We start from the raw sequence: 144,179 nt of genomic DNA on the forward strand, positions 1-144,179 counted from the left end.
GCAGTATTGTAAAAACATTGGATCTGCCACTTAAAGAAGAACAGCAGCTGTGTGACTTTTGCTGAATCAAGTGAAATAATGTTCTTTCTCTGTTTAGCACTGGCTGCTGTGTTTTCTGGAAGAAAAAATCTAATTCTTTTCCTGTCATATTACCAAAGCTATCACTCAAATGTACTATCTACATTTTCTTTTTAATTACTTAAACAAAAATATCTTCTCTTTTTCCAGAGAGACGCCAGACCGGAGAAGCATTCAGCTTTTCAACGTAAAAGTAGGTGAAGTAATCATTTCACATCATCACCCCGATCATGTCATAACATCAAACTCAGAGCGAAAGTGAACGTCATTTATTTACCCAACCGTGCGGGAAGAAACAAACTGAAGAGGAAATATTCACGTGGTCATGTGGAGGGGGCGCGCCGGGTCACTTCCTGCAGTGGTTGAGCTGGCTGTGACCGGTGTTTGTGGAGATTATTGCCTCTGCATGGAGTCTGCTCTGCAGGCAGCCAGCAGCAGGAAGCCCATAAAGACCCTGCAGTGTTGATGCAGACTGTGCTTCTGTTTTGCAATAAGCGTCTCAACTATGGGATACTTATACTTTGCTGTCCAACCAAGAGAGGTTTGAGGGACATAATACATACTCCTTTATACACGAAGATGTTGTAGAATATCTTCTGTACCTTCAATCACGATGTCATTTGTAGAGCCTGACCCCTTCATTGGCTAGCCGATACTATCGGCTAATATTAGCAAATCAAGTGACGGTATTGGCTAATTTTATCTATCAGATATACGCCAATATTACTCGAGTGTCATTGAGTTACACCAGCAGTTGTATTTCATTAGTAGTGTGCGATATGGATTACAACGAACATTATCACTCTCTAGAGTGTCACATGGTGATGCACATACATGCACAGTTAATTTACAGTTCATTGACCAGCTTGGTTTCATTATATATCTTTTCCAGTGTTGGATAACTGCATCTGAGGGATCAACACAATTAATGTGTTTTTATCTGTTATCCATCTTTCCCGACAGAGCAAACATAGATTTCCCTGTATTGATATCGGTGTTGCGCCCCCACACATCCCATATTGGTCGGGTCAGAGTCATTTGTTTTTTTATTGTTTTTATTTTAATATAATGTGTGATTTTGATTTAAAAAACGGATGCAGTAAAGTTTGGTTGAAACTCTGAGCTTCTTTTGTATTTTCCTCTCAAGTTGGCAGAACATATTTACAAAGCAGCTGAACTCAGTGATCCCGTCACTGCGTCTCATTTCCAGCTTCCCCTACTTCTCTTTCTATTTCTCGGTTTGGTCAATTTTCAATTTTAACAGTTTATGGGGGCGAAGAATGAAATCTATTTCCCGAGGTAATTCTCCTACATTTAGATCTTTAATGAAATTTGAAACTATCTTGAACTGTTTGAGTGTGTTTGCTATATGAGTTGATCTGTAAATGTATGTTTTATATTTTTTAATCTACATTACACTGCTTCTGTCTAAATGTTGATCTAGGTGAATGTTTCATACTCTCACACTTCATAAAAAACTCAAATAAATCACTTGCTTGTGTGGATGACAAATGCACAAAGACAGTATTCATCTTCTTTAAAAACAACTGTCGCTCTACTTTTTATTTTCTGTGCAGCAGTCATGATTTGTGTACTTAGTGTTGACACAGTTATAAAACTCCAGATGATTTCTGACACTACACAGTTTCTGTCTTTGTTTTATCGACAGTCATGGTAGTGCAAGCCTCTTCTCCTTTTTCACAAGAAAGCAATCTGTATTGGTTTCCTGTGTACCTCAGGCTGAATAATTCATGACTGGGCCTGCTGTCAGCTCCTATTTCAGAGTGCAAAAATTGTACCTTCTCTGTGAAGAATGCCAGACTGTGTTATATCAAAATTCCTTTGTGTCTTTTTTATAGAAGTGTCGTGCTTAACCAGGTGGAGGATCCCCACAGCAGAATATCTGTTCAGACTTTAACATTTCTCTGTCACCACTGACCACACAGAAGAGCAGACCTAACTTTGACTGAAACACATAAAACCCTCTGCTGGCATTTTTTATACCTCTGAGGACTCAATTTTATTCTTCAGAATTACCCTTTAAGATGTTAAGAAGTTCAAATGACTTAGATGTAACCTTTGTCCTCATAAAGTTTGCAAGAAGCCAACATGTGGCCTCCAAAAAATATACAAAAAAATCACATCATTATATTTACCCTAATAGTAAAGCCATATTTTAGAACATCCACAATATCATAAATAAAATAAAAAAATGAAATCCTGCACTGGACAGAGGAGCAGGGTGAACATCGCAGACTGTATAAAACATGGACGTTGTCTCTGTGACATCAACCATTGGTGACTGACGGGGACTTTCATAGAGCTTGTCGGCCGCCATATTGGAAATGCTGTCTTAAACTAACTTTAGGTCAACCTTACAGGCAAAGGGCTTTAAGCCTCCTGACACTCAGTTATAACACACCTGCCTATCACTAAGCTCAGCAATTTCAGCTAACAGTCTGCAGCATTGGATGGGGTTGGTGGCACATCCCTGAATTTTCTCTGTAATTTAAGGCAAGTTCCCGAACAATAATGAGCAGATATAAAAGCACCTTCGCTGGTTCTAGAAGAATCTTTGCTGTGGAAAATGTGGCCAAACATATATGTCTGGATTTATCGCCTAGTCATTTGACCTTTGACTAATTTAAACATCAATAAAGCAGAAAAAGCAGCTCTTTTATTCTCAGCTGTGTCCCCATGAGAGCTCCTGTGGGCAAGGTTATGACTGTTTTTATGTTTTTTTTTGCTGACCGTTCTCTGTGTCCCCCCTCCTCCCCCCCCTTCTCCTCCCTTGTGTCTACTGATGACAGGAGTTTGTTGTCTTTGACCTGAGTTTTGAAAAATATTTTTGAACCTTTGCTCAGGGTGATGCAGTAAGCAGTGGTGAAGCTTCCACCTTGAATGACAGATGAGGCTGTCGAGGAGAGCGCCATGCAGTTTCTGGACAATATTTCTCTATGCAGGGTCACCTTTTTCAGATATCTCTAAAACTCAGGTACAACATGAAACATACAGAGACCAGTGAAGTGCACTTCTCACTTCCAACTTGTCAAATGTTAAAGCTTGGTGTGTGGCCCTGCAGTGCTTCAATAGAAACCATTGAGGTACTAATCTAGTGTCATATCTTATCTTTTGTTTGTGCAGGGCTCCACTGAGGAGAAACATAATAAAGAGTGAACAATTAACATATTCATATACTTTTTAGGAGTTTAGAATATAAATATGATCTGCACAGTGGTTAGCAGTGTTGCCTCACAGCAGGGAGGTTCCTGGCTCGGATCCTCATCCAACAGGGCCTCTCTGCGTGGAGTGCATGCGTAGGTTCTCTCTGGGTACTCTGGATTGGATGGACATTGGCGACTCCAAATTGCTTGTAGGGTGAATGTGGGAGTGGCTGGTTGTCTGTCTCTATATGTCAGCCCTTTGATTGACTGGCAAACAGTCCAGGGTGTACTACACCTACTGCCCAATGACAGCTGGGATTGGCTCCAGACCCCCTGCCACCCCGAGCAGGAAAAGGGTTAAAGATAATGGATGGATAGAGAAAAGGAACGTGCAATCTTTTTGATGATTAAACCTCATCATGACATCGTCAGTGAAGGGGTAGTGAGGCTGACAGCAGGGTTAGGATACCTGCCTGATGGAGTGGAGACACTTGTGGTGGTGATGGAAGGATGAGGGGTGGATATCTGAGGAGCTGAACCCAGACACTAATGAGATGGATTGGGGATGACTGGGTGGAGGAGGGTCACAGCGATTCACGCTGAAATGACAAACTGACAGCAGCAGAAAGGAGAGCACATTTCAAGTTTGACTGCAGCAGGATGGTTGGCTGATTAAGGTCACCACAATTCTGGTCCTTCAGAAACTTAGACAAAATGTCCATAATCAGCTGATGAGAGAAGCAGGAAGACACAAAGAGAGAGAGGGGGCAAGAGATGAATGATGGACCAGTCTTTGCGTGAGCGTAGTTGGCAGTACACCAAACATTTTTTTTTAACATTTATTTTACCAGGATGGTCCCATTAAGATTAATAACCTCTTTGTCAAGGTAGGCCTGGCCAAGACAGACAGCAGCAAAAAACACTGTTGCAGAAAAATCTCCACGATAGGGAATAACTTAAACAATATTTTTTTTACATTATTGGATACAGATGGAAGTGCAGTTTTTGACAGTTTTTGAGTGAGAAGGGCCAAAGATGGCTTCAACATGTAGAAGTGAATGTTTTTTTTTTTTTTGGTTTGACAAAACCGTGTCTGCCGTCCATTTCTTCCCTGTGAGTCTCATTGTAGAAGACAATGTTTTGCACAGTGGCTGAATCCAGTTCAACCTTTTTCCCTGTTGAGACAGCTGTTGCCAAATCTTTTTTCTGTAAATGTCTCTCAAAAGTTCTTGTCCCCGACTTTGGAGGTCACTTGCAAACCTTCAAACTGCTCTCAAAGTGTTCGCCTTTGTTCAAAGGAAACTCACCTCCCTGACACTTTTTGGCAGCACTCTTTGAAACAGATCCCACTTTGATTTATTTCTTCTTGGAGACATTACGCTTTGTCGTCTTCTCCCAGGTACACTGTTGCCACTTGATTGATTTAGTTCTTAAACATGTTTCTCTGCATGCTTTACTACTTGTGTGCTGTGGAGCAATAACTAGAAAGAAGAGATTGCAGCGTGTGGGCTGGAAACATTGCATGTATGTAGCAAATCACCTCCTAGCTGAGCTTACCTTTCTGGTAGACAGTTAAGTATTTCTGTATTGCATTGATTTGAGATTGAAATTTGGATTCTGTGCTCTTGGAAAGGCAGCCTGCCAAGGCTTCTTACCTTATTATAGCCACAAAGAGCCTCAACGTCACATGTGACAATCACTGTCAACAGTCTGAGTCAGGTACAGGGAAAAATGTGTTTGACATGCTGAGTTTTGACTTCCAACACTTTTCCTACACTTCTAACTTTCAGACATCTTTTGATTTAGGGTTGAATGTAGAGATTTTAAGGTTTAATCTCTGTCCCCTGTTAACTAGCCGATAAAAAAAAACAACAACAACAACAACCAACTGTTGGATCACCAACAGAACACAAAGCTGGACTTTTCAGTCTGTCAGTAAAAAGCTGCCAAGGCAAATCCTCATAAGCCATAAGCTTACTACAAAAATGTGTCCATTGTACTTACAACAATAAAACTATGGTCTTCTAATTTTTTTTAACAAAGCTCTGTGGCTATAAATGGGATCACTAATATTTTTTTATCATTGTGTGGCAGCCCACAGGGACCCCCTGTAACTCTGAGTTAAACTCATTAAAGGCTCTACTATGCAATCTTAGGGCTTCTTTGAGGAGTGTTGCTCCCTCTAAAATCATGCTCTCAATTTTGTATTTCTGGATTATCTTTCAGCGCTTTCCTGACGGGCAAATTGCAGAAGCTTGCATCACCTCAAGCTAGGCTAAAAAGCAAATAAAAAGAAATGAAAAATCAAAAGAGAAATAGAAGTTATTTCTAATACTGGAGAAGTAATAGTTATTTTTTTTTTTTGCACAAAGCAGGTCTCCTGCCAATAAGAGGGAACGGAATTGGAAGATTTAATATGAGTTTTGAGGCAAGTTGGCTGGGAGCAGCCCCTCCACTGGACACTGAAGGAGTACTTCTTCCCACTGACATGTTCCTGAATTATACAGCTGTTTTAATTAGACACCTACAGGCTGTTCTAGACTCTCCCTTGTGATATGAAGCTCCTTATGCATTTTTCAAATGGCCAATTAGACTGTGCCCAGGCTTAAGACTGAATTGAAAGTGGTTGTCGCTGTCATAGGTGCAAAAATGATAATATGTTTACTCAATGGGAGCCTGTATGAAAGTGCTGAATAAAAAAGCAGTGTACCAAGGACAGAGCCTTGGGGTACCCCACAGGAAACAAGATAATGAATGATGATCAGTGAAGTAGAGTGAATCACAGCTATCATTTCATTTCAAACATTTCATTATAGCACTTGTAGCATTGAAGTGCTCACTTGCAATGTCTCGACATGAATCTCAGCTCACGTGTCTGTTGAGACTCTCAGGGACTCACCATACATAAAATGAATGATCATATACAGCTGTAACATATTGTATTATCACTGAAATACTTCTGCTCGGGGTATCAACGGTTTCCTACCATTTTAACTGTTAACAGATGCTCCTATATCTCTCATTGAATACATTGAATAACACTGAGTTAAACATCCTGCAATATGCTCTCCACTTGTCTTTGCTGTGACCTTGTGCCGCCCATCATCCATCATTCAGTAACACAGACATCCTCAATGAGCATTGGTTCCAGTCTGAAAGGTCGGATAGAGAGGGGGATGTAACCCCTGACGTGAAAACTGTTCATAGGAAATGAAAAATGATCCACACCTCTCACACTCATCACTATCATGCGATTTCCATACACTCACAACATTTGTGCATTGACAGACTGCTAGAATGAGGGTGTCAAAATGTGAATAATATTTTTGAACAGTGAATGATTTAGTAGCATCATGGTTTGAAAGAATTAGGCTTTGGATGGAGGGACATCTTTATCTCTAGTTATTTATGTGGCATGATGTTATAAATGTCTGAGCACTGAACCCTGCGCTTGGACTTTTCCGTGCCTTCAAAGGGTCAGAGTCACAGCAGGACATGGACGGTGTCGGATTTGGTGAAATGCCACAATGGGAGCCAAAGCAAATGAAAGAGCTGTCCCGCCCTTTGATGTTACAGCTAAAGCCGAGGCATTTTGCCAAGAGACGTAGAGCTGTGTGAACCACAAAGATCACAAAGATCACACAGTCTACCTAGACAGTTCAACCAATCACATTCTCTCACCTTTTGCAACACTTTCAATCAGGTATGTCTCAGGGTACCAATATGGGGACGCACTGGTGGTGTGGAAACAACTTGTGTGTGTCCTTTCAAAAGCACATCAGCATTTGTTAAGAGCAAGGTCATATTCAAGATGTCAATTTAAAGTGTATTTGAATGAAAGGTATTTTTATTGCAACTTACACGTTTTAATAGCTTGTGTAAACATATAAATCCTCGCCGTCTTTTTCAGCCTAAAATCCAAGAAATTTAATGAAAAATGTTTTGCGAAATGAATGCATGCTTCTGAAGGCCTTGATTCTTCAGTTCCTTTACTTCAACAGCAAGCTAGCCTGTGTTTCATGGTCATAAATTATGCCAACTCAAGTTAGCTATGAGGGTGTAGCTTTTGTTTATTTATATAGTCGGTGGTTTTTCATGGTGCATCATAAAGTCCATCATTTGGTGAGAGGGGTTACTCCAGTTGAAAATCATCAACAGTCTTCTCTCAGCTACATGCATGGATTCATGTTAGCTTAATTTGTGCTCAATGCTCAATTTGTGTCTTGAGATAGGATTTGTTAGTATGTGGCGGCACTATACTAATAAAGATTGATGTATTTTCTTCATAAGAAGGTGGAGCTCAAGCATTTATAATATGGACATTACCCTGACTGTGAATGGATCCTAAAGTTTTTCTCTTCAAGACTTTTCATCGTCAACTGTTTAATACCACACAAGCCAAGCAAACTGAAGGATTTTATACATCAGTGTTTGATATTTCTTATATCTCAACTTGAAAGTTAAAGTTATATTGCCATTCACTTTCCATTTTACTTTAGAGAGTTTATAGACATATATCACAAAAGTCAGCGCTGACTGGCTCGAGGACACATCATTTGCACTAAAATGGGCCAGAATGCCTCCTTAGCTCAAGGATTTCTAATGTGAATATAATGAGCTGATAGTGCCAGTACTGTGGGAAATATCCAACAAGATCATTGGATAAATTTTTGCCAGTCACTGAATGTTAAACTAAAGTCAAATCATGTGTTCCCTGAAGTTCATCACAAACAACTAAATCATCACTTTAACCAATCTTCATCCATTTCAAGACGTGCTTAATGGTTTTCAAACAATGCCCGATGCAATGATACATGCATACTGTTATCTTTATATGGAGCAGGAGAAGGGATTCTGTGAACTCTCTGCTGCTGCTGAAAGCTTTCAGCACCATGGACAGACTCTAAATGCACGGTGCAGTTCATTGTCTGCGTTGCTTGGAGACGGCAGCGTCCATGCTCTTAGCAGCTCTCAATGAGATGTCGCTCTGTCACGAAGACAAGTCACGTCTCGACCTGTCGCATTTGCTTGTAATTAGTTGATTTTTTTTCATGGTGTGTTTCTTATCTCTTTAGGACATCAAAGAAGAGCGAAACAATCCAAACAAATGATATCCAATCGGTCACTGTATATGAACATTTTCGAAATATATATTCAGCACAATCGAGCATACATAGCCTTGCAAAACTCTTCTGATGTGAGGTTTAAAATGTTTCTTTTTAATGTGTAGTATTTGAAAAGTAAAAAAGAAGTAAGGATAGGCTTTATTTATCCAGTCTGCTACGCCGAACATTACTCACATTGCAATTCGCTACACCAGTGCGGGTTTGCTATTATTGTGTTATTCCTCTTCTCCACGCTGGCCCCAAAGTGACTCCAATCGAGAGAATGACGGGAAACTTCAAGGCCCCGAATTCTGTGCAAAAATGCAATCTCACCTGGAGCTCATATCAGTCTGCTGCAGTGTGCGGTCACTCATATTGAGTAGTTCTCTTCCAGAGCCACAGTGATTTAAGTGTCATAGTTGCCCATTTCTTATATTGCATTACTGTCATGGTTTGGTTTGGTTTAGGTTGTATTTCAGAGTTTTGAGTTCAGTTTTATTTATTCCCTCGTGTTTTTCTGTGTTTCCCTGCCTCTCTGGTTTCCCTCCTGTGTTGATTGTTTCATAGTCTTGTGTTTATTCTAGTCTTTAGTGTTTCCTGTTTTATTTTGTATATCTGTTTTTAGGTGGTGTCAGTGTTGGGTTTTACTTTGTACTTGTCCTCAGTTGTTCTGGTCTTGTGTTCTTTGTTCCTTGTGTTTCCCGCCTTTGTGATGACCCTGATGTTCCTCACCTGTCTCGTTAGTCTCACCTGCGTCTGATTACCCCCATGTCTATTTAGTCTCCGTGTTTTTCCTCAGTCCTCTGTCGGTTCATTGTCTTTTGTGTGTCGTCGTGTCTTTGGTTGCTGCTTCTCCCTGCTCCCTGTGTTTTCTCCTCATGGTTTTTGTTTTTTTGCTCGAGTTGCCTTTCAGAACGTTTTGGATTTATTAATTCAGTAAGTTTTTGTTTTGTCTTTTGTTAATACAGTTTTATTCTGCACTTGGGTCCTCCTCCCTGTGTCTTACCAGCACAACGTGACAATTACTTTGGTTCCAGGATGGAGAAGACGGTGATAAAGTCCATTCAAAAGTTCCTGAAGGATTTAAAAACTACCCGTTCCAAAATATCATAAAAACAGAGGGAAAACAGCCCATTCAAAATAAAAAATAAAAAATGTTTGCATATAAAGCTTCTTTTTGTCTCACCAACAATTCAAGTACAGTAAACCCAAAATACATTCAGTGTCATAAGACAAGTTAAAGCACTCCAGTTACTTTGTTTTCAGAGTTTTTTTTTATGCTAAGAGATAATGTTACAGTACATGCTCCTGCACTGTCTTGGATAATAAAATGCGACTATATTGCAGTGGACCAATTGCCAATTATGTGTGATATACAGAGTAGTTTTACAGACTTCTGTACAGGTCACAGTTCTTTAAGTGGCTGTAGGTCAATGTGTAGGGTCTTGGCATGGATTCCCAAGGAGGAACACAGGATCAAGTCCACCTGTAGACTAAGTCTAGCGTTTGGTCTGGGGGCTTACAGTACTTCCTGAGCAGTGCAGAGGTGGTCTTGAGTAAGGCCCCAACCCCCTACTGCTCAGGCGCTCTTTAATGTACAGCCCCCTCACCTCTCTCTGTGAGTGTGTCTGTAGCATCCTATTCATGCATCTGTGTGTATATCGGCGTATGTGTGTGTCGTTGGAGCTCCTCTTTGCAGGGTCATATTTTGCAACAAGATCAGACCGTTTCCATTCTACGCTAAAAATGCCATATGCGGCTGTATTTATAAACCTCTGAGCCCAGTAATGGACAGCATTTATTTTATTATTCTAAATCTCAATGAACAGCCACATGGTTTTCTTCATGTGTGTAAAAACTTCTGATGGCAGTTGTCGAGCAGGCGACTCCAAACGTAGAGAGCAGGTCAGAAGGTTGTTTGAATGTGGACGGGTCCTGAAGCCTGAATGAGTGATCATTCCGATGAGCCTGCTTGATTAGAAATCTCTCCCTGCCTCCTCTCCATCCATGTTCCTGCCTCTCATGTGGATAAATCAAAGTCAGCCTCTAACTGAGTCTCTGTTGCTTCACTGTCTGTAAAGTCATTAATCCGAGGATGTGGCCCTCGGGGGGGTTCTCTCCTCCTCCTTGACTCACTTGTTGTTACATGAAAAATAAGCTTGGCTTCTCTCTCCCTCGCTTCTCTTTCTACCCTCTGCATCTCTCTTTTATTTGTTCTAATGGGCTTCTGCTCCAAGATTCGCCCCAAAGGATGAGTTATGCGTCCTGCTGGGGCTTTTCAGTGGGGTTGTGTTTGTGCGTAGCGGTGTTGTAAATTGCTACTCTGTGTCCTTACTCTTCATTTCTCTCGAGGCACGTTCACAGAATCTCCCTCTCTTTTGGTGGGATTTGTATTTTCACGTTTCTTCTTCTTTGTCTCCTCTCCAACAAGCTACACATGACTGTACATGGGGTGCATAAAGGCAGATAAAGCAGAAACAAAGGCAACTGTGTCCCGTCATGCCTAATCATCTTATCTATATCCACACCCCCGTCGCCTGTCGCAGACGCACACCCTCTTTCTTTTCTTCTGTCTCCCTCATTTTTTTTCTTCTTCCATGCAACGCCCCCGCCTTCCTCCTCTTCTCGTTATCATGGCCTGGAGAGGAGTTGTGAAATCCATGACAGTCAGTTCTAGAGGGGCTGGGTGATGGAGGACAGAAAATAATCTCCCAATTTCCTTCTGGAATCTCTTCGTCTTTGATGAACGAGTTATACAATGTCAGCACCCTGGATAATCTCGCTCTTGCAATTTATGGCGGAGAGGAAGAGACTGTCATTGGTTGCATTTGGTTTCAGAACAGTAGCTGCCTCTAAAGTGCCTGTTTCTGCTCCATAAAAGGACCACTCCACTGTCCGGTAACATGTGCACAACCTGAAATTGAATAATTGACTGTGTCATAAAGATAAAAGAAGATAACACTTTAATGCTTCTTGCGCCTTGCTCTCTTTTCTCTCTGCTGTGAAGCCTGTTAAAGAAAGTACGCTCTGGTGCTTTAAAGGCAATGGAGTCTATCTGCTTGAAATTCAAAATTGTCTGTTTCAAACAGAGCTCTCAAGTAACCCCTGAGACACTCAGCAGCTCGGGAGCATAAAAAGTAGTTCCTCTGGCAAACAGAGAGGGGGTGTTGTTGCTCGAAGGCGACTTCATTACTCTTCTGCTTTTGTTTTCCCCATTCGGCTTCCTCTTTTCCTGTCTGTTATTCCAACAGGCAGGCTACTTAACCAGCATATTTATAAGGTGTAATACTTTATTTTTCTTGATGCTTGATGCTTTGAAGATGCTGATTGTGACTGTTTGCTTGCCACATTTTTCACATGTAAGTCTCGAAGAGGTCTGTGCTTTCTGAAATCAAACTAACCGTGTTTTCTTCAAAAGTTGTAAAAAGCAAATGAAGACACGACGTGGACATTTCAGGCGACTGCAGCAGAGCCACTAGTCCTTGTGCTCGAGTCACAAGGACTTAGTGTGTGGTTGTGTACACAGCTGGTAAATAGTTCATGCATCTCTGTCGCTCTTTACTGTTCTCAGAGGACAAGAGACAAGTACTGTGACTGTGTAATCGCTCCTTAGCCCGAAGACCCACATTAGAGGAGCTGCCGCTGCACCGGAGGGTTAACGAAGGAGTCTCACCTGCAGAGAGTGTGGGTCGTCGGAGCGCTGAGTGTGGATGAACTTGCAGTGTATCAGTAAATCTATATATAGATGATGGATCAAGTATGATACTAATAAAGTTATTTATATAGCACTTATCAACACCAACATCACAAGGTGCTTTAACAAAACAAAGAAGTCCAACAAAATGAATAATTCAGGAAGAGATAATGAAACTGGAAAATATAGTGAAGCAAAGAGGATTAGCTTCTAATGAATGAAGGAATCCAGATTACATGAAGTCTCTCTCTTTAATGACGTGTCTTCGAAAGTTGTTTTGAAGACAATACTGATGCAATTATTGGAAGCTCTCTTTTTTTTTACTGTTTTTTTTTCTCGCTTTGAGCCACATTCGCAATTATAAACACTTATACACCATCACATTTTGGTGGGATGCTCATAAGCAATTATAAAGTTGCATCCCAGGTTTGCAAATTGTAAAAACATCCGGATTCTGTCAAATGGTGTAAGGAGCAATATGTAACTCTGACACCTAGCATATAAAATTAGTACTGCAGTTCAAATTCAAAAAAAAATTTGAGGGGAGCGGTCCCTCCCCCGTCCCTCCCCCGTCCCTTCCCCCCCCTAGAGTCAGAGTGTTTCATGGACACTGAAGCCTCAGTGTTAAACCAGCTCTGCATCGCTCTTGAAGCATGAACTCTAAATTCAGTAAATATCTTACATACTGTACCTTTTAATATTTCACTACTTCACAAACAATCAGCAACTACGCAGTAATTTGGACATAGGGTCACACTTTTCATGGTAAACCCACAAAGCCTATTGGATAACTTATTAGCTAAAACAAATCCCAGAAGTAATGTTAGCATACAGTCAGCCTGAGTGTGACACCAGAGAAGGATGGTGGCCATGTGAATTTGATAAATATCTTTGTCAGCAGTCTCTCTTCCTTCCTCCTCACAGCGTATTTGTCATGTTGTGCTACATGCTCCCTCTCCGTGTCAGTCTGCTGCTGTGCTCAGTGTTCTAACTCTGTCTCTTGCTGTGGAAGTGGTTTGTTAGTGAAGTATTTATCCACCGCTGTGACAGCAGTATTTCAGGGTGGACTGAACCCCATCTCACAGAGGGCAGCCTCCCATTACTGTCTCCCTCATCCCGTTGCCAGTCTAGTCCTCAAAGTCAAGGCTGCCCGGCCTCAGAAGAACACTCCAGCCATCCTGCCACGTCTCCTGAATAAAGCCTGCTGACTAATTACACCAAGCTGCCCTTTCCCTTTCACCTGCCTCACACAAATCAGTCTGGGTAAATAGTTTTTTTCCCCCCCTCTTCCCAAGGACATCTTTTGAGATACACAAGAGAAAAGCAACTGTGAAAAGAGCTCTTGAAACCAAATTACTGCAGCGACAGTAACAAGTTTGTCAGAAGATGTCTGGCTCTGGAGAATCATTCTCCTGCAGACACAACATTTCAGTGTCATGATCAAACCAGTAACATGGAATAGGCTGCATGAAAAGACGATGTGCTATTTGTTCACCTTGCTCTAAAATCAAAAAGGTCTCATTTGAGGAGGATGCAAATGTGTGTGGTCTGTGATGTTGAAATACTCTTGAATTCTCCAGTATGAGAAATCTGCATAAAAAAAGCTTCAGTTGAAATGTTGGGAAAGAAGGATGCTTTCCCCTTTTGTTAGCAAAATCACCAAAATGCATCCACCTTGTTAAGCAGCCACTCTCCTCTCAAATCTAAAACAGCAGACAAATTGCAGGAGCAAAGGGGTTCAGTCACAAATAGAACGTGTTAGGCTAGTGCGAAAACAATCAGTGGTCCTTTCTCTGACTGAAGTTTGTCCAAGGTAGAATGAAGTCCCAGACCAATATATAGATGTATATTTATACTTACTCCACAGCTCTGTAGTAGCATTAAACTGCAGTTCCTCCAATGTCCACTTGAGGCCAGGGAACCCCTGTTAGGTCCTTTGTTAAAAGTCAGACTTTTACAGCAGAAATAAACACGTTTGCAGCCTGGTACTAAAAAATTTTTTATGTCCTCTGCTGCTTGTTTCTTTATTGTTTAAAACTGTAATATAAGTGGTACATATGTGGTCAGTGACCGTTGTGTTCAGCTTCACGTATATTTCATGTAAGCCCTGAGGTGATGACCCAAAACATAGTAGCTGCTGATGTCACCTGTCTTTTTTCTGCACTTTATCCTACAATGCAAGATTTGGTCTCCAGCCAAGTATTTAGGTCTGTTCACAGATATAATTTATGGTTGTTATACAGACTTGTAAAATACTAAAGCCTCATTGCAGGACAATGTGTATCAATGTCAGTCGACCAAGGAGCTGAAGGACGTTGAAGGGGACACTGTGGATATGCATGACACAGTCCTGTGTCCTCTCCTCTACCAGCTTGTGATTTGATTTATTGCCAGTGTCTGGCCAGAGTCCAGTCAGACCTAATAGAATCACAAAAGGTCGACAGGGGAGTCGTTGGGGCATCCTGACATAAGCACTGATGAGGAGGGGGACAAGAAGACAATCTATGCACTTGAGCCAGACAGGTCAGGGAAGGATATACAACCTCATGATGGCAGGAAACTTAATAATGTACTCACATATAAAGTATAAAATAAACAGACAGAGGAGGAGAAGAATGACAGATGAGAGGATGGAGACATAGAGAGAGGGATCAAATCTAGACAAAATAATATGAGAAGACACTAAATCTTGAGACATTGATGTAGGATTGTTTGATGGGCCCTTTACAAATAACATTAATACGTAAAAATGTTCCTCTCTTATTTGACCTTAACAAAGAGACTTAAAGATCAATTTTAAAACATTTTTAGGTGTCCATTTATCGATGGAAGTTAAAGAGAAATTCTGTCACTTTCCAGAGGTGAACATGTCTCTCTGCTCTACAGGGAGAAGTGTGAGCGCAGCAAAATCTCTGAATGTCGGTCAAAGAGCCAGAATTACCCGGTTGAAATAGGTCAGGTAACACGAGAGAACTGCAAACATCAGATAATCTTTCTCAAGCTCTTTTCAGGCCACATCTACCTCGGTGGGAATTGTCAACTAATATAGGCCAACAAACCAGGAAATGTGATTCTAGACTGCAATTTATTTTTTTGAACACAAAACTAAACCTCTTTCCAGTTTCAAAAAAAAAAAAAAAAAAAAAAGCCGATGCATCAGATGTTTTTGGTTCCCTCTGATGGTAACACGATGGGCTCTGTTTGGTTTCAAATTACGAGGCTCTGAATGGAAACTCAACAACAGTGACATTGTGAAAGGACAAATGCCAAATGAGTGTCTGACGTCAGCTGGCATGGCTCTTTGGCACTTCATTTTCCAGCATGATATAAACTCTCTGCCAGTTTACTGGAGCCTAAAGGGTAGAGAGAGAAAGAAATCAGTCCTGATTATAGGCTGCTTAACGTGTCCAAGTAATGATAGAAAAAGTTAAACGACATACCTGGATTACTACTTCCCATTCAGCAGTTCAGCTCCACATCAAACTACGATGACGTGCATGTTTGAGCTGAAAGAGCCGTGTCTATAGTCTGCTTTCTTTATGCCCCTTTCTTCAGCGCCTCTTCGAGACAGGGACTGCTGTGCTTCTGTAGTGTGTCTTTGTAAAAAGCTCTCCAATGATGAGGGGAACTCGTTTTGCCATTTACATGGCAGCAACAGAAACTCGAGTTAACAGGGGAGGAGAGAGACGGCACAAAGAAGCTCGTGCATGCTGCGTCTGCATGGTTGGCGCGCTGTGTGAGATCACACAGTGGGACACCAATATGACGGCGCTGTTTGTTTCACTTTAAAAGTGTGAGGACAACATAACGGCTTGACTTTGTTGCGGTGCTGTTGCAGAGCCACTGTGTTGTATAAAGGTGTGTTTCACATCACATCGCCATTCTTGTATCCGGATATATATTCAGTGGATAGGACAGCTGAAGACAGACAGGCTGTGTCGGGAGAGCGCGCTAGCTTAGTACCAGCTTGTCTGTCTGGAATCTCCTGACTCTTGTGATTGTCAGAAGGACACATATCTTTAAACTTTGAGTCCTTTTATTATTTGTAATCACGAGTCAGTTCGAGGCTAACGTGCAAACTAGCGAGTTGCAGCTCTTTTCTATGTTAGACAGTACCAGAGAAACAATGGTTTTCTCTTTTCAACAAACTTCATTTTGCATCACGATCTGCTTTGATAAGAATCTCTTTTCTGAATAGACGGTTATCTTTGGATTATTTAGCTCACAGTAACAATCTTAAGGTTTACTCCAAAGGAGAGATATGCCAAGTGATTTAATTATTTGACTCTGCAACTTTAAAGCAGCAGCCTTGAAGTGTATTGTTACCTCTCCATGCCCTCATACTTGTTTTCCCACTGGACCCGTTCTTATGCGAAGAGCACTTGAGATTCACATCATGAGTTTAGCCTGTTAGACTTAAGCTTCCGGGGGAAGTAGCTTTCAAAGGACACGAGCAGGAAATTTAAGTATTTTGTGCTTTCTTCCTGCTAGAAATGAGAAACACTTTGTCTTAGAAATAGTCCTGTTTGTTTCCAGGACGACGGGGCAGCTGGACGCACCTTTCCTCTTAATCTGCCAGAGATAGGAGCTACTTAGAGAGCGGAGAGGAGACGCGACGAGGAGGGGGCGTCTTGTACACACAAAACACTCAGACAGAACACACACACACACACACTCTTAGGATGAGGGCTGAGACAATGCGGGAGGAGAGGAGTGAAAGAGGTAGAGAAAGAGAGGAGAAACAAAGAGGGAGAAAAGAAGGAGGGTATGACTGTTGTTCTTTAGCCTCGTGTTAGCTAAGTGCACCGATTCCTGCAAAGCCTCATCAGCCGTTCAGCAGGATGCCTCAGAGGAAAAGAGCTTTCACATTCGGAGCTTATGGAGGGTAAGATATTAGAAGATTAATCCTTTTGAGGGTTCTGTGATTTAGGAGCTTGCTTTTTGTGTGTGGCAGCGATAGCGTACCTGTTGCGTCTGTCACAGCGCAGTAAGAAGAAGGTGTGAGACGACTCTGGGAGTTTCAAAGCACCTGCTCGACAAGACCGGACAGGATTACTGTGACAAGGTCACTGACTGTCAGCACGGTGACCTTATTTATAGCTTTGTGTAATGATAGTGAATGTCTGTCAGGATGCTAAAATAATGGGATCAGTGTAATAATGTGTGAGGCAGCAATAGAGAGACTGAGATTGTTGGTCATGGTGAGTTCCTGTGTGTTTTTTGTTGTTTCACTCTGAAGACTTTTTAAAAGTTTCTGGAAAGAAAGTACAGACGACTTCACGATGTAACCACAATATCATGAGAACTATTCAACCAAACAAAACATCTCTCTCTTCCTTTGATTTCTACTTCTTGAATGTTAATAACGGTTTTATACCTTACGTTGTGATTGCATGTAATGTGAAATCTTGATTATTTTTATTCTTGCATAATTGCTTGCAGATTTCTAAGTTTGAAGACAGACAAGCCGAAATAGACTGGACAGTGGCACATGGTGTAGATAATTCCTTTGTTGATCTGTCAGAACACAACAGACGTAAGACGTAAGAAATGTGTCTTGTAACCAATTAACAAGCTTTTTCTAAGCTGATGAACCAATCTCATTGATTACAACCTCATGTCCTGTCCTCTGTCTTGTCATTGGTTCTGTCCTGTTGGAAATGCGTCACAACATGGACGTGAGATACTCTCAAAGTTTTGTTGCATGGTGGCTTTAAAGCAGCGTAGATAAAAGTGAACAAGCAGAAGATTCTGACAAGCAGTATCTTATTTGAAGGTTGAGTATTTAAAGTTTTCGACCAAATCTGGCGTGGGGTTGTTTCACGGGAAAAAGCAGGTTGAACGTCCATCATCTTCTGTCCTCTTTTAACTTTTTACTCTGAGTACTTTTCAGAGCCTGTACTTTTAAACTTTAACTTAAGAACTGGTACTTCTACTTATACTCGAGTCTTTCTCACATTCTGTTTGAGTGGAGAGAGTGAGTGCTTTTGTTATCTCTAAATCTATGTATGTATGTTGGAGAAATGGATCTCTCTTTTACTGAGTTATCTACATTTTTTTATGAAGACATTAGGGAACTTTTTTAATCACCTCTGCAGCACTGCCTTTTCTTCCCTCATATCTTTTGAGGAAAACAAACACATTAAAACCAAAGTACTGGTTGTTCATCATCACCAACGTATTTTGGCAGGAAGGCAATTAAATGTTCGCAATACCAAGTTATTGTGAGATAATGGGTTTGATTAAAGCATTATATAAATGGTCTATTTCCCTGCACAAAGAGTGAAAGGAACGCTTCGTTCTATCTATACTTTTGTGGCAGTGAATAAATGAAATCTTTATCAGCATGATTAAAAGAACGCGTTAAAAAAAGAGGATGCCACTTTTATACAGACACAGTCCAGCATGTGTGAGGGATGTTTTTTTTTTTTGCATTAAGTGAATCTGAGATATGACAATACTTTGATTTACGAGCAGTGAGCCACTCAGCCATGCTGCACATTGAGATTCATGAAGCAATGAAATTACTTTTACTATTGTGTTTTCCTGCTCATGTGCTCAGCCAAGTCGGCCTGGAAAAAATCTCATAAGGCTCAATGAGACATTTCTGTGGTCAGAGTCATATACAAGCCTGAGTATATCAATGGATTTATCCTGTATATATAGTAGAAGAGAAAGTGTGATGTAAGGTGAGAAATAAAGCATGTTTAACACATTTTTGTTACATTTTCAATCGTTTCTAATCTGTATTAGAAGGTCTGTATTTTATTCATTGAAAGTATTCTGCTTTAAAGGCTGACCAATAACGTAGCAGCATGCTTTGGAGCGTTCAGGAAAAACAGTCTGTGATGAAAGCAAAAGCAGGCAGAATGCAATCAGTGCAAACAACATACCAGCTCCCATCGGTGGCATTCTAGCGTTGATTTCTTTCTCTCTATAAACAGATTTCTGCATAAAAGTGCAGCTCACAACTTTGCCTTCAGTGAGTGCGTCTTAAATTTCCTGTCTGGCCTGCGAAGATGTTTGGTGTAGATGGGCTACAATCATCAGAACAACAAATCTATCACAACCTCGCTGCTCAGCAAAGCTTGTCCTGGCTCCTAGTTAAACATATAGTAACACATGATATTTGACGTCACATGATTTAACAGCTGACTTGAACGACTGTCCAGTTTGTCCAATACTGACAAGAAAGAAACCTCAAAACAATAACTGTAGAAATCTTGGTTGTTCAATAAAAAGCCTCATAAGCACTAATTGTACAGTCATCATAAAAAGCGTTTCCCATACAAGAAGAAGTAATTGGCCATGTTGGGTGGAAATTGGTCTCAAAGTGAGGGTTATCACATCCACCAGAGCAAGTACAACCTCATCTTGCAGGTTTGATTTGATTCCTTTTTAACTTGGAAAAACCTTTTTTTAAATTTCAATTCAAATTGTCCCATAATGAGCTGTATTTCAGCAGACTGACAGTAAAGGAGCCTTCCTGTTGAGTGATTGTATTCCATATTCATTTACGATGCCCCAATTCTTCCTCCATCTACAATCTAATCTGAAACTCATCAAGTCACATGCCTCTCCCTCAAATCTCTTAATTTGCGTCGCCCCAGGATTCTTTGAAAGCGTGCAGCTGTTTGAGATGAATTAGCATGTTTGTGTCAGTAAAAGAAATTAGCTTTTCACTTTTGTCCTTTTAATGTGCTCAGCGGATTTCGTTTGGTTTGCCGTTGTCAACGAAATCATCCCTGAAGTTAAAAGACCCGCTGTTGAAAAGGAGTATCCCTGGGGAAATTAATGCTTAATGAATAACTGGAAAAGGATTCTGAAAGCGAAATGGATGGAGTCACAACCTCAACCATCAAATTACTGTTTTACATTTGCTAAATAATCTGTCCTTGAAGAAGCAATTTAGCCGTTGCATAATTTCTGCATACAATGTAATTGCAGTTGCTGTAAGCGGTGGATTACTTCAAACAACTTCAAACAAAAACTAATCTGGAAATCGTTGTTTTAATATGTCCTTTGTGTCATTACTAATGTGACCTTTTTGTTTGTAGCACTTAAATGCTGTGCAAGCAATAATGTGAAGTTGGCCGACGATTAACAAACAAGGAAGAAATTTGGACTTCATCGGTGAACAGCTGCTTTTAACTCTTCATGTGGGCATGTAGTGAACCTGCTCTTTTATTTGGATCCATAAACCTGAAGTAGAGGTCAGCGCCCGTAGAGCAGTTTAAAGGCCTTTATCTAAGAGACTTTGTCATTTTGGATTTTAAACTTTGTTCTTACATTTTGACACTTTATTCTTTTGTTGACACTTCATCTTTGGTTACATTTTAGTATAGCTGCACTGTTGTCCATTTACTGCTCTGTGTGCCGTTGAATTGCCCCTGGGGATAAATAAAGTTTTTTGAATTGAAATGAATTTTGAGCTTTAAGGTTGTGTTTGTTAACTCAACTAGACAATGATGCAGGTGGTTTCACGAGCCAGATAATACAGCTTGACGGTTCCCTGCTGGTGAGTAAAGTCAGAGTCAAGCCTCGAGACAACCGGCAACTGTTGAGCCAAGGGAAGGATTAGAGGATTGTACATAACTTGCTACTCTATTTTAGTTTGCCTCGCAGGTATTGTGCCTACCTGATGGTGTGAGGAGGAGGATGGTGTGATTTTGCACCAAGTACACCCTTAGTCTCAGGCATTTTTAGCTGTCCGACTGCATGTATTTTAAATGATAGCAGTGTATTTTTAATTGAATCTAGCAGGGAATGGTTGCTGATGTAAAACAAATACTGAAGTGCTCTTGACAATCTTGGTCTAAATGCTAACATGTAGTTGTCCTTCCTCCCTTAGAAAGCTAGATGAATACATTTGGCTCCATCTTGCATTGACTTCTCACATTTTATATTAATCATAGAGCTTTTTGATTGTCTGAATTTTTTGAGTTTTTTTTTTTTTTTTTTTTTTAAAGAGAGAAAGGCAGCATGCTTGGGTTTGAGTGCACATCTCCGAGCTGTCAGGGAAGTCCATGTGGTATAGCCGAATAATCAATAGCTGTTTGCACCTCATCAAGTTTATCTCAGCTCTTTTTGAGCCTCATAAGCTGAGGTACTTGGAGACTTGGAGATGTTCGCTCTTGAAGCCACTTCAAACAATCATCTACAATATCCATCTAATTATGGAACTCCGGTTCTCATGACCATAAAAGCAGGCAGGAAATATTCTCTTTCAAGTGAATGTGACTGTCCTGATGTTAGCAGGGGCAGATCCAAGAGATCTGTAGTTTGTGTGTTGGCTAATTATTCTTCTGCAGGAGTTCAGTTCAGGCTGTGTGATTTCTGTTCTTGTGTATTTAGATCAGAAATGTTCTGGAACCAGCTAATAATACAAATTCATAATTTAGCCCCACTTCTTTGTGAAACCAAATCTCAGCTGCTCTCATCTGTCTTCTGAAGTCATGCTTAGCTTCTTTTTTTTTTTAAACTAGCATATTGATGCTGCACATACTGAGCTTAGAAAATTCTAATATTTTGTGGTTTCTGCTGATGTCATTATTGAACAAGACAATCGTAACTTTGGAAAACAGGTTCTTCTCACCTTACATGTAGTTAATTAGAATATATATCATTTATAAGCTAACTGTAGTTTTCATTTCAACAACAAAGAATTTTGAAATTCACAATTATTTGGGATACTGTTGCTACATGAGCAAGGTCGATGTGTGCCTTCATAGTCTTGGGAAATAAACAAAAAATAGAAAGGCTTTAAAGTCCTGTGTATATGATTTTTAAAGACTTTACCTCACTACAAGAGATATATACATCTATATGCTCAGGCTCCTGTTATCATAAAAACCTGGCCTGTTTTGTTACCTTGCCTTACAGTAAGAGTCACGTGTCCCTGCACTACATGAAGGTGCAGTCTGTTTATGTGACGGTCTGTTTCTCACTCCTCCTCATTGTTAACACCAAAACAGTGTGTCCCCTGTGTCAGCAGGAGGAAAATCACTAACCGTATCGCTGACTGGCAAACTTATTTTTCCATTTAACACTCAAAACAAACAGAGCAAAAGAGCAGAGTGCTCACCTGCAACACAAACAATGTCACTGTTTTGCCAGGTGCATTTACCTGTATTCTTCAAAGGTTAGTTTAATCTAATGACAGAAACAAAGTGCTGTGGGTGTTTAAAGCCAAAGCTTCATGTTTGTGAGTAACACAGCAGGGATACTGTTTCAGTTTCTTACATCATCTCATCCTCTCTCATACAACTTCTTCCAATATGTTTTAACAACAGACATAAGCTGAAAGAGGAGACAGAGGAGGAGAGACAAGAGGGGGAGTATGAATCCAGAGCTGCAGATAGTAACAGGCTGGATGGTAATAGAGCTGGCAGGAACAGAACAAGGAAAGCGTAGATAAGGCGACAGCCAGAGGTGGGCACAGTTAATCAAAGATTATAGTCTGTGTTAACCATTAATCCATGAACAAAGACATTAAATTTGATATCAGATAATCAGTTAATTACCGTACTATTTAATGGAAGTTCAAATTAAAGTTAACCTTCGTAATAAACAACATGCTTAATGCTAAGTAAATCGATCATCAGCTCACAGTTGGAGAAAAAGTTTATTTTTTTAACACTGCCGCTGATGCTACTTCACCTTCACTGACTAATCAGACTCAAGAAGGGTGGGACTTCTGATATCAGATTTTTCATCAAACAGTGCCGGAGTAGAAACTCATCTGACTTTTTGAGGATAGGCTATATAGTTTCCAGATCTAGATTTGCTACTAATGCCAAGAAATGATTTTCTGGTTCGATTTTATGTTTTCTTCATGAATTTTCCTTTAATCAACACAAATATTAAGCAAACTAAGCTATCTTAAACAAACTGTCAATACCAAGGGAAATGGGGGTTAGCTTTTGGTAACCTAGCAACAATGAGCTCTGGCTAGAAGCTCTGGTTTTCACAAACTGTGTGAAGATTTGACCTTTATGACATCACAAAGGGCAGAAACCCCTCCCACAGCTAGGCGTTTCTTCTATCCTCTTGGTCTGCATTCTCACCCTAAACAATCTGGCATGGTGAAAAAAAGCACAAGCCACCCAAGCCCTTCCAGAGAGGGGCGTGATCAAACAGATCATTTACATTTAAAGCTCCAGACACAGAAACAGCCTGATCTGAGCAGTAAAGGGGTTTATAGACGCTAAAATACAGAACAGTGGGAATTTATAACAGGACACTTCACAGACATGATTTGGACCTCTGAAACTTATTTAAACTGGTTTAAAAGAAAAATAGTCTGTTACCTTGAATGGCTCTGCTTTTGTTGTTAGCCACCTAAAGCAATACTTTAAACATAACAATACCACATCAAAAATACAGATCTGATAAAAACATTAAACTGCATCTGTTGGTTTGAATGCATGTCGCTCTTTACATCCTTTTAATACAATCAGGAGTCAGGGAAAGCAAATACCTGTGGTGTCTGATCATCCAATCAAGATTTTAAAGTCTTGTTCATTCTTATTCCCTCTCCAACAATTCTTGTTTGTCTGAAGCCATTTTTCTTGCTGTTAGTGACTCCTTTATTTCCCCTAATGTAACTGATAAAATCTTTCATTAAACCACTGTTTGGTCTGGAGAAATGCAGGGGGTTATTAGGACTGAAATGTAATTTGGAGAAACATAAACCCCATTTTTCTTGGCGGTCAAACTGTCAAAAATATGCAATCAAAAGGAAATTTGGAAATTTAAGTCCACCTCAAAGTTGAGCTGCTAAACTGACATCATCAACTCAAAGAGTTTTAAAAACCTGATGCAAATATCTCAGAGGGCTGAGTTCTTCACGTTGAGATTAAACCGTGCTTGCAGTGAAGTGCAAATACAAATGTATTATTTAATTATTTAATTAGATAGATAGATAGATAGATAGATAGATAGATAGATAGCTAGATAGATAGATAGATAGATAGATAGATAGATAGATAGATAGATAGATAGATAGATAGATAGATAGATAGATAGATAGATAGATAGATAGATAGATAGATAGATAGATAGATAGATAGATAGATAGATAGATAGATAGATAGATAGATAGGTACTTTATTGATCCCGAGGGAAATTCAAGTTTAATTCAAATTAAAAAAACTGTAGAGCTGAAATCATTAGTTGATTAATTAATCAGTGTTGGAGTGCTAAAGGGTACATTTTGATTATTTTGTGGTCTCAAGAAATAGAAGGCGGGTATCTTTAAGCACTTTTCCATACAAGCAGTAAATCAAGAAACAAATTAGACTAAGTGATAAAAAAACAATCTTCGAGGCAAGGCAAGAATATTATATTCTTCAGATAATCAGATATTGTGATATATCATAATCATGAATAGAAAGATTTTCTTACAATGTGTCAGTTATTGCAGAGTCACTATGTAAACATGATTGTGTATCAAGTATTGCATCATATTGGAGATCCCTGTGATTCAGCTTCAGGCCTGATAAGTTTACACACTGATTGTGTGCCACACTGATTGTGTGCCACACGTGTGTGTCACACAAGTAGTTTATAGACTTATATTTTTAGCTAGTTTCCCATAGTGCAAAAGATCCAAAGCAAAGGGAAGCCAGTGGCCTAGTGGTTAGAGTGTACGTCGAGTGTACAGAGGCTATTGTCCTCAACGTGGACGGTGTCATGGTTTGGTTTTTGTTCTGTATTTAATCTTGTTTTAGTTTTCATTATTTCCCTCGTGTTCTGTGTATGTATGTTCCTAGTGTGTTTTACTTTAGTCCTGAGTGTGTTTTCCTGTATCCCTGTGTCCTCCTATGTTGCCTGTTAGTTTATTTCCTGTCTTGTGTTTTAAGTCTAGTCTTTAGTGTTTCCTGTTTTATTTTGTATATCTGGTTTTGGTGGTGTCAGTGTTGGGTTTTACTTTGTACTTGTCTTCAGTGTTCTGGTCTTGTGTTCTTTGTTCCTTGTGTTTCCCGCCTTCCTGATTACCCTGATGTTCCTCACCTGTCTCGTTAGTCTCACCTGTGTCTGATTACCCCTTGTCTATTTAGTCTCTGTGTTTGCCTGAGTTTCTTGTCGTGTCATTGTCTTGTTGGATGTCTTTTGCTGTCGGTTGTATCCTGTGCTAGTGCCCTGAACTTTGGATTTAGATGTTCTTCGTTTTGGATTTAGTTTTTTCTCAGTAAGTTTTTGTTGTTACCTTTTTGTTAAAATAAATTATTATTTTTCTGCAATTGGGTCCTCCTCCCTGTTTCCTACCCCGGATCGTGACAGACGGCCTGGGGTTGAATCCAAACTGTCCCCAATTTCCCACTCTATCCACTGTCCTGTCTCTACAATAACGGAAGAAAAATAAATCTTAAAAAAAAAAAAAAACAAAGATCCACAGCAGATACTGAAAAGTATTGACGTCCGAGTCTTGTGGAGCACTTTTAATTATTTTCTTCACAGTCAGGTGAACAGGGTAAGCAAGGTTAACATTGCTTGAGAAGTAAAATCCCTTTCACTCTCATTCTTTGTGCTCTCTTTTCATACTCCCCCGTTCATAGAAAACAATTCAGATAGCTTTATAAGAACCTGTTTTCTAAAAACCCTATAGAGGTCATCGTAAATCACATGCGATGTCAGTGATGCCTTGGATTGCAGCCTCAGCCTGCTTACCTCCTCGGCTTGATTTTAGATATGTTCTGACATTCCTGGGAATCTCATTTATCTTTCTGAAAGGTTTTTCACGAGTCCTAGTAAGTGAGGGGAATAATCAATACACCGCCTTTCTGTCAATGTCAACAGTTATTGGGAACAAACTGGGTGAATTGAAAGCAACTTTATTGGCATTGTAAGTTTAATGTTCAGGACGTACCAAAGTCGCATAGGTCATTACACAATTAGCTCCTTCAGAACGTCCTTGAAAGAAACAGACAGGCGCTGCTTCTGTTTTACTGGAGACGATTAACTCTGATGACCCGTCTGCGACCTCACATGCTGTTGAAATTGTGTCTCTGTGACAAATGTAACACGCCACACTTAAAGGGACTTCAGTGGCTGATTATCTCTCTTTGTCAGAAGAATAGCAACAATTAGTCTTTCCTTTATCTTCATTGAGTTGTTTTATAGACAGGCTTTGCAGGTGTCTGTGAGTGTGTTTGCGTTGAATGACATCAGTGATGATTTGATTGGCTTAGCCCGGGGAAAGCAAAGGGATAAGCGGTGATTATTAGGAGATTGATTGTAGGACAACAAGTGGGGACTTTGGTGCTGCTTCCGAGATTGATCCAGGTAGAAGAAATGGGACTGTATCATTTGTATGCAGGGGGAAGGAAAAGAGAGAACAAGCCGATAAATTTAACACACTGATAGAGGAAAACATCCAGATCACAATGTTCTGTCTGGCTGCCTTTTTTCTCTCACATCATGATTTTCATTCACTGGCTTTCACTTTCTCCCTTTGTCATCATTATATGTTCTTTCACAACAGTATGATCAGACCAAGCAATCTGATTGGACAAGAGTGCTGAAATAGAAAACATCACAGGCCACTTCCCGAACATGTATGCATCTCTCCACTTTAGCCAGCTGTTCTGATTGCAGCACATCAAGATTACAGCAGACAGTGTTTGAGAAATGAAAACATAAAATGCACATAAATTAGCGGTAACCATGGATACAAACAAAGTAACTGAACGTTAAGGGTTGCCTGGCAACGGTTCAGTTTCAATTAACTGGTGGAAATATTCTGCTGAGCAAAAAAAAATCAATCCGGTGTTGATCAAAAGTCATGATCATGTTTTTGCGTCTGTGTCCACGGACAGCTTCATTTGTGCACTTGCACAATGCAGTTCAGGGTTTTCCACGATGTGCGCTAGACCGCCCTCAGTGCCAGCCGTTTTTTGTCGCTACCCTCATAGTGCTCTCAGTTGAAAAAAAGTTCATCTTTTTGAACAGCGCTCGTCAAAGTGATTCCTCCCTCACCGACTATTCACTCGTGTTTTGAGGGTACAATTAGGTTGTTATTCCCTTAAATTCAGGCGAATATTAAGCACACAGAATTTAAATAAAAAACACCCCACGGACATGGGGGAAGCAGAAAAACATTAAAACATTATCTAAGTATTTTGACATAAAAAAAAACATGTATTTTCTTTTCCTGTAACAAATTTTCAACCAATTTAAAAGCTTTGTCCAATAACATTCATCATAACTTCATGTTCTGCCTTAATCTTGCGATTGATTCTATCTCATTTTGTTTGGATATACATCTCAGCACAGCAGTTAGATACTCTTGAAGTTCTTTTTCATTTGGACTTTTTCACACTGTTTGCCTCTTGTGTAACTGTTTGTATAAAAACAATTGCACGCTTGAGGTCCGAATCACAGCAGTGCTACAAAAAGTGGTTACAAAAATCGAATGATGAAAATACCGATTTTAATATTGGTGAGAAATAAAAGATCTAATATCGATATGTTTCTCAGATTGATGTACAGTATGCTGGTGTAATACATTGGCTCTAAAATTAAACATTTGTTTTGCCGCTTATTTGAACCCAACTTTTGTAGCATGCAACTTCCCATGTTTTTAATTCCTCAAATCGTCTATTATGGTGCCCCCTGTGGATAAAGCTGCTCAAACCTATCACTCACTGTGAATCCTTGGTTAAAAATGTCTTTCACCTATCTGGTAGCAGACTTTAAAACTAACTATTATAAATTTCTATTTTGTTCTATTTCATGATCAGGAGCTTTAATTTGATTTTAAAAATCATGTTTTGCTTTTCACTCCTCATAAGGAAGCTGCGCTATTTGGCCACCATGCAATTGAGACATTTCAAGACCCCAACACTCTGGCTGCCTTTTACAGCACATCTGCCAGCTGCCCGTTCTCATCTCTGAGACGCTGTGGAGGTACTAAGTGAGTTGTTGGCAGAGAGGAGTAGAAGGGAGGTGAAAGAAAGCAAAGGGAGCAGTTGATGGAAAACACAAAGATGATATTTTTTTGGCTTCATGGAGGCACATTGCAGCATGCGCTGTTGAAAAATGTGATCTTGTTTTAACAAATGCAATTGAATCACTTCTATAGTCATCTGCAGTGACTCAGAGATGTATTAACTGATTCTGCAGCTCTGTGAAATGTTTCAACGTCTCCTGGATCGTTGTCTGGCTTTTAGAATGCTTGCTGGTGTGATCCTGTCTCACCGCTCTCACCAGGGCTGTTTCCCTGCCTCAGAAGACAGCTTTAGCCCATGAATTATTTGGAGATAAACAAAGTAGGCAACTGGTTGGTGAACAAAGTGGGCCATTTAGCAGCTTAAGAGTCAGATATTTCCCTGAGGAGTTACACAGCAGAATGAATATTGGAGTGAAGTTAGAAAAACTCCATGAGAATGCTTACCTTGCTCTGTTGCTGCTCATTTGAGAAATCTGGTTATTCATGTCCCTGTATACATGATAAATACACATGTCTATGTTTCTGAATACTGCATCTTCTTCATCTACATTACTTTCCAACTTCACATCGCTCCACCGTACATGTTAGGAAACCGTTGTCCTGCAGCCTGTTCACCACAGACTTGAGTACGTCGGCATTCTGATTCTTATCCAATCATAACTTCCAATGATATTTAATTCATTCATGCAAAACACGTTCAAGAAGTAAGACGCTGTCATTGCCATCGTCATGTTGGTTTTGGCTGTCACCTGGCTGAGCAGGTAGCTGGCAGCAGTCGGTTACTGGGTACATGCTGATACATGCCAAGTATCCCATTTTCTTTCTGAGTTCTCAAAGTAGCAAAAATCTGTTTTCTCAACAAAAAAAAACAAAACACAAAAACCGTGTAAAGTCAAAGTAAAGGTATTATGTTTTCTGGTTTTAAAAAAATCCATCTGTACTCTGTAATCAGCACACCTTCTGCAGATTTTTTTCACCTTTGAGAGTGATGCAAAGTAACTTGTGTTCTTTCACTTTGTTTCTTTCAGAGCTGACAAGAGCTTCTCCAGGACCAGAACCTTATGGTGAGTCCTCTGCTTATTGAAAAGCTACGTATGAGAGTTTCTTGGTGCCTGACTGCTCCCCTCATTTAAATATTGCATTTCCATTAGGAAGTTTTTGAGACAAAACATTTTTTTTTCCGTTCCACATTGGGGCAACAGGTGTCTGACCTTAATATGTATGCAAAAGAAAGCTTTTTATATTGCCCATTAAAAAACATATAGTCATCAATACTTAATGGCAACAAAAAAATATAGAAGATAAAATAAATGAATGAAGAAGAATATCACATAATGAAATTCATAGAGAGACTTACCTAATCTGCATTTAATGGTTCTAAAAAGTACACTCAGGTGTTTGTTTGTTTAGACCCCATTAGCTTCAGCAGCACATTCCTCCCTGCATGCTGCCAGACTATCTGCCTGGAGGGAACATTACTGCATCCTCTATCTTTGTTTCCATCACATGCAGATGTCCAAAGGTACAGTGTAAGAGAGGATAGGTCTTTAAGTGGGGACATACTGTATATGTAAGGTGTACATCTATTTTATAACATCATGCATTGAGAGACAAATAAGCCCATCTGACTTTACATGAAGGAATGAGTCCATCAGAATTTGCAACCTCGTCAAATTTTCCAGATAAAGGGCTGGGGCTGAATGTTGCCAGTCAATTTTGGTTTCGTTTGACAAGATGGGGAAGTTGGCTTGCAATGCTATGTGGACCTATGACAACATTTATACCAATCACCTGTTTCTACCATGTTCACATTTAGCAATGCCTTTGTTGTGTTTTGCAGGAATAACCAAGAAATGTTCCTCACAAGCACAGAGACTACTGTGGTTGATTCATTGTTGTAGGAAGTACAGTCGAAGAATTGTGATGGAGAAAAGCTTCCCCTTTTAAATTTTGGGAAAATGTTTCATCGTGAAAATAATTGATGACAAAAGAAACAGTAAAACAAGGTGAAGGCTTGTAATCACTGTGATCTTCCTCCTTCCTGGCTTGTTTGGAATGTGCTTTCATTTGCATACCACTTAAAGACCTATGCTCTCTCATAGCTTCGGACATCTGCATGTGATGGAAACAGAGATAGAGGATTCAGTAATTTTCCCTCTTGGCAGGTAGTCCGACAGCATGTAGGGAGGAATGTGTTGCTGTAAATACAGGAGAAAGGAGCAGATGGAGAGAGACAGGGAGCACACGTCTGTGTGTGTGTGAGAGAGACCAGCTGGACATGTGGGACAAACTCAAGCATCAAAGGCCACAGGAAGAGTCATGGTGCTGCTTTAGCATGGATAAAGATTGGCCATGTTTCATCTCTATCTGGTGCAATACTGGAAGCATACATTTCATAAATTGTGATGCTTTGTTGTCGAAAAAACCCCATCTTTTGTTGTTAGATATTTTACTTTTACAATAGCATGAGCCTGCTGACATGTCAGTGATGATTGGCAGCCGGCTGTTTATTCATTCCTGATAACTGACACCAGCTGAGTGGCAATCGTACCACTTTTCTGTTCAGTGTTTTGTGAAGCGCTGGCCAAACAGGATCAACCTACATCTAAAATAAGTACCTGCAGCAACAGGGGGGGCAGCCAAAGCCTCTGTTTACAACTGAGCAAGCTCAATCCAATAACAGCTATTTGTGACTTTTGAGTGCCTCCTCTTCTGAAAAGAAGAGGAAGAGGACTGTGTGGCAAAACCTGACAGAAGTACTCTGCCTGTCTTAACTTACGAATATTGATCACATGAAGAAGGATATGAAATCAGGCTCACTTCTCACGTCAATGTAGCCTTCGTCTGACACTAAACATGACTTGGCATTTTGTGTTTAAAAAACCTTGATGCTGACAGGGGGGTAATGATGTAACTGGTTAGCGAGCTAACATGCCGCTAATATAAATTCCCTGTTTGTCTACCATATTCAAGATATTTCATTTTTTCAGAGCATATACTGTTCGCTTTTCTGCTAATAGCTCAACCAAAAGATTCTATGAGCTCAGCTGGCTAGCGACCAAGTCGAAGATCTGTTATTTCAGGTATTAGTTAAAACATCAAGGAAAACCACGGAGTAAAGTAATTTAAAAAATTTCAGATTTTGGTTTATTGAAACACCAATCTTTGCTTCAGGATCATGATATATGCATGGTTATACCCTGAAGGTACTCAGAATCAGGAGTTTTATGGACTGGAAGATTCTCTAAAGGTCAGACAGTTCCTTTATTATCCTCTGTGAACCCTTTAATAGTCCCTGGTCATTATTAGATTTTCTTTTACTTAACGCCGACTGGACTCAGGGCACTGAAACAGCAATAAAAGCAGACCAAACAGTGGAGACAAAATACTAATTACACTTTCCTGACTGTTATGTCTGTGTATTGTATGCACTAAAGAAAGACAGAATATTGTTTGGAGAGAGCTTTCCCTTCGGTTTGCTCGTCTCTCAGCTGGCTTTAGAGCATCTGAAAGAATTGTGTTGCTTCATTATTACACATCAAATGGGCTTTAGAGTCGTAAAAAAGCGGAGTCATAATGAGTCTGCAAAGGACAATGATGGGTTATGAGGAAATCATTCGTTATGACAGTGTAGGTTTCTGTGCATGTTAATAGCCTCTCAGCGCTGGGCTGTGTTCTGTGTTACAATCACAGATTCATTAAGCCAATTGTGTTTTCCATCAGTCTCAGCCTACACGCACATTAAAAAGCCAATGTATCGACTGAATGCTTATTTTTAATTCCCTTCATTATTGGCTTGATCACTTAAGAAAAGATAAATGTATAACCGTATATCTCTTGCCTAGCACAGCTGTCTCCAACGTCTCACTCACACACACACACACACACATACACACACACACACACACAAACACTTCTTGCTGTTCCCTGAATATTGACGTTACTCCAGTCACCCTGAATCATTGGGGCAAGCTGCAGTTCCTAATGTAAGGTAGGAACACACCAATTTTACTGTGCTAAATTGCTTGCAGCTCACTGTTCCCAATTAAACCATCATTAGCTTGATTGCTGTCGATAACGGCGGCGCTCATCTAAGTCAGGCTGCAGCTCCTGCTGAGCTGCAATAAGGCAGACAGCATAAATTACTCTGCATTTCGGCTTTGTGTATTTCTTCATGCATACTACTTATCTAAACTAAAGAGAGAAAACATTTTAATTAAAATTATCGGTACAATTACTGTCTTTGATGATTTTGTCTTGTACATATGTAAGTTGAGTTTTTCAAACTAGAAGTCTTCTCCAGCTTGCTTTTAACAGCATAGGGACGGTTCGCTGCAACAAAAAGTTATATGTTGGCATGTCTTGTATCATATTGTCTAATATCCAATCTTATCCACAATCACATGCTCTATAGATACCTCTCATTGTGCTCCAAGTTCAAATATGTGATCAGCATTTCTGTTTCAATCTTTACAACGGTTCAGTTCGACCCCTCATGCCACTTGTCTTCAGGATGAATCGATCTGTTTTCTGTGTGCGCAGCCGGAGGTGTGTGCCTGTTGACTCAGCGCTCCCTTCTTAGCTGCCCTGCGGCCATGACTATATGCAGCCCTTTGACTGACAAGAGGAGCCGGGTGGTAATGAAGTGGTCCTCAGTGCTGAGCGCTGAGATTGAGTGGGGCAAAGAGGCCTCTAATTGGGCATCTGTGCTTCTTCAGATCGCTGTTAATGGCTGCTATACCCTCTTATGTCAGAGTCGTGAGAAGAAAGCAAACCGAAAAGAAGGGAGCCAGCTGTAGCTCAACCGGCAGACCAAGACTCAAGAGTCAGGATGTAGATTAGACTCTCACTGGGACAATCAAACTCTTTACATGTGCCTTATTTAATAGAGCCTTAAATGCAAAATATGAACAATATGCCTTTCTATTATTGCATTGCACCCCCTTCCCTACAGCCTGGAGGACTGGAGGACACTCACAGATGCTCAGTTGGAATGAGATCTAAAGCCTGAGCAGGCAGCATCAACCAGAATTCATTGTAAAGTTATTATAAACATTCCTGTACAGGCTGTGACCCTGCTGACATAATATCCTGAGGCTTCAGTTTCAATAAAACCAGACCCACAACATCCAGCTCCACCCAACTGTGTGGGGATTGGGGGTGTATGTGTATGTATCTCTATTTCTATTGGACATTCGTGAAGTATTTCAATATTTTCAAGTCTCGCCCTGATTGATTGAAAGTTTAAAAAGAAGTTGTTGAACTCTGAGGGAGATTATTGGCTGTCACAGCAGGTTCTTCTTAGGGTTGAACAGGTTAATGTGTTCCCTCTTAGTCAGAGCAGACAGTCACTTGCTGAGACCATCTGTTGCTGTGAACAGTTCATGTCGCTGTTGATGTCTTGGAAGAACCTCAGTCTCTGCTTGAGTAAATGACTGGAAACATTAGTCCCCTCATCTCCACTTTGACTTAAGTTTATTACAACTGACAGTAAATCCTCACATTTTCCATTTTGCACCGATTTGTTTCAATAATCCTGTCAGTGGAAATCATTTTTATTCCTTGTTTTACGTGCATGTTTTAATAAAGACATCTTGAAATACATCCTATGGCCCTGTTGGGATCATCAAACATGTTAAAAATGTCCAGGTTAAATTGGCTAATCAAAGAAAATAATTCAAATACAGTTATAACAAACTTTGCTGGAATAGTCGGATTGCATTGAAATAAGTACATTACAGAGTGATTTCCTGCACCACCATACTTATATTTATCTACAGCATTTGCAGGGTCCCTTATAAGCAAAGTTTTTGGACCCAGCAGCAAGTATCTTTTGACAGGACTTGCAGGCTGTTCACTTCCATTAATAGGGCTCAAAATGTAATATTTGTACTGATTAACTAGAGTTTGAATAATCAGCTGGATGCACAATGATGTTAGAGAGACACTGATGTCATACCTGCAGCTTCTTTCCATTCTTGTTTTGTCGTTTTTGTTGCTAACCTCACCAAATATTGACATCAACGTCTCCAACTGACCTCCCCACTCTCGAATTGACAACATCTTAAATCCAAATAATCCCTGAAGCTTTGGCCTACTGGTTAAGATGTCACCTGTCAGAAAGAGCTCAACATGTTTCATGTAGCAACATGCTCTCTGAGTCCTGTGTTGTTAGGAACGGGGTTCCACAGGGGTCTGTGCTGGGTACATTGTTATAACTTTGCCGACCCAGTGATCTAAAGTTTGTTTGGGATTGCCTTTTAATGTTATGCAGATGTAATAAATAATGTAATTGTACATGATAGATTTGAATATTAATTAATAGTCATGTTTCTATTACAGGAATGTGCAGAGAGCCTTAAAGAGCCTTAAAGCTTGTGTTGTTATTAGAGGTGTGACAGCAGCTCTCTTTAAACCACTGGTTCTAGCGTTATAGATGTATTACAGAGTTACAGTAGCTGAGTTTTATGCCGGTTAAAATCCACTGAGTGTTTGACTTTTTATCCAGCTTGGTGCTACGTTAGCTGCATCAAAGAGCCAGTTGGAACAAGACCCCCACTGAGACCCAGACAGGTGTGTCCAGTGCTCAGTGACCCCACAGATGAAAACATCGTGACCCTGAGCAGCTGCAATGTGGTGCAGGATGTGCACAGATCTTAGAAAGAGAGGAGCCAAATGATAGTGGAGGTTATTTCAGCAGACAGGGTTCACTTGTTACTCAGTGCACCTGCTCAATAAAAAAAAACATGAAAGATAAGGAATAGGATTCTCTTCAGTCGAAATAATGTTACAATTCGAGTAGAGATGGGGATCAAAACCCAGTTCATTTTAAGGACCTGGTTCTTCATTTTTCCTGAAAATCAATTACATTTGAGCTTATCAGTACTGCTACCAAGTCTCTTGGGTACTAAAGTGAGGTTGTATCTCAAGTCACGTCAGGTGATTTAAATCAAATCACAACAAACAAACAGTGATTGTCTTAAAAACTGTTTGAATAAAAAAAGATTTTTAAGAGCGTAAGGGCCCAATGAGCAAGAAAAATTTGAATGAAGTCCGACCATGGAATAAATTCCAAATCTAGGAGACAAATAGTTTCATTACGTTGAAACATTTGTTGAAAATGAGAATATGGTGCCATTCGGTGCAAAAAAAGACGACGATCAGCAACATGTGACCACTCAGAATCCTTCGTAGAGGATACTGGACGGCTCAGGGAAACATATTCAGGAAAGGTAAATAATAACATAATCCAGATATGATCAAATGCAACAAATCATGATATTAGATAGATGTGACAGATGTAACCTGCTTAGCTCCTTCGTCTCTTATTTTCACCAAATAACACACAAGTATCGATAATGGTATCAATACAGACTTAGATACTTACATGGTCTCAATATCGCTAAAATTAACAACCACAATCCTAAATGTAAGGACATTTTCACAAAGAGATTTTGTTGTTTTAAACATTTGTTTTCAACTCTCCTTTTCTGTATAGCTTAATGAAACACTGGTGGTGATATCACAACACACACACACACACACACAGGCTCCTACTTTATATTCCTCCCAGATGTGCTTCATTAGCCTCCTTACTTAGTAAAGACATTCTCAGATAATGAATTGAAAAGCTCGGACTTACTCAGGGGGTAATGTTGCTTGCAGATGTAGCCATTTAACATCATGAGCAGGTCAACTCCATGTAATCAGGCTCCATTACATCTCAGTTCAGGAGACTCTTCAATTAGGAGCCGTGCATAGCTCAGTGAGTAGGATGACAAAGGGAAGAGGAAATTAATGATGGAGGAAATTTGCAGCCTTACTCATACCGAGCGGGGCAGCTGTTTCAATCAGGCGTGTACGGTTTGAAAATGTCGAAAAATGTTCGTCAATACACCATTTGTATCTACTCTTTCCATTTCTATGATAATTAACATGCTATCAGTGTCATCAGCACATAAGTCAGGAATTGGTCATCAATCAAGATGAAATGTGCTCTGTAGTTTGGAAACAGGATTCCTGAGATGCCAAAGTCATTCTCAAGTCAGTCCAATAGTATATGGATCTACCTTCAAATCAAAAGCAGCGCTTAGATCTAACAGCAAAACGCGTTGACTTTTCAGCCAATAGGAAGTCATTCTCCTCCTCTGTCTGTGCAGTGACATTTTAAAGGAGAGGGCGTTCACACACAGAAGTGGGGGTGCTGCTACTCCTGTAATCTATGTTTTTTAGAATTCCTTTGATGGGGCGGCAGTAGCTCAGTCTGGGGCGGCAGTAGCTCAGTCTGTAGGGACTTGGGTTGGGAACCGGAGGGTCGCCGGTTCAAGTCCCGGCACGGACCAAGTCCGGAAACTGGTCTGGTAACTGGAGAGGTGCCAGTCCATTTCCTGAGCACTGCCGAGGTGCCCCTGAGCAAGGCACCGAACCCCAAAACTTCTCTGGAGCGCTCGCTGTGGGCAGCCCCCTCACTCTGAGACCTCTCCATTAATGCATGTCACTAGAACCCTGTTTGTGCATGAGTGTGTATCTCGGCCTATGTGTGTGTTAGACAGAGTGTAAAACCGAATTTCCCCTCGTGGGATTAATAAAGTGTAAATTATTATTATTATGACTTGATGAGTCATAAAAATTATTACTAGAAGCCTTGATTACTGAAATAGTTTGCTGCTGCAGTAGATCAATGTATCAAGTTTGTATACATTTATTTGTATTATTTCAGATGCATTCTTAATTTACATTTGATCAAATGTATCTCATATACCAACATTTATTCTTCGTCCATTATTCAACATGAAGAAATAGTATATTTTCTCCAGCCTCTTCTTCAGGTCACTTTTAGTATTATTGTTTTGTTGTTTTTCCTGTTTCTGTGCTCCTCACTCAGCAGCACAAAATGCCCACATGGAGCATCTGCTGACAGCTCAGCTTGTCCACATAATGACTCTAATCACCCCATTAGTCAGTGAGGCACTCAGTGACACTGCCACGAGTCGACAGGTTTGATCCACCTGCAATTCGAAGGGAGAAAGCACTGCCAGATTTTATTTCTGTTAATTTTTCATTCATTTCCCTCCTGGAAAATAAATGGAACAATGCCTGGGAGCTAGTTCAGGTTGGTTCCTCGAGCTGCAATTTGACATGCACAATTCTCCACAATCACTTGATACAAATTCTAAGAAGCTGGCAGCCTATTTAAAAATTCCTGCTCTATCATCGCCACTGCTGCCCTGCTTCAGTACTGCACTCATATTGTTAACCCCGGCATCCGCCTGCAAGCTCTGGCTAAGCGTGTTTAAGATATCATCTTATGATCGGTCCATCCGTTTACCTCTGTTCCCTCTAAATGCTGTTGAATTTGTTGCATCCGTCCATCACTTCTTCCTCTCTAAATGTTGATGTATTTGTTTTTACATGTAAAGCACTTTGTAAGCAGTTGTTTTTAAAGGTGCTATATAAATAACGTTTTTATTATTATTATTTTATTATGATTATTATAATCCTCAATTTTCTGTATCTGCAACGAGTGATGAAATCAGAGTCTATTTCAGTCTGTATCCCGTGTCACTCTGGACCGTCAGTCAAGAAAAACGTTTTTTTTTTAATTCATCAGCACCCAAGTTTTAATCAACCATAATCTTGCGACACAACCAAACAAGCCCTCTGGTGTTACTACAGTTCAATTCACATGTCACTTAACCGAACCACATGACATCATTGTTTTCCACCTAAGCCCCGCCCCTTCAAACAATTTGAAAAACTAAGAGCAAATATGTGATCATAAGTACATTCTTTGGGTCTTGTAGTAGTCAGGAGCTTACCTGAAGACTAACGCAAACGTTTGCTACTGAAATAAACAATTCGATCATTAGTCGTCTCTCTGAACAGAAAAATCAAATAATGCTGAACAGTTTAGCTTCCTGTCTTTTCTTCAAGACACCTTTTTTTGTGTTTCGACAAGATGTTTGTTAAGTCCAAGGATTTTAATAACCCCCATCTGCACTCAATCCGGAGGTCTCAATTTCCAAGAGTGTTAATGTGATTGTGTGTGCCTGAAACGTGCTGGTGATCTGTTCAGGGAATACGCTGTCCCATGCACGCTGTGATGAAGTGTAACCTTGAACAAGATAAGCAGGACAGAAAGAAGATGGATGGAGAGGGGGATAAGAACAAATCCATCGAAGCTGCCATTGCACTCAAGTCAGCGTTGAGCCAAACAGCGACAGGATTTTACCTGTTCGTCCTTTTTTTTTGCACTTAAATTCAGAGCAAGTAAGAATCTAGAATCCTTGGGCCTGCATGAATGATATCAAAGGTAATTATCAACAGAACACGCCTGAGATCAGTCTGAGACGAAATCATGGGATTTGTTTGTTGCTAAACCTCGGATTCGTCCAATCTTCAATATGCTACCTGTCCTGCTGGTGGTTGAGTGGTTTCACGCTCAGTTTGGGTCCAGATCTATCGCTGCCACGATCAGTCGACAAGGCCACCAAAACACGAGGTAATTATTAGAGCCAGCGGGGTTCTGGGAGTGCTGACAACACAGCTGAAGAACTGCTTCTCTTCCCGCCTACAAGTCTTGAGGGGACTGAAGGCCAGAGCTACCTCCTGTTCACCAAGGTTGTACATGTGATTACATTTCTTGATAGAAATTCATACTTTTTCTCTTATCGTGTCTCGGTTTATAGGCTCCCAGATTTATTGTTGGGAAGCCAGAGTTAGTTTTCCATCTCAAAATTAAACAAAGAGCATTTCATTCCTCTGAAAACAGATGAAAAAATATTTTTTAAAAAGAAAGATAATCCATGTGTTCTTAAAACCCAGGGAAGAGACTCATTTCCTTGTTGATTGAACAGCAATTTAAATCCAGACTAGTCAATGATTTTAGTGGTAAGAAAACACTCAGAAAACGTTCAAATTGTATTTTAGTTGAGGGGAGGCATTTATTGATGTGATGAGCTGTGTAACATTTCAGACCAAGCAGGATCACAGCCTCTGTGGATAAAGGATGTCAGATTGGTTTCCCATGTGTGGCTAATGTTAGCAGTGCTAGCAACATCAGCTTTCAATCTTGTGGATTAATTGAGGGAATGCTACATTCTACATGATACAAGTTTTCGAAAATGATCAAACCTGCCTTTGATGCTATTAACACAATGGAATTATGTCTAATTGTATCTTTATTGCTCAATAACAGGTTAAAAACTTTTCTTTCTGCCGCTCTGTATGTTTTGTTGTCCTGGTTTGACCAAAATAAGTCTCATTGGTCTTGAATGCACAATAAACAAATGATGTGCATGAATTAGGTATTAGACAGCAGTTGATTTAATGATGACAATAATACGTTTTATTTATAGTTGCCTTTCATAAAACCCAAGGACACCTTACAAGCAGAGTTAAAAAGATGACAATATAAAACAGAATTACAAGCAGGGTTGAAAATAAACGATATATATTTAACTTACACTGGTGCTTAAAGGGGTTTTTATGTTACGTTTTAGTGCCCCCTGTGGAGACACTTCATCTCTTTATTGATCTTGTCCTGTACCTGTATACTGCAAGTGTTTTCCAACAAAAAATATCCTAACAATAATCCAACAAAATGATTTTTTGTCATTAACAATGCTCTAAAAGGCGGTTTCTGCTGCATGCAGTTTATTGCCTTTAACACCCACCACCTTGGCAGTGGTTTCAAGCATTCATTATGACAACATATGTAGAGTCAGTCTTCGTTCGGAGGTCACACAGAGGCTTCAAAAATCAATTTCACAAATCTTTTTTAAGTGAAAGTAAGTCATTGTTGTGTTTTTACATCTAAATATCGTTGAAAAGTTATTCAATTGGAAACGGTTTATATAACCGCCTTGTGTTAATCCTCAAAAGGCAAACTAGGTGATGTGAACAGAAGTCCAAAAGACTGCCTTATGGCTTATAATCGAATCTGTTGAGTCACAAGGTCAGAAAATTTGACAGCAGAGGGACTCAAATCGTTTTAAAAGCAATACTTGAAATCTAGCCACACCTATTGTATAGTGTATAGATGAAATCTAACGGGTCCTGATCCTTTAAATGAACTTTTTAGATCAACGGTCATCAGTAGTACTTTAGTACTTTAAAAACTAAGAAAGCTGCTCTGCTGCAGAGAAACCGCTCTGTACATGAATGAGTGAAACTGAGGGGAAAAAAGGGCTCAGGGGTCAATCCCCAGCTCCTGCTCCAATGTGTCCAATTGGTCCCTGGGTAAGACACTTAATCCGAAGTTGCTCCTGCCTTTTCACCAGCACACAGATGGACACTTAACATTGCAGCCTCTGCCCTCTGTGTGAGAATGGGGAGGCGTGATCTGTGGTGTAAAAGTGCTATGAGTAGTCAGAAGAAAGAAACTATACAAGCTCAAGTCCATACAACCCTCAAAGTTGTTTGTAGAATATTTTGAGCAGAAATGAAATCTGATCTGAAATCAGACCAATATTAATTCAGTCATTCCAAAATAAAATATTCTGGGAGATCACGTGAGAATTTAAGTGAAATAGGACAAGAAGGGGGATGGAGCTGGGCGTTCTTAAGTTGTCTAGCTCCCTGCATGGGTTAAAAACTGTTCATCATCATTATAACTTTCCAAGTAATTGTAAACGCCATCGGTACCTTAGCCAATGTTGGAAAGTGTGTTATTGGTCACACAAAACAAATCAATCAAAGACTCAGACTCTCTATCCTCCATCACCTGCTGGTGAAGACCCAAAGAATAAAAAAGCTCTTTTGACTGTTTCTTCTCTAACGTTTTCCGAATACCAGCTCAGCTCGCTGGTCTCCACTGCACAGCCTCCAAATGTGCAATGTGTCAGCGCCTACTGTGGGAGGAGTTTTTGGCTTTACTTTTGTACAAGAGGAGATGGGGACACATTGTTCATATTTATATAAAGAGTCAGTAGATTAGACACAACAGTATCTGGGTTGGATGTGCGTAATGCACTCTTACAGTCGGGGCTCTGCTTTAGGCCGATGAGTTATAAGCTATACTCTATATTTTTAAACAAAGGGGATTACAGCATGTTTGGTTGTGCTCACGCTCTCTACATGACGGTTGTCGGAAGGATTCATGTAAATCTGTCAGTGTTGCTTACTCTTATTCAAGAGTATCCTCTGCAGATTGTTGGTGTGTATAGTTTAAAGATGGTCCGGGTGCCTCGGGAGAGGGAGGCAGACAGTCACAATGAGACACACAGGGAGGGATGAAACTAATGAAATGAGAAGTGGAAAAGAAAGAATCTGAAGAGTCTCAGCCTGACCCACATACAGTTGCTTTCATAGTTGCACGCCGTCTGATTAACTTGACAAATCTGAATTCCCAAGTACTCACTTGGAATAAAATGCTGATAATTTGTTTAGTCAACCTCCACCTGACCTGGTTTGACTTCCATTAGTTTTGCCCCGTGTGAGCCAAGATTCTTTCATGTTCAGCTCCTCCCCGCTGGCAGCTGAGAAGCTCCAAACAGGCAGGAAGGTGTTGGTTCTACTTAACCTGCACGCTTCATGCTCCTTCTCTGCCTGATCAGATGGTTCCTGCGCTCCCTGGGGAAACACGATCCATCTCAGGCGAGTTTTAGAGCTGTATACCTGGGAACTCTGCTGAAAAAAACAAATGTAGGTTGTTCAGTGTAACCCTGGAACTCCTGAGTAATAAATGAGAACAAAACGAGTTTGTGTGGTTTCCCTTTACGACCGTTTTTGTGTTTTTAAGCCAGCTCTGGGCTACCTGTAACATCATACACACAGGAGGGTGTAGACGAGCCAACAAGACGCCTAGAGGCTTGGCTCACATCCCCTCATGGTTTGGTTTCAGGGCATGCAGCCCAGCTTATTGATTGGCACAACTATCATTACATTTCCTGCAGCTCAGTGCTCTTAGCATAACTCCAACTGTAACACCAGCGAGCAGCTAAATCTGTTTCAGAGGTGATGCTTCAGAGCAAAGGTGCAGCCAGAGGAGGAAGTATGCGCTTGAAATTCTGGAAAATGAGCTTCTCTGATACTGTTTTCCAAAAGGTGGAGTCTGTTTGGTAAGCTCTGATTTGTTTTATATTAAGATCTGTAATCGTCTTTTTTTCCACCTGCATGGTCTAATTCATGTGTGGGATAGCCCTGTGTATTAGTGCAAGGAGCGTGACACAGTAGTCACAGCAAAAGCATTCGAACTCTTGTGTTTATCTGACAGCATGCCTCAGGTAGTTAATATTCGTCTGGTCTCGGTCTCTCTGTGAGTTACTGCCATGTTCTCGCTGCATCACAACAAAAACGGGATTTTAACTGTTATTTGTACACTGATTAAACTTTAAGACCACATTTTTTTTTAAATGCTGGCTGAACTCAAAAAAGGGTGTAATCACTCCCACATTTAACATCATATATAAATATTTTACGAGTATGATTTGACTAAATGTAAAAAAAAAGTTCTAAATCTGCAGGAATTACAGTCATCATGTCATTCACATTCACACGGTCATGTGGCGTCACTTGTCAGTTGTATTATGAATAAAATCATCCTGATATTTTTTTTTTACTTTAGAATTATGGATATTTTATTTCAGCTTTTTTTAATAGAAAAATTCTTGTGTATTGTTAAACATTTTAAAATTGATGATTCATATTGATGTTTAACACATTAATATTGAATCAAATGTGATAAACCACTGACGTAGTTTCAGTAACATCAACCATTGGTGTCTGAACAGGTGTTATGAAGCCCCACGGTGGCAGTCGCCATGTTTGAAATGCTATTTTCCACCTAACTTTCAATCAGTCTATAAACAGGTGACATGGTGAGGCAGGCCCTCGGCAAATCGCTGAAAGTTAACTCGACCACACCCATAATTGTGCTAATTAATTCATCATTTTTAGCCCTGATATTGTCAGAACCAATGTGCTCATACCCCGTGAAGTTTTTCCAACTTGAGCTAGAGAGACAAAAGTTTAAAAAAAAGGCTATTTTTAAAAGGGCTATTTCAACATGGGATCTCCTCAGCTTTGGAGCCAGACTCAAGTGGCTTTTCTGAACATTGTCATATTTACACACTAGAGGTTACACCTTAGTGTTAATGGTTTTGAATGAAGCTCATGCTTGAGTTCCACAAAATCTGCATCCTCTCATTTTGCCTACAGCACCCCACGTGTTGCAAAAAGAAGTCCAGTTGCATTAAAAAGAAAGCTCAATTTTTTTCTTTATGACTTTTTACACTATCGCTTCCTGTCTCATCCAATACAGCATTGTGTTTAGAGAGTAAAGTATGGTCCCATTCAGAGTCAAATAAACAATAAATCAGTATTTACTTAGGTTGTGACCCTGTGAATGACTAGTCATTAAAAATGCCATCTGTCAACCAGGATCAAGTCATCCTGTGTATCCTCTCTGTCATCAAAATATGGCCTCTTCTGAATTCAGCGAACCAAGATGGCAACTGCTAAAATACCAAACAGGAGATTTCATGAATGTATGGGTTACCTCACCATAGCTACATAGATGATATTCTACTCTTATCAGTTATTCAGTCTGTATTTAGTGTAACGTCATTACCATATAATCTCAGTTTAGAGTTCTTCTAAAAATGGGTTCAGCTGTCAGCATTCATTCAAAGCCAGCCTTGGACTTTCTTTCAGTATAGACTCAGAGAAGAATATGTGAAAGTGGGAAATGTTGATGCAGGACTTCCTTGTTGTGACTTAGTGTGAAATGTGTTGTGATGTCTTGTTCAGCCTTGTGCATGAGGATTAGCAGGAAGTGATTACTCAGTGATTTATTAGACAACACTGACCTGTGCCTATTCCTCTGTGGGCTGAGCAAGTGATTTTCCCCATTATGTGAGAGCATGTCTACAACATCTGCAGCACTGAGCGCTTTTCAGCTGCCACTAATGTGTCAAATGGACAATGGGATGGCTACTTTAATTTCTGCAGGAGAGGTTTTATGATGTTGAAACAAGCTGTCAGAGCGGGGAGGCAGATAATTAGGATGGGAGAGATTTGATGTCGCCTTTCAAACGAGGTAATGTCCCCTTTTGTTTTGAGAACTTTGCTTTCAAGCCCACATCCGGCCATGGCGTTTTTGTCCGATTGAGCGAGCAGAATCTCTTCTTAACAGGCAGATTCGGTGGAGCAAACGCTGAGCAAAGCAACACCCACAGCTCAGACAGGCAGCTCTCTGTCACAGAGAGCGAACAAAAGGGAGACACATCGGCAGAGAGATCGAGATCAGCGTTTGTACTTTGTCAGTTAACGCATGAACGTGAGAAAAAGAGGAAGAGAGAGAGAGAGGAAAACAGAGGAAAGAGGGAGGGCTGCTCTCAGCATCATCTGACAGGAGAGAGGCAGATCTTCACCAGCAGGTGTTGGAGGATAGAGAGTCTGAGTCAGACACACGGAGGGAGCGTTACAGAGAGCACGAGCAAGTTATTGAAGAGGAGAGACGGAGCTCTACAGCCAGGTAAGATCAGATAGGGATGACGGAGGATCATATAAAAGATACATACATTTAGAAAAAAGCTTCTCAAGTCAGTACAAGACAGACAGATAGAACAGAAGCATGACAAATAGGACGTAACATTTCGCTTTTCCTTTACTTTAAGAAGATTTGTAGACCCTGAACTTTCTCTCTGTACCCCTCTGTGTTTCTCTCAGGAAGTGGTGGATTAGCATCTCCACTAAATGTCTCTGCTTTCATTGTACATTAGCTGCTGTTCTTGATTAGATTTGCTCTTCTCTTGTGGACCTGCAAAGCTCAAGGGTTCATCTGCTCTTGTCTCTTTTCTCCTGTCTAGTACTCTGTGTGTGAGTTGCATGTGTGGTGAAAGATGCAGCCATGGAAGACATGCCTGTTAAGAAAAAAAAAAAGAAGCTATGATTCAGATTTTTTTTTTTTTTTGTTCTTTGGTATTTGGGAGTTTTATCTGAACTCGAGCCCCAAGCACGATTTTAATCTACAATGCTATTGAAAAGCGAAAGCTGGAGCTGCTCCAGTGAAGATGAATTGTGAAATATGATTCAAGTCTCACAGGGTGCTTTGAGCTTTGCATTCAGTCAAGTTTCTTTTGACTGTTGCATGGAGGCGAGTATGGAGGGAAAAAAACAAGTGCCATACAAAATGACTTCAAAGTTTGTGCTTGGCCAAATTCACTCTCTTTTCAATAAACTGTTGAGAATAAGGGGACAAAACCGATTAATTTCAAAAGGTTGATTCTAATACAAAACGGCCTTAAACCTGCATTCTTGTATCAACCAGTAGAGGGCAACTACACTGGGTGTAGAAATATTTTTTTTGGTACGCTTACAAGTTGGAAAATGTAGTTGTAGCTCAGTGTTTTTAACACCAAAATGTGTATATATTTTGCACTGTAATCCAAATGGTGCTCTGGATCTACTGATAGACAATCGAGGTATTGGAGTGGAAATGTATGGAAACCAATGTATGCAATATGAATGATGGTTGAATTCTGTAAAAAAAAAAAAAAAAGGTAGTTAATGGATTAGAGCTTGTACAGTGCTTTACTAGTCTTCAGACTACTCTAAGTGATACACCACAGCGTAGGTTACACCGACCTGTACAAACCACATTCACACTCTGATGAGGCAGAGGGAGCAACTTTGGCTTCAGTTTCTTGCCCAAAGACACTTTGACATTCGACTGCTGGGGTTCAAACCCCTGACAATCTGTTTGAGAGACGACCGACTCGACCACTGATCCTTTACACAAACAACATTTGGAAGGATAACACTGTACACCAAATCCCAAATCACCATCTGTGTAAATGGTTGAGCTTGCAGGACAGGACAGAGCCTTTTGCACACTAACTGAAGTCATACATGGGTCAGCGATGTGATGGCGTTGTTCAACTTAATAAAGCAGTAATGGCAGAGCGTCTTTATGGTGTTGTTGATGCATCTCTGTATGAACACAGCTTCTCTCATTACCTGGGTTATTAGAAATTGGTAGCTGGATCATTATGGTGCACTGTTACCGGATATGTTTCTGGTGCTTTGCATTATTAATTTTCTTCTTGAACATTTTGGTAGTAACAGAACCATGGATAACACTTCTGGTCTCTCTATCAGCGACATACCCCCAGGTCTTCTTGCTAAGCAGCAGTTGTCTAATGCAGCCTGTCCTAAAGCTTTAATAGGCAAAGTTAGTCTTCCATTAATAGACAGACTAATTCTACCATAGCAGCATTCAGACCGCTGATACTCGACTCTTCCTGCTGTGCCTGTGGCTTTCTTTTGTTTGCCAGTGCATCTGTTGAGCTGGCACACAGGCGGCCGTCATGTTCGGCCAGTATTTAGCCCTGGGTCAACAGTATTTACTAGAACAATTGTCGATTTTTGCTGAGCCTCTGAGGCAAGCCTTGGGATTAACCCCATTATACATTGTTTTTTCACTATTTAAATTGTGTGCCTCTAAAATGTATCTTTGTGTAAGTGATGATAAGGTTTTTTTCCAATGGTGGATGACATTGACTCTGACACTCAACTGATCTTTAAACCACCTACAGTATCAAACATAACAATAAATAGTTATGAAGCATTGGATGGTAAACACTAGTTTACCAATGTCTTGTTATAAAAGTCTACATTTTTTTATGTCCAGCAGAAGGATAACGACTAAGCCTTCGTCATGACCATATTTAGTACATACCACACGGCAGAATAATCTGTTGCTGTTTTGTTTTTGACTTGCATGCTGTGCAATATTGTCTTTCACTATTTATATGCCTCTGAGTTATATTTTCTGGCTGTCAGATCGTGTCTCCATCGCAGGCTTGTAAATGTAATTTCTTAGGAATGCCTTAAAGGAAAGTTTGTCAAAAGCATCTATTTAGACTCAGGATGTGAATTTGGTAGTCAAGGGACAAAGGTTAAGATCACTTTGATCTCTCATAATATTTGACCATATGTTAAGATTGGATATGCTAATTAAGATACAATTTTATGATGTACTGTATCTGATTGAATACAATACCTGATGTTTTTTCTCTCTCTCTGTGTGTGTGTGTGTGTGTGTGTGTGTGTGTGTGTGTGACAAAACAACATCTCAAAAACACCTCTCTTAAAATTGAAGCTCATGGGTGCAACAGTGAACTTTTAGAGTGAGTGTGGTCAAACATTCAGTGACTGGCTCACTGTGCCCTCCACTCATCTAAAACATGTAGGAATACTTTTGCATCCTAGAGAACAATAACATAGCCCATCCATAGTTTAACAGTGCATTTTAAGCCATCCTTGCTGTGTTTTTATGTACTCGCTATTTAAAAAAACCTATACCACATCCCAGCAAAAAATTATTGTTCTGTGCATACATGGGCAATATATAAGGATGCTGGGTATAAAGTTCCACCATCTAATTTGCACAAGACAAAGATAACCTTTTGAACATTCCAGGCAGCTGCTGAAATAGTCTTGAGTTGCATGTTCACGTACGCTTCTGAAGAAAGTAGACCCTGTCGGACATGGGAGTGGTGGTGTGGAGGATTGTCTCAGGCTGCAGGACATGATGTAAAAATTGTATAGGCGCGAGGAGCCTGGTCATATGATGAAATGAAGCAGTTTCACTAGGTGTATAAAGATGATGCCAGACGCTAGCACTGATTTTTCCTCAATATTGTCTGGCTTGTTAACACATTTTACCCTGAGACAGGGAGGAGACAAATCTGGCTAAAGTGGCATTAAAAGATGTGTCTGTTGTGTTCACACATTCAACTCAAGCTTGAAAGTTTGGGACATTTTCTAGGACTTTTTTTGCATGTGTGAAATCACCATGAAGCTGTTTTAACCATTGCCAGAAAACAAATGATTGAGTATAACTACCATGAAGGCCATCCCTTCCTGACTGCACCATCCACTGTACAAAACCATCCCACTCAGACTTACATTTTAAATTCAGTTTGCAGAACATTTCAGTATGTGCAGCTCATTTGTATTAAAAGGTTCTCCCCAGTCTGAGCCATGATTGGACTACATAAATCTGGAAACCTTATCAGAGCTCATGACCCAGCATTCAGCGGGGAACGCATGGGATTAATTTGCTGTTTTGTTTTTTTTGCTTTGTGTCCGATTTAGAAACTTTTTTTCAGCCAGAAATAAACACATGAACATCATTTTTTTAAATATAAATAGGAGAAGGCTTAAAGGTGAAGACCGGATATTTTGGAGTTTGGCTCACTGATGCACTGACGTAGTTCACCATTTGTCCTTGGCAGATTGTTTGCTTTGGTGCTTCACGTTAGCATTTTGTAATATGCTATTTTTGGTCTCTACAGGGGATTAGAGGTGGGAGGAGAATCTGAAATATAACAGAAAGTATGTGCAAGTCATTGTACAAGTCAAGTAATGTATCAGTTATACGACGTATGGTGGTCGAGGGCATGTTTGAATAACCCTGGAGATTTATATTCACCTTGACTTGCCTCGGTTGATGATCTGATAATGTATTTCCTCAGTATAATGTGATGTATATGTATTATTCAGCAAAGAGTCAATGATATCCTTGGTCAATTCAGACTCATCTTCAGAAAAAAATGCTCTGTCTCTTAAAAAAAACTGCATGTTACAGTGAGATGACTCATGACTTTGGTAGTATCATTTCATTTAACGCCAACATTCATCATTTCGAGTGGGGTTATGGGTTTCCTTTTAAGGTGTTGCATTTTTCAGCGATTCAGGAGATACAGTATGTGATGTTGCTAGGTGACACACATTTATATGACTGCGGACAAATAATTCCACTTTGAAGCAGAGAGAGAAATAGGATAGCAGTTTGAGCACAGTCTGTCTATCAGAGAGCAAGATAAATTTTAAGTCAGGAAAGAAACAAATGTTTGTGGTGAATGCACGCTCAGCCCATAAGCACTGACACAAGAAATGTGTTCCTCTTGTCGATGTGAAACACAAGGATTCACTACTTCCCTTTTCTTATTGGCTATTTGGCAGTAATTCGACTCATAAAAGTAGATCAGCTGTCAGTGAAGAAAGAACCTTTCACCTGGGGTCATATTAGGGAGCGCTCTGCAGTAAGCCCCCTCTGTCATTGTTAAAGCTGGATGGATAAGTGCTGCTAGTTACAATCCTCCAGTGTGCCAATCATCACGTCCATAAATGACACGATGACCCGGCCACCTGGATGCTGCTCCCAGCTCTGACCTGTGACTGACTGCAGGTCCAAAGCTCATTAGAACATGCTGCAGTTCTTAGAGAGAGTAACTAAAGCCCAGAATGCTTTTTCTCAGCTGAAAATTAAATTAAATTAAATAGTTTTATTGGCTGATCTGTTTGGCAAAATACAGTATGTTTGGCTTCTTTTGTCACCAAACCCTATAAAAACTACAGCAGACTGTTGGGTGACAAGTGGACTGCTTGAGATGATTTAAACTCAAATTTAAGTGGCCTGCTGTGAAATGTGGATGATATGAATTTCCAAATTATCGGCCTCTTTGCATAAGAACGTTGAAGCCGTAACATTCAAATATTCCTGTGGGCAGCACCTACCATCAGACAAGTCCCCCATCCCGTCCAGCCCCTCCCTGCCTTCTGCCTCTTCAGCACTCGCTGCCTGGACTTACGGTTCAAACTTGACATGCCTCGAGACCTCGACTTAAAAAAAAAAACATGTTTTATTCCCCAAAAATGACATTTCTGCTTCTCGAGTCAGCCGTCAAAAAACCTAGTTTATCTTGCAAACCTGAGTGTGTGTGTGTGTCTCCAGAGACTGTACAATATTGTGGCTGATGGTGACGGCATGTGGATGTGAAAGTGGGCATGTCCCCGCCCACAGCCCTGTCCATGTTGATATATACTAAAGCATCAGCTGTAAATATTCTTGGACGAGGACTGAGTGATGTCAGCCATCTGTTACTGCACGGGGCTCCGGGGGTTCATCAGCATTCGCCACCGTGCTGGATATGCTGTCTCACCTTCACTTTCAGTCAACCTAACGACAGGCTGAGAGCTGAGCCGGGTTTTAAGCTTTATGATGAACCGTCACATCGCTCCTACCTGCCAATCACTAACCTATGGATAACACATATCGTTTACAAAAACAAAACAGAGCTGATTATATAGAAATCACCTCCCATACAGTGAGTGCTCCTGATGACAATGACAAATCAGACCTATTTCATTTTTTTTAACTAGGCTGTGAACATGTTAATTTATGCGGTAAAAACTGATTTTTTGAAACAGAACTTGAATTAGGAATCGGTCAGAAAATATTCATAAACTAAAAGTTTGACGGCTTTTATCCACACTTTTAACTTGAGTAAAGCCATGTGTTTAGACTGTAATTTGCCACTCCACTTTTGTGCATGTTTGTAATATATTCATCTTCTTAGAATCACTGATTATTCCTCCTTTATATCAGCCTTAATAAATCCATCACACAGTATCATCGTGTCATATGTCAGGATGCTGGTATTTGATAATGTGTATCTCACAATATGCTAGTCTGAAATCTCTCTCTGAGTCAAACTTAGCATTTACCCTGCACCAGATATATTTCTGTTATCAGTCTTGTAAATTAATTCAGAGACGGTATGAACAGACACACACACCCGCACACACACGCACACACACAGAGCACAGAAAATGTTTTCTTCTTCTGTGATGAGAGCCACCAAGCATGCCAGCGGTAGTGAAAGTGGCAGGCTGTCAGGGAGCCGTCATCTTTCTGTCTGTGGAGTCTTCTAATCAAGATTGATTTGCACCTTTGTGCTTCTCCTTTCATTACGGATCACAAAGTCGCACATGGGAGCTTTGGGTTCACTGTCTGCATGCTAAAAAGAATCTAGCAGGTGACTTAAATTTGCTGTACAGAGGGTAAAACATGATGCACCAAACATAGATTTAAGGATAAGTATGAGGGATATATAGTCACTGTTCGCATAGATGGTAACGATGTATTTCCATTGCAGGTATTTCCATTAGCCAGATTGCTGCTGGCCATCGCCATTTGAAAACGTTCTTTTCTTCCACAAATTACAACAAAATGAATTGACACTGGCAAGAAACACAGAATGTACTGATTCAAGCTTTCTGTTGCAAAATGAGGGAGGCTTCAGTTCTTAAAGTTTTTAGTTTAGACAGATTTGAACAAGACCAAATGAAGGGTCAAACATGGCACCACTTCAGTCTATAGTGGGCAAATAACCAAACCCAGTGAGTCTGTTCCTTTGGGCTGATTTTACAGACAGGAAACCGACTTGTACATCCTTTTCACTGTGCTCCTGTAGCTTTCTATGTAAGACGTAGTAGCATGGTTCATGCCGGTTCTGAGAAGCCGAGGAAGCAGTGCGAAAGATCAGACAGCTTTATTTCGTCTTTTCTGGGATTCAACAGGGATCAGAAGCAACAAAGAACATCAGTGTTTCTGTTATGTTACAGATTTCCTGACTTCATCTTCAGGTCAGCAGGCTGTCGTCAGGGATGTGTAGCTCTGTTTACTCAGACTTGTAGATTCCCTGCAGTTTTTGTACATGCAAGGTGTTTTCATCTGTAATGGGCTGTGTGCAGAAGAAAGAGCTGCTGTAAATGATTGAATCTCTAAGCCTCTAAGCCTTCAACGCACTGCGCGTTCGGTAAGAATGAAAAAATGAAGGAATGTGTGATTGTACCTGCATGTTGTAATTCAAAATATGACAAATACAACAGATTGTTCTGCGGCACTTGGCTGGAGTAAATCATGATATCAATTTAATCCCAATTCATCCTGTGGTTTTCAGACATTTAATACCACACATCAAAGTGAGAAGAGTCGAAGTCAGTTCAGAAGAAGGGACATTTTCTTCAAGTGCTCTTTTTTTTTTCTTCTTTTTTTCTTTTTTTTTTGAAGAAATTATTTTTGCCTCAAATCTGTTTCGAGCCGAAGTACACTTCACCCCCCAAAATCCAGTTGGTTTGACTGGTGTGATTGCTCCGATCCGTGCACAGTACACTTCACTAATATGATTAGTAATACAGCAAAGCATCTTAAAACAGTCCACAGGATGATGATTCACAATAACTGAAATCAATACATGAATATCTGTAGTTTTTTTTATTGATGCTTTTAAGCAGGCCAAAGGTTACTGAGCCTGAGTGAGAGAGGTCAAGACGAGGTGGAAAAGGGACGAGTGTAGACTTCTTTGGTTTCGGGGTGAAAAGAGTAACGAAAAAGGACTGTTGAACAAACTGTTGAAGATCTAGTGCAGAGTTTACCTTTAAGCTTTTGATGAACAAATTGTTTTCCTACGCACCCGTCTTATGAAATGCATGTGCAAAGATTGTTTCTACCCCCCCACACATTGTATTTAATGTTTTGAATATGTGACCTTGTTGCAGTAGAACTAAGGGAACTGAGTTTGCAGCGTGCACGTAGTATGTGGAAATTGTCGGTTAGGTTTGGTGAAGAGATCATAGTTTGGGTTCTATATGTGGCTCATGTATTAAGACAATGAGGTAACTTCCTCACAAATGTAATTTTTTGTAATTTTTAAAGAAGGTAACTTCTCTTTCACACAGAATTCAAACCCTGGTCTCACAAATGAAATTTGAAATTTCCTTATCCTCCCCCCCAAATGGACTATTGTAACTTTAGTGATGGACGTCGAGGCCACATTCAAATAAAAAGCTGATAAATGGTACCAAAGCTTGATTTTAAGACACAGTAGGCCACTGTTTTACTTGGCGGCTTGGTATAGTGAAAATAGGCTAATTGTGCACTTCTCCACCAATTCTCACTCCATTGTCACCTATTAGTCAGATGGGCCATTGTTCTGAGTCTGTCTTTTGCTCTGCAGCAGCCTTTAGAAATGCCCTCTGCTGCAGGTTGGAGAACAGGTTGCACGCACAGACGGGCTGCCAGTTCTAGCGACTGAGCGTCATGTGAGACAAAGTGTGAACTAATATGCTGCGAGCAGAATCCTGGTCAGACTGGTAATTTACTCCAATCACAGACAGAGAGAGAGAGAGAGAGAGAGAGAGGAGAGAGAGAGAGAGAGAGAGAGAGAGAGAGAGAGAGAGAGAGAGAGAGAGAGAGAGAGAGGAGGAGTGGAGGGAGGGTGGTGAGGGGAACACATCGAGAGAGAAAGGCGGGGGCAGCGGGTTAAGAGATGAAAAGCTGAGAGTTCTTTTCTTCTTCTGCTCTGTATCAAGTGTCACTTTGTTCTACATTTCTGCATGCCCCTCTTCCTCTGAGCAGATCTCTGCACTGGCCTCTGATCATCAGTCGCCTTCAACCTCAGAATAAGAATCAGCTTTATTGGTCAGGTTGCTTACACACTGAGACAACCTTGAATGAGGCTATGATCTATACAAAGGGCACAAAGTTCGCAATGAAATACTTCAAGACAGTAGAGCAATAATGACAGGCCTCACAATTTGGTAAGAGTGTAATGATCCTCTTTGAATGGATGAGTCACTTTTCCTGTGGTCATGTTGCTTAAATAAGAAACTGAACTGAAGGCCGGCCCTAACCTGTCTCTCTCTCTCTCTCTCTCTCTCTCTCTCTCGCTCTCTCTCCCTCCATCCTCTCTGACTCACAGGAAACACGATGGAAGGATTCCTCGCATCTCTGATGAAGTAGAGCCCTCACTCGAAGACTCCCACCATCCGTTTCCTCTTCCCTCACATTCAAAGGTAACACAGAGTCTTTGACTCGCTGCCTTTCTCTTTCCGACACAGCGTTGCTCTCTGCACAGTCTCTCTGCTATCTGATACAGAGAGTGAACGTGCTACAAATCTTCTCTGACGAATGTGAAACCTGAGAATTTAAACATGGCTTGAATCAAAAACTGATGAATGAATTTTTCACACAGTCAGGAATTTTCACAGCAGACATTTGGAAGTGTAAAAAAAAAAAAAAAACGTGTTCCAGAGTCTCCATTATAATCAAATCCTCATACAAACACTGAAGTAGACGTTTCTTGCTGTGATAGATCCTCCTTGAGAAAGTTTGTTCTCATGTACTTTGAATGTAAATGATACACAACAAAAGCCACTCTTCTCTTTATTGTATTGCTGGTGTTGGTCTTTCATTGGTATTAGTTAACAGATAGTAACATTTAAAGCAGTAAGTCCAAAAAGTAGTTGGCATCTATGATACTACAAGACCAGGACAGCAAGTTATTTTCAGAACTGAAATAGTGTCACATCCACTCCCACCCTTGATGCATCTGTTTATTTTAATTCCCTCCTGGTTTCCTCCGTCTGTCTCGCTCTTCATATCCTTTTAGCTGTAACACTCAAGTGAAAGGTGCCTCGAAACCACCCCCCCCCACCCTGCAGGCAGGCTGCTGAGCCTGACAGAAGGGTCTGTGCCCTCTGTCAGCGACATTCTGTGACAAATATAGATGTGCAGCAGTTGTTTCTCTGCTACATACGGTATGTAGGATATGGAGGAGGCACATTGGTGTTATTTTTGTAACACATGCAGTGGAAATACAATTTGCAAGGGATTCAATATAAGCAGGTGTGTGTGACACAGCACAGAATAGACTGGCAGGCTCGTGTTTGATTTAGTTTTGTAAATGTTAGACTTCAGTGTTGAATGTCGTAGGAGATTTATATCAAGTGTTATGTTGCTGGTGTCAGAATGGACGATGTATGTGTGCAGGGAGACACTGCAAAGTGTTGTTTTTTTTTAAAGTCAGAAGCCAAAACAAAACAAAAAAGTTACAGTTTTGATGCTGAAGGAATTGCAAGTGGTTGAAGTTTAAAGCCCCTTCAGTAACTCAGCCAAAGAAAAGACCAGATTGGCTCAAGCTTGTTACGTCATTGAGCTAGAATCAGTGAAATGCAGAGTATATGTTCTATGTTATACTCATTATACTGTCTTTGACATCTTGAAATGTGCTTCTTTGGTCTTTTCATTGAAAAGATACTTTCTACTATCTTGTTCTACTTCAGTTTTTGCACATTTTTGGAGCTTTAGTCATTGAAGCGATCTCTTGAGTGTGAAGAATAGATGATGTCAGAGCTGGTGGACTGAGATCTTTAAACATTGTGATCTCCCAGTTAAGTTACAAAGTAACTGATTCATCCAAACATGCTTTAAGGATCCATACATGTGACATACACCACAATTAGTCTCACATTCAGTGGGTCTAAAAAGGGAACTCGACTAATTTGACGCATTAAAGAGAGTTTAACAGTCCATGGAAGAATTACAGCATGTATGTAAAAAGTTGTATGAAGCTTTCTGTGAGTCAGGAAGTCATATATATGACCTAAGGCAGGGGTCATCATCTACATTTGCACAAGGGCTTTTTTCTTGATAAACCCCTTGGGGGCCAGACTTTCAAATCTGCTTGAACATGGATCTGATGGCTGTGAAGCCCATAAATTGGTGTAATTTGTGAAAATTAACGTAATTCAAGAATTCCAGACTGGGTCTGAAATTAACTTTCACCTTAAAATTGACTCACCGGCCAAGGAGGCAGATGAAATAATGTTTCTTTTTAACTGCACAAATAACAAATTAATTGAGAAGTCATTATGTTCTGCTGAATCAAATGATTTAATTCACAGATAGAATAATTTCATTAGATCAGGAAATTGAAAAAAAATATTAGTTGGCCTTCATTTTTTAAATGGAAAGTATTTCACAGAGCAGTTTTCCGAGCTGCAGATACATCAAATGTGGCTCATTTCGTTTGATGACTTTTTACCCGCCCTTTGGTGGAGAGCCCTCTGAATTGTAGTCGCCAAACAGAAAATCTCCCCACTTTTGGTGCTCGGCGGGTGTTTCGAGCCCTAATGTTTATTTTTTAATCACCTGAGATGAACTATACTCTGGAGGTTGTCATTTGGCTTCTTCAAAGAGGCAACTTTCTTTTTTACGAGTCATCATTTTAAGGAGGATAGCAGTTATTGAGTATAAGGGGCGTGGCTGATCTGAGGAAGGCTCATTGAAGATGTTTGTCATGATGAGGTTTAAGGTCCGCCTCAGCTCCATCTCTTTGTCTTCTACTATTTTCACAGAAAGTTTAAAACAGCAATTCCAACATGACCGCCAATGGGCTTCAATATCATTCTTCAGAAGCCAGCGAATGATGTCGCTGAGACTACAATCACGTGCGACACAGTCTATGGTTAATACAAAAAAGAAATAATCTCAAGTGTGGAGTTAGAGTGTTGCAAGCTAATGGCTTGAAGCTACTTTAACAAGATAATTTTTTTCAACTCACCTGAATCTTCAGATAAATTGTCTGTTCTCGGTTTTTAAAAGAAAGAAGAGCGCTTAATGCAAAAATAATTCTCTGATCCAGGAGCATCAATTTAAATCATTTTGAGAATTAAAGGATTAACATACTTAATTAATGGCGCACTTCTTCAGTGATCACCTCGCCTTTTTCAGCTACAATAGAGGGATAATTATGGATTTAGCTGCTTTGAGCTCAAAGTACAAGGTTTATACTTCTATATAATAGATAACAATGCATTACACAGTAATGCTTGGTCGATTTCATTAAAAATACGAGCTATGTTCTGTGGTTTATAGAGAAACAGCTGCTCGCAGCTCTTTTCTCAAAGGAGAGTCTTAGATGCACTTAAGAATCCAGAAAACTCAGCAGCAGGTTTGTAGAAGGTTTGTAGACCTTAACCTCTCGAGCAATCAGCCAGCTCATCTGAGACAGTAAAGAGGTGAAGGGAGCCATCTGCCTGAGCTCCATTTGTGCCCCCCAGCCCCCCGGTGGCCAAAGGAAGGTCAGGCTCCTCTCTCTTGAGCCAGACCTGATGAATGGACCCAGGCACATTTTCTCTGGCTGAAATGATAGGCTTCTGTGCCCATTGATTGAGTCTCTTTGAAGATTAGTTTTCCATTTTACTGTATAGCCTTTGAGGATGCGGCTAACCCCACAGAGCATAACCGGAGCAACAGGGACTGAGTAGGCGTGTGGATATTGCTTTGGATGCAAATCATTGACAATTTGTCCACGGAAATTCAAACGGAGCTCTGGTCGTGAGGAGTTAAGAAAGTGCTGAAGTCAAATATTTACTATTCAGCTCATCAGGATCTGCAGAGTAAAGCTTTATATCAAGTTCTTTCTGTGGAGAAAGTTCTCGGCTCTGCAGGCAATGGGTTTTAATTATTGTATACATATTTATTCACATGCTGCATTCATTGCTTGCTGTTTTTTAAAGTAAATCATTTGGCCATTCAGCCAAGAAAGTCCTTCAGTCCATGAATCAGTTCCCCACTCACAATCGTGCACTCTTGCTGAGGCTCATAAATACGCACAAGCAAACACAGTAACGCACAAACACTGCTGGTAATCAACTCAGTATAAAGAGAGATGTGTAGCTTGCGGCTTCTCAGGCATTAAACAGTGGTAGTTTATTCACTGCAGTGGCTCTATATTGTCTCAGAGGTCAGGAGACGAAACGTGAGCAGCTTAAAATTCTGAAGAACGCAAAGCCTTTGAATTGAGGAGAGACATTTGAAGTTAATTTTATAAATGGGACTAAGTGTTTATATATAAATGCAGAACGTTTGAATGGGAGGGATGCAAGCAAGAAAACAATCCGTCTAGAGAGCAAAGGAGTGGGACGCAATCCTAGATACATCATCCATCATCGCTTCTTTTTTAAACAAATTTTTGTATAGGATGGTGCGTTCATGTGGTGTCAGAGACATGGGAAAAACGAGTTTCTGAGTGGTAGAATGAACATGAACGTCTACTCAAGATGCAACAAAAACTCGGAAACTCAGAAAAAAATTAGGTGCCCACCTGGATGTAAGAATCATCATCACATAGGGGGGAAAAATGTGTTTTGTAAAACGTAACATTATTTTCTTTTTATTCACATACTGTACATTAACTTTGTTTTTAGTCAAATATAACTTGTAACAGTGACATTGAACCGATCTACTGTGTGGCATCAACGCTGTTTTTGTAGGTTGACTTTTCAGACTCCTCCATCTGAAAAGTCTCATCTCCGGCTGGGATGAGGATCAGCACCTCTAAATCTGAGGCCATGGTTCTCGACCGGAAAAAGGTGGTTTGCCCCCTCCGGTCGGTGGGGAGTCCTTGCCCCAGGTGGAGGAGTTTAAGTATCTCGGGGTCTTGTTCACGAGTGGGGGGAAGATGGAGCGTGAGATCGACAGACGTATCGGTGCGGCGTCTGCAGTCATGCAGTCGCTGTATCGGTCCGTCGTGGTGAAGAAGGAGCTAAGCCGAAAGGCGAAGCTCTCGATTTACCGGTCGATCTTCGTTCCTACCCTCACCTATGGTCATGAGCTTTGGGTCATGACCGAAAGAACGAGATCTCGGATACAAGCGGCCGAAATGGGCTTCCTCCGTAGGGTGGCTGGGCGCACCCTTAGAGATAGGGTGAGGAGCTCGGTCACCAGGGAGGAGCTCGGAGTAGAGCCGTTACTCCTTCACATCGAGAAGAGTCAGTTGAGGTGGTTCGGGCATCTGGTCCGGATGCCCCCTGGACGCCTCCCTAGGGAGGTATTCCGGGCATGTCCCTCCGGGAGGAGGCCTCGGGGTAGACCCAGGACACGCTGGAGAGACTATGTCTCTCGGCTGGCTTGGGAACGCCTCGGGGTCCCACCGGAAGAGCTGGAGGAGGTGTCTGGGGTGAGGGAAGTCTGGGTGTCTCTGCTTAGACTGCTGCCCCCGCAACCCGGCCCCGGATAAGCGGTAGAAAATGGATGGATGGATGGATGGACTTTTCAGACAGATAGAGCTGGATCACAGCTTCACAATCAGTATGCCTTATTGCTAAAACAAAAGTAGTTAAACATAGTTTACCAGGAAGGAGGGACATTAGTATTCAGCCCTCCTTTATGAATGTTCTCAAATCCCAGTTTGGCATTCAGCTTAAGCCAGTCTAGACATGGCTGAAGTGATCACTGATAATGGATTGTAACCTTACAACTAGACAGTAATTAAATAGCAGTCGTTCTTATTCCAGGTTCTTTGTCTCTACCCTTTGTCTCATGCAGACACACATTGTCCATTTCTAGGTCTGCAAAGGAAGCATCAGGCTTTCAACTCTGATTTTAAACCCCTCTGTCTCAAAATTAGACACTCAAAGAAACTGTCACTGAAGACGTAGACTTAGGCAGGGGCTGATGCTGTTAAATTGGCCAAACAATACATCACCTCGTCAAAGAAATCTGGGTCCTGTGTGAAACAAAGCTACATTTAGTGTTTTAGTTTTCATCTTGTAGATTGTGTTTTTGTACCTGAACCTAAAAAAAAATCAGACACCAACACCAACCAAAAGTAAGATGTTAAAAAAAAAACAGACTTATTGGATAACCTTAGATGAGAATATTTCGTCCATCTAAGGTGGTCAAATACATGCTTTTGTGCATGCCTTTTACGCCTTACTCAGATACACAAGGTTGTTTTCTTTGGGGTTTTTTTTTACATTTGGCTAACGACACAGACCGATTGGGAATAACATCTAAATGGGTAAGTAAATGGAAACATGTCATCAGAGGGGTTAAAAAAAAACCCCCTCAGTGTTGTCTTTTGGTTACACACAGGATCCAAACGTTTGTCTCCCTTGCTTCTGTTGGAAAAAATGAACTCCTCTCCTCCCATGTTACATTGTTTTTTATTCAAAACTATTTAACCACTCAGCCTGCTGAGAACAACCCATATGTTTTTTCTCTTGGGAAATCAATGCACACTGTTGGCTTACTTGAGTTATTCTTAAATTGTCAGATGAAAAACATTTACATGTATGGGGAGAATCTGTCACCCAGGAAGCTTTCAGTAGTGCATATTTTTTCTTTAAGAAGTAGGTCAGTGTTTGTTGATATCCGATGCTGGCCTGATGGAGAGAGCAGCGCAGAAAAGGCTGCTTTCACAGAATGGCAGCTCCTTTTTCAGCCCACATCTCTTTATCTTCTCCTTCCTTCCTCTGTCTTCCTCTATCTATGTTATGTAAATTTTCTCATGTACTACCAGGGCTTAACCGTGCACAGATGATTTCGGAGGTGCGAAGGTTGGCTTGCATGCAGGGAACTGGGCCGCTTGCCTGTCACACAAATCTCCCTTGGTGGAAGTGATAATACAAGGAGCCTTTCACATTGTTGCTTCCTCACCAAGGACATGCACGCTGTGAAAAGTGCCTGATGTATTGCTATGCTGAGTTCCCAGAGTACTCCACTTGTTTCTTTACTGTTGACATTCAATTATGATGGCGACTCAAACCTCGCTGTTGAAGTACTGTGAAGGAGGGGGTGGGGAATATAATCAGTAATCGCAGCACCAAGCAAATCTCGGCGAAAAGCGTGAAGAAAGACCAAGTAACAAAAATGAAATTTTCATGTTGTATGGGCTTAGTAGTAGTAGATGCATTCTCATAAACCATTTATAACAAAACATTATGCCCAGTCCATACCAATGAAGCAATAGTTATTGGCAGTTTTTTCCTGTCTTAGTCATCTCTGTGACAAAATGTTTCACTTCATGTAACTTAGCAAAACAGGAACATAATAAACCCTTTGTTACTTTACATAATTTATTCTGTTTCATTCTTTGCAAACTGCATGTCTGCACTTTGCTCACGTAGCATGTTATAAATTACCCTCTCCGAGTCCAAAGCCATGGTTCTCTTTTGGAAAAACACTGGATTGTTCTCTCCAGGTAAGGGGGGGGGGGGGGGGGGGGGGGGGGGTCTTGGCGCTAGTAAAGGAGTTTAAGTATATCAGGGTCGTGTTGCGAGTAAAGGTAGGATGGATCGTGAGATTGAGAGACGGATTGACTCAGCATCACCAGTAATGCTGGTTTGTGCAGGACTGGCCAAGAGCATGGGCGCCATAGAGATGTCGAAAAAGATACAGAAGGAAACTGTAACATTGTTTGATGTTTTTTTTTATCATAAATATCTTCTTTCTGTCTGTCTGTCTGTATTTTCCCTTCACGTATGGTGAGGGAGGGTGAATCAGTGTTTAATGTATGCTAGGTTTATTGGTGCTTACAGTATGGTCAAGAGGGAGCTGAGCCTGAAGGCAAAGCTATCGATTTACCTGTTTATTTGTTTTAAGCCTCACCAATGGTCATAAGCTATAGAAAGTGAAGAATATGATCACGAGCAGCTGAAATTAGCTTCCTTTGGAGGGTGGCTGGGCTCAACCTTAGTGTCTCTAAGGGTGACAAGCTTGGACATTCAAATAGAGCTCGATGTAGAGTTGCTACTCCTTCGCATCGAAAGGAGTCAGTTGAGGTGGTTTGAGCATCTGATCGGGATTCCTCCTGGACTCCTCCCTTTGGCGCATGACCAACTGGGAGTAGACCCAGTTCGGCGGAGGGATTATATATCCCGTCTGGCCTGGGAACGCCTCGGAATCCCCAAGGAGGAGCTCGAAAATGTTGTTGTTGAGAGGGAATTCTAGATTGACTTAATGCTCCTGCTGCCACCGCGACCCAACCTCTGATAAGCAGAACAAATGGATGGATGAATGTTACCCATTTACCAACAGACTGTAGGCATCATGTCAACAGAGGAAAACAAATACACATCCTTTACTATACCGTTTGCAATGGAAGACGCAAAATCCAGTTATGTTACTGTAACAAGTCAGTCAAAATAGTTTTTTGGCTTCTCGTAACAAGTTTACTCGCCTGGCATTCCTCTCTTTGTAAAGTAATGTACATGGTCTAGTGTAGTGGCTTTCCAAGACCTTAGGTGGGCGCCAAAGTGCACCAAACTGAATTTATACATAATGTTGTTCCAATTTCCAGCAGGTAGACTTGATCAGTATATTTGCTGAGTCTGACTTTCCAACCTGCCGGAGACTGTCAGATTTGGAGTGGTGGAGCTAAATGACTAATCTTGCTGCAGATTTGTTTTTATATCGAAGCTAGTTAGAAGCCAGTTGTGTCTCATGCAGACACTAAAAGATAACATGCACTTCTAAATAAGACCTAGAGGAGTGTGACAAAGCGTCTCTAATTGAAGGCCGGGGAATGAGATCAGGCTGGAGGGGGTGCAGAGGTCATCCAGGGTGAGCCAGTGGTTGTGTTACTTCTATTTGCTACTCAGTATTGATCTAGAACATACTTCAGCATGCAAAGAGTCGTTAATGTGTCTGAAAGCTTGCACAGAAATAGAAGCATAAAAGCTCGTAACCATCTCTTTGAGTCTTTAAGAGCACTGCCGTAATTGTAAACCTACTTTTCAACATGTGCTGTAAAACACATTGAGCTGACTTTGACATAAACTGTATGATATGTGGACGTTGGTGGCTGTGTCGCTGATGTATAGAGAAGGATTTTGTCTTTTTTTTGCTGTTGCATATTTGGTTGAGTAATATGAGATGTGGGAAAATAGGAAAAGTAGCATCTGCAAATCGCACAAAAAAAGAGAACTGTGCAGTTTTGACATGCAGTGTGTGTGTGTGTGTGTGTGTGTGTGTGTGTGTGTGTGTGTGTGTGTATCTGTGTGTGTGTGTGTGTGTGTGTGTGTGTGTGTGTGTGTGTGTGTGTGTGTGTGTGTGTTATTAAAAAGAGCAGATAGCAGTTCCGAGCACAGGGAGGGGATAAATATTGTTCCACCCCCTCCGACCACTTCCTTTTGAACAGCTGTGTGTGTGTGTGTGTGTGTGTGTGTGTGTGTGTGTCTGTGTCTGTATCTGTGTCTGTCTGTGTGAGTGTGTCACAGGGTGGGGGACTTGAAAAAAGGGAAGGAAGGAAATGATATCCTCACATTACAGCACATGCTCACACTACACTCTGATGTATGGATTCTGATGGACAGCCATCAAGCTCCAGCTTCTCGGTTAAGCGCCTGAGCGACGGTGTCTGTCAATCTCGCTGTCTCTCCTCGTGGCTTACAGTGAAATCAACACCCAGCGCAACTGTCAGCTCACCCGCAACAGTGCTAGTGGAAGAATGACTGAGATCAGGGTGGCCAAGAGCACCTTATTGGACGGACTCCTCAGCAGTCCCTACAGTAAGCCTTTTCTCAAGAGACGATGTCTCAGTGATGTGAGTATTTTTTTCACTCGCTGGCAGTGAGAGCTTCTTCTCGCTCCTGTTATTGTTGCTTGTCTAGTTCTTAAGGTAGCTTAGAGACAGAGTTATACGTGTTTGGTGCTGCAGGAAAGGAGATATTGAATTTCAGTTCAATGTACAGAAGGATAGTGTCATGCTTCACTGCCTGGGATTTGGGCCTGGGGTTTGTTTATCTTTTCTTTTTCTTTGATAACTTGAACTGTATTGTTTTTAAGTGCTTTTCATTCTTCATATCTACACAGTCGTGTCAGTTTTCAAGAGAGCACATTTTGAAAGCACTGACCGCGTGGTTTGTTCAATACTCAATGACACATCAGAGGAAGATTCCACGTTTGAGAGGCAGTCGTGAAAAACTCACTACAGCAAGTCTTCACCACCAATCAAAAAAACCCAAAAAACATTTCGTTAAAAGCCTCATCTTTATGATGATTAAATAACGTCTGCATAAAATCTTCAGATTACTTTCACTTCTGCTAGATAATTAGGGAAGTTTTATTTTATTGTCAGCATGATTAAAACATGTTCATGTATTAAATAAAATTGCAAATAAAAGCTAACTGGTAGATATGGAGGACTTCAGGGGTGCAAATTGGAGGCTATAATAGTCTGAAGAAAAGTTGAACTCTGTCTGGATTGATCTTTACTGCTCAGCTCTACGAGAAATTACAGAACATTCTTACGATGACTAATAGTCTAAATTTAAACAACACAAAGACCTTCAGAGAACTGTCATTGCTCCAAGGTTTATCATATTCTTTATTTGACCGTTCTGTTTCCATATTGACAGAGCTCATGTTGTCTATGTAGGGGGCACATTTAAAAAGCATTGAGCACCTTTGTTCTGCATAAATCCATAAAAACAACAAACTGCAGGATTTAAAGACAGAAAACTACAAACTGAAAACAACATAAAAGCTAATGTGAGTATATGGGGCTGATGTCATTTATTGGTTAATTTGTCACATTTCAGCATAAGAAAAAATGGAAATTCTCCATCCCCTTCTGTGTTCAACTTAGAGGGAGGGATGAGGAGTGCCGCCAGCCCAGGTGTGTGGATGCCAACCTTTCTCAGGAGAGATTCAGTCTGCGTGGTTCACTGATAATCTGCTCAGCGTGAGACCGTGTCTGTTGATGTTGGTTTTGCAGTCAGGAGAGCAGTCGCTCTCTCTGAAAATCATATGGCACTGTTTGTTTATCACATGCCACAACAGACCCAGGCTGCACCTTGGGCTTTACTACAGCAGGTCAGGGTCAGTGGAGATGAGCGTGTTTTATGGCGGGTAATATATGTACAGTAGATGTGTGTTTATATATGCAAAGGAGGAAATGTGTATGCACAGGTAGGCTTTCTCGTTATGAGGCGTGTGTGTGTGTGTGTGTGTGTGTGTGTGTCTGTGTGTGTGTCTGTGTGTGTGTGTGTTTTAAGCCCTGCAGTAATATAAGCTGTCATGCGGAAACATCAGCTTGGCACTTCAGTCCACTTGTGTTACATGGTGAGCAGAGGTCTCGCCCCCACAACAAGCAGTGCCGTCGGGGCGGTTGTGATCCTCTCCAGCTCTGTTTGGAGCTGATTCAAATCCTCTGCAGATGAGACATGCGTGTCTGATACTGTTTTTTTTTTTCTACCTTCACCTCTGTTAATTAGAAAACACACTTAACTGTGTTCTGTGGCGATGCATGGTCGAGGTGTAATTATAAAGCAGGTAACAAGTTGAAGCGTCCTTGTCTAATGAGAAGCACCGGTATCAGAACAGCACTGCACACACGGTGAATAATAAAAAAGATTAAACCACAGATGACGTGAATCTTAGCATCCAGAGGATCAATTGTAGCTTTATTATTATTCCTGCCATGCACAGACTCTTTACCAGGGGATCACACGATGGGTTCAGCATTCACTCATTAAACACGTTGTATGTAAATTCCACCACCAGGGGGCTCTCAACCAAAACGATAACAATAGATGACTTAGAGACTGGCAAGGAATCATGGGAGTGATTCTTTTTGCTACTTCCCATCACCAACACCACCGTAATGAAAACAAACTGAGTTGATCGTAGAGAAGACGAACAGGCCCAACAGACCTGAGGAAGAGATTATGTACATGCAGTAACAGTACGGCAACTTACAGTAGCAGTTTCAGCTTCCTTATGCAGCTGTCGTTGACTTTACATGTCAAGTCTGTCATGGGGGCTCTGATATGGAGCGTTACAGCTTGCTATTGCACTGCAAGTAGGTTTTATGCCAAAGCCCACCAAACTAAATTCCTCTATTGTTGCTCTAAGTTACAATCAGAAAACGGTCTGTTTACCTGTATTTGGCGGTCAGCATGGCTCCCGTCTGGAGAAACTGGCCAACATTACAAACCAAGGCCAAACATAAATGAATCATTGACACGATACACAGAGGAAGTAAAATGATTGAATACGTTCGCTGAGGGCTTCTGTATGATATTGATTTCTAATGGTGGGAGTTTTAAATTTTCAAGGAACATTTTTCTGCACATCCTCAGCTGTCAATAGCTTAGATTTTATTTTTACTTCTTCAAACCAGGGCCAAGCCAAACTCCATCTCCTGGTAATAATAAGTCCCCCTTTAGATTTAATACAAATCTCTTTAATGCACCTGAGAGCGTCAGTCTTCAAAATCACAGTCTAATTTGACTGTCGCCTGAGCTGTTGGCTGTAGCAACAGTGACGAGCACCGCTGAGCTCTGCGGCTCTTACTCCCTCCAGAGTTGCTTGTTTGTCTTGAACTGCTGAGGAACTGTTCTCCTGCTCGGAGCAGAACAAGAGCCTCAGTGAGATTGTTGTCGAGTGGGCTGGGGGTGTCTTTAGGGATGGAGTAAGAAATTAGACAGGTGGTCAGAGATTAAAAAACAAGAGGATTCATGTCTTGAGGTGAAGGTTGAGCAAAGACAGCAGGGAAATATCAACACAAAAATGAAGCCTTTTATCCTGATTGGATCTGTGTCGACTCTCTCCCTCAGAGCTCCGACCTGCTTGCCATGATCGAGAGGATGCAGGTACTGTCAACTCTCCCGGGGCTTTAACTTCTGTATTCTGCTTAAACACTTTCTCACAAACTTTAATCAAAGGCCGTCCTCAGATTTTCACTCCCTTTGGACACAAAACTTCCATTTGCTTCTGTTTCTGGACTCCTGTTCTCTGTTCGTCCTGCTATTTTTGTATACCAGATCACAACACTTTTTAAACGCTTGTCCGTGCATCCCTTTCTTTGCCATTAACGGGCTTTTCGTATTGGCAGTAGTGATAGCTCGAGCCTTACTATTCAAACCTGAAGCTAGAGGATTTGCTGAACAGAGCAGTGTTTTCTCTGCACAGCTATTAATATTATTTATTTATTTTATTTTTTGTGTGCGTGTTTATATGTGTGAATTGTTTCTGAATGTGCCGAGATGGATTTGTTGGAGCTGCAGTTGTTTTTTTGGCCCAGGATGTTCAATTTGTTACAAACACCAGAAACTAGAACAGTGGATTAGACAAGCCCCCAAAGGCATCCACATATAGTCTTTTTACACAGAATTATAGTTCAGTATTTTCTTACTGAATGTTGGACTAAAGCAAACGGATTACGGTATTTTTGTTTCTCCTTTTTGGAGGTAAAACTGGCATGAAATCGACCTTTCAGCTTTGGCTTTGCTGCATCACGGTCAATTTCAAATGATCCTTAAACACTTCATCATTTTATCTGAAAACATTTGAAGCAGTGAGCATCAAACAACATCTTCCTTTAGTTTTACAGCTGAAGCCAATGAAGAACATGTGTGATAAATCGTGCTCTCTAACCGTGGACATCCGTGTTCGTAATGTGCTCATTTAACAGGATCGTCTGGTGTGTCTTGGAGCTATTTTGGGGGCAGAATTCAGACCTTTTTTTTCCTTCTTTTTTTTACATTGTTTACTTGTGGTTGTAAAGAAGCTGAGCAGCACAGGAGCAACCCCAGCTGTATACAATAGCAGCATTGATATTAGTAACACACAACAGTAGAGGAAATGAGGAAGAGAAACAGAAAGCTGTGCACTCATCTTCAAAGGTAACAAAAGTGCTTTCCACACCCCCACCCCCTCCTTTTAAAAAAGTGCTTCACATTTGATGCATTTCATGTCATGCTGCAGGGTTTTGGACAATAAAGGGGGCCACTGATCAGGAATGCTGAGTTACTCATCTCCCTCTCTCAGTGCTTTGGGAACTGTCAGCGTTTATGAGTAAGCAGCAGAATAATCATAGAGTGGATTGGAAGTTTTATTTTGACAGTTTTTGGCCATTAAATGAAAAAAAATTGTAGTTGATGATACCTTTAAGTTCGGCTTGATAGAAAAGACCTTTCCTGCTCTCATGGACCTCTGCTTATCTTTTCTAAAAGCCCCGTAGATATCACTTCCTTTACTTTCTGTTCATGTGGCCCGTCTGGTGATCGAGCTTGTGTTATGTCAACATGAATTATTGCAACTGAGCTGCTGCACAAATAATGTCAAGAAACCTCAAAATCAAAAACGCTTTGCAATGTGCTCCTCTGTCTATTTTCACAGGTGTGAAGTGTGAGGTGGATATTTCACCTGCTCCCTCAGTATTGTTTCATTTCTCTCCCCCTCTCTTTCGCTCCCTCTCTCTCTCTCTCTCTCTCTCTCTCTCTCTCTCTCTCTCTCTCTCTCTCTCTCTCTCTCTCTCCAGGGTTGCAGAATGGATGAGCAAAGATGCCCTCTCCCTCCCCCGCTCAAAGTGAGTCACAAATCCTCCCTTCTCCCCAACGAGCACAGTGTGGTAAAGCATCAGAGTTAAAACCTTTCGTTATCAGCTGTCAGACAGGCTTTAGGACGCTCTCCGAATGAGTTTGGTGCGCAGCAAGGACTAGTAGTGCAAATCCTAAAATGTCCTGTTACCTGGAATGGCAGATGCAGGTGGCATTGAGAAACACTCTGGAGATCTGAGGTCCAGTCAGAGAGGGCAATAGATGGTAATCGTTTGGAAGTAGAAGAAAATAAAGTGATTTATTGCAGGGGGCTGACAACAACCAGGGGATCACCTCTTGTATGTGTGAAGTGGTTTTAGAGAAAGGACAAAGTTCTGCAAGGCGACAGCTTAGTGTTCAAGTATAAAGGCAGAAACAGCTACAGAAGAAACACCTGTGGAAATCTGAGCATATACGCTCACGTGTGACTGCTGACCACTTCATCACATAACCATGAGATTTAATGTTACTGCTGGAACAACCTACACACTTGTGGACAGGCTTCACAAAAATCCTTAATTCGAGCTCCGAGGATTTATTTTCTATGCAACTACAAGCATTAAGTGGGTTCAGGCATTAACACGAGGTAACAATGCCTGGTTTACTGTCCACCCAAAAAGTGTTGGATGGAGTTAAGCCCTCCAGTAAACTGGCACCTCCAGTTTTACGCCCACTGTTGTCTTCATGGATAGTACTATGTCACATAGCAAATATTTACCTTCAGGATTTTTAAAACTCTTAGACAAAGTATTTGTTTAAAAAAAAGTATAATATACAGAGTTCCCCATGGGCAGCTCTGATTCAAATCCCATCTGGTGGCTCCTTTCCCATTTAGTTTCAAGATATTGGTTTCTCGTGAGAAGTCTTGGGAACCAGCTCAGGGACAGCAATACACTTTCTGTTCAAATATCTTTGAAGCTTAGAGGATGATTCCTCTTTAGTTAAGTGATCTGACTCTTTGTATTATCTTTTCGATTTCTAAAGAACATATAATGAAATGTCATGGTAAAGCTTGTACTCTTGTGTATGAACATTTTTTTATTACTTTTACTTGGTTGAACAAAGAGACTAAAACTATCTAGCTTTCCCTTCTTTCACACATAGTTTTTTACTTCTGATGGTACAAGTCCAGTTGTGCTCTGCATGGATTGTTGATATAGGCTTTATCTTGGGAATTGGGGAAAATCACGTCTGGAACTGAGGGAAATTGGGTTTTGCCAAAGATGGAAATTGTAGCATATTGTTCCAAACTGGTTTTAGTTGTTCAACACAACAGATAAATGGCACAGCACAACTACAGGGCAACAGGAGAGAGGAAGTGGTTGTTATGTGATGTCTTTCAAATAGCTCTGAATGCATAAGCAACAAGAAAGTGAAAGTACATTTCTCTCACTTGAATATCGAGTTAAAGGGCAGAAATCAGTTTCTCTTTCAATGCTGAAGGTCACATTCCCTTTTCATCTCTGTGCTTAATTGTTTTGAGTCTTTGGAGAATATAAAACATGCCACCTTCAACCAAACCACTAACAATATACAGACTGACACCTCAGACGCCGTTTGTTACTAACAAAACGTCTTTAGCAGGAAGGATTTTGTTTTGTCAGACAGCTAATGTGGTTTCTGTCGTGTTTGCGGGAAGAGAAATGTAAGTGTGAAAAATGCAGAACTGGATGACAGTATGGTTAATGTTCTGTCACAGCTGGGTTTTTTTATGTTCATTGTTATTTTCTTCAAAGAAACAAAACAGAAAGCACGACTGGAAGCTGCTGTTTGTCAGACTGACTCATTTTTGTTTCCCTCCCTGCAGACAGAAGAGGACTACATCCCTTACCCCAGCGTTCACGAGGTAAATAATGTCCTCTCCGCTCAAATCCATCACACTCTGCACTTTATATTTTATAGTTGTCAGAAACAGCGATTCTAAGAAGAACAAGAATATTAAAGCATACATTTTCTGCAAAGTTATCGTAAGCTCACCAACGTATAAATGCTAGATTCAATTTGTTTTCATTATTTTTTACATCCATTCAGGTTCTGGGGCGCAGGAGCCCTTTCCCGCTCATCCTGCTGCCTCAGTTTGGAGGCTACTGGATCGAGGGGACGAACCATGAGCCTAAAGACACACCTGAGGCAGAACAACCCCCCTGCCCCAGCACCCAGGTCAAACTGGAGACAAACAGCATGGCCAAGATCTACAGGAAGCATTTCATGGGCAAAGTAAGGATGGGAGCGAGGGGGTTTGTTTTATGCACTACAACAGAGAAAATGTAAATATTTCTCTTTAAACCTTTGCATCCTGGCATTGAGTGGCCTCCAGATCAGTTTTGGTAGAGAAAAGTCTTGAAAAATGTGGTTCAAGAAATTGTCCACATTTCGTTCACAAATGAAAGGTTTGTTTAACTTGAAGGTGACGTATTGTGCAAAATACACTTTACCATGTTTTTTGCTAACACTAATATGTCTCCCTAGTCTGTCTATAAACCCCCCAAATTATGAAAAAAAATTTCTTATCCGTATCCTCTCCATGATTTTCCATTCATGACATCATAAACTGGCAGTAGCCCCTCCCCCAGGTGGGTGACACTCAAAGGGCTAGTTTGTTCTGCCCTCTGATTCCGCTTTCTCACACGTAAATCGGACATATAATAAGACAGCTTGAGTCAATCTTGTCCTTCCAGATAAAGGGCGTGGTTGCAAACGGCTCACTTGCGTTTAAAGCTACAGACACAGAAACAGCCTGTTCTGAGCAGGGCTGAAATAGAGGGATCAAATACAGCATCATAGTGGATTGTTTAAACCGGTCGAAAAGAAGAATAATATCTGACCTTTCAGGTCGAAACTAAGACAAAGAATCATCTTTCTCATATTGTGTGCATCTTTTTTATCCTGTTACTTTTACAGATCAATACCACAACGGCTTTTCATGCACACGGAGCAAACCATAGGCCACACAACATGAGTCTTTATGGATTATCTGAAATGAAATTATTTGAATCACTTAATTTGACTTTGATTTTTGCCAAATTCCGACGCTATGTCGATCCACTATTCATTAAGTGAAAGGCTTTCAAGCCTGTGTCCTGATTATTCTGCTAAAACCTTGTGCGTACCACTGAAGTGTAAGAGTTGTGTTGTGTGTCGTTGTCACATTAGAAACAAACAAGAAGCATTGATGGTTAATCTACAGTCATTAATAGATACATTAATAAATACAATAATTTTCTGCAGTGTCCCTCTCCGTCTGTGCAGCAGCAGAGCTGTTTCACCGCAATACTATTCATGTATTCATCATCACTTCTCATTATTTCAGTCAGACTGAAGCAGACAGCTGGTGATCTTAAATTGTTGAGCTGGCATCGTCACACACCGCTCTGCTGCAGCGTCTGATTGGTTGCTTGTTGCTTAATTATTCCAAACATTGCACCTGTATGAAAGCGTCTGTTCCATGCATTATTCTTCTCCTGATTTTTTCAATTTTTTTTCCTTTAATTTCTCACATTTGTAGTGATCAAAACAACGCTAGTGTCACCATATGATGCTGTTTGATTTGTGTCAGTAAAGGTAATGCAAGCAGATTTAAAAAAGAGGGTTTTGGAATTCTCTGACTCACGATTTTAAACATTTTCCTCAAGGGGAATTTTCTTGCCTCACTTTAATTAAAAGACTGTCAGTGTCTCCACCACCTTACATTTTTTAATGTATTCCTCGCTGTTTTTAATTATTATTGTGCCAGCCATTGTCAGGAGCTGAATGAGGATTCATCCTTGCATTAAACGTTCTTCTGCTTATCTGCCCTCAGGAACACTTTAATTATTACACCATGGATGCTGCTCTGGGACACTTGGTCTTTTCCATGAAGTACGATGTCATCGGGGATCAAGAGCATCTGCGCTTGATGCTTCGGTAACAATTTCCTACTTTCTTTATCTCTGCTTTTTCTCGCATTTGTGCATTTTGTCAGGCTACTGCTGATCAGACTTTGCTGTTTTGCTTTATCTCTTGCACTTTTTCTTTCTCTGTCCTGCATGTTTCCCCTCCAAAAAATATGTGTATTGAGATTATTCTCCTCATGTGTCTCCAGAATAACACTATTCCATACAAGCATTTTCAAAGATGGTTGACGTCTCTGAATAGATAAAGATGGGGTTTGTTGCACTAGAATATTGTAAAGTGGAGATTTGAATACTCCTAGGAAGAAGAGCATCACTTCTCACAGGTTGCCTTGGAGATGAATTCTAAACAGTGTTTTCCACCTGTGCCGCTGACAATAGGCAAACTAACCTCTGCAGTCAGACAGCATTCAGTAGATTTTACCATCAATTTTGTTTTTTAATTTAAAATGAATTCAGACAACTGCATATTTTACTTTGTCTCAGTGTCCAAGGACAACTTGTGTGACTTGCATCTGTCTTTCTTTTCTAAATTTTCAGCAACTCACAGAACTGCTTCGGATATGTGTCATTTTTTATTAGGATTTTGAAGGAGGTGTGCGTCAAAATATTTTGGAAAATTCTGTCAAACTTTTGCGACCTTTGCATCTCATTGTTGTCATTCTTGTACTGAGTTGTGTTGTAATTTGCGGGGATGAACCAATGTATTAGTTTAACATCAGTGTGGCTGATATCAGCACTTTCAAAAAAAATAGTCTTCCATCACGTACAAATGTCAATAGATGATCTGATGGTCAGATGGGAAAGAAAAATGTCGGCAGTGTGGGAGTCTTAGACGGTCTCTGATAAAGATCATCAACATGCAGTTTGTAAGACATGTTTGAGCGACATTTCAAGGGAAAGGACATAAAGACAATTTCAACCAAAAAAAATAAAAAAGTGTACCTGGAGGAAATTACCTACCCTACCTTTAAACATCCGTATCAGCCCTGGTTTCACCGTCAGTGCATCTGCTCTCATTCAAAAAAGTCTGAGCTATTTGTATGATTCAACATAAACACTCAATCCTGTTCATTTTGACTTTTAAAAAAATCGACAAACTGTGCCTCAAAGTGCTCAACAATCAGCGCTCTATTCATCCCTTGAGTTTGAGTGTAAAGCCTCCCACCCATTAGCATCACACGCACTCTTGCTCACTCGCTCAGATCCTCCTTCACTTTATTCTAAAGACAGACGAGGTGGAGCGAGAGAGGGAGAGAGAGAGAGAGAGAGAGAGAGAGACGTTATGTAACCTGTGAATTAATTGTAGCATTGAGAGACACCGCTCCATGTTTTAATAGCTGCTCTCTCTCTTTGTTAATGGAGCTTTCGAGTGGATGAGTATATCAGGAGGTATCACTCATTCGGCCCACATCAGTTTTCACACTGTGATGTTTTCCAGTGTGCGGACACAACCCACAGTCACCCCATCAAACTCAGTCACCTCGGCGTGTGTATTCACAGGAACTGACTCACTCAGTCCGTATTTAAAGCACCTGTAAGAGAGCTACATGATTAGTCATACTCTATTTTTATTCATACCGTCACACACAAACTCCTCCTTAAACATTTTCGAGATTTAATATTTCAAGCATGTGTTAGACTCAGCAAAAGTGAAAGCAAAAATATGTCTGAAAACAGGAGATGGAGATGGTTCTTATTTTATTTTTCATCTCGATTAATCGCTCTAATTATTTAACCTCAGTTTATTGCATTTTAATCACTTTTGAAATGTAATTGTTTTGCATTTTAAAACAGTTTTACTTGGTCTATTTGCTGCTGTCTTTATCTAAAGCATACTGAACTGGTTTTACTTTTAAATAAAATAAGGAACTTCTGTATGATGAAGGGTTATGACATTATCTTAACCACAGAAAAGGAACTCGCTACAGATTGTGACTAAAAAAACCCAAAAAACGTTAAATTGAACAGTAAAAGTGAAATAACTTCATGTCAGGTGGATTTTACTTTTGACTTTTTGTCAACCGAGTTGCTAGGAGTTTTTTTTAATTGAGATGAACCATGCACAATATTTACACCCTGTGAATTTTGCGGAGGCATGGGGGGGATGAAGTGATCCCCCTCTGCGCAGCCTTTGAAGGCAGTAACATAAAGGTAACAGGGAGGGGAGAACAGTGCTGTGTGTGTGTGTGTATGCCTGACTGTGTGTGTGTGGAGCTTCAACTGTACTGTGCTCTGTCATGCTTCAATATCGTCCTATGGCAAAAGTGAGATCACAGATTGGGACGTCAAAACTTTCAGACTATCAGATTCAGATCAGGTTTAAAACGTGTTTGAAGGAGCCTGTTGGCTGTTTTGATCACACATTTGTTCCACAAGAGCAAAATATTTAGCATGAACACGAACAGATGCATCTGGGAAAACGACTGGCAAGAGTTGCTTGAGTGTGAACTTCTCCTAACACATGCAAATAGACGGCAGAGCTAAAAGTGACTCTGAAAGCATGCAAGATCAGCTTTCACACATAAAGACAACAGGGTGAATAAGGACAAAAGCCTTTCACCTCGCAGTTAATAATGTGTCATTATGCTTTGGAAGTACAGCTAACTTTCTATTATATAATTGGATGGACATGCTTACCATAGTAGTGTCATATTAAGGCTCGTAAACACACATTTCAAACCTCTGCTAACACATTTTTCTGTTTTGCTTTCAGTCCTGGAACGGCGATAACAGACGCCATCCTCCAAACTCTTTAAATACAGAGTTTCTTTTTTAAGTACAGCTCCAAACACAATCTGTGCAGAAATCTGAAGCTATAACAGGCTCACTGAGCCTACTTACGGCTGCAAAAACAACCAAGCAGAAGCAGGGTTCAGGGAAGGACAGGCTTGTCTCTGCATTGTATTGTGTTTTTTTACCCACTTAGTACAGTGTAGTGGAGATCTGTGGCTGTTGTATTGTTTGATCGCAGATGTGAGCAGCTCGGTGTGATTTGCAAAAACAGTGAGCTGGTTAACTGTCCTCCCACATTTTGAAGTGTTGTGTTTGTCCAGATACGATTATTATTTGTAAAAGTAATTACGAGCAGCTCAATAATGCGGCTATTGTCTACCCTGTTTTTCTTGATCTCTTTGAAACACTCAGTGGATGCTTTGTTTGTTACAGTCAAATGGAGCAGTGACCCCCTGAACAAGTAACCATGCCCATTGTTCAAACACATCAAGTGTAAAGACCATTAAGCTCCCACTCCACATAGCAATCTATAGGATCCCCTTTGAACTGGAAATATATCCTCATGAATGCTAAGCAGCACCACTGCTTTAAATTCAAAAGCTTCTGCTTTTCTTTCAGCACAAAGGTAAAAACCTACCATGATGTGATTCCCATTTCCTGCCTTACCGAGTTCCCTAACGTGGTTCAGATGGCCAAGGTAAACAACATCATGTACACAGTAAATAATGCACTTTGTCTATTTAAAAGCGGAATCGCTGAATATGCCTCTCTGCTTCCAGCTTGTTTTTGAAGAAGTAAACGTGGACAGGTTTTACCCCGTCCTCTACCCTAAGGTAAGCACTTACACTCATTGGCAACAATCGGCTGTAAATGTGTGGGGGGGTTTTCAGCAGGTTATGAAACAGACTGAAAGTGATACTGAAGCGTCTACGTCAGGGGTGCTCACACTTTTTCGGCATGGGAGCTACTTATAAAATGACCAAGGCAAAATGATCTACCTAATATAAACGCGCAAAACATATTTTTATTTAGAATTTAGCTCTATACCTGTATATTAAGTGTTTGGTAAAGGTTGTGTGGGGGGGGGGAGGGAGAGAGAGAGAGAGAGAGAGAGAGAGAGAATGACTCTGGCCTTTGTATGTAACTGGGTCCTGGTCTTCACGTCTCTCTCCTGTCTCATCCTCTGTTGAATTTTTAAAATGAAAAGTCCAAGTATACGACTGAGTCATGATTACTGATTACTTTAACTGTAATGCCATGTTTAGTTACATTATTACTTAATCCACCCAAATAATATTATTGATGGATAATTCATACTGTGACTGAACAACATGATTAACAACTGATTAACATGGCCTTGAAATATTCCGATTCATTGCATATCCTTTCGTTTTCCAGCCTAGGCTACATTTCCATCTCTATTTTTTTATCTGTTTCATCTGTAGGCTCCTTCACTATGTTTCTCATTCTCTTAGCTTATTACAGTTCTCACCTTTCCTCCTCTTTGCCTGATGACCCTCTGCCTTTCTTGCTGCAACAAATGATAACTTGATTGATGCAGCCTTTTAACACTACGTTACATATTTTAATATTCATTCAGCAAATACAGTCACATCGCGACCGTCTTTACTTTCGGTTTTAATGAAACGAAACTTAAGAAGAAAATGCGGAGGCGCGGAGCTCTGAGCCGTTTTTTTTTTCATAGTGAGGATGGACGATAGGCTGAAGTCTACTTTATAATGCTTTGCGATCTACCCACACTGCCTTCACGATCGACTGGTAGATCGCGATCGACGTATTGAGCACCCCTGGTCTACGTGAACTATGAGGAGTCAGAAAAAAAAACATGTTTTCAGCATGTGGTGGAAACAGCACGACGAAAGCACAACATACACATATAACGAATAAGATCAGCTAAGAGGTCCACTTTGTCCACCGGGGGGCGCCAATTTAACACAAACCTGGTTTCTCAAATTAGCGTAACAGTGTGTATGTACACCATGTGGGCATTAGATATCACACGTTATCCGATGATCGTGGTCCACACTGCATCCGTTAAATGTGTACTCCTTTTCTTTGTGAGTGTCTCTTTGTAAACATTCAGATATTACCATGTGGGGTTAAATTAAAGGTGAAAAGAAGGAAGTGCTGTGATTTTATATTAACATGCTGCGGACTCAAGTCACAACACAAAGCTGATCAATAAACGACTCCTGGTGAGCTCCGGCGTGTCAACACAGATGTGCATTTATTTAAGCACAGCTATCTCTACTTTGTTAAACAAGCGTACAATTTGTGTTGAGTGGGGAAAGTGAAAGAAAATCAAAAATGTTCTGTTAGACACTGCCAGTGCCTCGTACCCGTTCTTTGTCCATGTCTTCACGGGTGACAGGAATTCCAATAAATCTTGTGTTGAGGTTTAAACGGGTGCGTTCGTGCTGTTTTGCACTGCGTTGAATGCGAGCTGACACTGAGGAAACAATTGGATCAAGCTGATTGTGTTGCTCTTGCGCACTTGCGTCAAATGACCCGTTGTAGGATGTTTTTAGCAATCCAGTGGACAGTCATTCTGTCCGTTAACTGCTCCATGGGGATGGATATTTATAACCTTGAAGCTAATGTTAGCATCTGATTATGAGATAAAGATAACCATACTGCAATGCATAAACGATGATGCTAGCTTGCTCAACAATTTAACTTGTACATGTTAGGATAACTCATCAATTGCAATAAAGTGGGATTTTATAAGATATTAAGTTTACAAAAATCCACCTGTTCATCGTCTCTGTCATCACTCTGCCTGTTTTTCCTGAAAGGCGTCAGATGTTTTTTGTGTTTTTTTTTGCTTGTATTCAAAAGGGTCGCTATAGAGAGACAGTAGATTTGGGGAAAGGCATTGGGGAGTAGACATACACCAAACATCATCACGACTAGGACTCTCCTTTCAACATCTCCTCTCATCCTTAGGCATCAAGACTCATTGTCACCTTTGACGAGCATGTGATCAGCAACAACTTTAAGTTTGGAGTAATTTATCAAAGATTTGGCCAGGTGAGTGCGCTTCAGAGATAACACTCTTAATCTTTAGCTGTCCAAGTGTCGGTCCTCCTGAGGGTTTTATTTTCTTATTCCTGTGCAGACCACAGAGGAGGAGCTGTTTGGGAACATGGAAGAAAGTCCTGCCTTTGTCGAGTTCTTGGAGTTTTTGGGCCACAAGATCGAGCTTCATGACTTTAAAGGGTTTGGAGACTTTTCACCTTCTTCATCTGGAGTTTTGGTTCATTCACATTCATATTATTGATCAGCGCTGGCTAAGTGGGAATCCCTGAAAAGGCAATTTGGAGTGTATTTATGGTATAGCTGACATTTTGATTGAGTGGGCAGGAGAAGTGCCCTTGGCATCCGCTCAATGATGGATGAGCGTGGATGGAGAGCATGCTCTTCTCTTAACAAGTCTTTGTTCTGTTTTCCTCATGGATTTTTTTTTTTCATTCTTCTTTATTCTCCTCTTCCCTTTATTATCTTGCTTCCTTCCTTAAATCCTCCCTCTCTTCTACTCTTTCTTTTCTTCTGTAGGTTCCGGGGCGGGCTGGATGTTGCACACGGTCAAACAGGGACAGAATCCGTCTACACAAGTTTCCACAATAAGGAGATTATGTTTCATGTGTCCACCAAACTGCCTTACACAGAGGGAGACTCACAGCAGGTAAAGTGACATTCCAGTGATTTATTATGTGGTTACCTAAGAAATGTTTTCAAGGCTCCTATACTGATAATTAGTTATTTAGGCCTCTACCTGTCTATCCTCCATGTTTCAGACTATACCCACAGCAGCTAAACAGCCTGGGCTGTAAAATGAACAAGTTTAAATGCTGATGAAACAAAATGAATCATTTAAAAACATTTTCATGAAGAAGATTTCATTTGCTTTCTTTTGGCGTTTTCAGTATAAACAATGAAAATTAAAATAAAGTGTGAATCTTGATGGGTTGCTCATCAACATGTGTCACTCAGAGCGTTTGAGTTCTCCCTGTTTGAAGGGAGGAGGTTGTTCTCAAGCATGAAGTGAACAGATGCTGAATGAGTGGAAATGTACATATTTTTCAAGCAGAAAAAAAGTAATTGAAGCAGCTTCATTACAGGCACGATGACGGCATTGGTCCCTTTACCTGCTTCGTTCAAAAGTTGGCTATCTAACATGTTGGCTCACTCCAACTTTTTGCTGAAATTCAATCAGGGGCTTGCAGGACAAATTTTGGCATTTGCATTCAAACACATCTGCAACCTCCTCCTCCGAAAAGTTTAGAGAAATTTTCGGGAGTTTTGCGCATGTGTGAAATCACCAAGTCTAAAGCTAAAGATAGCCTCACTCAGCACTGAGGCTGGAAACTCTTTGAATTTGCACGGGTTCTAGTTTTTCCCTGCCTCATACAGTGTCTTCCTTTTTCCTTCCAAACATAAACTTTTTGAAGGTCTACTCACTATCGCATGCAAAGAAAACCCAAGAGTAATTTCTTGCAACATTGACGTAATAACCAATTATTTTAGAGTATATTCAATTTGCAAATATTTCCCCCACTCTGTCGACACTTACTCTGTCATTCAGTGGGAAGCTGTGATTAATCCTCCACGCACGAGGCAAACAATGAGGAGGCAGTCATTTCTAATTGTGTAGACACAAAAGATAAATCTGTTTATACAGTAAGTTGGCTTAAGGGGTGTGTGCATAGGATTTTTTTTCATTTCCTTTGGACAGATTTAGGCTAACCGTTCCCCACTGATTGTAGTCTTTTGGCAAAGTTAAACTAAAGAGCTGCTGACTGTACCTTCAGCTTTACTGCAGAGAGATGAGAGTGGTATTGATCTGTCAACAGAAAGCTAATACACTTAGCCTACTGTCCAGAATGAACTACAACTGTGATAAATTGCAATTAGAAGTACCTGATAGTGATGTGCATTTGCTAAGCCGTCTATTTCCTTTTTTTTTAAAGCTTTCAGAGGCATTATCGTTTTCTGTACTGGCACTGAAGTGTCTCTGTGAAGATTTCCTTTTTGATGCCGTGTCACTTTGTTTGTTGTTTTCTGATGCACGCGCCCTGCACAACCTCTCAGGTTTGTTACCAGAGTAACCCTCCAAAGGCATGAAGGGACACCGTGGGTATAAACAAAACCCACATGGGAGGATTCATGGGGGAACTTAGGAAAGGGTGCAGTTGTTAGAGCATTGCTGTATTTCAGAGAGTGGCGAAAAGGCAGAATTGTTGCTGCCAGCCAGATCTAAGCATGACACCATTTTTAAAAAAGTTAAAGGTGTCTCAATCAAGCCTCGTTGAGTTTGTATCAAATTTATGCCTGTTGCTTAAGTTTTTATTTCAATCCTCATTCTGTCTTTTCCCAGTTTATGACTCTATTGACTTTGCTTTCTCAAAATAAGCCCAAATACAAACCTTTAGGAATGTTCATCTCATCTTTAACTCTTTTTATTTGCATGGAAACTTCTACAATTGTTATATATGTTATAACATTCAGTTTTACTTATTTGAAATATAACGTTTGGGTTCTTACATTTTCTCTTCTTTTTATGGGGGGGAGTCCTTTACCTATGAAAAAAAACCTTTTCCATTAACTCCGTGTTTTTGGATGCTTCCTTGAGAACTTGCCGGTTCCTGAAACAGATGGTAGATTGTTCTCATGTGAACAAACAGGGAAATAATTAGACTGCTTGCTGGATAAGACTCACCCATAAAACACAGAGCAAACATTTACTTTGCACACAATCAATCATCTCTTTTTAACATTATAGTGCTGCTCAAGCGGTCAGTAAAGCAGATAGCAACAGATGTGAAGTGGCTTGTCGAGGGAAAATTCTTTAGTGTCAAACAGCCTGATAACTGCCGGAGGGTAACCAATGTTCCCGAATATAGCTCTGCTGTCATGATGTTGATGTTGTTGCTTCAAAGATAAAGCATGAGAGGTCTGTCTTTTTTTCCCCGTCTCTACCTGAAGAATATTTTCACCGTAGCATTTTCGTTCCATTCATCACTAAACTCTCCGCCTGCAAAATCTGATACATGTGCTTCTTCTCACATGCTGCTGTGGAAGGATTTTGGTTTGCTGAGTGTCGTAATAAGTGTCTATTTCAATTTTGAAGAGCTGAACAGAATACGTTGACATATCTACAAACATTTCAGAGTCTTTTACTGTTGAATTGCTCGAGAAAAAACATTTCTGAAAGGATGTTTTTCACATTTCGAACAGAAAAAAAAAAGCATACATTAAAGTTGTAATTCCACGTTTTGTTTTAGATTTTTTATTTCATAAGATTGAACAAGGAGAGATGAAGAAGGAGATATTTTTTCTGCTGGCTAAATTGGATTACTAGCAAAAGGCAATAAAGTTACAACATTTATATTCTAGCAGGTGGCCCTAAAGGGCTTTGCAACATCCAGCCTTTTAAACGATATTGCCTGGCTCCAATGGTTTGGATTGCTGACAGACAGCCAATAACTTAATTATAAACTTTGCATTGCTTGAACTTATATTCAGATTCATTTATCTCTCATGCCAGTTTTGGAAGCGTAGGTCTTAATTACTGCAGCCCAGTGATTGCTATATTGAAAGTACTCATCTTATTTTTTATGTTATACCTTAATGTGGGTAGAAACTTGAAGATGAACAAAATGCAAGCCTATAAGGGAAACAATTTTCTGTGCATTTATTTATTTTTACTCATTTCGTAGATTCCTTTTCTATGGATAAAGATTCACCGGAGACACAGTTAGACAATAGAATTTCATTTTTTAGGGATTGTTGTGTCACCCTGAATGTCATATTTCTAAGAAAAAAGGTTCAACCTTTAGACTAAAGTTATGTCAGTCTCTCTCCAGGGACTACATTCATTCCAACTCAATCTTTCAGTACAAATGCTGGAAGTAATCCTGGGGCCCGTGTTTTTGAACCTCTAAGTGACGATTTGAGATGTTTCCACACCTGTTAGCTGTGTTTTCCTGTCCCATGCAGCTGCAGAGAAAGAGGCACATAGGCAACGACATTGTAGCCCTCGTGTTTCAGGAGGAGAACACGCCCTTTGTCCCAGACATGATCCAGTCCAACTTCCTGCATGCATATGCAGTGGTGCAGGTGGAAAATGCATGTACGGACAACGTCACCTACAAGGTCAGTCTTCTCAGCCACCTTCACGTCACCTGATGAACCCATTTTAGATTCACTATTACATAATTCAGGAGCGTTTTAGTCCTCTGTGTGGCTTTAAAATGTGACATCAAGTGTCACACTCATGGTCGCCGGGTTTTTTCCTAAAGGTGTCTGTGACAGCGCGGGATGACGTGCCTTTCTTTGGGCCCGCTCTGCCTGACCCTGCCATCTTCAAAAAGGTCAGCAGTCGTATAAACCCCCCCTCTCCCGCCCACCCCACCTACTTGTATCATAATAAACCTTTATATACTCTGCCTTTCTGTCTCTCTATTGTTGCTTTTCTCAGGGCCCAGATTTCCGTGAGTTCCTCTTCACAAAGCTCATCAATGCAGAATACGCTTGTTACAAGGCTGAGAAGTTTGCCAAGCTTGAGGTGAGAGAATATTTATGATGCAAACTGCGCAATAGAAGTGTGAACACCTGTGTTGCGTATAGTGTGTACATGTGTTTTTAGATGTGTGCACACTAAAGTAAACACTGGTTCGCCACGGTGTGCATCCTGTTGGCTCTATTCCCTGTGAGGTTTCATGTGAAAACAAAGATTCATTGTAACCTTGGATTCCTGTCTTTATAGCACTTTACACATACACACTCCCACAGAAATGCACAACTATCTCTTTACTAAGGCACTCCAAAATTGCAGTAATCCCTGACTCACGATAAACCCCCGGGCCCAGATACTGCTACTGAGTAAGTGGCTAAAACAAACTCTAAAAGAATCAAGAATGATGAACGACTCATAAGCCAATAAGAGCAAAAGGGCAAAACAAACTAAATGCACAGATATAAATGAATAAATACAACTTGTCCACTTTCTGTCATGTGTTAAAAAGGCAATTTATTGGGCCTCAATCATCTAAAGCTCTGTGTCAGAATAGAAATTTATTTTTTAAGTCATGCCTTTGGATGATGTCTCCGAGCTTGTTGTGCTTTGATGGTGAAAGGAAACAAACATGAACCCTGAGGAACAACACAATCCATTTAATCAGTTTTAGAAAAACTGCTTTGATTGCTTTGAAGTCGTTTTTTTAATTTTATGGTTGTAAAATGTATTTAAAACCATTTTTCGACGTAAGAGGGGAATATCAGATGGCACTTCAAGTACGATTTGCCTAAATATACCGAATACATCTTTAGTGTTGTTTGCATTTTTATGTCTGTTCACATGATACAACGTGTAATTTGTGGCAGTGTTTGTTTACTGCAGTATAATAATAATTAGTCGACTTCAAAATATGCAAAAGTTTGAATATGGGAAAGAAAGCCTTCATTGTGTCTTTAAAAAATCTTTAAGGACAGATTTTAGAAAGTGTGAAGCAACCCTGGAAGAAATTTAGAGTGTTATCTGAGAATAAAAACAAATCAAAATGAACCACTCTTAAAACATGTAGTGTCTGAACCTGTGCATACTGACTTTGCTCTGGTTGATAGGAGCGCACACGTTCAGCCCTGCTGGAGACTCTGTATGAGGAGCTGCACATAAACAGCCAATCTATGATGGGTCTTGGTGGAGATGAAGATAAGCTGGAGAACGGGGGCAGTGCCGGAGGAGGAGGAGGCTTCTTTGAATCCTTCAAGGTAAAGTCAAGTCCCTCATGTGACTTGAAGCACCTTTAATCTGCACCTGCACATGCATGCTATAGAATGGTTATTAATGACGACTTTCTTTCGATTTCCCCCGCCTGCACTCCCCTCTCTTTTTGCTGGGATTCTGGGTATTCACACATAAAACAAAGCCTAGAAAATGTTGCTGTATCTCAAAGGACCAGTCCTTGTGGCGTTTAATTTTCTCACTTGGCTGTGACTGCTGAACTCGGTGTGTTTTCACATAATGCTGCGGTTTTGAAGCCTGGGAGCGGCTTTTGTGTATGAAAGGCTCCTGACTGAGTGTGCTCCATCAATGACCATTAGGGTGGTGGAGCATAGCCCAGCCGCTGAGCCATGGCACTAGGAGCTGTGATTGTGTGTGCCTGATGAACGATTTAATGACCCCTCATTAGGAAGCTGATGATGCAGTTTGCAGTTCTCCCCATAGGCAGCTCCCTCACAGTTTTTCTCCTTTGTCTGTGACACCAACTCGTTCTCAGCCATCTATTCTATTTCCATGCAACTTCACAGAGATTTACCACCCTTTCTCTCAGCCTTTAATGTCTCTTTAGATTCATCTCTCTGCCATACCTTCATTAATTGCATTTATATGAATGAACTCCTGCCTGCAAATCCTATCTCCTCCTCTGAGTTGTCTCGCTGCCTCTCTTCCCCTCCCTAACAACTCTACAAATCACATCTGCAAAGATTTCCCACTGAGTCTTTCCCACTTTCTCACACTGCCTTCCTCATTCACACTGTATCTCTTCCCCTCCCCTGGCACAAAACTCCACCACGGATTCTCCCCGTTTAATGACGACTCGGGAGATAAGGGATGCGGCTCTATTCTCCGCTCTTGCAAAGCTTACAATCTCTTTGACCTCCTGCAAACCTGCATCTCTCTCACTCAGCCCCCTCTCTTCCCTGCCTGTTGACCTGCACTGCCTCTAAGTGTTCAAAACTAATCCTGCATACACACATGCACACACACACACACACACACACATACACGCACACACACACGTGAGTACAAATCACAAATCATGAATTGATTTGCACACACAAATAATCACACATGTCCATTTATGCATGTTTGCACCTTCATAGATAAGAGTTTATTCCGAAATAGTCACACATATTTTTATTAACAGTGTCAACATTTAGTCATATTGCATAAAATGACATTTTGGGTCCATTTGGCTTAAGTTCAGTCTAAATTCCGCATTTGAAACTTTTTCTATATAGACTGAAACCAAATTTGGGTTAAGCTGGGACTGTGAATCAGCATGCACAGGAGCAGGACCCTTTAAACTGAAATAGCTTCATAAAATTCAGCCATCTTTATGTGCTCTTCACATTGTGACAGTGACAAATTCACTGTGAAGAAGAGATTTTTTTTTTGTATATTCAGCTCAAATAAAAACACTAACTTAATGTACAAAAAACAGAAACCACTCGAGTATGAAGCAGACTGCTGTATTAAAATACTGTGTGTGCAGTTTTTCAAACCTCCTTCCCTTGGATTCAGTTGGAGTATAGCATCACGTACACATGTGCTATCACAAAGTGGATCCCCTGACGGTATCTCCTCGTCTCTTTCTGTAGCGGGTCATCCGCAGCAGAAGCCAGTCTATGGACGCCATGGGCCTCAGTAACAAGAAGTCAAACACAGTCTCCACTAGTCACAGTGGCAGCTTTACCCACAATCCCGCAGAGAGCCCCAAAACCCCAGGGATTGTAAGTAGCCCACTTTGGTTCACATGATGCCCACATAACACATAACAACGTACATTCAGGCTAATTGTTTACCTCTTTCAGCACAGTGGATAAAGACACAGCCCTGCTCTTTTGTGTTAGCAGCACTTTGGCAAATTACTCCTGTTGGCTCATTGCAGCACTTTATTGTTCTTACATCAAAGAATTCGCTTTCATTTTTCATGTTGAACCCTGTTTGCTGTCTAACAAAGAGGCTTTCACTGATTGCTTTTCCATTTACGCAGAGTTCCTATTAACTAGTTGTTTCTTTTTTTGATAAATCAGCATTCTAAGTATTTCATTCATTATCATCTGTTCAATGAATCCTCATCACCATGTGGGATGACAGCTAGGTACATAGGATGGTGTTAAAAAAATGAAATAAATGTTGAGTAGAAATGATTTCTTTGTCAGTATAAGGTGACGCTGGTGTATGTGAACCCCAGTGTAGTCTCTTTCCTGAGTTTTTAAGTGAGTGTAACCACCGTATGACTACCCAGACTCCCTCCCTGCTGAAGCTGCTTTTGTCACCACTCTTCCCTCCTGTTAACGTGACAACTTTTCTTTGCAGACTTGTTCATGTGCATGCGTGGCTGCAGAATATGCATGGCACATGACATAAAATGCAAGAAGCAAACTGTGCCGTGTAAGAGTCTCTTTCAGAGATGGGGTTAATAAAAGCAGAAAAGCCTTTTAAGAAATGAAGCTAAAGTGAAAGTCACAAAAACTTCAGTTCCTCAGGTCGCCACTCGAGGCTGCTTCCAAAAGACCCTTAGTCCACGTTTCTTCTTAAAACCGTCTACCTACGTCTAATCAAGACCATTCAGGACCGAAATCCTATCTCAGAAAAAAGGGAATACCGTAAATTCCGGACTATAAGCCGCTACTTTTTTCTCACACTTCGAGCACTGCGGCTTCTACTCCGGTGCGGCTAATGCATGGATTTTTTATGGGGGACAATGAGCTTCTGCCGCAAAAACATTTGACTTCGTCACGTCGGATCTTAATATCAGTCATTTTGCGCTTCATGCACGCACCCTCATGATGGAAAACACACGGAGAAATACATATGATGCAGCTTTCAAGTTAAAGGCGATCGACCTGGCTGTCAAAGAAGCTAACAGAGCTGCTGCACGTTAAGATGACACTGACAGCGACAACAGAGACTGAGGAAGTGAGTAATGAAGTCATTCTGAGGCAGTGAATGGATGGACTTTTTCTTGTGAAATATATTACGGTCATCTTTTTCATCAGCCGTGTTACAGACACCGTAGGCTAGGCTTCGTATTGTAACGGTTCATGTTGTAAAGTCAGTAGTTGATAATGTGTTCATAATTCCGATTATGTGGAGAGTCAGTGAATGCACCAGCGAGAACGTGTTGAGTGGCTGTATGAGAGAACGCTGGGGGAGAGAGTTGGATTGTTACGGCAAGTTATGGTTTTGTTCTCCGCTGTAAACGGCGTGGTCACGGCCGACAGTGATTGGGTTATTAAAAGTTATTATTTGAACGTTCTCGTCGTCCTTTAACGTCCGTATGGACGCTACAGTATTTGCGGATGTTACCGGTAGCCTACGTCTGTGTAAATAGCTCTTGTTATAGCGTGGACACCTGCGGCTTATAATCAAGTGCGGCTTATATATGTACAAATACATTTATTTACTTATTTTTAGCCGGTGCGGCTTATATCCAGGTGCGCTCAATAGTACAGAATTTACGGTACCTGCTGTCGCATTTTTAAGTTTTGTGTAGCTTTTATTATTATCCATCATTATAATCCTTTTAAAACTGAAAGCACAATCCAAAAGTATCAAAATACTCAACTATTTAATAACCTTAGCTCGATTTCACCTCAGTTAATATCTGACAAATAAAGTGGCTTCTAGCTTATCCATGATTAAAAATGTAGCATCACATCAACTGTACTTGGATCAACTGAACTGCAGATACTGGGGTCTTTACTTGACTAGCTTGCTAGCTTGTTTAGTTCATTCATTTATTTATGACTGGTCGTAGAGTTAAACAGCAAGTTTCCCAATGTTGCTTTCGATTTTTTCTTGCACCGCTTCGTCCATTATTAACCAGCAAATGATTTGATTGCTGTATTTTCCAGTCAATGTAGACTGTTTAGTTTTGACAAGTTTACATTTTATAGCCCTCTCTCGTCTCCACCGCCCCACCCTCTCAAAATATTGGAACGTCTTGCTCCAAAACAACAAACCAGGTTAGGGACAAATGTCTGAAGGAAAGGCTTCAAAAAGGCATTAAACAAGGCGATGCATAGTTTCAGATTGGCTACTTCCATTATTTAAACATTGAATTAGAACTAAAACAACCCCATGTCTGGAAAAACACCAGGTTTTCTGAAGCTATCCCTTTGGATTCTGTCAACCTTCTTTCCCCTCTTGTGTCCCTCTGAATGCATCACTAAACAGACCTGTATCCCTCAGGGTAGAAACTGCTGACTTGCCTGCTGCTTTGGTGTTGCTCCCTCTCTCGCTGTGCCCTCCTGTGTCGGACTTTAGGCTGCTTTTGTTTTTAAAATCCTCTTTATCCTTAATATCCTCTCTATTAACTCACGCTGCAGGCTTCCTTTCAGGCTCTTTTGCACCTTGCTGTTTCAAGTCTGTGTGCTGTGCGCATGATATCTTATGATGTTCTTTTCTTTTCTTCCCCCACTCTTTGCTTTTTTTCAATCTGTCACCTCCTCTCTCTCTCTCTCTTTCTCTCTCTCTCTCTCTCTCTCTCTCTCTCTCTCTCTCTCTCTCTCTCTCTCTCTGTGCTTCCCTATGCCCGTCTTGCGTGGCTCAGTCATTGCTTGTTCCAGGGAAAAGTCCCAGTAAATATGGACGCCGAGGCAGTGCCATAGGGATAGGAACAATAGAAGAGGTTCATGTATATTTCTATTTTTGTCTCTTTTGCTGCCTTTACTATAGTCTTTTCATAATGTGTGTAGAAAGTGAGTTATGGTCTAAAAATGTTCCTTTTTTAAATTTCTATATCTTGTGAGAGATGTCCAGATATAAAGGTGTGATAAATCATAAAGAAAGCTGTTTGTTTATTAATGGTTTTAATCGTCATATCACTCATTCATTCGTATATCTCATTCATCTTAGTTTACGACGATACACAATCATTAGAGGTACATAGTCGTGTTTTAGTACTCAAAGTCTTGAGAACACTTTTTGAAAGCCTTATTTATTTTATTCAATCTTCTCTCGGTCAGACTCAGGATTTTAAATCAGGACCACGACTGATGTCACTGCTATTTTCCTACATCATTACTGCGATTGGATGGAAAACTCTTCTTTCTAAAAGAACAAATCACTTCAATTTAAATGTAGTTTGATTGTTATCTCCCGTTTACTGCCGCAATCTTCCTGGTGTTATGGTGAGCGACGCGCCCCCTGCACACAGGAGGAGGATTTTTCAGTCATAATGATGGTATAGTCTCGGTGTCGCCCTGCCTTGGTCTAGATGCCTCGGCCTCAGTCTTCTTGACTACAACACTACTACTTCTAAAAAAATCTTCTCTTCAATTGCAGAAAAAAATCAACCTTGCGCTACCTTACCTCTGTGGTAGTAAAGGAGAAGTCTCTGAAGCGCTTACTGGCACGTTTTCTTTTACCTCTCTCACACAAGTGTGCTTGTAAACGCTTCAGAGACCCCCAAAGGGTAGAGGAGTTTACCACCATTTTTTCTGTGTCAGCATTTTAAATAAAAACTAAAGAACATCCAACAGGAGGCTCCTAAAAAAACACTGGTCATTTAGTCATAAATAAAACTGTTAAAAAAAAAGATAGAAATTAAAAATAATAATTCCTTCCTGAAGCCCAGTGTGTCATTGATTTATAGAACTATTTTCCAAATGTGCCATATCATTATCTCATGATTCATTCAGCCTGCAGTTCATTCTTCCTGTTCAGCATACAGCATGTCCTACTATAAAGTCCTACTGGTCCATGTACAGTAAATTGATTTCATGCTGTGGTTGTGAAATGGTTGAACTGCTCCGACCGCGTGTGTCTGACGTTCTTCTCCCTGCTCGCTGTCAGTCACTCATCATTCCTGGGAAAAGCCCAACCAGGAAAAAGTCTGGACCGTTCAGCTCGCGTCGCAGCAGCGCCATTGGCATCGAAAACATCCAGGAGGTCCAAGAGAGGAGGTGAGAGGAGGGAGCGGGAGCCTATCAGCAGGGAGCGGGAAGTGAGGAGAGAATAGTGTTGCACCAGATGGAAGCTAGGACATAAAAATGAGGAAGCCATTGGAAGAAACCCTTTTTAAGAAACGCTCACTACAAGTGGATTGCTTTTCTTGAAATGTTGTGACATTTAAAATGCACAGCTGAGATTTCTACTTGATCATTACCTGTCTGTCAGTCTGTCGTTTAAACGACAATGGAAAAGTGAATACTTTAAAAATGTTTAACAGAGACAGAAAAAAAACTCGAATGCGTTCAATGTTTGGACACCCTTCAGACAGTTATGCTTCAGAACAATCACAAGGAAATATATATTCTGAGATAAAGCTGGAAAAACTGTAAAATAGCTGCTTGTCAACAAGCAAGGCAGTGACTGCTTGGGGCCCCTGACCAGAATGGGCCCTTTTGAGAGCTGACAAAGGTGGTCGTATCTGACAGCACGCCGTCTTGTTGCCCTGCTAAGGATTTTTTTCAACATAGAAAAATGTCAGTGGAATTATCCGTCTTTACTATCTTTTAGGAGAGGGGCCCCCCCAGCTGATTTTTATCTAGGGCCCCACCATACTCTGTCCTGTTTGTGAATGTGCGTGAGAGGCATGTCTCAATAACAGTGTAAACCAGAATTTCCTACAAGGGTTTTAAAAAAAAAAATACATTAAATTAAAAAAATATACATGTTGTGCAACAACAACAAAAACTGCAAAAGATTGTTAGAAAACAAACATAGAAAAAGATGATAAGACAGCAGGGGTAGATAATACTGTAAGACAGTTTAAAAAATATTCTACATTTTAAATACAGTTTAAAGTCAGTGAGTTTCACATTAAAATGCATATTAATGTAGTAATGTATGCAGTCTCTGTCCATAGCAGTTTTAATCTGTATTAAATCTCTGCAGCCTTTCGAGGGCAAATATGTTGAATAATGTGCAGCCACTGATTACAGTACCATAGGAGTGCATTGGCCTTTAGCTCGGCCCTCATTTGCACCCTGATTAAAACACCTCTGCAAATTAAAACAGCTCCTGCAAGATAACCACATATACATGTATCCCTGAACACGTCGAAGCGGACCGTTTCACTCAGTGATCTGATGTTTATTTGAGAGACTGAAGTTTGTCAATGCTAAGTGTTATTCTTTCTCTTGCAAAAGTTAATGCAAAAGTTGCTGTAAATTTGTCAGACACTTATGTTTCTACTCAGCGTTTCAATGGGGCCCCTTATCACATGGTATGTTAGAGATGGCACATTCTTATAGTCTAAATAAGAAAATATGTAACCATGAGTTATAGCAGATGGTGTGACAGATAAAAGATCTGTAGCTGATGTAAAATATTTCTCAAGACCTTTTTCAAGTGTTACCATTTAGAATAACTCACACCATTTTCAATATCTGTCCTGAAGCCGTGAGGTGTCGCCCAGCACCCAGAGGATGCCGGACTGCTCCCACTTCTCACAGGAAAACAGATCAGACAACTCGTCCAGTCACAGCTCACCGGAATTTGCTGCGACTAAACACAGGTGACCCATATCTAAGTGTATTATTCATTAAATGAGCATACTGTGTAATATCCCACACACATTTAATAGTCATTAGTGATGGGTGGGTGGGTTAAGAACTTATTAAGTTAGAGCAGCAAATCACTTGGCATGACCTCGGTGGTCATACGCATCACATTGGAAGCAATTTTCGAGGATTTGTTGGTCACGTTAGTCGTACAGCGTATGGCCCTGTTTCCATTAGTGCGGTTTTTTGCTCCAGAGCCCTCACGACCTTAGTTTCAGAGCGCTTCTCATTAGCACTTATTGTTGCTAGGTTACAAAAGATTACCTCCACTTCCCTCGGTAATGACCGCTAAGTCTGTTTTTAAAAAGCTCTGTCAAATTTAATTTAAGAAAATATCCCACGGAAAACATGAAACGTGAATAAATCGTGTCGTGACATAAGTAAAAAGAAAAGAGACATTGACAAGCGTGGAAGTTTTCCAAAGGTTGAACTTTTTTCGACTACACAGCGATAAAAAAACTGCCGACACAGATGGTGTTTTTGCGCTCTTGGAGCTGAGTGCTGAAAAAACGCTGAACTGCATTTGTTTTGTATTAAAAAACGACGTTAAAGGACACAGGCACCAACTTGTTAAAAAGATAAAACTCTGCAGCAGACGCCCAAGTTTGTGTACATTAGACAAACTGCAAGATGGCAGAGTCATTACAAAATAACATCCTATACTAAATCTGCTCTCTTATTTTAAACGATAGACTGGGCACTATGTATCTCAGGAATATGAATAATGTCTGCAGCTCAAAGGCACCACATGACCTCATTTGTTTGTTGTTGTTTTGTCTGATAAAACACAATCTATTGTTAATTTTTGCCAAGAATCTCAAGCCCTAATTAAACCACGAGTGTTGCAGTGACTTAAAACAGCTTGAGAGATTTTCTACCTTGGCAAGAACACAAACACGAAGCTTTCAGCTTTCAGCTTGAGCGTAAGCGTCTGCGGGTGCTGTGATAAGAAGATGTTGGATTTATGAAGAGACGTAGAAACAATAGATATAATAAGGCTAGAAAGAAACATTCAGTTTCACGTTGCTGTGATAAAATCCGTCTGTTTGAGCGTCAGAGTGACCCAGGTGTGTAGTATGGCCATGTGTTGCAGGGCGCCATCCATCCCAGAGGCTCAGGACCTTTCCCGCTCCTCCTCCAACGCCAGCAGCTTTGCCAGCGTAGTGGAGGAGAACGAGGCCGAGGAGGAGTACGACACCGGGCTGGTGGGTGGAATATGTGTGTTTCCTGAAGTAATACCCTAACCCTTGTCGCTTTATAAGACAGAAAGTCCAGGTGGGGCCGAGTCTCGAGCTACACTTAAGAGGTTCTTCTGCTAGAACAACTACTTACTAAAACAAACAAATTTGTTTTAGATTATTGTTTTTTTTTATATTGTCTTCATTAAACAGCTTGAGAAAAAGAGTATGGGGAGAGAGGGGGGGTGGATGAAATACAACACACAGCATTGTCCAACCTGCTGCCAGTGGATCCTCGCCTCTAAACATGAAGCGTCTGCTCTACCAACTGAGCTAAACCAGCCCCCAGAAATCCATAATTTCACCTAAAAAACGATTTGGAAAGAATTTTATTGATTTAAAAAATGAACTTTTTCTTCATCTAAACAAATTAGACTTTATGGAGAAATAAATGCTGCATCTTTTCATTTTTCACTTCATTTCCTGTCATTAGTCTTCAAACACCGCCTGAACATGTTCCCTTACCTGTTCACTTTATCTGTATAATTAATTGTTGAAGTTTTTTTGTTGTTTTTCCACTGCTGCTTTCTTTTCTATCCATCTTCTACTGTTCTGTCATTGGACGAGAGGCGTTGTACACCCTGGGCTTGACGTAGACACAGACAGCCACCCACTATCACATTCACACTTAAGGGCAATTTAGATTCATCGACTAACCAATCGAGCATGTGGTTGAACTGTGTGAGGTAGCTTGAGTACTTAGAGAGAAGGCACGCATGCACAGGGAGAACACGCAAACCCCACACAGAGAAACTCCTGTCCAACAGGGATTCAAACCAGGAACGTTGTTGCTAAAGTTGGGGAACAATAGTGTGTAAAGGTGGGGGGAGAGAAAGGGAGAAAAGAAGAGTAAAAGGGAAGACGGGTTTTTTTAGGTCCAAATTCTTGTCTTTGTGTCCACGTTTCAAGGACAAAAGCTGTTTTTGAAGGTGACAGGTTCAAGTCTTACCAGTGGCAGTAATTAAGGTGTGCTAGGCTGAGGAGTTGATTTAGTTTATTTACCTTATTTACCTATATTTACATATTAAACAGTTTTTTTTCTTCACAAAACTAATTATTCATGCTTTATAGAGGCTCATTTATCATCATTAAGTTTGTACCACAATGGTTTAGTTATAACCAAACTATTTTTTTAATAAAGTTGTACCCCTGAATGAATTGAACAATAATCAGTCTGGGCAGAACCCTGCTTTCTTCTCCTTTGGTCCTCTACAGTCTGTGATCAGTCCCTAACATGTTCCTGAACATAAAGTGCATTTAAAGATGGATGTTTTTGTTTAAATGTTGGTTCCCTTTTGAGTCGTGCAGTTTTTAGTTTGTACCATATATCAACAGACGCTTTTTATTTTATACAGACAAATAATAACGCAACATTAACGTGCATACATCAAAACCTACAGCAGCCGGCAGCGTCTCACAACTGAATCCATTAACGTTTGCTCCACTTTTACTACTGAGAGGCATGTCTCTCAGAGGGTTAACTACTTTTTTTTTTTATCATTTGTGTTACCTAAACAATTACACCAGAAGCTGTGAGAGTGTTTGATGGATTGCTCTCTTTCCCAGGACTGACAGGCCTGAAAATATACTGCATAGTAATACACATTAAAACATGCCTTTCACTTGAAGTGTTTTACCTCTAAAAGAAGAGATTTAAGCAATGTAATTACTCTCATAAAGTCGAGCTGTGGTTGTTTACTGCATGTCCTTATCATTTATTGTACTTCCAAAAAAGAAAAAGCCTCTTCTTTTGTTCCTCTCACAGGAGAGCGTGTCTTGTGTTACTCCAATCAAGAAAGACTCTTTTGTGTACAGCTCTGTGCTGGAGGACAACACGAGCAGCAGCAGCCAGGAATGTTTTTCAGGTGAGTTTGAGAGAAAGCAGCGGCTCTTATTACCGTGCGAGTCAACCTTCTGAAGGTGTGAGAAACGTGAGTTATCAGGTCAGCTGTATCGCTCTATCCCACATTATGTGAGGACATGTAAGAATGACACTCTTTGCTTCCTGTGAAATTAATATACCACACGGTCATCTGTATGTGGACTTTAACTAAAATCTAACGTCCCACTCTTAACCCTCTATGACTTATAGTAGCTTGGAGAAGCTGTTCAACATTTCACAATAACACACAGAAGCCCCCAACTTTCCCTATGATACTTTTAAAACTTCCCATAAAAATAAATACATGCCATGTTAATCAAGTCAAATGACAGAGGAGGATGTTTTGTTTTTGTTGTTTGCTTTTTTTTTAATCGACTACTTGTTATACCCAGCTTCCTTCTGTTTTCTCTCGAGTAGTATTTTTGGATTTCATTGGTAAAAGCTTATTAAAGTGAGTTCTCAGTGAACTGCAGCAACTTGCTACTACTGAACTGGGGTCAAGAGGGTTAAACTAATAAAGTTTACTATGCCTAGAAAGTCCCACGTTGCAAACTTATCTGCGAATCCCACACAACTTCTGCTATGCTGGAAAATGTGTGTTTTTCCCAATCTATAATGACTCACTCTGAACCATTAATCTTTTGCATGCTTATCCTTTTTTTGGCAAGAACAGCTGGCAGCACGATATCTTTGAGTTCATTAACCGTGACAGCCTCACATCTGTCGCTTCCTTCTCAGCGGCTCCTCATCCTCAGCAGCAAAGTGACGCAGCGAAGACATCGGAGCCAAAGGGGACAGACGGCCAGACCAAGACAGAGCGCCCCTCGCAGGAGCACAAGTTCTCATCGGTGAGACAAACTGCTCCGTCTTGATCATTAGGCGACACTTCCATGTGTTGCAAAGTCACTGGGACAAATGTTCCCTCGGATTAATTTTTTAATTGATTAATGAGGCGGAAAGACAAATTAGTCACTGCCCCAAGCTCAGATTTGAAAATCTCTGGCTCTGAGTTCTGGGAAATTAAAACTTTGACTTTTTAATTGACTATTATTTGATGATATAGAGATTAAAGGGTACATCAACTAGGGTCATTAGCAATGCTAGCAACTCTTGGTTGCTGAACAAAGGCACAACAGTGCTTTGAGCTAATACAGTACACTTTATTGTTACCTTGGGGAAATGTGTCTTGGGCTCACAGTGCTGCATATTTAGCTGCTTCCCCTTTTATGCTGCTCTTATCGTCACACTAACGTACAATGAAGATGAGATCTAATAAGAAGAGCCTTCATAGATCACACGGCCGTTAACAGCAGCAACGCAGTGCGCCCAAAATGAATTCTTAAAGCGAATGTCACCACATTAACATGGAAGCCATTTTTTTCTGGGAAGCCCACATGTTATAAATAAGTTGTTTAACTTTGTTTCAGGTTATAAATCAAATAAATGATCCCATTAATCTCATGTAAACAAAAGTGAATTATTTATTATTTATTTTAAGAACTTTTAAATTATTTTAGATATTTACCTGCGAATCGTCTTTTATTTTTAGATTATCCTTTGAATTTTCTTCATAACTTCCCAGTGCCCAATAGGATGTTATCTCATTTCTCCTTTCCTCAAACAAACTCAAGACTGTTAATTTACAAAATACCAAAAAGAAAAAAATCTTCAATAAGCCTGACAATTTTGTTTATAAATTCACCTGAGAAAAGTAATGATTGAAATATTTGTACGTTATTTTACTTTCATTAATAATGGAATTAATTCAGCTTTACATTAGCACTATAGTTGTAGATCTCTTGTCGCTCTATTTGTTGTTGATTGACCCTTCCTTTCTCTTTGTTTGTTTGCAGAACTGTTAGCCACCATTCTCTGATCACTACCATTGATATCCATGTTCAGGTTGGTCTTATTGTTATTTTTTTCTTTCCTTAATCTAGATTATATTTTATTCTCCTCTCCTTCATCTGCATTATATCCATCTATGTATTTCTCATATTTCTTGTGCTTTGTCCCAGCATTCCCTTAAGAGGCATCTTTTTACCAAAAGTAAGCCACGGGCATCTGATTGCCACTGCTGACGATGAGGAGGTGTAGGCTTAGAGTGCAAATCAAGACACTGACAGATCTTCCTCTATGTTTGGCATGGATCTGCCGTCTGTCAGGATTTCAAACAACCAGCTCCACGGAAAAGCAACTACCTATCGCCCTCATCCAGCTCCACGAGGAACCCTTCTTGGATGCTCAAAGCAAATCAAAGGAAACAGGAAGTCCATGCCCATGCAGCATCGTATCACGCTGTCACATGTTAGCTGGAACAAGCCTAGCAGTCCTCCCTTTCTTCAGGCTAGTAATCTCTGAACCTGAGTCTCAATGTAAACGCTTTAATATTGTGCGTCTTTCGTCAAAATTTGGGATTTGAACAAGGGGTTACTGTTAAGGTGAAAGTAATGGAGACCGATCAAAGCCAGGGTATGCTTAGTGGTTCCACGGAAGAAGAGCGCCAGTAGAGAAGAAAATGTTTTTTAATGTCATCCTCACATCCTACTGGGATTTCGTACATGGTTTAAACTTTGTTGTCCATGCCGGGTGTGTGTGTGTATGTGTGTGTGTGAGTGTGTGTGTGTGCCTGTCTCGCACGCCACAATATGTGTTTTATTGATGGTCTATTCTTCTTCTGAGTATTCTGCAGTGAATATGTGTCCTGTTATACAGCAGTTTTGTTTTATTTGTAATGTTTTAATGAAGAAAACCTTTTTGTAATGCTGTTGTTGGGGCTGTTAAAGCAAGTCACCTTCTCCCAGTTTGAGTGAAGGACTGTATCTGACTGTAAAAAAAAAAAAAAAAGAAGAAGTTTGAACAACTTGAGATTCTATTGATGCTGTAACATGACAACAGAGTTACTGCAGTGCCCAAACCTGTGACATGCTTTCAACCAATGGACTGTTTAAGAAGTGGTCATAGCCACCATGATGTCACCCATTTCATTCACCATTGTTGCCATTTTCCCTTTAACAACACTCTGTGTGGGAAGCTCTATGTCCCCCGTGTTCAAGATTTGAATAGTGTAAATTAATGATTTCAGACGATATTATAATTTAAAGATCAAACATTCAGCAACTAAAAATTTGAGCTGTGAAAATTCCAATGGAGAGTAGACAAGCACCTGCTTGTTGTTCATAAAGAAAGGGAGCTAATTTGAGTGGCAGCAGGTAGTATGCAGTCATGATAGTGGTGGCTGCATGTCTCAGCATTTTAGACTGGTATATTGGGCACACTGGTATAGGACATATATAACACTTTTTAGATACAAAAATAAGTATTAAAAGTGCTACACTGGATACAGTGACCCTGTTAACACATTTCACTAGCTAACTCTCTTGTTTGCGTGCTAACCCTGAAGTCAACTTACTCTAACTGATGCTAGCTAGTGAGCTATCTTGTATGTTAGCCACCTAACTCTAACTGTAATTATAAATTTAGCTGTTCAGATTTTCCCTAAAGCACCCACTGCTTGAAGGCCGATTAAATATCGAACCGTAATTTAAATGCACAAGACTTGAAACTAGTGAGAAGAGATCAAACTTGTCAGGAAAGGTTTTCCACAGGAAGCCTAATAGATCATCTCTGAAGTACAAGAATGTTATCATCTGCCTCCAAAAAATCTGAGCAGTGGAGTCTCCCCCTGCTGGTGATGAGACAGAATGCAAGTTTCAAAGCATTTCCCCGTTGACTTCACTTTTAAAACCACCAAGCTATGTCCACTTCTCATACACTATCATTAAACCAATACTTTAAAGGGATGATTTTTGTCTCCAAATACTCCTCACACACCACTTGTTGAATTTTTTGACGTCTCTGTGTGTTCAAACAGCGGAACTGTGCATGGTGTAACTCTGCTTGCCAAAAACCTCTCCTCTGTAAACTGGTGCCATGCTTGACGTAGAGCTGTTGTCTCTGTAATTTGTGTTTAACTGAAAACCAGCCAATATCTCCAGATGCGGTGCACATTACTGATAAGAGAGCCAAATGCCACAGTTTCTTATTTGATTTCTAATGTGTAATATGTGTACGTGAACTAAGCACTACATTCTCGGAGGGATATTTCAAAATGCAGACCTTATGGAGAACCCGATTTGTTGCTAAGTAAGAATTACACTGTGATTCGTTTTGAAGTTGCCTTTCTAATGATTGTGTCGCGGGAGCTGCTTTAAAAGATGGTCGTTTTTAAAGGCACTGCGTTGCTTGAATGTAAAACTAGGCAGGTATGTGTTTTATTCAAACATATCTGCTCCACTGAATGGTGATCCTGGGAGGACTCCTGACCCCAGTACATTCTCCTGAGCAGAGAGCTTTTTCCTGTCTTTAGTTTGTGTTGAAGGAAAGAACTGATTCATGCAAATATTTTATTTCACAGTGAAATGATTGAAGCGGACATGAAATTTATTGCCTACATGAGTTATATATGCTTTGCATTTACAGTTTGTGAAAGTACAAATGGTTTGAAGGCCAGGGATCGAATGCAAAACAAACACATTGTATTCTTCAAACTTTTTAGAGCTACTAATTAAACAAAACTTTTTGCATTAGACTCTACAGAAAAATGTCATAGAAAATACTCTAGCAAAACATTTTTGGTAATAAAACAGCATTTGAGCCTCTTAAATGATTTGTGTAAAGACTTGATTTCAGATGATTTTCCTTCAGACTTTGCAAATACTTGAGTAGACAAAGTGCGCCCTCTTGTGGCTTTGTATTATTATAGCACATTATAATGTGATACCATTCATCGAACTGTGCTTGCGCAACAGTTGGTCTCGAATCACAAGGACTGCGACTGAATCATCGATATGCTCAATTAAAGTGATTGTATTTCTGTTCTCATCAACAGTCTGCTAAAGCCCTCGTTCAAAAGATTTGTTTGTACATATTGCTTTTCATCCTTTTTGTAAATAAAGCTGACAAAAAATGTTTAATAAAGATGATGATGAAAGAAGTAGATCAAAGCTCTGGTTTTACTTTTCCTGTATTAAGGTTTCTATTTACTGAGCAAGAATATAAGTATTAAACAGATGCAAACATTCAGAATTTATAGGGACAATTAAATTTGTTTTGATTAAAGGCTGAAATAAAAGAAGGCTTTAACATGAAATAACCTTCCTAACAACATATGACTTAAGGTGCTTTATTGTTTGAAAGCCCCGCCTCCATCCACAGTCAGGGTTCCTTTCACACTGCCATGTTCCACCACTTGTAGTCAAAATGCTTCCTGCGGACGTTGGAGCCACAGTGCACATCTCCATTATATTTGTGGTAGGTGGCAAAATCGTTGATGAAAGTGCAGCTGAGTCCCAGGCCCTCCAGCAAGGAGCTGGTCTCCGCCTCTAAGGCACAGCGCCCGTTCACCTTGGGGCCAAAAGGCTTTGGGATGCCAAGGTTCTTGCCCAAGACGATCATGTTTACCTGGAAATAGGTGTGAAGAATGATGAGCCCTTTAATGCCTCTTCAATTAAAAACTGTCACAGCTTAGTAATGTCTTGCTTATGTACCATGTCAGGATAGAAAGCCAGTGCTCGGAGCTCTGAGCTGTCTTTATTCTTGTTTTCCAGCATTCCTTTCTCCAGCTTGAAGAGAATGGGCAGGTCAATAATATCAGCTTCATCCAGGCCCAGCTCTCTCTTCAGAACATCTCTGTTCCAGTCGATGCAGCCCTGGGACAGAGAAGAAGAAATAAAAAAATGTGTTATCCTTCTTTGCTCTGTTAACTTTTTACACTAGGTTCAGCTGTTTCAGGCTTTGCTGAAGGGTCAGTATATTCAAGCGTTCAATCCTGCATGTTCTGTTGACAATACCACCAACTCTTATAAATCACATGTATGCTATTTTAGAATTCCCCTAAACATAAATGAACAAATAAAACTGTGTGGGTGCTTCAAGTTATACATAAGTGAGAAAAAAATAAAAGTCTTTGTCAAGCAGAAGGATCCCGTGTTCGTAGAATTGCTCCACCAATATGTTTCATAAATGTGGTGGGGATAAAAGTCAGGCAACTGCTTGGTTGAGAAGAAGCCAGGAGGCAACACTGCTAATGTCGGCTCAAGTGCTAAAGACAAACAATAGTTTAGCTTGAAGTCTGGGGAAAATAGCTTTCTAAAACCAAGCTGCTGGCCGTACATTTTGGTTTGAGGGAGAATTACAGTTTGGAGCTGTTATTCATGATTTCTCTTATAAATTCAAATTAATAACCTTTACCATATCCAAGGCCTTTGAGAGGAACCGACCTTTGATAGTGAGCCAGGCTTTATCTCTTAACATCAGTGTCTGTGTGTCCCTCTAAAACTCTTCAGGCTAAATGAAAGCAATCCTTCCAGCCATGTACTTTATATATTGGAGGCTGTAATAGCTGTTTATTAATGTCCATAGTGTTCAATATACTGAATGCTTTTACACGTGTCAGGATGGGCCAAAGATAATACTGGTCCAAATGGTTTCAATTCCACTCACCTGCACATAGTTATTTTGAGTTTGGAGAGACTCATCGTCAAGTATCTCATCCACTGTTGGCTTTGTTTCCTCGTCCAGATCTTTGTGGGTGCAGAATGATATTGTGATATTGTGGTTAAAAAAGGAGCAGCTGACAGAATATAATATTCACACATAATTTGCTTTAAGACAGGCCTACCCTCGAACAGTTTGGCCTTTCCATGTCCATCATTCTGTAATTTTCGGAATAGTTTGTAAGCGGCGTCGGGGCTGGCAAGCAGCAGCCTGAACCCCTAAGTAGAAAAACACAAGAGGCAAAGATAGCATCGGCTGTCCCATATCCTGATACAACCCCACCAAGTAGACAGCAGCACTGGTAGCATGCTGATATTTCACTGGTTTCTCACTGAAGCCTCGAAAAATACTAAGTGGGCACAAATTCAGCAACATGTTTTACAAAACTACAATAATGTTGACGAGACAGAGCAAACGTGTACCACTGTTCACAGAACAGCGGCCTTCAGATTTTGTTTTAATATTCTTCCAAAGACTGAAAATATTCAGTGAACGAGACCTTGAGTAAACACTCAACACCGGCAGCTGTTTACTGGAACCAGTGTTAACAATGGTGGTTTTAAGGTTGTGCATAATCATCAATGATCTGCTGTTTTAAACAATGATAATAACAATCAGATTATAGAAGCATGTTGGGGGCAGCTATGGCTCAGTTGGTAGAGTCGGTCGTCTCCTCATCAGAAGTTCGGGGGTTCAATCCCCAGTTCCTGTCCACACATGTCCAATGTTTCCTTGGGCAAGACACTTAACCCCAAGTTTCTCCCGCCGTATAATTGGGATCAGTTACTTATGATGGTCGCTTTACATAGCAGCCTCTGCCGTCAGTGTGTGAATGGGTGAATGTGACCACCTCTGGGTAGTCAGAAAACTAGAAAAGTGCTACACAAGCTCAAGTCCATTTACAATTACATTTTCAGAGGATTCAAAAGGGAATATTTACCTTTCTGTCGGGCGCAGGAACAAAACTCATGAACTCATCAACATGTCCCACGTTGAGCCAGTCAGAAAACAAGGCCAACGGTTCCTGAACCTTCTGAGCATACAGGAAGTCTTGGACGACTTGAGTCATGTTCCGTCCTGTGGTGGTCCTTTAAGAAAATAAGACAGAGCTCTCATAGGGCTACTCCAACATAAATGATTCATATTACTGAAAAGCCCCCGACTCCTCTGTGGATCGATTCCAAACTCACGTCGGAAAGGCCACTCCAATGATGATTCTTCCAAGGGGGTAGTGTTTTCCATTCACAGTGACGGGAGGACTCACCTCCAGATTACCAAAAGAGTCCAGACTGGTCACGTCGTCCCTGCTGGCTGTTCTCGTAACATAGCCAAAGTCAGGGCCCTGAGGAGGTGAAAGTGGTTAGAGATCCCTTCCAGACATGAAAACCTTTTCTTGAACAACAAAGCTAGTTTTCTACTCTCATCAAGAAGACACAAACAGATTGTTTAAAAGTTGGAAAATGATCTCTCTCCAAAATCAACCGATCAAAAACAAGACACTGTTATTCTCTGGATTCACTTCAGACATTTTTGAGAGGAGTCCTTTAAAACTTAAAACTTCCAGATTATTCTCAGGGTGGGTTGCATGTTTGAACAAGAAAAAAAACGGAATTGTTCAAGTATGAAGAATGAAGAAGTAGCTAGTGAGTGGGAGACGGGGATGACATTCATATACAGTAAATGTTAAACAAGCTCAGTGGACTTAATTAAACTGCTTCAATGTTTTTTTTCTGTTCCCCAATATATTTTTGTCTTCCATCGATGCTGTGAAATTGTCGAACCACACGTAACATTGATATAAATGCCAAAAACAGTGTCATCATAAGGTCAAGTTGCACCATAAGAAACTGAGAAACCCCCACCCGTCCATCTGTGACAAACAAGTGTGAACAAGCATCTCAGGAAGATATCAGGGGCAGCCTGCCAGAAATGTGTGGAAACAAGATTAAAGAGATAAGATGGAAAAATACAGCAAAACTAATTCTGCTGAAAAACTTTCTTTCAAGACAAAGGTGAGTTAGCATCGCACCAGCAGCTCATTGACGGGGAAGTCGACAAGACCTCGATCTCGAGGTGAATCCAAAACGACAGGAAACCCTTGATGAGGTGAGTCGATGTAACCAAACTCCATCTCATCCTGAAAAAAAAGATGAGCACTGAATTTCCCAACCGAACTAAATAGAAAAATGTAATAATAGTCGGTCCAAATCAAGTTAAACACACAAACTTTCTTTGTCATTATAAAACAACAAGCTAAAAAGTCTAACAGATGACTTAAAATGTGCAGCACGGAGATAAAATAAAAACCTATTTCAACCTTGACCCATGTGCTTTCTAACCTGGATCCAGCGATCTCCTCTGTTCAAATACAGCGGGACAACATTAAGCTTGTGCCCGCTCTTCACAACAAGGCTGGTCATTTCGTCAATGAAGGTTTGGTTGTCTTTAGTTCTGGAAAGACAGCAGACACAGAGAAGTTGTAAGTGAACAATATTTAGTTCTAGAGATGTTGCATGAAAAATGAATTATGTGCATAATGATTTGTTTTTTAGAGTTTCAAATAAGGGAAAAAAGCATGAATGTGTTACACTGTCATCATAGCTATTGCTTCTACCTCGACTCCTATATTATTTAACAGTGTGTGCTAACCTGCAGACAAACACGTCCTCAGGCTGGAGGGTGTTGGGTGTCATGATCCAAGGCGCCACTCTGAACACGACGCTGTCCGTGAATATCGGCGTCTCTGGGAGATCCTGTTGAAAGAAGACAACTGAGGAGACTGCTGCTAACAAACAAAAAATGTAATCCAAGGTAACTTTGAGAAAAACTATCAAGTTGAAAAAAGTATTTTAGAGAAAGTTTCTAGTTAGAAGGCAGACGGTGTCTGATCACATCATTTCAAGGTAAAACCACATATTGGAATAATCATTACACAAAATAGCAAATGCTTCTTCCTGATGTTTTTATTTTTAATCTAGTTGTAGAATAATTGATTAATCATATAACGCCATCAGCTAACAATAAAGCTAAAAAGTGGTTGAGTGCTAAAGTTAGCTAATGGCATTGTTGTTGAATGGAATCCATACATCGATCAAAGCTTTGACCATCTCAATGATTTGCAAACCATCGAAACATAAAGAAGACATTGTGTCATCATCTGAGTTTCCCAACCTGAAAGTTACTTAAGAGGATGTTGCAGATCTTACTTCTGAAATGGGTTCCAGCAGGCTGAGGTTGATGATGATGAGACAATAGACTCCAACTGCTCTATTCACAGTAGCCACTGTCTCCAGAATTGCAGAAATAAAACAAAGAGCGTGACGTCGGCCATCACCAGGATCTGCATACTAATGGCATCCATCCTGCCAGTGTGGGTAAACAATAGAGCTCTTATACAGTCAGTAACCAGTATATTAGGTACAAAGTACAACTGCTATAAATATAATAGTGCATTATTTGTCTATCATTAAGTTTGATTGAGGTATTGATTTTTTAGTTTGAGCTGCCTTGGAGAGATTTTTTTTTTTTAATTTGAGGAAGTGTTTAAAAGTTTGCTGTTGAACTACATGACAATAAACTGGTTTGCAATGAATGAATGAATGCAAACAATGACCAAACAACACTTTTTAAACACTTTTGAATAGTTTCAATGAAAACTTCACGAGGTTAACTATTCTGCTGCAGGGAACTGTTTGTTTTAGTTTCTCATAAACAGTGGTGACAGATTGTAGTGGAGATTTTAATTCAACTGAGCATCAAAAGTCTTCAGGGCTTTAGTGTTAGGTTTCAGCTCAGTGTTTGACTTGTAATTAACCCCTTCATGTAGCGGTTGTAGTAGTAGTAATGTTTATTCGGTCAAAAACCATGAGAGATAAACATAGAAAAAGGAAAACACAATCTAACAATTTATGACCAAAGGGCTTAGGCTGAAATTTAATTTATTATGCCTAGCCCTGTACACAATTCAGGTAAAGTGTGTGTATACACATGAATATAAAGAAACAAAGATAAATGAATATAAAGAAACAAAAAAAAGAAACGTCAACAGCTGATAATTCTAACATACTGTATACAGGAATAGTCTATTCAGTCCTGAGATCAATATTTCTCAGAAATTATACATTTAAGCCGTCTTTAAAATGTCCTCAAATTAATAGATTTTGTTTTTTAATCATCATCAGGTCATTCCATATATTAGCTCCTCTTATGGAAACACATCTACTTTTTTTATTGTTCTTATCTTATGTCTTTTAAACAAACAAGTTCCTCTGAGGACTCTCTCTGGGCTCAAACATGTTCTGCATATACGGTGGAAGATTGCAACTGTGTTCCTTGTAAATCACCTCCAGTGTGTTGAGGTTGACAATATCATATACAGTAGTTTCAACATACCTAACATAAGGAAAATAGGATTTGTTGGTGCATAAGGGTCTAAATATAAGGGTCTGTCTTATGGTAAATATCTAAATAAAATAAATCTCAACAAATGATGAAACAATCCAAGTGCAGATCAGTGTGTGTGTGTGCGGGTGTGTGTGTGTGTGGGTGTGTGTGTGTGTGTGTGTGTGCGTGTGTATGTATATGTACTTCAAAAAAGAAATAGCATAAGGAATAAAACTAGAGCTGTTTTCACATGACAGTTCACCCAAATAGAATCGTAGGCTATTGACAAGAAGCAACGTTTGACACAAAAAAAAAAACAACAACAACCAACAACCGTGTAACAGACAGTTGGGGTTGGCTCTTGTCTATGAAAAATAAAGCAGGGAATAAAAGCAGGCTGAACTTCCTGTCTAACAGAACATCACTGGTAACCAAAGAAACAGAATAGACCACATAAGTGTATAATATTATGATATTATGATATTAAACATCTTCACAATAAAGTAGTCATACCAACATACAAACTTTTAGGACAAATATTGTGTGTGTGCTAAAGACAGTCTTTTTGGTCAGTGGTGTTTAAAGGGAGGCTGTACAGTACCTGATCAGGTGTACGTTCAGTTCCGAGCCGACGACGTAGACCACAACATTGGGTTTTCCACAGTCTACTCTTAAAGTTCTCGTGTGAATCATGGTCGCTGTCCTCGCACGGCGTGTCAAGTAGCAGGAAGGAAGACCGTTGTGTACTGAGAGTCATATGAACAACTAGTTTCCTTTAAATGAGAAAGAAAGGCCCGGACTCTTCATTTATATTGTCTGTGCGGAGGACAACTATGTGATTATAGGCTGCAGGTCGAAGAGGGGAGAGCCAGTGTGTCCACTGATTGGTCAGCCAAGTGTAAAGCTCCACTCCTCACCCCTGTGTTGGGAATTTTCAGGAGCGAATACCTGACCAACGGTTATGTTGGGTTTTATGACGTAAAATTTGATTGTCAAAATAAATTAATAATTAAGTTTATTTAATTATTAATCTAAATCAATAATTGTTATTAAACTGTGTTTAATAAACCTCGGGGCACCACCCTGTAAACAGGGAACAACCAAAATATTATCAATATCAGTCTCAAATTATTTAATTAAATACCAATATCATTAATAATTAATAATCTGTATTTAATTGAAGGTGTGAAATCCGAACACAAAGCCCTTTCACCCAGCCTAAGTCACAAAGCAAATTCACAGCGATCACAAACAACGACTTTTTAAGATATAATAGAATTTATTTAACAAAGCAACATCAAGTAAATCAATGAAACCCAATCAAACAAATAACCATCATAAGCCACACTACAATTAACAAACAAAACAAACAAGCGTGGCACGTGTGTGTGTGTGTGTGTGTGAGAGAGAGTGAGAGAGAAAAAGGGGGGGGGGGACAGACAGACAGAGACAGACAAAATTGTAGCTCCCACGCGTGGTCACGTGATGGCGGACACAGAACGTGATCTACGTTTCAGCAGCGTCTGGAAAGCCACAGGTCTCTATGTGTGTGCGTCCACCGAAAGGTGTGTGTGTAAAGGCGAGAGAGCGAGAGAAAACAACGCACCTCGACAGCTCAATCTCGGACTGGAGCTCACCACAACTCAGAGCACAGTTTACGTCGCGTACCAGAAGCTAGTGGCCGGATTTGTATCAGACGGCGTTCACACTAGTCTTTCTGATAGTGAGTCTATTACCCGGTTATGACGTGGGAGCTCACAGATAAGCACACGGGACACAGCGGCACAAATAAGGAGAACAAAAGAGATTTTACTCTGGTAAAATCTAAGACACAGTGGTCAAACACCAAGAAAATATTATCACCGTTTCACTATAATAACTCAGTTATTAAACACACTCTCTATATCTAACTGCCCAGACCTAGCTAAGCCTCACTTGGAACCGTTTTGTCCACGGTTGATGAAGGAAAAGATTCTGGAGCGGCCTTTCTGCAGATGTTTGGAGATGGCGGTGCGTGTCCAAAGGGGGTTGAGCAGGGCCGTCGTGTCCTCCGTCGAGCGAGGTGATCTCCGTGGGTGTCCTTTCTTTAAAGGACGGAACGAGACGTAATCCTTCCAGTCTCTCTCAAAACCGTTTCATTACGGGAGAAATAGAACGCTATACTTCTGAGATGCGTTCAAGTGGATGATCTAGGCTTTATACCTCCCAGACTTCACACCTATGTGTTAGGTGTGGCAAAGCATTCTGGGAGTACCTGCAAGGCATGCTGGGATATAGAGTCTTTTGTCGTAGTTCTCCAAACATACACAGCCTGAACTTTGCCATCCTGGCTGGACCCAACACCTGTCATGTCTCCTATCTCTCTTTATGTACACATCTTATCTAGAGTCGTACACATGCTCTTTGTAAAACCGAAAGTTCTTATGGGACCGACTCATGTAAATGAAGGTTAATTAATAAAAAGACTAAGTGTTGAAGGATAAAAGTTGATATTGAAGGATAAAAGTTGCTATTTCATCCTTTTCCTAAATGTTGTTAATAGAAATCTGACTCCTCTAAATAATTACCTCAAATCTCTGCGCATTCTTTTGATGGGATGAGAGGAATGACTGGAGGCGTCTCTTTCAGGTTAACAGAGTTTATTAACCCGATGAATCAAGAATAGAAGTCACAGAGTCTCTGGGTTCAACACTACGCGTCCCTGACAACAGACAGATGCTGGATCAGTTCACGAAGTCTGAGCCCCGACTATCTTTCCCTGAACCCTTTTATACATTAGACAGAGAATATCTAACCAAATAATGCATTCAAGAATGTGCGGTTTCCTTCCTCCGATTGGGGCAACTTCCAAATTATGCGTCTTCGGATGAGTGGTTCCCCTTCTCTCATTGGTGCATCATACTCCCGAATCCTTTCACCTTCTGTAGGGGAAGACACATCCTACCTGGCCTGTTTCTTATCACAACCTGACATCTCGTCTAGTAACTAATTCTTTTTAAGGAGAAGACAATTTAGGTAATTAAGAATCAAGGCTCACTCAACCTATATAAAAGTGGGTGAGTGATTAACTGTTCAGGGCCTTAAACTAAACCTATGTTTGAGTTGGTGAGTGATTCAGTTTAAAGGGCCGCATCAAACACATGTTGGAATGTGCACTCACTCCTACAAGCCCTCTTCACACAAACACCTTACTGAAAGGTATGGCAATTTTATTAACACACACACCTGGAATAAAACATGATAAAATAACTGGTATAATATAAATGTAAGCGAACATCATTCAAACTGTAAATATCAAACCTTTCCTTTGGACCGGGTGATGAAACTTTATTGCAGTAAACACTTTGATTATAAGCAGAAAAGGCCTAATATTCTATCAACTCCCCCTTTTGACCTCATTAAACATGAGGTCAATATAAAAGAGTCTTCTTCATAAGCATCAATGTAAAGTTCCTGAATAACAAGGCCTGAGCATTAACAGGCAATCAAAGGCAATAAGCCCTGATAAACTGAATAAGGTAAGATAAGATAATCCTTTATTCATCTGCAAACTGAGTTTTTTACAATGGTGGGCTTCATTTTATGACCACTCACATCCTGGGGTTGTGTAGTCCAGTCATCTGGTCTGGTAGTGGTGAAATCTACCTGCATTAAAGGAATTAATCATTTACTTCTGTTAAACACATGTTGCCATTGAAGTCTAGGAATTTCAATGGTGTTGGAGAGGTGAAGATATTGAGAACTTGCAAGATCACTGCGCCTGCCTCTGAATCCTAAGAGAAAAATAGCACAAGAGAAAAGGAGAACAAAAAGAGAAAAAACACAACACAAAACTGTCCTGATCCATTCTTAAACATGTCAATAATAATCATTAAACAAAAAATGAGTATTAATTTGTTATTATCATTGTTATTTTATGCATATAGAAAGAGAAGCTACGAGTACAATTAGAGCCCCATAATAAAATCCATATTCAAGTCTGGTGAGATCCAGAGGCGTCCCCCATAGACCCACTGTCACTGAATATGAATATATTACAGGAATGATGAATGAAAATACTCACCAAAAAAATTTGAAGTTTCATGTGGCTTAAAGTTAAAAACATCTTGAGAGAAGTAATCAGACAAGCAGATCTTTGTGTGCTACCATCAGTCTTTCACACCATCTCCACAGGCCATTTAAATCTCAAATGACCCTCAGTCAGAGGCATAAAAAGAACTAAAGTATTCTTACAAATAAAGGTACTATTTTTTATTAATATGTTACTAAAATACTCAAAGTCAGTCTAAACATGCACTCAAATGAAAATAAAAACTAGCTAATTGAAAATCTACTGTAAGTAAAAGTTACTTATTACTGTCTCTTTTTTTATTCATTGAAGGAAAATGTTTACATAGATGTAACCTGCAAACATATTCTTTTGTACCCCATTTACAAAAACCAAATATAAGTAGACATTAAATCTCCTCTCAATCTCTCTGTCTCAAACTCTTTCACCCTCATCTGTCTCATCACTTCCTGAACTCTTTCTAATCACTTACTTAATTCCTTCTTTCTGCACTTTCTCAAACATCCTTCTAACTGCATCCTCACATCCACCAACAGGTTCATCTGAACCACTTTTACTTTCTGTCACCTTCTTTCACTATTACCTTTAAATTCTTCCTTTAGGATCACTAAAGTGTCTATCTATGTCACCTTTTGCTGCTTTCAATGCTATATCTAGTACTTTTACTTCTTGTGATGAAGGGAATCTTCTACATTTCTAGTTTACTCAGAGGTAAGCGGAACAGTTTCTCTGGATGTCTAAAACAACAGACGTTGTCTAAAACGTTCTCACCTCTAAATGAGCAATAAATACATTTGACAAATTAGCCCTTAGTTTTACATATTTCTGGACTTGTTCTTCACAGATGTGAGAAATAAAGGTTCATTTAGTCAACTATGTTGATGCTTTCTGCAGTGTAAATAATGTGTGGATGGAACAAAACTATTTACAACTTTGTTTGTCTGAGATTTGTCATGGTGAATGTTTTAGATAAGGATGAAGAAAGTCACACTATGTGTTGTCTTTACAAGAGCTTTTACTACAGCCTCTGCATATATTATGCATCCATACCCGTCTATATCCCCCTTTTTTCTGAAAAAGGACAACATTAACAACACCGCATTAACAACACCCCCTTTTTCAGAAACATCTAAGAAGAATGGAGTAAAATAATCTGAGAATTAAAACCATTCTGTTTGTTAGAGGTCAAATGAACAGCAGCTACAACACGCTCTAGGCCCATAAGAATACAGAGAGAGGTAATACACCAGTGAGAGTTAACAACATATGCTTCAAAAGCATCATGATACACAAAGTTGGGAGTACGAATGTAATTTAAAGTGACGTGGTACAGGTCTTTTGGAGGGACTAAAGGCTGGATGGACTGCACCCAAGTTTCCCCAAAAGTTGTAAAAAGCAAGAATGTCCCCCTTTTTTTCAAGTGTCTCTGGGAATGGTCGTTGGTGTACCCGTGAACTCCACCACTGGAACACATTGCAATGAAGATTGAAGGTTGTGAAACATCACCAGTGAGAGTGGAGTAACAGTCCTGTTTCAACCACAGAGCTGCATTCAACAGTCATTGTGAGGAGGGGCTCTGCCAAACCCTCTCCCTTAAAGCACTCTGGATGACCCTTGACATTTAACCAGGCTGCTGTCACACCTGGGTGGCTCCTTGTCCATTAGGAGTCCGGTACTGATAAGAACCATGCTGCTTGCTGCTTCTGAGGGCCCTGTGAGGGAGGGCCGGAGCAGCCCACTGTCCTGGGCGGTGTCTGGCCCAGTAGTCGAGTGTCCCACAATAAAAACATCCTTGATTCTGTGGACCTGGAGCAAACCCACACCAGCCAAGTCCACCATATCCCCTGTAACCACGCCTGTACGGATTGAAATTGTACCCTGTACTCCTCCCACAAGAGTGATATGGCTGCTGTACATATGGTTGCTCTAGATTAAACACCAGCGCTTATTTGGATGGCTTGTATTTGGTTGCATCATAATGTAGCCTCTGCCTCTTGAAGCTGCATCTTTAAGAGGTGCAGCTCAAAGTCTTATTAACTCTATCATCTGCTGTTTGCTGTTGTTTATGTGAACGTAAGTGATGTAAGACGTGTATCTCCCATATGGGGAGCGATACACTATTAAAACCAGGCATTTCAACTAGTTCTGCTTTTACTCATTCTGCTAGGCCTGCTACTAGGACTGCTTGTTTGAACCAAAACTATGCCACCCCTAGTACAACCTTATATTAAGAACATGCCAACAAGTGTAGCACCATCTAAGTTGACTTCATGTTTGTGTACAGTTTGTCATTAATGTCAGTAAAATTTCCAGTCTAATTGTTTAAACATCACTTGTAAACAGTCTAGAAATAGTTGAAATGTCAGCAAGGTGAACATAATTACGAAGTTTAAATTATTGTCTAAGCTATGGGGCCAAAATAAAGTAATTTTTGGTTTTCTATTTTAAGAATGTAAAAAACAAAGTCAGAATGGGTTGTTTGCATAATCAATGCATGCAAATAAGTACTAAGTACTAATAAGTGATCTACAACAGCTAACTCATTTCCTACGCTCCTTGAATCAATCAATGCTTAAATTTAGCTGTATAATATGTCTATTTAACAACAAGAGAAACACTATAAAACATTTAACTACATAAAAACAAAGTAACAACAGTGAGGACTGTGGGGTGATACTGAATGGGCTAAGAAAGGATGGGGCCTTCTTCTCTCCTGTAAAACACCCTATCTAATCTCTCCTTTAAAGATACTGATCAACCCAGTGCACAGAGTCAACAAGCACACAGACCAGAGCCCCACTTTTCCAATCAACAGCCAAAACCCAAAATGAATCTTCTAGCAGTTAAAAAGGAACTCCTCCTTTTAACTATGCAAATGTATAGTTTATCTATTTTAAGCCTTTCAGAAGAATTTTAAAAGATTGTCTCTCCTTCAGGAAATGTTCCATTATTATTGCCTATTTAATAACACTAAAATTCTATTTATCAATGACACTCAAACAAAATAATTACACAGGCCTTCACACACTTGATTTACCACACAGCACACAAACACACACATCAACAGACATCAACAGCACACACACACACACATCTACTCAGCACAGCACTCACACACACCTACTCAGCACAGCACTCACACACACATCCAAAGACTCCACCAGCAAACACACATCTACTCACAGGTTTACCAGGTAGAGCTAAAGGTGTTGCTCAAAATACCGGTAACAGGATAGAAGAAAAAGCCCCTACCTTTCCCCTTTCCACTCTCTGAACCAGTGAGAGAAAAGAAAAAGGAGGTGCAATGAATGGAATAAAAAAATATATATCTCTAAATATCTGTCCTTGAACTTAAGGAACAGAACTTCTGTCCAAGTTAACACACAACAGAAAATACCATATACACGTGAACAGCAGAAAATGTATCGACGCAATGCTCTATGTGGAGTCCTAACTGGCAAGCTTCTACAGCAGTCCTAATGACAACTGCGGCCAGTCACTGGGGGTTCTATCCCAGACTCACAAACAGTTGTAATACACTTCTGCTGATTCACCGCCTCCCCAATGATCCCACACACAGTTCTCTGTCGACTGAAATGACCAGCGCTCAACCTGTTGCCTTCTTTACATTGTCATTCAGTGTCAGAAGAAAAGACCCAGCCCAACATTCAACCCAGCTAGCTTTCTCCTCACGCGGCTTTCTCCTCGTACGGCTTTCTCCTCGCGCGGCTTTCTCCTCGTACGGCTTTCTGCTCGATCGCTTTTCTCCTCGCGCGGCTTTCTGCTCGATCGCTTACTTGTATTCTTGATTCAATTTTCTAAATTTAGACATTAACACCGTCTATACCCAAACCAGACAACGATAATTTAGGTTTTCCAATGTGCACAATTTTATGGAAAAGGTTTGTGTTCACCTTTGGTTTTTGTGAGGCCTCTCGATGTCTGGATAGGTCTGGACGTTGTACCATAGACTTCAATGCAGTCGTTCTACTACCTTAAGAAATTAATACATTTGAATTAAACATATTTCAAAAAATGTTATAAATTAATCAATACTTACGTCCTCCATCAAACCTCATCCCCCATCGTCGGGGTCACCAAGTGAAGGATAAAAGTTGATATTGAAGGATAAAAGTTGCTATTTCATCCTTTTCCTAAATGTTGTTAATAGAAATCTGACTCCTCTAAATAATTACCTCAAATCTCTGCGCATTCTTTTGATGGGATGAGAGGAATGACTGGAGGCGTCTCTTTCAGGTTAACAGAGTTTATTAACCCGATGAATCAAGAATAGAAGTCACAGAGTCTCTGGGTTCAACACTACGCGTCCCTGACAACAGACAGATGCTGGATCAGTTCACGAAGTCTGAGCCCCGACTATCTTTCCCTGAACCCTTTTATACATTAGACAGAGAATATCTAACCAAATAATGCATTCAAGAATGTGCGGTTTCCTTCCTCCGATTGGGGCAACTTCCAAATTATGCGTCTTCGGATGAGTGGTTCCCCTTCTCTCATTGGTGCATCATACTCCCGAATCCTTTCACCTTCTGTAGGGGAAGACACATCCTACCTGGCCTGTTTCTTATCACAACCTGACATCTCGTCTAGTAACTAATTCTTTTTAAGGAGAAGACAATTTAGGTAATTAAGAATCAAGGCTCACTCAACCTATATAAAAGTGGGTGAGTGATTAACTGTTCAGGGCCTTAAACTAAACCTATGTTTGAGTTGGTGAGTGATTCAGTTTAAAGGGCCGCATCAAACACATGTTGGAATGTGCACTCACTTCTGCAAGCCCTCTTCACACAAACACCTTACTGAAAGGTATGGCAATTTTATTAACACACACACACCTGGAATAAAACATGATAAAATAACTGGTATAATATAAATGTAAGCGAACATCATTCAAACTGTAAATATCAAACCTTTCCTTTGGACCGGGTGATGAAACTTTATTGCAGTAAACACTTTGATTATATGCTGAAAAGGCCTAATATTCTATCAGTGTCTACAAATAAATAACATGTGCAGGTGAGGGGAACCCATGGGCTTATCTCAAAACATTACAGAATGAGATAAAGAAAATTTAAATTTACAAAACTATAACTATATAAATTCCGATATCAACTTGCATACATTTATTTTAAATTATTATAGGCTTTACAAATGTTGAAAAAAAAATGATGCAAAATAGTGCGTACTGTTCAAGTATTTATTTTTAAACATCTCATTTTATATCACAAATTATGGAAACCTAATTTCTAACGGAGCTTAAGATGAGAGTACTTTACTCGTTGTTTGAATTCAACTCTGCTTTCATTTTAAAAACAGATGAATTATTAAAGAAAATAAGGAGTGAGCCACTTAACAAGAGTGATTTTAACTTGACCATGATTTTAGTGCACTCTTCATCATAAAGCTTCTTTGATAATTTCACAAAATTCAGTTAAGATATTTCAGATTTTCACAGAGCTGTTTCAGGAAAATTGCAAAACACCCAGTAAAGATTTTATTTTAATACCGATAAACTGTGACTTGATTTTAACCTGAACTTGCATCATGTCCTGTGAGTTAATTCTTTTTAGTAAGTGACGTTTTCCCTGCAGCTGTCAATACTGCTTACTCATTCTCAAATATTGAAGTATGACTGACTGCGCTGACGAGCGCTCCACTTTCAATTCAATACAAAAAACTATATTTGTCCCCTGTGGACAATTCAAGGGCACACAGAGCAGTTCATGGACAACATGCAGTGCAGGTATGCTAAAAATGGAATAAAAAATAAAGTGTTAACATTTGAGTACAAAAGTTAAAATCCAAAATTACAAAGTTAAACCCAAAAAAAGAGGTATAAATGGGCAGTTTCACAGATGACCTGATTAATCAGAACACATTTTTTTATGCTTGGAAGCACTTTGAGGGAGAAGTGAACAACAACATACTCAAGCAGAAAAAGTAAATGTTGTAATAGCTGTTTGGATGTTTTAATATGACTTTCAGTTTCTTCCCTATCTTAATCTATGGGCTGAGGCAAAGACATAACCACATGCTCTGCAACAGCAACACCTGATACAACTGCTCAACCTAAACTCCCACTTGATCTCAGGTTTTCCATGGGTCAGCTGTTTTGTGGTTGTGTTATGACACCACTCAGTATTGATTTCATCTTAATACTGATAAACCATGACCTGTTTTGAACTTGAACTTGCATCATGTCCTGGGTGTTACTTCTTGTTAACAAGCAACTAATTTCATGCAGTGAATGTCAATGTTTTTTAAAGTGAAATGACACATTCAAAGATCCATCACTGTGACTACTGGGAAACACAAAATAGCATGTGATTAATTGTGATTAAAAACAATGAAACATCTGCCTTCACGGCAGCTGGCTGGTTCAGTAAACCCCTCAACTCTGTGTTCCTGTAGAGTATAGAGTGGCAGGCTTACTCGATCACCAACCTCCTAGGCCGCAAGAGGCTTTGCTGAGTACCTCCTGTTGTAGGCGTGCTCATATGCCTGCTTGGCCTCGGTGTCTTTCTGTCTGACGGCGACAAGATTGGGCCACGCTGGTTTTAGTTGGTTGTTGAGCTTTGGAACTGTTGTGCGTAACCTTCTTCCTTGCAGGAGTCTGGCTGGGATTTCATTGGTTGGTTCTGTTGCGGTGTCCCAATGACATAAAAGAGCCAGTCCGGGGTCAGGCTGTCCCAGGATGCTCTTGGCTGTGCAAACAGTCCGTTCAGCCATCCCGTTCGCTCGGGGATAGTACGGACTTGACGTGCTGTGTTAGACGTTGTGCTTTTCTGTAAAAGACTTGAACTGTTCTGAGCTAGATTGAGGGCCATTATCAGTAACCAACTCTTCTGGAATGCCTAAACGTGTGAATATGCTCATCAATTTTGTTATCACAACCACAACTGGTAGTCGTGTTGAGACTCAGTATCTCAAGCCATCGTGAGTAGTAGTCTATGACAACAAGAAAGTTCTTTCCATTATACTCACATAAATCCGCTGCAAGCTTTTGCCAAGGAAGCTCAGGCATCGGCGTTGTGATCAGAGGTTCGCAATGCTGGCTTGGCTTGTGCTCCTTGCAGTGTGGACATGAGTTGACTTTTTGTTTGATCAACTGACTCATCTTTGGCGACCAGATGGAATTTTTGCACCGTTCTCTACTTCTGTTCAAACCCTGGTGTCCATGGTGAATTTGCTCTAACATCTCAGCTCTCATTGTCTGAGGAATCACGATGCGGTTTCCCTTCTTCACCAGTCTGTGTTTCTCGCTCAGACTATTTCTCTCCTGAAATAGTCCTGAGCTGGTCTAGCAACATCTCTCTCATGTCGAGGCTAGATCTCTAGATCTCTGTGGTTAATTAGAGTCACAAGCGGTTTATGGTTGGTCAGCAGCTTGTAGCTTTCCAGACCGCACAGATAGAGATAGAAATTCTCTGAGACCCATACACTGGTGTGACATTCTTTTTTGATTTGCGTGTACTTCTTTTCGGCTTCATTTAGTGTGTGCAAGCAGCACGCTACAGGTTTGAGTGTGCCTCCATGGTCTTGAAGCAACACCCCACCCAATACATAACTGGACGCATCGGCTCCCACTACGGTCGGTAGTTTAGGGTCACAGTACTGTAGTACTGGGTCTGTTGAAATCAGCGCTTTAAGTTTGCTGAAGGCATCATCTCTCTGTGGACCCCACACCCATGCTACATCACTTCTCAGCAGTTGGTTGAGTAGATAGAGGGTTTGTGACAGGCTAGAGATGTATCGACCTACATAGTTAAACATGCCTAACACCCTCCTCAACTCACTCACGTTTGTGGGTTTCTCCAAAGACGTGATAGCGGACACCCTTTCAGGGCTTGGAGATGTCCAAATTTTGACTGACAACTTGGCCAAGAAAGTGAATGGACGTCTGCCTGAACTTACATTTCTCGCGGTTCAGTTTTAGGCTTGATGCCTGGATCGTGTCCATGACCTTTTTCAGGTTGCGGTTGTGTTCTTGCATAGTTGACACGTACACCAGAACATCATCCATATATACGAGAGTCCCTTCATGGCCGTGCAATAAATCCTGCATTTTTCTCTGGAATATTTCTGGTGCTGAACTGATGCCAAAAGGCAACCTTTTGAAGCAATATCTTCCATTCGGCGTGATGAAAGTGGTTAGCTTTGAGCTCTGCTCGTCTAAAGCGATTTGCCAGAACCCACTGGCTGCGTCGAGGGTTGTAGACACTTTACTACCAGCCAATTTGTGCAGATAACAGTGCTATCTGTGGTTGGCAGGATAAACTTTTCCCTTTTCACATTTTCATTTAATTTTGTTAGACCTACACATGTTCTAACTTTTCTGTTTGGCTTGAGAACAGGCACCATGGGTGCTACCTATTCTGTAGGCTCTTTTACATGTTCTATTATGCCCATATTCTCCATCCATTTGAACTCCTCCTCTACCTTGGGTATAAGAGGGATGGATGGGTATGCGGCGAGGCGCTGGTATGCTGTATGGCTGCGCACCATCTTTAAGGACTATTTTGACGGGTTCTCCCTTCAGTAGTCCCAACATGCTCACATCCTCAATGTGTTCTATTAGGCCTAGGCAAGCATCAACTGTCCAGCTTAGTAGGTTTTCACATGTAAACTTCACTACTATTACTATCTGCTGCAATATTATTGTTACGTGTTTTCTCTTCTACTGACCCAAAGACTAGCGTGTCTACTTCCTCAGTCTGTTCTTGAACCATTTTGGTTTTGCACTTAGCTGCAAAATGACCTATTTTCCGGCATTTATTGCATTCTCTGTTTTTGGCTGGACATTTGTCTCTCTCTTGCCTGCGCTCACATCTACCACAATTTCATCTCTCCTCTACATCTTTGCAACCGCCATTTGCCTCAGCCTGTTTCTTCTTCCACTTGCCCTGCGGGTACTTCATTACCTCATCCACGTGTCCTGTAGCCCCTTCCTCGCTATTTTGTAGCTTTACTAGTTCGGAATGTCTAGCCATTTCGACAGCTGATTTTAGAGTGAGGTCTTTTGTCATCTGTAGCTTGAGTGAGATTTCTTATCTTTAATCCCTATCACAAGTCTATCCCTTATTTCCTCCTCTTTTTCTTTAAATTCACAGTGAGCAGCGAGCTCATACAAGTGACGAATGTACTGTTTGACAGACTCACCCACCTCCTGAGTGCGTGAGTGAAAACGAGCTTTCTCGAAAATCACATTTCTTTTTGGCACAAAATGATCATCAAATCTGCCCAAGACAGTCTTCATTATCCTCACCAATTTCAAAGTCGAATGAGTTGAACACTTGTTCAGGACTGCTTGTTCCTCGTTGTTCAGCTATGTTGCGACTCGGTACCTGAAGAAACGTTTCTTCCAGTCGGGCCAGTTCTCCATGTACTGATTCATGGGCTTCCCCCTCTTACTCATTATGGAGCCTAGCCACCTGTGATTCAAATAAAATAGATTCAGACATAAAGAATAATCCTATTATCTTCAATAGTGTTAGAGTGTGGCGTGACATCACTAAATGTCTTGGAATAAAACATGTGAAATCCCCACTATCACCTGTAGTCCAAAATCTTGATTTCCCTGCACGCATCAGCTCACCTCTGTTCTCTTCATGGCATGAAAAAGGAATCCAGATATTAAGTGACTTATTCAAAGATAATGTTTTGTTATCTTTGCAGCAGTTACAGGAGACATTTGATATTCCTAATCAAAAATGTTTCATAGATTGTACAGTTGCATGCAAATGTTTTTATTATTGGTATTTTATTTTGTATTATTAATATATTTCTTTTTTTTTACGGGTGTGAATATTGTGTGTAGCATTACAAGGTCGCAGATTTGCATGCTATTTCTTTCTGTTTTGCCATACTGTCTGGTTGTTGGGGAGGGGTGTTTTATGTTGTGTTAAAACATTTCAATAAAATGTTTATAAAAAAGAAAAACCATAATGACTGCAAATAGTACCTCACACAAAAATCAACATCAAGAGATATGATACAAAACCCACCACTCACAGACAAACTGTGCTAAACTTCAGTTCTCTGTGCATGGAAGGGAGTCCATAGAGTTGTTTGGTCGGTTTGAGTACAGAGTCAGTCAAGCAACCACTTTTTCAGTGGTGCATCCCCAGACTGAGTAGATACCTCCAAATCTGCCTGACCGGAGACTCCAGATGGAATGATAGACACCCACATTCTGGTCCTATATTCCACAGAAACATCAGCAATATCCTCAGGTCTCTCAGTTGTGTCAGCAGAACATGACAATGATGAAACATCCACGTCGCACTAAGGCGTAATGTCAGGAAAAGGCAGGAAGATTACTGGCATAATGAGGTTACGATGGACAACCTTCTCCTGACCAGTAGAGGTATGTTGGATCTTGAAGGTGTGGCTCTCGGCGGGCTTTCCGATCACAACATAGATGGCACTGTCCCAGAGGCCTGCAACCTTTCTTTTACCAAGTTCCCCTTTGTTTGGCAGCAACACATGTTCGCCGACTTCCACCAGTGCTCCACGAACCTTCCTGTTGTAGAGGTCAGTGAGCCGCTGCAACTGCTTGGAGGCTGTAGCCTGCTCAATGGCCATGGCATCCTTTAAATCCTTGCGCAGAGACAAGATGTATTAGTCATAGTCCGCAACCTCAGGGTTGTCAAGGACTGAACTGAAGATAGTGTCAACAGGAAGTCTCTGCACTCTGGCAAAATCAGCAGAAAAGGTGCATTGCCGGTAGTTTCATAGACTGTACAGTTGCATGCAAATGTGAGGGACTTGAGCGCTGCAGGCCACCTTTGCTTTGCTCTGGGAGGAAGAGCACGGATCATGTTGCCCAAAGTCCGGTTCATGCGTTCACAACAGCCATTACCCATTGGGTGATAAGGCGTCATTTGGGACTTTTGTACACCTGCCACACTCAGCAACTCAGCAATCAAAGCACTCTCGAAATTCTTCCCTTGGTCTGAATGCAGGTCTTGGGAAATCTGTAGATGGAGAAATAATTATGCCGCAGTTGATGTACAACAGCTTTTGCAGTCTGGTTTGGACACAAGAAAGCTTGAGCCATCTTTGTGAAATGATCCGTGATGACAAGCACATCCGGAGACCCATTGATAGAGTCCTCAGCCGTTCATTGATACATACCAGCTCATGTGGCTCTGATGTTCCAATGTTTTCAATGTTGCTTTGCCTTCAAGTTCCGGTAATTTGCTCACGACACAACGTCGGCGACACCTCACATACTCTGCCACATCCTTACTCAGACCCAGCCATTGGAACCTGTGTTTTGCAAGATACAGTGTACGTCATTGCCCCTGGTGACCGGCTTCATCATGGACACCACTCAACACCTTGTAGCGCAGCGAAGACGGGACGACATACAGGTAAGACTTGTTACTTGTTACAGTGTTCTTTGCCACAAGATGCAACACCATTCCTCATTGTGAATTTGTCCCAACCCTTCAACAGCTCGATGGCCTCAATCAGTTCTTTAGCACGTTCCCTCCTTGACGGTGTACATCCTCTCTCCACATAGAACAACACTTGGCTGAGAACAATGTCCTTTTGCTGCTCTCCCGCCAATACATCCACTGAGAGGACTTCAACGCTCACACATTCAGATTTCAAGACAGACTAAGAAAACTGAGGTAACAAGAGAGCATGGGGACAAACACTGGAGTCTTGCTGGTGGCATGCCTGGAGAACAGCTGCTACCTCATGAAGACAAAAAACCTGCCCGAGCAACCATTGCAGACTGAGAGGCAACAGCCTGGCACTCCTCAGATGGCAAATTGGTTGAGCAGACCAACAGAAAGCCTCCTGCACCCCGTGCCTTCATAAGGCACTCTAGTTAGTCAAAGTGAAGTGCTGGTCTGCACAAAAGGTTCCCTGCTCAAAGCGTTAGCAACCACGTTCTTGAGTCCAGTGATGTTCAGGATGTCAAACTGGAAGGGTGCCAATTTAGCAATCCACCGATGCTTGCATGCATCCATTCTAGCCTTAGACAGTATGTCATGGGATTATTATCTGTCCAATTCGTAAATCGATGACCCCTAAGCCAATGATGAAACTTATCACACACTGCCCACTTTAAGGCGAAAAACTCTAACCTATGTGCAGGATATCTGGACTGTGCATAACTGAGCGACTTACGATCTGGCAGTCGATCCTCCAGCAGGATCCTGTGTCAGCACAGCACCTAGACCCTTACTTGAAACATCCATCAACAGCAGAAAGGGCTCGTTGAAATTCGGGTGAGCCAAGGGAACTAATGTTCCATGTTCTAATGAAGAAAACCTTTTGTAATGCTGTTGTTGGGTGCTGTTTAAAGCAAGTCACCTTCTCCCAATTTGAGTGAAAGCTTGTATCTGAATGTACAAAAAAAGAAGTTTGAACAACTTGAGATTCTATTGATGCTGTAACATGACAACAGAGTTATTGCAGTGCCCAAACCTGCGGAATGCTTTCAACCAATGGACTGTTTAAGAAGTAGGCATAGCCCCCATGATGTCACCCATTTACCATATTCACCATTGTTGCCAGTTTCCCTTTAACAAAACTCTGTGTGGGAAGCTCTATGTCCCCTGTGGTTAAGATTTGAATGTTGTAAATGAATGATTTCAGACGTTAATATGATTTAAAGAGCAAATGTTCAGCAACTATAAATTTGAGCTGTGAAAATTCTAATGAAGAGCAGACAAGCACCTGCTTGTTGTTCATAATGAAAGGGAGCTAATTTGAGTGGCGGCAGGAAGTATGCACTCGTGATGGTGGTGGCTGCATGTCTCAGCATTTTATACTGGTATATTGGGCACACTGGTATAGGACATACAGACCACTTTTTAGATAAAAAAAAAAAAAATTGAAAAGTGCTACATATAACCCTGTTAACAAAATTTACTAGTTAACTCTCTTGTTTGCGCGCTATCCCTGAAGTTAACTTAATCTAACTGATGCTAGCTAGTGAGCTATCTTGTATATTAGCCAATTAACTAACTGTAATTATAAATTTAGCTGTTCAGATTTCCCTAAAGCACCCACTGCTTGAAGGTTGATTAAAAATAGAACCGTAATTTAAATGCAGAAGACTTGAAACTAGTGAGAAGAGATCAAACTTAGAAAGCCTAATAAATCATCTGTGAAGTACAAGAATGTTACCATCTGCCTCCAAAAAATCTGAGCAGTGGAGTCTCCCCCTGCTGGTGATGAGACAGAATGTAAGTGTCAAAGCATTTCCCCGTTGACTTCACTTCTAAAGCCACCAAGCTATGTCCACTTCTCATACACTATCATTAAACCAATACTTTTTTTTTTTTTTTTTAAAGGTTTATTTTTGGCCTTTTATATTGATAGGACAGTGGATAGAGTCAGAAACAGGGAGAGAGTGGGGAGATACATGCGGGAAAGTGGCCACAGGCCGGACGTGAACCCGGGCCGCCCGCGCGAGGAGCAAAGCCTCGCAACATGGTGCGCGCGCGCTGCCGCTGCGCTATCGGCGCCACCAAACCAATACTTTAAAGGGATGATTTTTGTCTCCAAATACTCCTCACACACCACTTGTTGATTTTTTGACGTCTCTGTGTGTTTAAACAGCGGAACTGTGCATGGTGTTAACTCTGCTTGCCACAAACCTCTCCTCTGTAAACTGGTGCCATGCTTGACGTAGAGCTCTTGTCTCTGTAATTTGTGTTTAACTGAAAACCAGCCAATATCTCAAGATGCGGTGCACATTACTGATAAGAGAGCCAAATGCCACAGTTTCTTATTTGATTTCTAATGTGTAATATGTGTACGTGAACTAAGCACTACATTCTCGGAGGGATATTTCAAAATGCAGACCTTATGGAGAACCCGATTTGTTGCTAAGTTAGAATTACACTGTGATTCGTTTTGAAGTTGCCTTTCTAATGATTGTGTCGCGGGAGCTGCTTTAAAAGATGGTCGTTTTTAAAGGCACTGCGTTGCTTGAATGTAAAACTAGGCAGGTATGTGTTTTATTCAAACATATCTGCTCCACTGAATGGTGATCCTGGGAGGACTCCTGACCCCAGTACATTCTCCTGAGCAGAGAGCTTTTTCCTGTCTTTAGTTTGTGTTGAAGGAAAGAACTGATTCATGCAAATATTTTATTTCACAGTGAAATGATTGAAGCGGACATGCAATTCATTGCCTAGGTGAGTTACATATGCTTTGCATTTACAGTTTGTGAAAGTACAAATGGTTTGAAGGCCAGGGATCGAATGCAAAATAAACACATTGTATTCTTCAAACTTTTTAGAGCTACTAATTAAACAAAACTTTTTGCATTAGACTCTACAGAAAAATGTCATAGAAAATACTCTAGCAAGACATTTTTGGTAATAAAACAGCATTTGAGCCTCTTAAATGATTTGTGTAAAGACTTGATTTCAGATGATTTTCCTTCAGACTTTGCAAATACTTGAGTAGACGAAGTGCGCCCTCTTGTGGCTTTGTATTATTATAGCACATTATAATGTGATACCATTCATCGAACTGTGGTTGCACAACAGTTGGTCTCAAACCACAAGAACTGCGACTGAATCATCGATATGCTCAATTAAAGTGATTGTATTTCTGTTCTCATCAACAGTCTGCTAAAGCCCTCGTTCAAAAGATTTGTTTGTACATATTGCTTTTCATCCTTTTTGTAAATAAAGCTGACAAAAAATGTTTAATAAAGATGATGATGAAAGAAGTAGATCAAAGCTCTGGTTTTACTTTTCCTGTATTAAGGTTTCTATTTACTGAGCAAGAATATAAGTATAAAGAAGATGCAAACATTCAGAATTTATAGGGACAATTAAATTTCTTTTGATTAAAGGCTGAAATAAAAGAAGGCTTTAACATGAAATAACCTTCCTAACAACATATGACTTAAGGTGATTTGTTGTTTGAAAGCCCCGCCTCCATCCACAGTCAGGGTTCCTTTCACACTGCCATGTTCCACCACTTGTAGTCGAAATGCTTCCTGCGGACGTTGGAGCCACAGTGCACCTCTCCATTTAATTTGTGGTAGGTGGCAAAATCGTTGATGAAAGTGCAGCTGAGTCCCAGGCCCTCCAGCAAGCAGCTGGTCTCCGCCTCTAAGGCACAGCGCCCGTTCACCTTGGGGCCAAAAGGCTTTGGGATGCCAAGGTTCTTGCCCAAGACGATCATGTTTACCTGGAAATAGGTGTGAAGAATGATGAGCCCTTTAATGCCTCTTCAATTAAAAACTGTCACAGCTTAGTAATGTCTTGCTTATGTACCATGTCAGGATAGAAAGCCCCTGCTCGGAGCTCTGAGGTGTCTTCATCAGTCTCCAGCTTGAAGAGAATGGGCAGGTCAATAATATCAGCTTCATCCAGGCCCAGCTCTCTCTTCAGAACATCTCTGTTCCAGTCGATGCAGCCCTGAGACAGAAAAGGAGATATAAAAAAATGTGTTGTCCTTCTTCGCTCTGTTAACTTTTTACACTAGGTTCAGCTGCTTCAGGCTTTGCTGAAGGGTCAGTATATTCAAGTGTTCAATGCTGCATGTTCTGTTGACAATACCACCGACTCTTATAAATCACATGTATGCTATTTTAGATTTCCCCTAAACATAAATGAACAAATAAAACTGTGAGGGTGCTTCAAGTTATACATAAGTGAGAAAAAAATAAAAGTCTTTGTCAAGCAGAAGGATCCCGTGTTCATAGAATTGCTCCACAATATGTTTCATAAATGTGGTGGGGATAAAAGTCAGGCAGCCGCTTGGTTGAGAAAAAGCCAGGAGGCAACGCTGCAAATGTCGGCTCAAGTGCTAAAGACAAACAATAGTTTAGCTTGAAGTCTGGGGAAAATAGCTTTCTAAAACCAAGCTGCTGGCCGTACATTTTGGTTTGAGGGAGAATTACAGTTTGGAGCTGTTATTCATGACTTCTCTTATAAGTTGAAATGACAGCAATATGTGATTAAGATTGACAATAGGAGAAGGGGTTGTAATAAATAAGTTTATACGTCTTACTACTCCTTTTTGGACGTGGTAAATTGTTTCAAAAATGTTGTTGATTTTGTTATACTTCACATGTTTGAAATAAAACAATGTAAAAAGTTCTAATTAATAACCTTACCCACATCCAAGGCCTTTGAGATGAACTGACCTTTGATATTAACCCAGGCCTTATCTCTTAATATCAGTGTCTATGTGGAGGCTATAATAGCTGTTTATTAATGTCCATAGTGTTCAATATACTGAATGCTTTTACACGTGTCAGGATGGGCCAAAGATAATACTGGTCCAAATCGCTTCAATTCCACTCACCTGCACATAGTTATTTTGAGTTTGGAGAGACTCATCGTCAAGTATCTCATCCACTGTTGGCTTTATTTCCTCGTCCAGATCTTTGTGGGTGCAGAATGATATTGTGATATTGTGGTTAAAAAAGGAGCAGCTGACAGAATATAATATTCACACATAATTTGCTTTAAGACAGGCCTACCCTCGAACAGTTTGGCCTTTCCATGTCCATCATTCTGTAATTTTCGGAATAGTTTGTAAGCGGCGTCGGGGCTGGCAAGCAGCAGCCTGAATCCCTAAGTACAAAAACACAAGAGGCAAACATAAGATTTTTTTTACAAAACAACAACAATGTTGACAAGATAGAGCAAATGTGTACCACTGTTTACAGAACAGCAGCCTTCAGATTTGTCTGCAATTGTTCAAATATTCTTCCAAAGACTGAAAGTATTCAGTTTACAAGACCTTTAGTAAACACACTTGCTGGCAAACAGTGTCAACAATGGTGGTTTTAAGGTTGTGCATAATCATCAATGATCTGCTGTTTTGAACAATAAAAATAATAATCAGATTATAGAAGCATGTTTTGGAGGCAACATGACATTTTCAGTGGATTCAAAAGGGAATATTTACCTTTCTGTCGGGCGCAGGAACAAAACTCATGAACTCATCAACGTGTCCCACGATGAGCCAGTCAGAAAACAAGGCCAAGGGTTCCTGAACCTTCTGAGCATACAGGAAGTCTTGGACGACTTGGGTCATGTTCCGTCCTGTGGTGGCCCTTTAAGAAAAAAAGACAGAGCTCTCATAGGGCTGCTCCAACATAAATGATTCTCAAAACACCCCGACTCCTCTGTGGATCTATTCGAAACTCACGTCGGAAAGGCCACTCCAATGATGATTCTTCCAAGGGGGTAGTGTTTTCCATTCACAGTGACGGGAGGACTCACGTCCAGATTACCAAAAGAGTCCAGACTGGTCACGTCGTCCTTTTTGGCTGTTCTCGTAACATAGCCAAAGTCAGGGCCCTGAGGAGGTGAAAGTGGTTAGAGATCCCTTCCAGACATGAAAACCTTTTCTTGAACAACAAAGCTAGTTTTCTACTCTCATCAAGAAGACACAAACAGATTGTTTAAAATCAAGAAAACTAGATTCACTTCAGACATTTTTGAGAGGAGTCATTTAAAACTTCCAGATTATTCTCAGGGTGTGTTGCACGTTTGAACAAGAAAAAAAAAATCTGAATTGTTCACTCCTCGTTTAACCAGGAAATGTTCCTGCCAGTCCACTTCCAGGGTGAGTTGAGAATGAAGAAGTCGATAGTGAGTGGGAAACGGGGATGACGTTCATATACAGTAAATGTTACAGAAGCTCAGTGGAGTTTTTTTTCTGTTCCCCAATATATTCTTGTCTTCCATCGATGCCGTGAATTTCTCAAACCACACGTAGCGTTGATTTAAACGCCAAAAACAGTGTCATCATAAGGTCAATTTGCACCATGATCATCATTTTTTATCTACCCAAAGTCATTGTACACAATCATTTTGGAGTCTAAATAATAATATAAAGTCCTGCATGCTGAGAAACCGCCACCCGTCCATCTGTGACATACAAGTGTGAACAAGCATCTCAGGAAGATATCAGAAATGTGTGGAAACAAGAATAAAGAGATAAGATGGAAAAATACAACAAAACAAAGTCTACTGAAAAGACAAAGATGAGTTAGCATCGCACCAGCAGCTCATTGACGGGGAAGTCGACAAGACCTCGATCTCGAGGTGAATCCAAAACGACAGGAAAGCGTTGATGAGGTGAGTCGATGTAACCAAACTCCATCTCATCCTAGAAAAAACAGATGACATAGATTATATCTCTGATGGTTTTCATTTGGATCAGACATTTTTAACCGGTTCTCTTGTTTCTTCTTTTCTTTTTCTTGGTGCTGATGCTGTGAAATCGTCATACACTTTTCCTTTGTAAAGAGGCCGATGAAAAACTTACACACTTCTTTTTTCTGTTTGGTTTCATGATGTAAGGATTATGAAAGATGAGCCGCTGTGACGTGGTTGTGGTATTCAATATAATACATTATTAGATCTGTCATGACCTTTTTTTTCTCCAGAAGAAGAAAAAAAGCACTGAGTTTCCCAACCGAGCTAAACAGAAAAATGTAATGTCTTGGGCTCTCTTGTTTTTGTCTTCTAAAAGTCGGTCCAAATCAAGTTAAACACACAAACTTTCTTTGTCTTTAAAAAACAACAAGTTAAAAAGTCTAACGGATGACTTAAATGTGCAGCACGGAGATAAAATAGAAACCTATTTCAACCTTGACCCATGTGCTTTCTAACCTGGATCCAGCGATCTCCTCTGTTCAAATACGGCGGGACAACATTAAGCTTGTGCCCGCTCTTCACAACAAGGCTGGTCATTTCGTCAATGAAGGTTTGGTTGTCTTTAGTTCTGGAAAGACAGCAGACACAGAGAAGTTGTAAGTGAACAATATATAGTTCTAGAGATGTTGTATGAAAAATGACTTATGTAAATAAGGATTTGTCTTTTAGGGGTTCAAATAAGGGAAAAAAGCATGAATGTGTTACACTGTCATCATAGCTATTGCCTCTACCTCGACTCCTATATTATTTAACAGTGTGTGCCAACCTGCAGACAAACACCTCCTCAGGCTGGAGGGTGTTGGGTGTCATGATCCAAGGCGCCACTCTGAACACGACGCTGTCCGTGAATATCGGCTTCTCTGGGAGACCCTGTTGAAAGAAGAGATTATGTACAGCAACTGAGGAGACTGCTGCTAACAAACAAAAAATGTAATCCATGGTAACTTTGAGAAAAACTATTAAGTTGAATAAAGCATTTTAGAGAAAGTTTCTAGTTAGAAGGCAAACGATGTCTGATCATATCATTTCAAGGTAAAAACCACATATTGGAATAATCATTACACAAATTAGCAAATGCTAACTTTAGCATAAAACTTCTTCCTAATGTTTTTATTTTTAATCTAGTTGTAGAATAATTGATTAATCATATAGCGCTATCTAACAATAAAGCTAAAAAGTGGTTGAGTGCTAAAGTTAGCTAATGGCATTGTTGTTGAATGGAATCCATACATCGATCAAAGCTTTGACCATTTCAATGATTTGCAAACCATTGAAACAAGAAGACATCGTGTCATCATCTGAGTTTCCCAACCTGAAAGTTACTTAAGAGGATGTTGCAGATCTTACTTCTGAAATGGGTTCCAGCAGGCTGAGGTTGATGGTGATGAGGCCATTGAAGTCTTTGTCAGGAAACTTGAGACCTTCCACATACAACTTCAGCTCTCCATCAACTCCAGGGTAAGACACTTCCTTGGACAAGACCTTACTGTTCAGAACCAGTGGATAGTGCTCCACAAAGGCGTTGTATAAGATTCTCCCTGTTGGAGAGAGAACAAGAAATAAAAGCTGTCGACAGAATTACATGCACATTTCCTCATCTTCTCTACATCTGTACTCACCCAGGCCCAGGGTGTTTGAAGCAGCTTCAGGGGATTTAGACCTGAACACTCTGACACGCTCTCCGTCACTTTGACAGATGTGCAGGTTGAGTTTGTATCCCTCTGGGAGCTTGGCAGGGCCTCTGGTCCGCAACACCATGAGTGACATGTCCTTCAGATCTATTTGACCACAAAACAGTTTATTGACTGTAAAAGGTTCTTCGTTGATATGAAATAGTCTAACTTTAATGTTGCAATAAAATATCAGCTTAAAGAGGACTTCAGGTAGATATGATTTAAACGCTTTCACTGGTTCTGATTTTGACAACTTGATTTTTTATCATGAATGCCAAATTGACCTCTGCACATTTCTTCACAAGATATTTTTTCATGAAACAAAATACACTTTTTCTAACTCTAATGTGTCCCTACTGTCTACAAACCCCCCAATTATTAGAAAAGAAACGTAACCTCAAACAGGCTATTTGGAGAGTTTCCCTTTATGACATCACAAAGGGCAGTAACCCCTCTTACAGGTGGGTGTTCTAGTTCTGCCCTCCTAGTCTGCCTTCTCACTACAAACAATAGACTAGTATAGTAATGACATATTTTTGTAAGCCAACCCGAAAAAATGGCGCCGGCGGTTCCTCCGAAAATTTGCCTATGGGATTTTTGCATTGGATTTTGGATCATTGCAGAACATAAGCTCTGTGTCAAACACATGTTTCTTCTGCATAGCTGTTTTGTTCAGCGGGATAATCTTTACAGATGAACATCATTTATATGAAGTTTGAAGAGTTAATGTAGCCGAGAGAAGTAAAAAGCTAACGTTATGCTCTAGCGAACTACACCGCGGTCTGTTTATTATGACGTCACAGCCGTTATGCTTTATCGATCTAATCAGCGGATTTGACAAGATAGCTAAACGTCAGCTTAATAAGTTGCTTATTAACCTAATATTTGCAAGAGCACTGAAAAACATGACTAGAGGCTGTAAGGAGAATTAGGGAGTTCACTGCGGGATGACGTGTGATGTCTGCGACAGCCACTGTAGTTTCAGTTAGCTACTCGTCCGTTGTTTAAAGTTCACGTAAAAACTTTAAAATTAACAAGCAGGGTCTTAGCTAACGTAGATTATTTCGTCTAACAAAACGTCAACATCTCTTCAGCTTGTGTTAACCACAGACCTTATTTCAGGCGTCTAACCACAAACCCATTCAAAATCCCCATTGACTTTTAGAGTTAGGAACCCATGGCGCTAAAATGCTAACTCACTTCCTGGTTTTAGGACTCAAAACTATACCAGTCTATAGGGCTCGGTGCAAGAAAGCCCAACCCTCATTTACATTTAAAGCTACAGACACAGAAACAGCCTGTTCTGAGCAGGGCTGAACTAAAGAGGTTTATAGACCTGAAGTGGATTTTTAACAAGACACATGAAATATTTTGCTTGGTAGGGCTTACAGCATGATAACAACTAGAAATACACATACATTCATAGTGGATAACAATAGATTAGACGATTACATTTCAACCCAGCTGGTTTGACTAGTTTTTTAAAAAAAAATTTAAAGGAAATATGAGGAGCCTTCAGTAGAAACAGAAGACTAGACACATTTTACCTGACACTGTGGAGACAGTCTCATTCTCGTGGTCTACCTTCTTCAAGAAGGGCCTCTCAGAGTCACAGTTGACCAATAGGATGGCTCCATGCCCGTTAGGACCCCATTTCCAGGAGCCCTGAAAAGTTTGGAAAGGTTTGGAGGAAACGGTTTAGACTTTAACTATGTTTCTGGAAATGTTCTGTTTGAGATGAGGTGTTTGGTAAATGTTGTTGAGTTTCTTCTTGAAATGTTTTGTGTTTTGTTTCTGGGATATATTCAAAATGTATTGCTGTGTTCAGTGAACGGACAGATGGAGCTCACCTTATTAGGGTTGTCTCTTTCTATTTCACCATCTCTGTCAGCATCCACATCCAGAGAGATATCTGTGTGACAGACACTTTGTGTTTAACACAGAACTAAATAGTCCCGACAGTAATCAAGTCCCTGCAGTTATTTTCAAAAGACTGTCCGCCTTTCTACTCTTCTCCGCTAACAAAAATGATATGCGTGTTGGGTTATTGGCTTTAACTTACCAAAAGCAGTCAAGTGCACGACTGCGGTCGCCAAATCATCTTTCTTATTCCCGTAGTACCTGATAGAGAGCTTCAAAACAAAGGCCCAGTCACTAACATGTATACAAATCATGTGACACAGTTTTGAAATCTTAAAGACGCAGAAACGACTTCTGCCCAATACACAGTGATGTCTTATTTTAAAAATGATGAATTATTAAAACAAATAAAGAGTGAGCCACTTAACAAGAGTGATTTTAACTTGACCATGATTTTAGTGCACTCTTCATCATAAATCCTCTTCGATAATCTCATAAAATTCAGTTAAGATATTTCAGATTTTCACAGAGCTGTTTCAGGAAAAGTGCAAAAAAAACTCAGTAAATATTTCATTTTAATAATGATAAACTGTGACTTGATTTTAACCTGAACTCGCATCATGTCCTTTATCTGTCCCGCGGGGTAATTCAAGGACACACAGAGCAGTAAATGAACGAAAGATAAAGTGTCAAAAGAAGAATAAAGTGTCAAAATGTTAGCACAAAATTGAAAATACAAAATGACAAATTTAAATACAAAAAAGAAGGTATAAGCACACTTGTTTCCTGCTTTACCTTGCTGTCATTTTCACCTGTACTGGCACGCTTCATTGTGATGAGCAGCACTTGGTTGGGTTGGATGGGGCTGTGGGACGTGACCGAGAGCGGTGGGGTGATGCTGTAGTTAACATCGGGGGTGCTGTACACAGAGAAGAAAGTGGAACCTGGCGGGGCACTCCTGGGATCGAGATAAACACAGAATGAATTCAGAATTTGAATGCATCTTACACAAAACGGACCTCCTTTATAAAAGCAGTCATGTGTTTAGATGTTGGCACGGGCGTGTGCTGATGAGCAACAAGATCCACTTTCAATTCAATTCAATGCAAAAAACTTTATTTGGCAATTCAAGGGCACACAGAGCTAGCAGCACTAGGACATTAGCCCCGTTTTTAATCTATGGGTGTTGCATCTGAGGCAAAGACATAACCAAATGCTCTGCAACAGCAACACCTGATACAACTGCTCAAACTCAACTCCCACTCGGTCTCAGGTTTTCCATGGGTCAGTCAGCTGTTCAAATGATATCAACCAATGACATGTGTCCTTTTTATGATGAGGTCAATGAGTTGCGTTAACAAAATGAGTTGTGTTTTATGACCCTGGATAGGTGCACCCTCAGACTCTTTACCCCTCAGTGCCTCTGAGAGTCCAGCAGATAGTAATCTAGATCAGCTCTGTTATGTTGTGTAGGCTGATTTTTGGCTGGAATTTATTGCCTTCGATTCTTTGGGACAACAAAAAGTGTTTTGTTGGGCGGAAACAGTGGCCGACTGTTGATTTTTTGCGCCTTAGAAATAAAACAAAGAGCGTGACGTCGGCCATCACCAGGATCTGCATACTAATGGCATCCATCCTGCAAGTGTGGGTAAACAATAGAGCTCTTATACAGTCAGTAACCAGTATATTAGGTACAAAATACAAATGCTATTAATATAATAGTGCATTATTTGTCTATCATTAAGTTTGATTGAGGTATTGATTTTTTAGTTTGAGCTGCCTTGGAGAGATTTTTTTTTTTAACTTGAGGAAGTGTTTAAAAGTTTACTGTTGAACTATATGACAATAAACTGGTTTGCCTTTTTAATACTCTGTCTGCACTTAATCTTAAATATTTTAGGATTATGATTGATGATTGTTCAACGTTATAACTTTTGTTGCAACAATGACCAAACAACACTTTTGAATAGTTTCAATTAAAATTTCACGAGGCTAACTATTCTGCTGCATGGAACTGTTTGTTTTAGTTTCTCATAAACAGTGGTGACAGATTGTAGTGGAGCTTTTAATTCAAGTGAGCATCAAAAGTCTTCAGGGCTTCAATGTTAGGTTTCAGCTCAGTGTTTGACTTGTAATTAACCCCTTCATGTAGTGGTTGTAGTAGTAGTAGTTATGTTTATTTGGTCAAAAACAATGAAAGATAAACATAGAAAAAGGAAAACACAATCTAACAATTTATGACCAAAGGGCTTAGGCTGAAATTTAATTTATTATGCCTAGCCCTGTACACAATTCAGGTAAAGTGTGTGTATACACATGAATATAAAGAAACAAATATAAATGAATATAAAGAAACAAAAAAAGAAATGTCAACAGCTGATAATTCTAACATACTGTATACAGGAATAGTCTATTCAGTCCTGAGATCAATATTTCTCAGAAATTATACATTTAAGTATAAGTCTTTTAAATATCCTCAAATTAATAGATTCTGTTTTTAAATCATCATCCAGGTCATTCCATACATTAGCTCCTCTTATGGAAACACATCTACTTTTTTCATTAGTTCTTATCTTATGTCTTTTAAACAAACAAGTTCCTCTGAGGACTCTCTCTGGGCTCAAACATGTTCTGAATATACGGTGGAAGATTGCAACTGTGTTCCTTGTAAAAGACATAAGGAAAATAGGATTTGTTGGTGCATAAGGGTGCTTATGCAAGAAAAAATAAGGTACACACTTCAGCTGTCTTATGGTAAATATCTAAATAAAATAAAACTTAACAAATGATGACACAATCCAAGTGCAGATCATTGTGGGGGCTGCTGCTAAAACAGAGCATAAAAGCAGGCGGAACTTCCTGTCAAACAGAATATCACTGGTAACCATAGAAACAGATGTTATATTATGATTGCCGAAACATTTTCACAATAATAAGTAGTCATAGCAACATACAAACACTTTTAGGACAAATATTTTGTGTGTCTGTGTGTGTGTGCTAAAGACAGTCTGTTTGGTCAGTGGTGTTTAAAGGGAGGCTGTACAGTACCTGTTCAGGTCTATCTTCAGTTCCGAGCCGACGACGTAGACCACATCATTGGGTTTGCCACAGTCTACTCTTAAAGTTCTCGTGTGAATCATGGTCGTTGTCTTCGCACGGCGTGTCAAGTAGCAGGAAGGAAGACCGTTGTGTACTGAGAGTCAAATGAACGACTATGTTCCTTTAAATGAGAAAGAAAAGGCCCGGACTCTTCATTTATACTTTCTGCCCGGAGGACAACAATCTGATTACAGGCTACAGGTACGAAGAGGGGAGAGCCAGTGTGTCTACTGATTGGTCAGCCAAGTGTAAAGCCCCGCCCCTCACACCTGTCATATCTCCTACCTCTCTTTGTGTACACATGCCCTATGTAAAACCGAATCTAAGCGGATTGGCAGCCTTACAGAGACATGGTTCAAATACAGTGTGTGATAGCATATCATTTCAGCCCTCAGTAGACACTATGTCTGTTCCCTTCTATCACCTCACCATACTACAGATTTAGGCTAATGATAGTGTATGGTTTAGTAGTTTTAAGTTCAGTTTATTTGCACTATGTTGAAAGAAAAATCAGACAGAGAAAGAAGTAAATTCTTGTTTTTGCTGCTGGCTGTCTTGACCATGTCTCCTGTAAGAAAAACAAACAAAGAGTTCTTATGGGACCGACTCATGCAAATGAAGGTTAATTAATAAAAAGAATAAGTGTCTACAAATAAATAACATGTGCAGGTGAAGGGAACCCATGGGCTTATCTCAAAACATTACAGAAAGAGATAAAGAAACTTAAATTAACAAAGCTATAACTATATGAATTCAAACATCAACTTGCATACATGTATTTTAAATAAATTATAGGCTTTACAAATGTTTAAAAAAATAAATAATGCAAAATAGCACATACTGTTCAAGAACATTTCTCATTTTGTATTAAAAATTATGGAACCCCAATTAATGTTGTATAATTGGACTCCATTGTATCTCATCAACCACTGTCCTTGAGATGTATGATACATATAAGTAGATTACATTTTGTTAAGATATATAAAGTTAATTTGAGAATTACAATGAAATATGTTGTCAATGTCAGGCTGTCAAACAATTAAAATATTTAGTCACAATAAACTGTTACATTTTTAAAATGAATCCAGATTATCCCATTTACAATTGATGTTTAAAATTCCAGTTATTGCAATTAAAAAGTTTTGAATTTGAGTACTGTCTTAAGCTGAGAGTACTTTACTCGTTGTTTAAATTCAACTCTGCTTTGATTAAAAAACTGATTAATTATTAAAGCAAATTTGGAGTGAGCCACCTAACAAGAGTGATTTCATCATAAAGCCTCTTCAGAGATTTCACAAATTTCAGTTAAGTATTTCAGATTGTCCTAGAGCTGTTTCAGGAAAATTGCAAAACACTCAGTAATGATTCCATCTTAATACCAATAAACCATGACTTGTTTTTAACAAGTTGTTGTGGAATTTTTTCCATTACCAAAGAGTGAAAATAAAGAGTGAGAAGATCTATTCAAAAAGGAACCCCAAGATCGATCTGGTCTCAATGAACCTTTATTCTAAGGCAAGATCAGCGTTCGAAGACCCCTCTCTCACACGGTGAGGAGAGAAAGAGGCCCCGAGCAAAGGCAAACATGAAAACTTATACATTTCCATCACACAACACAGATCACTCCCCCATCATGCCACATAGAGCCACAGCCCACCTGGCAGGGCACAATCTATCCCCTAGTGTGAGAAAAGACACTACGTGACTATTTACCATCTCCCAAGGCTGAGAAGGAGATGAAGGAGAAGAAACAGAATAAAGGGAATGAAATGATGGGAAACAAAACACCCAATATGCTGTGCATGTAGTATTCTAAGACATTTCAGATACATTTCATATTTTCATATGACAGATTCTATGAGACCTTCGTAGTACAAATGGAGTAAAATTTTCCATAACATTCCTCCCTTTTGATTACATGTTAATCACACCATATGATACTTGGGAAATTTTCTTAAATGTGTGCTCAGTCACAGCAAACCAAACATCAGTACTTACAATGACAATGTGTAACCACTTCAAGTCAAAACTTCATAAAGGTACAGCATATCAATATGTACGGATTATAGTCTTCTTCATCATCACTGTCACTGCTGGACTCTCACAATTCTTAATAACAGGGGAAGTCATGGAAAGGAGTTGATAGATTCTCTAGGTGCTGAACCCGAGCTCTGGTGCAGGGAAAAACATAACAAGAAAAAAAACAAAATCAGCAGCACAACTCCAATAAACAGCAAATTTATCATAGAAGGAAGAAAGAAAGAGCAGGAGTCATTAAGAGGGATATTACATCCTGCAGTGGTACCCAAATATGTGCCTATGGGGTCTTGACGAGTAATACAGACAGAAGGGTTAACAAAGAGGTTGAGACCTTTTTTTTTTTTTTACATGTACACTGATTGAGATTGAACACAAAAAGCATTAGTCATAAGGTGTGAGGATCACGAAGAACAGAATAACTTCCGTTACATTCTTCCCCGGGCGTGAGATTCACAGTCTGAGTCATTTCTTTTCCAGTGAAAAGGTGGAGTTTTGTTGTTTTTCTAATGAAAAGGTTGAGTGTGGTTGCTTTTCTAATGAAAAGGTTGAGTGTGGTTGCTTTTCCAGTGAAACGGTTGAGTGTGGTTGCTTTTCCAGTGAAATGGAAGTGGAAATGTGTACTAAGGCGTGATAAGGAATCAGCAAGCCATTAGAAGGAGTGGTATGGGGCAATAATCCACAAACTATGCAGTTCCCCTGAGTGTTTTGTGTTTTCATCTTTGGTGGGAGATGCATGGACAGGGTCTCCCCAAAGGGACAACCACAAGGGGAGGCACAAGATGGTAAAGGCAACGGCTCCAATGGTGGCAACACAGGAACGCTCTGAACACCTCAGAGTAATTATGGGGCTGGATTAGGGGCAGCTACTGGGCTCTCCAGTGAAGAGGCGGCAGTGGCTGGCGTGAATCCAAGTGGCCATCTCTGCGACCTTCAAACGGTGTGGGTCAGCAGAACCTGGTACGGACTTAACCGGCGCTTGGACTTTCAGTGGCGGTGCCTGTGGTCCTTCACAGCAACCCACTGTCCTGGCCAGAAGGTGTAGAGCGGTCCAGAGGCCGCTGGAACGGGTAGTGCAGCTTTCACCGCCTGGTGGAGACAGAAAGGGACCGTGACAGACTTTTGCAATATTTCAACATGTTATGTTTTAATAAAGCAGCAGATGTAGGAGTTAGTTTTGTGCTGGTTTCCCCTCCAGTGTTATCTAGATGTTCAAACAATATTTCATAAAAGTTAAGTGAGGTGCGTGCACGTGAGCGTGTACGCATGTACATGAGAACAAGCGGAAATGCTTTTGTCTAGGGTATCTTGGTGTCTTCACAACATTCAGCCAATCTGCTTTTTAAAGTGCCATTTTCACGCTCACAGCGCCACCTGACTGTAGATGGTAGGCACAGAGTGTTTTTAGCTTGAACCCCTACAGAGCACTTACTTCTTGTCCGGGCTTTCTTAATAAAATGGATGCCATTATCACTGGAATTAAGGTTTAGGTATGTCCCACCTTGGAATGATCTCTGTCAAAAGAGCTTTTGCGACGGCACTTCTGTCAACATGTTTAGTTGGAAATGCTTCGACACATGGAAATACATGCAAACCACAGTTTAAAATATGTTTACAGTCAGATTTCAGAGAAGAGCGATGTCTTCATAGTGCTTCAACGTCATAAACTACTCCGAAGGGATAAGGGGAGTTAGTGTAGATCATGACCGTTTTAGATGCTAATTTGCAGGCCTCAGTTGAAGCCACAAGTTCCGCTGTTTGTGCAGAGTAATAAGATGACAGTGAGCCAGAGGCCCACACATTGTTTTTAGAGCAGACAGTGTATTCTACCCTATTCAGTCCAATGTCAGAGCAGGAGGAGAAACCATCAATGAACAGATTATGTCAGGGTTAATCAGCGGTCGGTCAGAGAGGTCAGCACGAGGTGTGCAGACCTGACAGTGAAATTGGGGAGGCCAAGCAAGATGGTGGAATAGCGCAATCACCTGGCAGCAGACAAGTGTCATGCATTTTGATCAAGCAAAAATAATGTAAACATTACGAGAAACAAGGACTGTAAGATCGGAGCCAAAAATGTCACGTGAAGCTAAAACAGCTTCTTCAGCTGCTGCTACAGCTCTAAAAAAAAACCCCCAGGAAGTTCCACAGCCACCGGGTCAAGTTTGGATGAAAAGTAGGCCACGGTTTATCACTGTGCATTTATAACAAGACAGAAGAGAGAAATCCTCCCTTTTCATCCACGGTTTGAACAACAGGACCCAAGGCAGGTGGCGACTGAGACAGGGCTTGTTTTAATCAAAATCAGAATCTATTTTATTGACCAGGTATGTTTAACACCCCGGGAATTTAATTCAGTAGACTGCGCTCTCTCTCTACAAAATAAACATTAAATAATAACAATTAGCTAAAATATAAACAATTGCTCGAAGGAGCGCTCAGCTTCAGGAAGAAACATGCAGAGAGAAACTGTAAACTCGAAACAACTCTTCCTGAGGCTCCATCAAGGACACACAGATAGCCGCCACGTGGGAGCTCCAAAACAATGTTAGAGTCAGTCTGTCAAAGGATTGTTTGTACCATTGTTTTCCATAAACATGGTCGAAGTTGTTAGACGCATGAGAGGTACAGTGTAAGTCAGTAAGTCGCTTGAAGTCTGAGTCAGGAGCAACTTTTTTTTTGTCATTTTAACAACAGCCTCACATCTGTCGCTTCCTTCTCAGCGGCTCCTCATCCTCAGCAGCAAAGTGACGCAGCGAAGACATCGGAGCCAAAGGGGACAGACGGCCAGACCAAGACAGAGCGCCCCTCGCAGGAGCACAAGTTCTCATCGGTGAGACAAACTGCTCCGTCTTGATCATTAGGCGACACTTCCATGTGTTGCAAAGTCACTGGGACAAATGTTCCCTCAGATTAATTTTCTAATTGATTAATGAGGCGGAAAGACAAATTAGTCACTGCCCCAAGCTCAGATTTGAAAATCTCTGGCTCTGAGTTCTGGGAAATTAAAACTTTGACTTTTTAATTGACTATTATTTGATGATATAGAGATTAAAGGGTACATCAACTAGGGTCATTAGCAATGCTAGCAACTCTTGGTTGCTGAACAAAGGCACAACAGTGCTTTGAGCTAATACAGTACACTTTATTGTTACCTTGGGGAAATGTGTCTTGGGCTCACAGTGCTGCATATTTAGCTGCTTCCCCTTTTATGCTGCTCTTATCGTCACACTAACGTACAATGAAGATGAGATCTAATAAGAAGAGCCTTCATAGATCACACGGCCGTTAACAGCAGCAACGCAGTGCGCCCAAAATGAATTCTTAAAGCGAATGTCACCACATTAACATGGAAGCCATTTTTTTCTGGGAAGCCCACATGTTATAAATAAGTTGTTTTACTTTGTTTCAGGTTATAAATCAAATAAATGATCCCAGTAATCTCATGTAAACAAAAGTGAATTATTTATTATTTATTTTAAGAACTTTTAAATTATTTTAGATATTTACCTGCTTATCGTCTTTTATTTTTAGATTATCCTTTGAATTTTCTTCATAACTTCCCAGTGCCCAATAGGATGTTATCTCCTTTCTCCTTTCCTCAAACAAACTCAAGACAATAAACCTGACAATTTTGTTTATAAATTCACCTGAGAAAAGTAATGATTGAAGTATTTGTACCTTATTTTACTTTCATTAATAATGGAATTAATTCAGCTTTACATTAGCACTATAGTTGTAGATCTCTTGTCGCTCTATTTGTTGTTGATTGACCCTTCCTTTCTCTTTGTTTGTTTGCAGAACTGTTAGCCACCATTCTCTGATCACTACCATTGATGTCCATGTTCAGGTTGGTCTTATAGTTATTTTTTTCTTTCCTTAATCTAGATTATATTTTATTCTCCTCTCCTTCATCTGCATTATATCCATCTATGTATTTCTCATATTTCTTGTGCTTTGTCCCAGCATTCCCTTAAGAGGCATCTTTTTACCAAAAGTAAGCCACGGGCATCTGATTGCCACTGCTGACGATGAGGAGGTGTAGGCTTAGAGTGCAAATCAAGACACTGACAGATCTTCCTCTATGTTTGGCATGGATCTGCCGTCTGTCAGGATTTCAAACAACCAGCTCCACGGAAAAGCAACTACCTATCGCCCTCATCCAGCTCCACGAGGAACCCTTCTTGGATGCTCAAAGCAAATCAAAGGAAACAGGAAGTCCATGCCCATGCAGCATCGTATCACGCTGTCACATGTTAGCTGGAACAAGCCTAGCAGTCCTCCCTTTCTTCAGGCTAGTAATCTCTGAACCTGAGTCTCAATGTAAACGCTTTAATATTGTGCGTCTTTCGTCAAAATTTGGGATTTGAACAAGGGGTTACTGTTAAGGTGAAAGTAATGGAGACCGATCAAAGCCAGGGTATGCTTAGTGGTTCCACGGAAGAAGAGCGCCAGTAGAGAAGAAAATGTTTTTTAATGTCATCCTCACATCCTACTGGGATTTCGTACATGGTTTAAACTTTGTTGTCCATGCCGGGTGTGTGTGTGTATGTGTGTGTGTGAGTGTGTGTGTGTGCCTGTCTCGCACGCCACAATATGTGTTTTATTGATGGTCTATTCTTCTTCTGAGTATTCTGCAGTGAATATGTGTCCTGTTATACAGCAGTTTTGTTTTATTTGTAATGTTTTAATGAAGAAAACCTTTTTGTAATGCTGTTGTTGGGGCTGTTAAAGCAAGTCACCTTCTCCCAGTTTGAGTGAAGGACTGTATCTGACTGTAAAAAAAAAAAAAAAAGAAGAAGTTTGAACAACTTGAGATTCTATTGATGCTGTAACATGACAACAGAGTTACTGCAGTGCCCAAACCTGTGACATGCTTTCAACCAATGGACTGTTTAAGAAGTGGTCATAGCCACCATGATGTCACCCATTTCATTCACCATTGTTGCCATTTTCCCTTTAACAACACTCTGCATGGGAAGCTCTATGTCCCCCGTGTTTATGATTTGAATAGTGTAAATTAATGATTTCAGACGATATTATAATTTAAAGATCAAACATTCAGCAACGAAAAATTTGAGCTGTGAAAATTCCAATGGAGAGTAGACAAGCACCTGCTTGTTGTTCATAAAGAAAGGGTGCTAATTTGAGTGGCAGCAGGTAGTATGCAGTCATGATAGTGGTGGCTGCATGTCTCAGCATTTTAGACTGGTATATTGGGCACACTGGTATAGGACATATATAACACTTTTTAGATACAAAAATAAGTATTAAAAGTGCTACACTGGATACAGTGACCCTGTTAACACATTTCACTAGCTAACTCTCTTGTTTGCGTGCTAACCCTGAAGTTAACTTACTCTAACTGATGCTAGCTAGTGAGCTATCTTGTATGTTAGCCACCTAACTCTAAGTGTAATTATAAATGTAGCTGTTCAGATTTTCCCTAAAGCACCCACTGCTTGAAGGCCGATTAAATATCGAACCGTAATTTAAATGCACAAGACTTGAAACTAGTGAGAAGAGATCAAACTTGTCAGGAAAGGTTTTCCACAGGAAGCCTAATAGATCATCTGTGAAGTACAAAAATGTTATCATCTGCCTCCAAAAAATCTGAGCAGTGGAGTCTCCCCCTGCTGGTGATGAGACAGAATGCAAGTTTCAAAGCATTTCCCCGTTGACTTCACTTTTAAAACCACCAAGCTATGTCCACTTCTCATACACTATCATTAAACCAATACTTTAAAGGGATGATTTTTGTCTCCAAATACTCCTCACACACCACTTGTTGAATTTTTTGACGTCTCTGTGTGTTCAAACAGCGGAACTGTGCATGGTGTAACTCTGCTTGCCAAAAACCTCTCCTCTGTAAACTGGTGCCATGCTTGACGTAGAGCTGTTGTCTCTGTAATTTGTGTTTAACTGAAAACCAGCCAATATCTCCAGATGCGGTGCACATTACTGATAAGAGAGCCAAATGCCACAGTTTCTTATTTGATTTCTAATGTGTAATATGTGTACGTGAACTAAGCACTACATTCTCGGAGGGATATTTCAAAATGCAGACCTTATGGAGAACCCGATTTGTTGCTAAGTAAGAATTACACTGTGATTCGTTTTGAAGTTGCCTTTCTAATGATTGTGTCGCGGGAGCTGCTTTAAAAGATGGTCGTTTTTAAAGGCACTGCGTTGCTTGAATGTAAAACTAGGCAGGTATGTGTTTTATTCAAACATATCTGCTCCACTGAATGGTGATCCTGGGAGGACTCCTGACCCCAGTACATTCTCCTGAGCAGAGAGCTTTTTCCTGTCTTTAGTTTGTGTTGAAGGAAAGAACTGATTCATGCAAATATTTTATTTCACAGTGAAATGATTGAAGCGGACATGAAATTTATTGCCTAGGTGAGTTATATATGCTTTGCATTTACAGTTTGTGAAAGTACAAATGGTTTGAAGGCCAGGGATCGAATGCAAAACAAACACATTGTATTCTTCAAACTTTTTAGAGCTACTAATTAAACAAAACTTTTTGCATTAGACTCTACAGAAAAATGTCATAGAAAATACTCTAGCAAGACATTTTTGGTAATAAAACAGCATTTGAGCCTCTTAAATGATTTGTGTAATGACTTGATTTCAGATGATTTTCCTTCAGACTTTGCAAATACTTGAGTAGACAAAGTGCGCCCTCTTGTGGCTTTGTATTATTATAGCACATTATAATGTGATACCATTCATCGAACTGTGCTTGCGCAACAGTTGGTCTCGAATCACAAGGACTGCGACTGAATCATCTATGTGCTCAATTAAAGTGATTGTATTTCTGTTCTCATCAACAGTCTGCTAAAGCCCTCGTTCAAAAGATTTGTTTGTACATATTGCTTTTCATCCTTTTTGTAAATAAAGCTGACAAAAAATGTTTAATAAAGATGATGATGAAAGAAGTAGATCAAAGCTCTGGTTTTACTTTTCCTGTATTAAGGTTTCTATTTACTGAGCAAGAATATAAGTATTAAACAGATGCAAACATTCAGAATTTATAGGGACAACTAAATTTGTTTTGATTAAAGGCTGAAATAAAAGAAGGCTTTAACATGAAATAACCTTCCTAACAACATATGACTTAAGGTGCTTTATTGTTTGAAAGCCCCGCCTCCATCCACAGTCAGGGTTCCTTTCACACTGCCATGTTCCACCACTTGTAGTCGAAATGCTTCCTGCGGACGTTGGAGCCACAGTGCACATCTCCATTTAATTTGTGGTAGGTGGCAAAATCGTTGATGAAGGTGCAGTTGAGTCCCAGGCCCTCCAGCAAGGAGCTGGTCTCCGCCTCTAAGGCACAGCGCCCGTTCACCTTGGGGCCAAAAGGCTTTGGGATGCCAAGGTTCTTGCCCAAGACGATCATGTTTACCTGGAAATAGGTGTGAAGAATGATGAGCCCTTTAATGCCTCTTCAATTAAAAACTGTCACAGCTTAGTAATGTATTGCTTATGTACCATGTCAGGATAGAAAGCCCCTGCTTTGAGCTCTGAGCTGTCTCCATAAGTCTCCAGCTTGAAGAGAATGGGCAAGTCAATAATATCAGCTTCATCCAGGCCCAGCTCTCTCTTCAGAACATCTCTGTTCCAGTCGATGCAGCCCTGGGACAGAGAAGGAAATATAAAAAAATGTGTTATCCTTCTTTGCTCTGTTAACTTTTTACACTAGGTTCAGCTGTTTCAGGCTTTGCTGAAGGGTCAGTATATTCAAGCGTTCAATCCTGCATGTTCTGTTGACAATACCACCAACTCTTATAAATCACATGTATGCTATTTTAGAATTCCCCTAAACATAAATGAACAAATAAAACTGTGTGGGTGCTTCAAGTTATACATAAGTGAGAAAAAAATAAAAGTCTTTGTCAAGCAGAAGGATCCCGTGTTCGTAGAATTGCTCCACCAATATGTTTCATAAATGTGGTGGGGATAAAAGTCAGGCAGCCGCTTGGTTGAGAAAAAGCCAGGAGGCAACGCTGCAAATGTCGGCTCAAGTGCTAAAGACAAACAATAGTTTAGCTTGAAGTCTGGGGAAAATAGCTTTCTAAAACCAAGCTGCTGGCCGTACATTTTGGTTTGAGGGAGAACTACAGTTTGGAGCTGTTATTCATGATTTCTCTTCTAAGTTCTAATTAATAACCTTACCCACATCCAAGGCCTTTGAGATGAACCGACCTTTGATAGTGAGCCAGGCCTTATCTCTTAACATCAGTGTCTGTGTGTCCCTCTTCAGGCTAAATGAAAGCAATCTTTCCAGCCATGTACTTTATATATTGGAGGCTGTAATAGCTGTTTCTTAATGTCCATGTGTTCAATATACTGAATGCTTTTACACGTGTCAGGATGGGCCAAAGATAATACTGGTCCAAATGGTTTCAATTCCACTCACCTGCACATAGTTATTTTGAGTTTGGAGAGACTCATTGTCAAGTATCTCATCCACTGTTGGCTTTATTTCCTCGTCCAGATCTTT

General features: G+C 40.4%; 3 protein-coding genes and 2 long non-coding RNA genes across 13 annotated transcripts in view; 3 read left to right on the forward strand and 2 right to left on the reverse strand.

Annotated features, from left to right (window-relative positions):
• Window positions 1–226: 226 nt before the first annotated feature.
• Window positions 227–98,805, forward strand: rap1gapb (RAP1 GTPase activating protein b). Of its 9 annotated transcripts, none has more exons than XM_079341836.1 (25): window positions 227–271; window positions 29,022–29,057; window positions 53,550–53,643; window positions 67,683–67,730; window positions 69,548–69,586; window positions 69,772–69,957; window positions 71,540–71,643; window positions 74,985–75,063; window positions 75,146–75,199; window positions 77,334–77,417; window positions 77,506–77,606; window positions 77,943–78,072; window positions 81,387–81,542; window positions 81,689–81,760; window positions 81,868–81,954; window positions 83,013–83,159; window positions 84,774–84,905; window positions 87,734–87,811; window positions 88,978–89,087; window positions 90,527–90,643; window positions 91,765–91,894; window positions 93,693–93,792; window positions 94,548–94,657; window positions 95,663–95,711; window positions 95,828–98,805. In XM_079341836.1, exons 4-24 carry the CDS (start codon window positions 67,692–67,694, stop codon window positions 95,669–95,671), a joined length of 2,064 nt encoding a protein of 687 aa, XP_079197962.1. In that variant the 5' UTR covers window positions 227–271; window positions 29,022–29,057; window positions 53,550–53,643; window positions 67,683–67,691; the 3' UTR covers window positions 95,672–95,711; window positions 95,828–98,805. The 9 variants fall into 9 exon arrangements, with proteins under 9 accessions (XP_079197962.1, XP_079197957.1, XP_079197956.1 ...); XM_079341831.1 differs by lacking the exon at window positions 227–271 and adding an exon at window positions 16,571–16,926 and having other exon boundaries at window positions 91,783–91,894; XM_079341830.1 differs by lacking the exon at window positions 227–271 and adding an exon at window positions 16,573–16,926.
• Window positions 75,378–75,583, forward strand: LOC306823022. Its single transcript, XR_013778977.1, has 2 exons — window positions 75,378–75,440; window positions 75,473–75,583. It is a non-coding gene; the product is annotated as an uncharacterized lncRNA (long non-coding RNA).
• Window positions 98,806–123,046: 24,241 nt separating the features above from the next.
• LOC306823099 (protein-arginine deiminase type-2-like) lies at window positions 123,047–133,677 on the reverse strand (the record flags this gene model as incomplete). Its single annotated transcript, XM_079342464.1, has 16 exons — window positions 123,047–124,014; window positions 124,101–124,244; window positions 125,137–125,216; window positions 125,315–125,408; window positions 125,746–125,893; window positions 125,989–126,140; window positions 126,847–126,954; window positions 127,461–127,572; window positions 127,771–127,874; window positions 128,352–128,542; window positions 128,624–128,782; window positions 130,225–130,342; window positions 130,528–130,589; window positions 130,740–130,809; window positions 131,333–131,495; window positions 133,586–133,677. 16 exons carry the CDS (start codon window positions 133,675–133,677, stop codon window positions 123,781–123,783), a joined length of 2,031 nt encoding a protein of 676 aa, XP_079198590.1. The 3' UTR covers window positions 123,047–123,780.
• Window positions 133,678–138,386: 4,709 nt separating this feature from the next.
• Window positions 138,387–142,614, forward strand: LOC306822688. Its single transcript, XR_013778916.1, has 3 exons — window positions 138,387–138,503; window positions 139,472–139,520; window positions 139,637–142,614. It is a non-coding gene; the product is annotated as an uncharacterized lncRNA (long non-coding RNA).
• Window positions 142,615–142,726: 112 nt separating this feature from the next.
• The window catches only part of LOC306823100 (protein-arginine deiminase type-2-like), a 10,286-nt gene continuing 8,833 nt past the window's right edge, over window positions 142,727–144,179 (reverse strand). The window contains exons 14-16 of the mRNA XM_079342465.1: window positions 144,096–144,175; window positions 143,168–143,311; window positions 142,727–143,081 (exon numbers count right to left, since the gene is read on the reverse strand). Coding sequence (XP_079198591.1) covers window positions 142,848–143,081; window positions 143,168–143,311; window positions 144,096–144,175 — 458 coding nt within the window. The 3' untranslated portion in view covers window positions 142,727–142,847. The remainder of the gene's footprint in view (window positions 143,082–143,167; window positions 143,312–144,095; window positions 144,176–144,179) is intronic.

The sequence above is a fragment of the Symphodus melops genome (assembly GCF_947650265.1).
Source record: "Symphodus melops genome assembly, chromosome: 4".
In the NCBI taxonomy this organism is placed as follows: domain Eukaryota; kingdom Metazoa; phylum Chordata; class Actinopteri; order Labriformes; family Labridae; genus Symphodus; species Symphodus melops.

Bases quoted from the DNA above. Each gene is read 5' to 3' on its own strand.
- rap1gapb (XM_079341830.1), top strand. From the start codon at position 16,883: ATGCCTCAGAGGAAAAGAGCTTTCACATTCGGAGCTTATGGAGG. The intron at 77,418-77,505 runs GTGAGTGCGCTT...ATTCCTGTGCAG, and splicing joins TTTATCAAAGATTTGGCCAG to ACCACAGAGGAGGAGCTGTT. The intron at 91,895-93,692 runs GTGGGTGGAATA...TTCCTCTCACAG, and splicing joins AGGAGTACGACACCGGGCTG to GAGAGCGTGTCTTGTGTTAC.